General features: G+C 43.6%; 1 protein-coding gene across 1 annotated transcript; it reads left to right on the top strand.

Annotated features, from left to right (window-relative positions):
* The first annotated feature begins 62,370 nt into the window (after nt 1-62,370).
* LOC149436867 (prostaglandin D2 receptor-like) lies at nt 62,371-131,595 on the top strand. Its single transcript, XM_089661366.1, has 2 exons — nt 62,371-63,285; nt 131,065-131,595. The coding sequence occupies exons 1-2, from the start codon at nt 62,371-62,373 to the stop codon at nt 131,284-131,286; spliced, it is 1,137 nt and encodes a 378-aa protein (XP_089517492.1). The 3' UTR covers nt 131,287-131,595.
* Nucleotides 131,596-144,179: the final 12,584 nt, after the last annotated feature.

The raw sequence follows: 144,179 nt of genomic DNA, 5'->3' as shown, positions 1-144,179 counted from the left end.
GTTGGGTTGTGCCAGATAAGACTGATGAGTAAACCACTCTACCAGGGGCGGACTGACCATTTGGAAACTCGGGCACTGCCCGAGGGCCCGGGGTCAGTAGGGGGCCCCATGAGATGCCCCTGGTACCTTTTTCATAGGCTTTTTTGAGTTTGGGCAAGGACACAGGGGCCCCATGATCCTCTATTGCCTGGGGGCCCCATGAGTTGTCAGTCCGCCCCTGCACTCTACTCTCTGAAGAGCCCTCACCCTGAACCAGATCTTCTGAACTAATGAGCAAGTAGGAAATGCCTTATTAGATGATGGAAAGAAGGACAATTTTAATGCACCAGGAATGTTTGAGACCTTCATGTGGTGCCACATAATAGAGTGAACAGAGGAAGCCTGGCAGGTGGTAGAGTCCACATCCATTACAAAGACACCAATGAAGTGCTAGAGTTGAGCAGCCAGATATTATAGCCGCAGGTTGGGCAAAGCTACTCCACCCCTATCCTTGGGGCGTTGTAGTTGCTCAAGTTTAATTCTGGGGGACTTCCAGAGTAAAGTCCAAAAAATAGAGTTAACCAGTCATAAAGAGTAATTGGGGCATATAGATCATAATAACCTTTAATAAGGTTGGCCCTGCCAATCAAGGAGACCTAAAGCTTGTTACAAATCTTGGCATGGCCTTAAAGCAATGGAGACGGGGTATGATATTACGTGCACAGTAGTCTGTAATAATTGGGGAGATATGTATCCCGAGATACTTAAATGACTGCACCGCAGGGACAGGACAGAAAGTGTTGTGTCTTTTGTAAAGAAAAATGTCTACAACCAACCAAAAAAATACCTAAAAGCGATTTTAACCTTTTCCTAATATCCCAACAAACTAGAAAACAAATACTGAGGAAATATAAATCAACTCTGTCACTCCCCTCCAAAAAAATCAAATAGTTCCTGCAATAGAAGACTGTAGGTGTTATTTACTGAAACTAGAGAATGCAAAATCTGGTGCAGCTCTGCATAGAAACCAATCAGCTTCCAGGTTTTATTGTCAAAACTTAATTGAACAAACTGAAGTTTAGAAGCTGAAGACTTTATCTGAGGCTGTATCCTTTAAACAAAGCGGAGTGCCGCCAAAAATATATTTACAGTCTTCTATTGTATAGCCTAGTCTTTAAATAGAGTTTATTTTTTTATTAGATAATTGCATTGAATTGAGTTTTCTGTATATTTGCCAGTTGTTCAGCATTAAAACAGAACTTTTGTATAATGATTGTTGTTGGAATTGAATTTAAGAGCTGAGTGTATGCAATATAAATGTGTCTTTTTGAAGTTGAAATTGCTTTGAGTAATGGTTTACTATGGCATTCTCCAATGTCATTGAGTAATGGTTTACTATGGCATTCTCCAATGTCATTGAAGGGCTTTGTTCAGGTGACTTCATTTAGACAACAAGATGCTGAGTCTACGGTCGGCCCAGAAAGATGGAGCAGATGTTGGCTTTGCTCTAATGGTCAGAAATCACTAGCAGGGGAACCTCATAGAGGCCCATTTGATGTCTCATCTTCAAACGTTCAGCTTTGTGAATCACACATGTTTTCACTACCTGCCACATTCTAGATGGGGAGGAAATACACTGCACATGCTGGTCTCTGATCAGATCCATACGTGCCCCCTTGTACGCTTTACAAATCTGCTTTGTCATCAGGATCTCTTATAAGAATTGAGACTTCAGAATGCCCAGGTGTTCTGACCTGAGAACTTGAGCAGAGATTTCGCCTGCGGAGTCCTCAGAAGAACCTGTTCAAGAGCTTACAAGAAAAAGAGACAGAGAGAGAGAGAGAGAGAGAAAAGAGAGGGGGGGGGAGAATAGAGAGAGAGAGGGGGAGAGAATAGAGAGAGAGAGGAGAGAGAGGGGGGGGAGAGAGGAGAGAGAGGAGAAAGAGAGAAGAGAGAGGGGAGGAGAGAGAGAGAATAGAGGGGGGGGGGGAGAGAGAAGAGAGAGAGAGAGAAGAGAGAGGAGAGAGGAGAGAGGGCGGGGAGAGGAGAGAGAAGAGAGAGGGGGGTTGAGAGAGAGAGGGAGAGAGAGAGTAGAGAGGGGGGAGAGAGGGGAGAGAGAAGAGAGAGAGAACAGAGAGAGCAAAGAGAGAGGAGACAGAGGAGAGAGGGGAGGGAGGAGAGAGGAGAGAGGAGAGAGAGAGGGGGAGAGAGAATCATATATACATACACACACTCAAACTCTCTCGCTCTCTCATTGGGAGGGGGGAGAAAGACAGAGAGAGAGAGATAATCATATATATACACACACACTCATTGAACTCTCTCGCTCTCTCATTGGGGGGTGGGGGCGCCCACATTTTGTGTAGCCTAGGGCAGCACAAAACCTGAATACACCATGGGTAGGGATGCACAGATATCGGTGCCAATATAGAGGATTTTCAGGAGTACTTATACTCGTGACAATGCTCCCGATACTGGAAACCTATACTTTAAAGTGCAATTTGCGTCTTTAAAAATTACTCCGCAAAGATTAGCATGTGATTTGAACATTTGAATGTGATTCCTGTCCAAATCGCATTCGGTTTCCCCACTGCTCCTGTGTGAACCAAGGCTTGTCAATACCCGAGTTCACACAGGAGCGGTGCGGGAAATCTCCCTGCATGGATCCCAGGCTGAGCAGAGATTGGACGTGTGGGGATGTATACTATGGAGGCAATTACTCCATATTTTCAGGGGTAGGATTTGAAATCCCCACCGCTTTCTCTCCTCTCCTTGCAGCGATGACAGTTCATACTAGATGACATCTGACTGGTCATCTGGCGGTGCTGACCAATCAGTTGCCGTCTAAGAAAATGAGCAACTGCCACCACAGTATACATCCCTACTCTCTGCTGTGCGAAACTTCCCTCTACTGCTCCTGTATGATCTGGGTTCACACAGGAGCAGTGGGGAAACCGCATGCGATTTGGACAGGAATGGCATTCCTATTCAAATCACATGCTAATCTTTGCGGTGCAATTTACGTCCATACATTTTTTATTGATGCAAATTGCACAGCAAAGTATCGGTATCAGAGAGTACTTGACCGAAAGTGTCATACCTGAAAGTAGTCGTACCTGCTAAAAAAACGGTATCAGTGCAGGGGCGGACTGACAACTCATGGGGCCCCCGGGCAATAGGGGATCATGGGCCCCTGTGTCCTTGCCCAAACTCAAAAAAGCCTATGAAAAAGGTACCAGGGGCATCTCATGGGGCCCCCTACTGACTCCAGGCCCTTGGGCAGTGCCTGAGTTTCCAAATGGTCAGTCTGCCCCTGTATCAGTGCATCCCTACCAATGAGGTAACCCTACGATTCCAGTGCGAACGTTCAACTTTCCTCAAAGGAAGCTCATGTACTTTTTTGAGCAAGGAGCTCCAAGCGACACTACATGCAGGTGTGAATGGGCACCGCTGAGCATAATGGAAATCCTAGTGTAGAGCGTCCAAGCACTTCTAGTGAAGCTTCAAATCACTGTGTGGACAGGGCCTTAGTGAGTTCTATTTTTTCACATAAAGAGAAAAAAAGTCTTGAGCAGACTGAGCACAATTTATATAATTTTTTATATATCTTTGGGACTTTATTTGGACTTTGTTTACACATTAGTAATTTATTTGGGCTGTGGAGTGTTTATATTCATAATTGATTGTTTTTTTTCCTTTTATGAACAGCAGCATTTACATTTTTATTGTAGTGTATTTTTGTTTTTTCTGTGGCGCAAGGTTTTTAATATTTTTATCCATTGAGAAGTCTTACTCAATATTCTGATGCCACAATGAATAATAAAATAACTCAGACCGATGAGGTCATGGTGAGCATTGCAATGCTTCATGTTGCAGTACTGAGATCTTACAGTCAGTACTATAGTACATATTAGTCAGCCTCATGTAATTCATGGATTCTGTGTTCCAGTGGCAGCTCTGGGAATTCCTGTAATGAACACAGCTGTTCCTAATACCTCTGCTGTTAAACTTAACCTTCCAACCTTTCAGTAAAACAGGCCAAAGTGAGGAAAAAGCTGTAATGTCTTACTGAGAGCCACGGCTTGTGTGAGGAAGGAAGACGGAGATAAGGAGGAAGGTCCTGCTGTGAGCATGGTTGTAATTACATTACCATTAATAATGTTCAGCAGAGTTCAGTCCTTGTTTGCATCATAAGTTTGGGCTGACCATGGGCACCTTTGTGACTCAACATGCATGCTCACACCACTGCAAGCACAACTCAAACGGATTGATTTACTAAAACAATAGAGACCGTTTACTTAGCCAAGTTCTTAGCTTGCTCGCTCAGCAATAGATGACACAAATTTCTTTCCTTTCACCACGGAAGGAGGTTAAGAAAATTGCTCTATTCCCCTTCAATACAAGCAGTGTTGATGAGGGAATCCCTCCCACAGTGCTTTTGTATTGTGTTGGTGGGGAGCCTTCCCGGCTGGCAGAGCACAATGATTACTGCTGACAGCTATAGCCGCTGGCAGTGATCGCATGCAACAGCCGACAAGCTGGTTTTACTTAAAGCACCATAAGAGGTGAATGAGATCCCCCTGGGCCCTTGCACATTTAGCACAGAGAGGAGATTGGAGGAGCCCCATGCGATGAAGTCTAAGAAGGGAGTATGTATAGCTGTGAAAGCCTCTGACCGGTATTAAGGGACCTAAGACAGATTCCAATGTGTTATCCCACAACCCCTCATCCAAGGGGCCTAAGTCTTGTTCCCACTGCTCCTTAGCCTTACAGGGATACCCTTCTAGGCATGGAAAAATGAGCACATGTCATAACACCTGGATATAAAACCTGTAGTGGCTTTAAAGTGGAGCTCCACCCAAAAGGGGAAGTTCCGCTTTAAGTCTTTGTCCCTCGCTCCCCATTAAGGATTGTCACCTTTGGGGGGGGAGGGGTGGTGCACCCCCACTTCCGCTGCGATCCCCTAGGCAATCAGAAGTGGAAGTTGTTTCCCTCCCCATAGTCTTGTGGGACACGTGACAGGTCCCAGAAGACTACAGGGCCAAAGCGCAGCACTTCTCGCGCATGCGCAGCGGGCACTCAGCTGTGAAGTTGCAAGCTGTCCCCACTGAAGATGCCGACACCAGGGAGAGAAGACAGCTGGTGAAACTAGCCGTGGTGAGGACACCGCGGGACCGAGGGACAGGTAGGTGGCTGTATTTTAAAAGTCAGCAGCTACAGTTTTTGTAGCTGCTGACTTTTTTTTTTTCAGGTGGAACTCCACTTTAAGTCAATTGACTACCAACCTGTACAACCAACCTGTCCATAGAATAATTGACTCTTGGCCAGTGCCTGCTGAACAACTGATGTTCGATCCATCTATGGCCGGCTTATGTGAATAAGATGAAACTGTGTTCACTCTGAATACCCAATCATGCGCAGAGGAAATTTTAAAAAAAAGCCTTTTGCTTGCACATGATTGGATGATTGAAGACAACACAACTCATCAAGTGAATATTCATTTTGCATATAGAACATACCACTCCAGAGTGAACATTAACTTTGTTGCATGATTAGTCTCTGTTCCTTTAATTTAGGTGTATGCAGGGCCGTGGATAAGGGGGGTACCACCTGTCCTCCTGTACAGGGCCCAGGCCAGCAGGGGGGCCCAGCCAGCTGAGTGAATTGAATGTGCGCAGGGAGGGTGATCAACATGGCAGGGGGGCAATTACTAGAACCGATCACCTGAATGGCTCTCTCTGCAGCAGCTGAAAGCTGGCTTCTTCTCATTTCCCTCCCGCTGGATTTCAGCTGCATACAGTGGATCAATTCCAGTAATTGCCCCCGACACCCTTTCTGTACACCATTCATTTTCCCCTGCTGCCCAGGTCCCCCTATGTGCTCCCACCCCTGCAGTGCTGCTGGCTTCCCTCCTCTCCTTCCCTCCGGCAGCTGCATGCACACAATAGGATCCTTCAGGATGGAGACTGGGGGAAAGGTCCGGTAGATATGTCACATCAGCCCCTTCCTTTACTGAATGAACACAAGTGATTGGTACCAATCACTCACTGTATTCATTAGTAAGTGAAGCATAGTAAACTGTTTATTTTTTCAAGGGGGCCCTGTCAGGTTGTCTATATGGGGCCCAGGGGTGGACTGACCATTTAGCCACTCAGGCAACGCCCGAGGACCTGGGGTCAGTAGGGGGCCCCATGAGATGCCCTAGTACCTTTCATAGGCTTTTTTCAGGTGTGGTTTGAGTGTGGGCAAGGACACAGGGGCCCCATGATTTCCTATTGCCCGGGGGCCCCATGAGTTGTCAGTCCGCCCCTGATGGGGCCCCGTAGTTTCTAACAGCAGCCCTGGGTGTATGCATAGCAAAAACTTTTTTGTTTTAGGGTAGGAACAGGAAAGAGGTAAACCCACTGCCAGCTTAGATTAGAAAACCCAAAAAAGGCCAGCAGGCAGTGTCATTTCAGCCAAAAAACACTTTTTTACTTCTATTAATCTATGCACTGACTGTGGATCTCACACAATACAGTGCACAGTCCTGACATCTTACAGATGCGGAGAATGAGATGAGATAATGTAACTCCAGTGCACATGCATGGGAGTTGCATCATCACTAAAAAAAAAAAAAAAATTAAAGTGGAACTTCACTGCATCTGAGCCACACAAACCAAAAATGCTATTTAATTAATTGTCCATGTCTCCCTGCTTTATTTTGATGAGAAAACATTTTGAAAAAAGCCCCCCCAGCATTTCTGGCAATGGCCATCTTGAGTAAGGGCAGATGATGCATGTAGCATTTACTTCCTGGAATCCATCTGTCCTTAGCTCAGGCATTGGCTGAGCTAAGAATCCCCCCCCGAAGACTCCTTGGGTGTATGACATCATTTGTCTAGGCAAGAAACAAGGAAGTAACCAAAAAAATGTAAAAGAAAAGTTTAAAACGTGTATTATTATTATTATACAGTATTTATAAAGCGCCAATAGTTTGCTCAGCGCTGTACATTACAAAGGGGGACAGAACATGTGACAGAACAATACCAATACAATGCAAAACATGAGGGGATTGAGGGTCCTGCTCCTTGGAGCTTACAATCTAGGAGGGAGGGGATGGTGGCACAGGAGGAGATAGCTGTGGGGGATGGAGTGGTAGGAAGAGTGGAGGAGGTCGGCAAGTTAGCAGGGGGTGGGGTAGGCTTCCCTGAAGAGGTGGGTTTTCAGGGTGCACCTAAAGGAGAGGAGAGTAGGTGATAATCTGATGGGTTGGGGCAGGGAGTTCCAGAGGATGGGTGACACCCTGGAGAAGTCCTGGAGGCGGGCATGGGAGGAGGAGACCAGGGAACTAGAGAGCAGGAGGTCTTGTGAGGAGCGGAGTGTGCGTGTTGGGCGGTACTTGGATATTAGGTCAGTGATGTAGTTCGGGGCAGTATGATGGACAGCTTTGTACGTCAGCATTAGGATTTTGAATTTGATCCGTTGCGCAATCGGAAGCCAGTGGAGGGATTGGCAGAGGGGGGTGGCGGAGATGGAGCGGTTGGAAAGGTGAATGAGTCTGGAAGCCGTATTCAGGATGGACTGAAGCGGGGATAGCCAGCGGTGAGGCAGGCCAGTGAGGAGGGAGTTGCAGTAGTCGAGTCGTGATATGATGAGGGAGTGGATGAGCTGTTTAGTGGTTTCTGGGGTTAGGAACGTGCGGATTTTGGCGATGTTGCGGAGGTGGAGTCTGCATGAGTTTGTTAAAGATTGGACTTGGGGTTGAAAAGATAGGTTGGAGTCCAGAATGACACCAAGTACTCGGGCCTGCAGGGCGGGTTTGATGGTAGCGTTGTTGGATGTGATGGAGAAATCAATGGGGGGTGGTGTCCGGGCTGGGGGGAAGACAAGAAACTCGGTTTTGGAGAGGTTCAGTTTAAGGAAGTGGAGCGACATCCAGTCTGATATGTCGCTCAGTAGGTGTGTGATTCGGGCTGAGACCAAATAGAAATGAAATGCAAAACATTTGTTGTAAATATGATATACTTTCCCATCCATTTAGCATAAGGATTAAAAATAGTCCATGTTGATTGAGCGAGTGAAGTTCCAACTTTAAAGTGAACTGGTCTAAAACAAATTCAAACAGCAAAAGGGGGTCAGCAGCGCCTTCAGACAAATACTGAGCTCTATAATAAAAGTTACGGTTTATTCAAAATTCCTTTAAAATGCATGTTTCCAACGTCCTTGGAAATTAGATTTAACAATAAAATCCTTGTTTTTAAAATATATTCAGTTTTCACTCGTTAATAATAATATTTTTCCTTTGAAGCCTTATGAAAAAGTTGTGTCTAAGGCTGCAGTCACAATGATCTGTATTAAAAAAAGAGTGGAAGAAAAATGCATGACCATTAAATCCAATGGAACTCTTCACACTGGTCAGTTGTGGGTCCGTTACAAGGCCTACAAGCTGCATTTTTGGTGCATGTTTGGTGCGGTAAAAAAAAAAAAAACGCACCAGAAGCACACCTCCCTATTGAAAGGAAAATGCATCAAAACCACATCAAAAATGTGTTTTTACCAGGGCTGGATGTATCCTTTCTGATCTGGGGGTGCAGTAAAAAAAAGTCCTGGGGCATAATGGCAACACTGTGTGAGTCACTGACAGTCACACAGTGTCCCAGCCTGGAAAACACTATTATGTATTAGGCTGTCATTGGATTAGGGTGATTAAACAGAGCCTGTTCCCCCCTATATCAGATGTACCTATCAGAGTCCCCCTTTACATCAGGAGTCCTCATCAGAGTACCCCTTTATTTCAGATTACCATCAGAGTACCCCCTTATATCAGAGTCCCTGTCAGCATACTAAACCCAGCCCTAAAGTATATTATTAAAAATTCAGCAGATCTTGGCAATGCATGCACTCTTCCGCATGCATAAGGTCTTCTAAAAATACTTGTTGATCCTGCCAGAAATCCAGTGAGATCCTGACTTCCTATAGTGACCTAAGCTGCACTAAAATGCTAAGCAGTTCCCACTTGCTTGGGCTACAGAACTCCTCCCCCTTATGATATGGAGTTAAAGTGTTACCCAGGACCCTGCATTCACTATATCTGGTCTCCCAGGACCCTGCATTCACTATATCTGGTCTCCCCAGACCCTGCATTCACTATATCTGGTCTCCCAGGACCCTGCATTCACTATATCTGGTCTCCCAGGACCCTGCATTCACTATATCTGGTCTCCCCGGACCCTGCATTCACTATATCTGGTCTCCCAGGACCCTGCATTCACTATATCCGGTCTCCCCGGACCCTGCATTCACTATATCTGGTCTCCCCAGACCCTGCATTCACTATATCTGGTCTCCCCAGACCCTGCATTCACTATATCTGGTCTCCCAGGACCCTGCATTCACTATATCTGGTCTCCCCGGACCCTGCATTCACTATATCTGGTCTCCCCGGACCCCGCATTCACTATATCTGGTCTCCCCGGACCCTGCATTCACTATATCTGGTCTTCCAGGACCCTGCATTCACTATATCTCATCTCCCCGGCCCCTGCATTCACTATATCTGGTCTCCCCGGACCCTGCATTCACTATATCCGGTCTCCCCGGACCCTGCATTCACTATATCCGGTCTCCCCGGACCCTGCATTCACTATATCTGGTCTCCCAGGACCCTGCATTCACTATATCTCATCTCCCCGGCCCCTGCATTCACTATATCTGGTCTCCCCGGACCCTGCATTCACTATATCCGGTCTCCCTGGACCCTGCATTCACTATATCCGGTCTCCCCCGGACCCTGCATTCACTATATCTGGTCTCCCCGGACCCTGCATTCACTATATCTGGTCTCCCCCGGACCCTGCATTCACTATATCTGGTCTCCCCGGACCCTGCATTCACTATATCCGGTCTCCCTGGACCCTGCATTCACTATATCCGGTCTCCCCCGGACCCTGCATTCACTATATCTGGTCTCCCCGGACCCTGCATTTGCTATATCTGGTCTCCCAGAACCCTGCATTCACTATATCTGGTCTCCCCGGAACCTGCATTCACTATATCTGGTCTCCCTGGACCCTGCATTCACTATATCTGGTCTCCCACAGTACACAGAACATGGAAGTGCAATTATTTTAGTAAATATAAACTGCTTAATACCTTTTCTCATCAGCAGTATATAGCAGTCTTGTGACTTCTATCAGTATCCAGCTGAGCACTGGTTAAAGCTTGTAGGAGGAGTTTTCATTCTTCCCTGATTATCCTATGAGGCTGCAGGACCACTGACTCTCTGTGTGGATAGCGCTGATTGGCCCTGTGCTGATCACATGCAGTCTCCTAAGAGCACAAAAAAACCCTCTAGCAATACACACCAAACTGAGCATGTGCAGCTTGCCCCCAAGCCTCTGTCCTATCATTAGATGTATTGGGGACAGTAGAAGAAAGGGAGGATCAGAGAAGACAGGATCAAACAGCCTTTTTACACAATGCAGAGGATTAACCCCTTAGGTTCCACAGTGAGTATAACAAGCATGCTTTACTGCATATACAGACTGATTTCACTGTTGTGGGTTTAGTAACACTTTAAGTAGAGGGTAAGAACGGGGAAGACCTGCATAGCTCTGACAACACTCCCTGAGATTTTAGTGCAGCAGAGGTAGCGTTGTCAGCTCATTGCAGGATATTAATCTCTTACTGGATTTCTGGCAGTTCAACGGGTATTTTTCTGTACTTGCAGCATTTTTTAAAGGGATAAAGCATTGGGAAATATGAATGTGTTGCTGAGATGTAAAATATTGGCAACCATACATAATACATTTTGCTCACTTTTGCTATTTAAGGGCGGCACAGTGGCTTAGTGGTTAGCACTTCCACCTGGTAGTACTAGGGGTTGTTAGTTCAAATCCCAACCACAGCACCAACTGCCTGGAGTTTGCATGTTCTCCCTGTGCCTGCGTGGGTTTCCTCCCACATTCCAAAGACATGCAGGTAGGCTAATTGGATCCTGTCTACATTGTCCCTAGTATGTGTATGTATGAATGTAAGTTAGGGACCTTAGATTGTACGCCCCTTGAGGGTTAGGGACCTTAGATTGTACACCCCTTGAGGGTTAGGGACTGATGTGAATGTACAATATATATGTAAAGTGCTGCGTAAATTGATGGCGCTATAAAAGTACCTGAAATAAATAAATAATATTTGCCATGCGACTTCACTTTTGGTCCAGCTCTTTGGATGGGGGCATTCTTCAAACATTAATGCAGTCACTAATGTATGTACTAAGGCAGAGATGCAAACAAGGAACGTTCCCGTCTCTGCATACCTTGTAAGGCCTCTGATCAGCCGGGATAGTTAGGCCAGCAGTACAGCCATATAAATCATTAGGTGGGGAGGTATGTAGCTTATAGGATGTTACACATTGTTCTGTCAGTGCTGCCTATACATGAGGCCGCAGGGAGGGGGGACATCCCTTCAGCATTTCAAGGAAAGGGGGCACATGTGTTGTGTTTCATTCACCAGCACAAGGCAATGGAATAGCCAGCATGCCTTTTAAGACTCTCACATTTCTGCAAGGATTCTGTTTTTTCAGCTGTGCAATATAAAGCTGAAAGTGACACTTCCTGATGGTAATTAATAGAAGCGAACATACCATCTCATTCACATCCAATGGAGACATCGATGTATGACGTAGCTGCAGCCTATAGGGGCCCTTTTCAAACCTATGGGGGCCCTAGTGCACTGATCAGAGTGGTGCGGGTCAGATTTATTATTATTTTTTATTTCAGGTGCTTATATAGCGCTGGCAATTTACACAGCACTTTACATATATATTATACATTCACATCAGTCCCTAACCCTCAAGGGGTGTACAATCTAAGGTCCCTAACTCACATTCATACATACACATACTCGGGACCAGGGGCAGACTGACAACTCATGGGGCCCCCGGGCAATAGGGGATCATGGGGCCCCTGTGTCCTTGCCCAAACTCAAAAAAGCCTATGAAAAAGGTACCAGGGGCATCTCATGGGGCCCCTTACTGACCCTGGGCCCTCGGGCAGTGCCCGAGTTTCCAAATGGTCAGTACGCCCCTGAGTAGGGACAATTTAGACAGGAGCCAAATAACCTACCAGCAGATCTGTGCAGGTAAAGTGCTGAAGGCTGGCACAGAGTACAAGGATACTTCCATTTGGGAGTGTGGAAATTTTTGAACAAACTACTTGTCCAGGGACTAAATCTGTGTCCCAATCTACTTGTCCAGATAAAAAAAAAAAAAAATGTAAAACCCAAACCGTATTTAAATATGAGGTGTTTTTAGGAATGTCTGGGGCATTTAAAAAACAAAAGGGGCTTTATGGCAACGTAAACATAGTCAAGTAGTTACATAGTTAGTCTGGCTGAAAAAAGACAAAAGTCCATCCAGTTCAACCATTGAAAAAAAAAAGTTATAATCCTACACCCACAGTTGATCCTGAGGAAGGCAAAAAAAACCCAGCAAAGCATGATCCAATTTGCTCCTGCAGGGAAAAAAATTCCTTCCTGATCCCCCGAGAGGCAATCGGATATTCCCTGGATCAACTTTACCTATAAATGTTATATCCAGTTATATTCTGTGTATCAAAGAAACAATCCAGGACTTTTTTAAAGCAATCCACTGAGCTGGCCACAACCAACTCTTGAGAGAGTCTATTCCATATTTTCACAGCTCTTAATGTGGAGAAACCTTTCCTTGTTTGGAGATTACATTTCTTTTCCTCCTGACGTAAAGAGCGCCCCCTTGTCCTCTGTGATGACCTCAGGGTGAATAACTACACCGAGTTCACTATATGAACCACTGATGTATTTATACATGGAGATCATATCCCCCCTTATGTATTATACATGGAGATCATATCCCCCCTTATGTATTATACATGGAGATCATATCCCCCCTTATGTATTATACATGGAAATCATATCCCCCCTTATGTATTATACATGGAGATCATATCCCCCCTTATGTATTATACACGGAGATCATATTCCCCCTTATGTATTATACATGGAGATCATATCCCCCCTTATGTATTATACACGGAGATCATATCCCCCCTTATGTATTATACATGGTGATCATATCCCCCCTTATGTATTATACATGGAGATCATATCCCCCCTTATGTATTATACATGGAGATCATATCCCCCCTTATTTATTATACATGGAGATCATATCCCCCCTTATGTATTATACATGGAGATCATATCCCCCCTTATGTATTATACATGGAAATCATATCCCCCCCTTATGTATTATACATGGAGATCATATCCCCCTTATGTATTATACATGGAGATCATATCCACCTTATGTATTATACATGGAGATCATATCCCCCCTTATGTATTATACATGGAGATCATATTCCCCCTTATGTATTATACATGGTGATCATATCCCCCTTATGTATTATACATGGAGATCATATCCCCCCTTATGTATTATACATGGTGATCATATCCCCCTTATGTATTATACATGGAGATCATATCCCCCCTTATGTATTATACATGGTGATCATATCCCCCCTTATGTATTATACATGGAGATCATATCCCCCCTTATGTATTATACATGGTGATCATATCCCCCTTATGTATTATACATGGAGATCATATCCCCCCCTTATGTATTATACATGGTGATCATATCCCCCCTTAATCTCCTTTTCTCAAGAGAGAATACATTCAGTTCCTCTAATCTTTCCTCATAGCTGAGCTCCTCCATGCCTCTTATCAGTTTGGTTGCCCTTCTCTGTACTTTCTCCAGTTCCCCAATGTTCTTTTTGTGAATTGGTGCCCAAAACTGAACTGCATATTCCAGATGAGGTATTACTAATGATTTGTACTGTGGGAAATGATATCTCTCTCTCTGGAGTCTATACCTCTTAATACAAGATCTGGTGAATCCAGCCACTGAGTCTGTTGTTTTTCAACCAAAAAAGATGTATCAGTTTATAATGATGAGACAAACCATTGAACACTGTCAAGGGTGCTTACAATGATCGGCTTTTATTTATTCATGTAAAACCTTTATCCCAAAGGGGTAAAAAATCTGTTTTCTGTAAGGTCTCTTTCACACGGGCGTTCTATATGTCCGTTTTTCTCTGTTCATTTACGGATGAAAAACGGACACCCATGTATTTCTATGGACCAGTGGATGTAAACGGATGATCATCTTTTTAAGTCCATTAATGTCCATATCCGTTAACATCCGTTTTGTTCTCTTTAGAACCCGCAGGTTGGCATTGCATGCCATTAGTAAGCTTGTGATCTACCAGAACTCCCAGATCCTTCTCCACCATTGGTTCCCCCAGTTGTACCCCTCCCCCCCCCCAGTATGTATGATGCATATTCTTAGTTCCCAAGTGCAGAACCTTACATTTATCAACATTAAACCTCATTTGCCACATAGTTGCCCAATTACACAGAGCATTGAAGTTGGCTTATAAATTGGAGACATCCTGTAAGGGCGTTATTCCACGGCACACCTTGGTGTCATCTGCAGAGACTGAAATGGGATTTTTAATCCCAGACCCTATATTATTTATAAATATTTTAAAAAGTAAGGGTCCCAACACTGAACCTTGGGGTCCCCCACTAATAACACGTAACCTTGGGGTACACCACTGACAACCCTATTCCATTCAGAGTATGAATCATGAGCCACTACTCTCTGAATATAATCTATTAGCCAGTTTTCTATCCATTTACATACAGATTTTTCCAAGTTTAATACGTTTAAAAACATTTAATATTTTTAGCATTGCACTGTTTATCTCCTCCTCCCCTCCCCGCCTGTCTCCAGCCCCGCACCCAGGGACTAGCAGGGAGGAGAGAGACCTTGCATTGTATTGAGCAACCGATTGGCTGCTTGTCAGGTAAGGGGAGTGTCAGGCTTATCCTTTATCCCTTTTTTGCATTTTTTTGGCACACCTTTAAAAAACTCTTCTAGGCCTGAAGATCACACAAAACCCCCAAACATTACATATATTCTGAAAGCAGACACCCTAGAGAATAAAACAGCGGTAGTTCCAAGTTTTTTATGTCACACAATATTACCACAAAACTCTAGAAAATGCAAAATTTCTGTAAACAATACACTTAGCAATAAATTGCCCAAATTGTGGGTAACATATAAAAGATGAGGTTGCACTGAGTTAATAGATATCCAACACGCCAAACCTTACATTCTCGTGTGCCTATGAAATGGCGACAAACTTTAATACATTATATTCTCTATAGGTGACGCTTTTAAAGTCCCTTATAGGTCATCAGTTTAGTGTTACGGAGGAGGTCTAGAATTTTTGCTCTCATTCTGGTGTGCGTGGCATGCGTATATATGTGGGGGCCTCAAAAATATTTTTTCTTTGGGGGGGGGGGGGGGGGGTCATGTGCTTGGGTGTAACTTTAATTTTTTTTTACTTAACTTTTTTTTTTTTCACCACAAAAAACTCAATGATCACAATTACTATTGCCATTATTATCATTACTATTGATTTTGTTTCTATTTGATCATAATCAGGAATTCTTGATTTATATATAATTTCTTTATATATATATATATATATACATATATATATATATATATATATATGTGTGTTTTTGTATTTTTCTGCAATTCTATTTTACCATAGTATTTTTGCCTCTACATAATCAACATAATGTACTCAATTTTTATATATATATATATATATATATATATATATATATATATATATAGTTTTATACTTTTTTTTTCATTCTCTCATACTTGTTTCTCTGTATATTGTTCGTATTTGTTTAATAGTCTTTTCTGAAACCCGTGGTTTCAGGAAAGAAAAACGAATCATCTATGGCTTGCCTAAGTCATTTTTATAATTGCATAACTTTTATCAAGAGCCTGTTCGCTGCTCGCATCAGGACTAAAGGCTCTTGATAGGACTTCTGAGGCCTGGTGCTGTGATGTTTTCAGGAAGCTACGTACAGCACAGTCCGGCCCCTCCTACAGCCATGATCTGCCTGCATTGTATACAGAAGCACAGAGACCCAGTGATGACATCACTGTTCTAAAATAGGACATGTAATGAGCATATAAAGGTTTTAGTTAAAAATGTCATTACTATATTGATGAGGGGAGAAAAGGAGGAACCAGGGAAGGCAAAATATAAGCAGAATAAACTTCAACTTTAAGAGCAATAGATCATGTTTGTTCTCTTCTGTGAATACGCCTATAATGAGCATTTCAGGAGGAGGATCCTGAAACAATGGGGATCAGTTTATGAGCCACGCTAAAAATATGCAACATTAACAAAACTTCCTGGACGCCTCATGGAATGAAGTTGTAAAAATATGTGGAGTAGGAAGCGGGTTGGATCGTCCAAGTGTTCCTGGGATTTGGCACCGGATTGTACACTGAATTCCTCCCTCTTTTACTTAGTGACATAAATAAATAAATACATGAATACAATAAATACATGTTTTGCTGCATTTTATATTGCCTTATATCATTTGCAGCTGTGAATATGGATTTTGAAACCAAATCTGAAAACATACTTAAATCTAAAGTACAGCTTTTTGGTTTATAAAGCTCTGGGAATTGGCCAATAACCGGCTGAGATTCTATCCATCTATGGCTGGCTTTAGAAAGGCCATAGATAATATCATTTTTTTTCCTTCCACCATGGGTGAAAATTGCTGGACTCACCCAGCAACACAGTGTTGAGGAGGGAGTCGCTCCTGCAGTGCTATTGTGCTCTCCTGGCGGGGCCTCCCTGCCGTCAGAACACAATGATCAGCTATAGCCACCAGCAGGGATTGCATGCCAAAAAATACGACTTGCGATGGATCGACTTCAGAACAACTACAGTAGCTTGCCCATAGATGGTTCAAACTTTGGGCAGTCCCTGCTGAACTGGTCAAGATTTAAACCATTTATGGCTGGCTTTAGAAATAATGCAGTGCAGGTGGGGAGGAGGTGGTGTTGAGATTTGTGGGGCACTGCAGTGGTGGATTTTTTTTTCTATTCCCTGGAGTTGGGCTTTAAATTTTTTCCATGCATGTAAAAATAAAGAAATTGTCTCCCACTTCCTCTGTGGTCACAGAGTCACAAAAGGATATTTTTTAATAGGAAAGTGCAGAAGGATGAGAATGTCAGTCTGGATTTTATAGCTGTCTCTGTTGGTCCCCCGATTGGGAGATCTTCCCACTTCCTGTGTAATTGCCAGGACAGGTCACCATGTCTTCCCAACAGAGGACACTGACAGCAATAAAAAACAGGGAGGTGTACATAGAACCAAAGGTTTAGGGTTCCAAGAGTATTTATTTCTTTACAAGTCCAAAGAAAAGTCAACAGTGTCTAACTGGAGTCACTCCGCACACTGCTTACCATACAATTCAATACAATGTATTGCATGGGCAGCTTTAAATAATCAAGTCAACTCCATTCCCTCCATTGACATGTTTCGCCCCCTACTGGGGTTTAGTGGTAGAGCAAGGCAACATTGTTTCTGTTTGTATTGCAAATCCCAAACGTTATTTATTATTATTATACAGTATTTATATAGCGCCAAAAAGTTTGCTCAGTGCTGTACATTATAGTGGGGGACAGTACATGAGACAGTACAGTAACAATAAAATACACGAGGGGTTCGAGGGCCCTGCTCCATGGAGCTTACAATCTAGGAGGGAGGGGATAGTGGTACAGGAGGAAATGGCTGTGGGGGATGGAGTGGTAGGAGGAGTGGAGGAGATCGGCTGTTAGGTGAGGGTGGGGTAGGCTTCTCTGAAGAGATGGGTTTTCAGGGTGCGCCTAAAGGTGAGGAGGGTAGATGACAGTCTGATGGATTGGGGTAGTGAGTTCCAGAGGATGGGGGAAGACCTGGAGAAGTCCTGGAGTCGGGCATGAGAGGAGGAGACCAGTAGGATGTGTTGTGAGGAGCAAAGAGTACGGGTTGGGTGGTATTTGGATATCAGGTCGGTGATGTAGTATTATGAATAGCTTTGTACGTCAATGTTAGTAGTTTGAATTTAATGCGTTGGGCAATCGGAAGCCAGTGATGGTGGCTTTATTGGTCGTGATGGAGAGGCTGAGGGGGGGGGGGGGCGACATGCTGGGGGGAAAACTAGGAGCTCAGTTTTGGAAAGGTTTAATTTGAGGAAGTGGAGTGACATCCGGTCTGATATGTCGTTCAGTAGGCAGGGGATTCGGGCGGAGACTGTAGGGGTGAGGCGAGGGGTAGAGAGGTAGATTTGCGCGTCATTGGCGTAGAGGTGGTAGTTGAAGCCGTGAGAGTGTATCAGTTGGCCAAGGGAGGAGGTGTAGATGGACAATAGAAGGCCCGAGGACAGAGCCTTGGGGGACCCCAACAGAGAGGGGGAGAGAGGGGGAGGTGGCAGCGTTATAGGTAACACTGAAGGAGAGCCAGGAGAGAGTGGAGTCTCTGATGCCAAGGGAGTATAGTTTTTTAAGGAGGAGGGGGTGCTCAACTGTGTCGAAGGCTGCGGAGAGGACGAGGAGCAGGAGGACTGAGTAGTGGCCATTAGCTTTGGCGGTTACAAGGTCATTAGTGATTTTGAGTAGGGCGGTTTAGGTGGAGTGTAGGGGACGGAAGGCAGACTGTAGGGGATCAAGGAGGTTGTTGTCGTTGAGGTGGGAGCTTAGGCAATTATAGACTAAGCGCTCTAGGAGTTTGGATGTAAATGGCAGGAGGGAGATGGGTCTAAGGTTGTTCAGGTCAGTGGGGTCCAGGGAGGGTTTTTTGAGTATGGGGGTGATGTGCGCGTGCTTTAGGGGGGAGGGGAATGTGCCAGTAGAGAGGGAGAGATTGAAGATGTGGGTGAGGGAGCATAGGATGGAGGAGGAGGGTGACCACAGGAGTTGTGTGGGGACAGGGTCAAGGGGGCAGGTGGTGAGGCGGGCTTCAGAGAAGACCTTAGTGACCTCTTCAGTGGTAGCAAGGTCGAAGGAGTGGAGTGTTGGGGGGGTTTTAGTGTGTGGGATGTTAGGTGGGGTGGGGGTCTAGGCAGTTGCGAGGTCAGAGGAGGGGAGTATTGAGGTGGTTATCATGGGAGGGAGGCTAGGTGGGGTGGAGGTCTGAGCATTGGCGATGTCCCTACGGATTGAGTTGATCTTGTTTTGGAAGTGGTTAGCAATCTCGTGGGCGGTGAGTGAGGTACTGGGTAGAGGTGGGGCGTTGAGAGAGTAGGGAGGTAAAAGTGGAGAAGAGCCGGCGAGGACTGGAGGAGAGGGTATTGATGAGGGTTACAAAGTAGGCTTGTTTGGCAGCGTGGAGGGAAGAGGTGTAGGTGAGGAAGGCAGATTTGTAAAGGGTGAACGCTTGTTGGCATCTGGTTTTGCGCCATAATCGCTACAGCGCACGACTACGTCGTTTAAGATGTGAAAGGGGGACTTCTGATGTTGTGAGACACCCCATTTTAGACTGGGGTGCCTTGAGATTTTGCATAATTTTAAAGGGTGCTGTGACTAAAATAGGGTTGAGAAACAATGAGCCAGTGGACTGATACTTGTTCTACTAAATCAATTACCTAAATGATGACAAAGAGAAAGACTGCCACCTAATGGAAATATAGGGTTATGCTGTCAAGTTCAAAGCTTTTTGCAACAGATTGGAAAACAGGAACACTGAAAATATAATTATTATTATACAGGATTTATATAGTGCCAACAGTTTACGCAGCGCTTTACAACCTAAGGGCAGACAGTACCATTACAATCCAAGTTAATACAGGAGGATTTAGAGGGCCCTGCTCATTAGAGCTTACCCTGACATCAGGCAGCACAGTGGCTAAATGATTGGCAGCACAGTGGCTAAATGGTTAGCACTTCCAACTGGCAGTACTAGGGTTGTTGGTTCAAATCCCAACCATGGCATCACCTGCCTGGAGTTTACATGTTCTGCCTGTGTGGGTTTCCTCCCACACTCCAAAGACATGCTGGTAGGTTAATTGGTTTCTGTCTAAAAATTGTCCCTAGTATGTGTATGTATGGACCTTAGATTGTATGCCCCTTGAGGGTTAGGGACTGATGTAAATGTGCAATATATATGTAAAGTGCTGTGTAAATTGACATCGCTATATAGGTACCTGAAATAAAAAAATAAGAGGGAGGAATATAAAAGATACAAAATCCAGGCAAGTCGTGAGACCATACAGAGGGGACAGGGCATTTATTTGTGGCATAGAGTGAACAGAATGCTTGAATGCTCCTCAGTGATGCAGACTGGATAGTATCCCATCCATGTAGCATGTCTTACACCTGAAGGAATTCATTCTGTGTACATCGGGTTCTGGCCCTGACATCTGTAGATTTGTAGATAGATGACAATCGTCAATCCTCCAGTTCTTGTGATATTACCCTTCCTGTCACCTCATTTCCTGGTTCATTATCTGATAAGAGGGGACCTTGGTGTGGTCTCTCTCTCCTGTAGAGTGATGGAAGTAGAGATTATCTGAGCAGTTGTGGACTCTCTGAAGTCTCAATATCAGGGCATTTATCACACCATGTTCTGCAAACTGTAGAAATTGTTCATGAAATTGCTGGCGGTTAGCAGGTTGCAATCACTACATCCGATACCAGCAATCATTCCATCAAAGTTGCTTAACCCCTCCCTGACCACAAACTGCAGATTAACACTCTTGTTCTATTTTTGAACCAAAAACTCTGCTGTCTCATCAATAATCCCTCAGTACGGGTCCCGACTATGTGATCACCACAGCCAGACATGATCAGCTGTCAAAGTGCATTACAGAGTGTAAAATGAGTAATTTAATTTAAAATGGTTTAAAAAAGGATAAAAAAAGTAGAGTGGAAAAAACCAAAATTACATTATCTAAACATATTTGATCCATTTATCAGTTTATAGTAAAACAAGGGAAGTTAAAGGGCTCATTCACACCATGGGGCAGAGACATCGGTTTTTCTGCACACGTCCTGCAAGGGCACAACAAAACCAATTGTTTTCTACAGTGTCTTCAAAAAGTATTCATACCCTTTGAAAATTTTCCACATTTTGTCATGTTAACCAAAAATGTAAATGTATTTTATTGTGATAGAACAGCACAAAGTGGCACATCGTTGTGAACTGGAAGGAAAATGATAAATGGTTTTCAAACTTTTTTACAAATAAATATCTAAAAAAGGGTGGTGTACATTTGTATTCAGCCCCCTTTACTCTGATACCCCTATCTAAAATCTATTGGAACCAATTGCCTTCAGAAGTCACCTAATAATAAATAGAGTCCACCTGTGTGTCATGTAATCTAAATAAATACAGCTGTTCTGTGAAACCCTCAGAGGTTTGATAGAGAATATTAGTGAACAAGCAGCATCATAAAGGTCAAGGAACACACCAGAAAGGTCAGGGATAAAGTTGTGGAGAAGTTTAAATGTAGGGTTAGGTTTAAAAAATATCCCAAGCCTTGAACATCTCACGGAGCACTGTTCAATCCAGAGAGTATGGCACAACTGCAAGCCTACTAAAACATGGCCGTCCACCTAAACTGACAGGCCGAGCAAGGAAAGCATTAATCAGAGAAGCAGCCAAGAGGCCTATGGTAACTCTGGAGGAGCTGCAGAGATCCACAGCTCAGGTGGGAGAATCTGTCCACAGGACAACTATTAGTCGGCACTCCACAAATCTGGCCTTTATGGAAGAGTGGCAAGAAGAAAGCCATTGTTGAAAAAAAGCCATAAGAAATCCTGTTTGCGAGAAGCCATGTGGGGGACACAGCAAACATGTGGAAGAAGGTGCTCTGGTCAGATGAGACCAAAATGGAACTTTTTGGCCTAAAAGCAAAACGCTATGTGTGGCAGAAAACTAACACTGCACATCACCCTGAACACACCATCCCCACCGTGAAACATAGTGGTGGCAGCATCATGTTGTGGGGATGCTTTTCTTCAGCAGGGACAGGGAAGCTGGTCAGAGTTGATGGGAAGATGGATGGAGACAAATACAGGGCAATCTTAGAAAACTTGTTAAAGTCTGCAAAAGACTTGAGACTGGGGTAGAGGTTCACATTCCAGCAGAACAAGGGCCTGAATCATCCAGCCAGAGCTGCAATGGAATGGTTTAGATCAAAGCATATTCATGTGTTAGAATGGCCCAGTCACAGTCCAGACGTACTGTACGTCCAAAAAAATTTCAAAAGTGACAAATTAGAACTTTTCTCAAGAGATATATACACTACCACACACACACACACACTGCTAAAACTGGTCTCGGCATCTAGACTTCAGTGAGTTAAGGTATAACCTAAATACGGGTGTAACTTCTTATATGGTGCAAAAGATGGAGTTAGCCTTTAAATTTCAGATATTTTCCACTTGGCAGCAATGTGTACATATGTACAAGAATGTGTGACATGAAATATGATCAGAACATATCCCTCTATAGTGTGTACTTGTCTCAACTGAGAGCACTAAGGGGGAGATATACTAACCCTAGGTTCACACTTATACATATAGATTCCAGTGCAGAAATGCTCTACAGTCCATTTAACATGGTTTCCTATGAAGCTAGTTTACACCTGTGTTTTGAACCTGTTCGTTTCTTGGAAAGGGTTGCATTTTGCATGTGACAGACTTCAATGGACCCGCACAAAAAATACAAGTGCTGCGATTTTGATGCATTTTGCAATTTTATTTGCTAATAGGAAAGTGTGACAGTTCTGTTCATGTTGTTCGACTTTCATGCAACTTTGTTACGAATCTACACTCTCTTCCAAGCAAGTAGCATCAAAATCACATTAGAGCAGTGCAGGAACCTTTGTGTCCAAAGTCATATGTTAGGGTTAAGGGTAGTCCCTAACCAGGGGCGGACTGACCATTTGGAAACTCGGGGACTGCCCGAGGGCCGGAGTCAGTAGGGGGCCCCATGAGATGCCCCTGGTACCTTTTTCATAGGCTTTTTTGAGTTTGGGCAAGGACACAGGGGCCCCATGATCCCCTATGGCCCGGGGGCCCCATGAGTTGTCAGTCCGCCCCTGTCCCTAACCCTAACATTTAACCCTAACCCTTAACCATAACATGTGACTTTGGACACTAAGGTTCCTGCACTACTTTGATACAACTTGCTTTCCAGAGAGTGTAAAGTCACATCGAAGTCATACTATATGAACAGAACGGTCATACTTTCCTATTAGCCCCTCCCAAAAAAAAGTATAAAAAAGCATCAAAAACACATGTTAAAAAAAAAAAAACGTATCAACCGCAATCTGCAGTGGATCTAGCCCAAAGCTGATGTACACAGAATCTGGTGCAGTGCTGCATAGTAACCAATCAGCTTCCATGTTTTATTGTCGAAGTGTAATTCAACAAGCCGAAGTTAGAAGCTGATTGGTTACTATGCAGCACTGCACCAGATTCTGTGTGCACCAGTAAATCTCCCCTTTAGTGTCATTTCTGTTTGCTGCCTCATTCCTCTGCTATCAATATGAATAACTTCTGACAAGTTTTCCTGACACCAAGGGAATAAGGGTGACAGAGGACAGACCTCTAGCTGATTAACCTCCCTAGCGGTCTGATTATGTCAGTATTTCTGTGCTCAAAGCAGTACATTTTTTTGCATGGAAATATGTCGTTTTTTTATTGTAGGCCTGTAATTTTTAGGAATAACTCACTGAAATCTGTCCGAACAAGAGTCTAGTAAACATGATAAAATTTGAAACACGAAATCATAAATTATAATTTAATAAATAATCATAAAAAATAATAATATAATAATAATACATTTAATTCAATAATATAATCAAACTAAAAACACTGAAATTTGAAATATAGCGCCAAGTTCGCACATCGCTGAGCAAAGTCGCAAAATCGTTTTCAGTGTCTGATGATGAATTTCCCCCACGAATCATTATCACTCAATTCTGCAAGTGGTTCTAATATACCATCGCTGTTCTCTAGCCGGTCTAAAACCGCTTTTGACCTAAAGGGACGCTTTTTTGGACGCCATGGACGTTTCTCAGTTTCCAGGCAATAAGAACAGTAAACATGCAGGCAGGGCGCAGGACAAAGCACTTGGGACAAAATGTATGTGAAATGGTTTGATACAGGAATGTTTTACTATGTGATTTTAGTGTATTTAGTGAATGTCACTTTTTGACATTTTTAAATTTCCCGCCAGTTCCGTCTCCCGTACGTCCTGATGTCGCAGGGAGTGGAACCCGCAAGACAGATGCCGGCATAGGCCGGAGGACATTACCGGGGACACTGCAGGAGGGCATCGCAGGAGTGCAGGACAAGGTAAGTGCAGAAGGGATCCCGGAGCAACGCTGCAGTGTATTCCCGAGTGTAGCTCGGGGTTACCGCTTGTGGTGCTGAAACTTTACCCCGAGCTACACTCGGGAATACCTCCAGGGAGGTTAACAGCCTCAGCTCTGTTCCTGTGAGCTGTGTAGAGGGAGGTGTGTCTCTTCCCTTCAATCAGCTCTCATAGCTCTCCTCACTGAGCTCTTCTGTGTAATTTCAGCTCTCCGCCTCCTGTTTTCTGACAGCTCAGATAAGCGGTATAAATTCAGCGCTTTGAATGGATATAGAGAAGAGAAGGGAAGATTGCAGATAAACAGGTAAAACTTATAAAATATAAACAGAAATTGAGAGCACGGAGGAGAAAAAAAAGCAGCTTGCATAAAAGGACAAACCTCTGTATCCTCAAAAGCATATAAAACGCAAGATGCAGCACTATATATAATATTAGTACCAGGCAAAAGTGCTAGTAAACAAAGTGACAATGGTGACAAAACAAACCTGTATGTGAGGCGCTCGGAGAATGGCGCTAAAGTGAATAATGGTCCATAGGTGTCACGCTGGATAACAGCGAAAGGGTGATATGAGAGTTACTGATATAAAGTAACAATAGTAAACAGTCCAACATATATAATTAATAAAATCATCCAAATGAATATCACAATAAAAAGTCCAAGAAATATCCGTGATGAACAGGTGAAAGGTGACTCCGTGATAAATACTGCTTTTGAATGCACTCTCCAGACTGACAACTCATGGGGCCCCCGGGCAATAGGGGATCATGGGGCCCCTGTGTCCTCACCCACACCTAAAAAAGCCTACGAAAAAGCCAATGAAAGGTACCAGGAGCATCTCATGGGGCCCCCTACTGACCCTGGGCCCTCGGGCAGTGCTCGAGTGCTCAAATGGTCAGTCCGCCCCTGGCGCATAGTAAAAGGTAGGGAAATGCTCACAGTATGGAAAAGAACACCACTGGTCTCTCACTGTATTAAGGGATGACTCCAGCAGACCTCTCCACCATGGACAGAACCAGTAGAAAAAACACAGCCCACCTTAGGGGAGATAGCTCGCAAAACGAGCCACAAAAAGGAGAGCTTATGGTGTAGTAATTTTCTATTCAATAGATGAAACATCCACGTGGGAAAAACAGAAACAGCAAAAAAACTCACAAAGATGGCTGCCGGACCATCGTGAGGACATGGCGGCGTGACGTCAGCAGTTACAGCAGTCTTGTGACTTCTATCAGTGTCCAGCAGAGCACTGGTTAAAGCTTGTAGGAGTTTTCTTTCTGCTCTAGGAGGATGCAAAACCCTTGACCTCTGGAGAGTGCTGATTGGCCCTGTGCTGATCACATGCACTCTCCAAAGGAAAAAAAAAAAACCTCTCTAGCGATACGCACTAAACTGAGCATGTTACTTAAATAGTGCTCATGCGCTTCTGAATGCGCAATACTTAGCAAACAAAAAAATGGATTATACTATTGTAGAAGTCCTAAACTTGTGCAATGTGCCATAATAATGGAATAATAAAATTTAAACGAACCGCGCATCGGTATTAAACATATAATCATGTGCATATATTTCAAACAATGGCATAAGCTGCCGTTAATAAAGTCCCAAATAGTGAAGCAAGTGCACGTGCTCCAGCCTGATTGAAGTGCTTCGCTTCTTCAGTCAAATCAAAGTGCTCAACAAGGTGCCCCACATGGACATAACACACCCTTAGCTGATGACCATCTATATCTAGAGTGGTCTATAATGATTGTAGGGCAATCCCCAATGGAACGTTTGTCTCCAGATCTCCGCAAGTTTAGAATAGGCATATCACCAAAAAAACAAAGAAAGAGGAAATCCCAAAGTGTAAAACCGTAAGATATCTTATTGAGGGGTGAATGTAAAAGAATATCACTCACAAATGAAGAGCCTATGCCCAGCACCTGGTGTACTCAGCCTTATTGATCCTGATGTATGGAAGCTGCTGTACTAAGTGCTCCTCGGGGCGGCTTGTGGCCTGATTAGGGGTGGACTGACCATTTGGAAACTTGGGCACTGCCGAGGGCCCGGGGTCAGTAGGGGGCCCCATGAGATGCCCCTGGTACCTTTTGCATAGGCTTTTTTGAGTTTGGGCAAGGACACAGGGGCCCCATGATCCCCTATTGCCCGGGGGCCCCATGAGTTGTCAGTCTGCCCCTGGGTCTGATGTAACGTCAGCAAAGTTGTATCATCAAACCTCGATGCGTTTCAATCAAAGATCGTCTTCAGGAAGTGCAAAGCACAAGCGGAGGTTTGGTGACGCAACTTTCGCTGAAGTCACATCCGGCCTATGGAACACACTCCGCTCCAAGGAGCAGACAAGTCAGGATGACACAGCCTTTCTACACAATGCAGAGGATTAGAGTAAAACAGAACAGAAAAAAATAGAATAGAAAATAAAGATAGAATAAAATAGAACGGAAATTAAAGGATTAGAACAGAATAGAAAAGAATAAAACAGAAAAGAAAAAATTAGAAAAAGATAGAAAAGAAAAAAAAAATAAAAGAGTAGAATAAAATAGAAAGAATATTACTGTCTTCAAATATTCTAATTTCAAATAGAATAGAACCAGCTATCTTCCCAATGAATTTGGATTGATTCAATATTTTCAATTCAAATTCAATTCAAATACTTCAAATTCATTGGAAAAATTTGAATGCAATTGGAAACGAATAAATGACATGATACGAATTTTGTTACGAATGCAAAGAAATTAAATTAGTTACTTAAGGAATCGGTCCAAGACAAAGCAAATTTTTTAGTTCTGCACATGTCTAATGTATAGTATCTGGTGAGTGGCATTTGGCACATCCCCTTGAGAATGTCAACATGGGAATGTCAAAACACGTAGGGGCATGGCCTGAACATGGTGACGTCATCATGCATGTTATCTCAGCTGATCTGTGCTATAATATTGCCAGCCTGTTATATTGAACAGCACTGTTTGTATCTACTAAAATGTTAGTGCTTTTAACACTTTTGGAATAAATCTTGGTTTTATGGTATTACACGGTATCTTTCTACATTTATACATGGGCACTGCTGAGTGTGAGCTGCAAAAAAACTGAAGAAGCTAGAGGTGACCCAGTTCCAGGAGCTCTATACACATGCTTATGATGACCACTCTGTAGTTGGGCGTCATGGAGTTCCAGTAAGAGTTTCTCCTTAAGACCCCGGTCGCTCTGGGTGCGAACTTGCAAGCGATTTGCATGCCATGCGGCTTGCTAATCGCATGCCAAGTCCGCAATTACAGTGGTCATATCTAAAGTAGTACATGCACTACTTTTGGTGTGATTTGCATAGACATCTGTGTCAGACGTCTTGCAAATCGCACCTGAAAAAAGCATGTCATCCGACTTTGAAATCGTGCGACTTCGCTGTAAGTTGCACGATTTCAAAGTCAGGCTTGATGTGACTGGGGTGTAAAGACACACTGGATTCACATGTGGTGAATGTGGTGCTAGTGTTTGCACACGTCGGATTAAGTGAATTTACATGACATATTTTCACGTGCAGGAAGTTGAAAATAAGTGAGCGCTCAATCAACACAGGGAATAGCGACCATGCACCAAAGGCACCATATAAGACCTTCAGGTAAACAGTAATATACTATAAGGGTGCAGCGCTGTTTTCACATGCAATTGGGCTTTCACTTTATATGGGCTTTATTTCAATTTGTTCACCTTGATTAGCACATTCAGTTTTGAACTTCTGATATTTTATGATCTGTAATAACGTTTCAATGTGATCACTGTCGCTGTTAAGTTATCACAAGGTGCTTTCGCCTGGACAGGTTGAAGTTGGTTCGATGTGATCACTGTCGCGGTTAGTTACCGCAAGGTGCTTTCGCCTGGACAGGTTGAAGTTGGTTCGATGTGATCACTGTCGCGGTTAGTTACCGCAAGGTGCTTTCGCCTGGACAGGTTGAAGTTGGTCCGATGTGATCACTGTCGCGGTTAGTTACCGCAAGGTGCTTTCGCCTGGACAGGTTGAAGTTGGTTCGATGTGATCACTGTCGCGGTTAGTTACCGCAAGGTGCTTTCGCCTGGACAGGTTGAAGTTGGTTCGATGTGATCACTGTCGCGGTTAGTTACCGCAAGGTGCTTTCGCCTGGACAGGTTGAAGTTGGTCCGATGTGATCACTGTCGCGGTTAGTTACCGCAAGGTGCTTTCGCCTGGACAGGTTGAAGTTGGTTCGATGTGATCACTGTCGCGGTTAGTTACCGCAAGGTGCTTTCGCCTGGACAGGTTGAAGTTGGTTCGATGTGATCACTGTCGCGGTTAGTTACCGCAAGGTGCTTTCGCCTGGACAGGTTGAAGTTGGTTCGATGTGATCACTGTCGCGGTTAGTTACCGCAAGGTGCTTTCGCCTGGACAGGTTGAAGTTGGTTCGATGTGATCACTGTCGCGGTTAGTTACCGCAAGGTGCTTTCGCCTGGACAGGTTGAAGTTGGTTCGATGTGATCACTGTCGCGGTTAGTTACCGCAAGGTGCTTTCGCCTGGACAGGTTGAAGTTGGTTCGATGTGATCACTGTCGCGGTTAGTTACCGCAAGGTGCTTTCGCCTGGACAGGTTGAAGTTGGTTCGATGTGATCACTGTCGCGGTTAGTTACCACAAGGAGCTTTCGCCTGGACAGGTTGAAGTTGTATCAGAAAGAATGATTGTGCAATGATATTTAAAGAGAAGCACATTCAGCTTGGGATCAGATTCTGTTTATACAGTAATATGACTTGGCTTATAGTGGGAAACTAAACAAAAGAAAAGTAAGCCCGTTTAATTTTTTGCAAACAGTGTGAGGTTAATCAGGCTGCAATTCTCTTCAGTGTGTGTGAAATGCGTTGTATGTCTTTCGCAAAGGATATGTTACTAGGCGAGTGCATAATAGGACACTCAAGTGAACCTGCCTGAAAGAATACTATATTGCTGATAGCAACCAATCAGCTTTTCCTTTCCTGTTTTTGATGCAGGCGATGGTAATAAAGACACATGCATGAATACAATTAGCCGTTTACTGTGGAGTATATTATATATATATATACAGTGGCGTCCCTAGGCAGGTGCGGGGGGTGGAAAAGCTGCACAGGGTGACACCGGACCCGCTCCATGAAAAGGTAAGTTGTAAAGCAAGCCAATGGTCCCCGCAGGATGGATCGGATCTGCGGATTGAGCATAATGAATCAGAGTCCGATCCATTATGCTCCCCAATCCGCAGATCCGATCCATCCTGCGGGCACCGTCGGCTTGCTTTACAACTTACCTTTTCGTGGAGCGGGTCCGGTGTCACTCTGTGTAGCTTGCATGCCGACGATCCCCACAGGATGGATGGGATCTGCGGATTGGGGAGCATAATGGATCGGACTTTGATTCATTATGCTCAATCCGCAGATCCGATCCATCCTGCGAGGACCATTGGCTTGCTTTACAACTTACCTTTTCATGGAGCGGGTCTGGTGTCACCCCATGTAGGTTGCATGCCGACGATCCCCACAGGATGGATGGGATCTGCGGATTGGGGAGGATAATGGATCTGACTCCGATCCGTTATGCTCAATCCGCAGATCCAATCCACCCTGCGGGGATCATCGGCATGCAACCTACATGGGGTGACACCAGACCCGCTCCACGAAAAGGTAAGTTGTAAAGCAAGCCAACGATCCCTGCAGGATTGATCGGATCTGCGGATTGAGCATAATGGATAGGAGTCCAAACCATTATGTTCAATTCGCAGATCCGATCCATTCTGTGGGGATTGTCGGACGGGGTGTCACCAAGTGTTATCACACCAGGTGACACCAACCCTAGGGACGCCTCTGTGTGTATGTATGTATGTGTATATATATATATATATATATATATATATATATATTACAAAAATTCAGATTGTACATTTTATAGATAGTATGAAGTCAGTAGCACAGCCCTGAATACAGATCATGTGACCTGGATACTGGGTAGGGTTTCCGTCTGCCGGAATTGGAATGGGATAGTCCAGTATTTATAATGATCTACAAGTTGTTACTATTTAATAACCTAATAATAGGTGGAACTACACTTTCTCAATTAATTGTAACCATTTTAAACCTCATGCTGCTAACCTTTGTAAATAGATAAGAAGATATATTATTATATTAACTTGTTGTAAACTTTTTTTTTTACATTTCTTCAGTTGTTTTCTGGTTTCTGCCCCAGGCCATAATGATGTCATACATCCCAGGCGGGTTCATGGCATTTTATTTTCCTTTATATGGAGAAGGGGCAAAAGGGGCTATCTCAGCTAAGCACACCCTCCTGCCTCCATGTCTGAGCTAGAGGCAGATGGATTTCAGAAAGTAATTGCTACTTGAATCATCTGCCCTTACTCAAGATGGCCACAGCCAGAAATGCTAGGGGGAGTGTTTTTCAAACTGATTTCTCGACAAAAATAAAGCATGGAGATATGGATGGATGGGGGAGTTTACTTTGAATATTAAAACTGAATTAAATAGTTTTTTCAGTTTGTGGTGCCCAAATACAGCTTACTTTCCATTTAATTTGCCCATATTAACTCCTTCCTCCTTTTCATCATCTTTTGAACGGCTTTCTTTTTTTTTTATCTAGTTATAAAAAATTTTCATATAACTTTTCTTCGTTATATACATTTTTGCTAATTCTCTTTTCAAAGGGTATTTTTATTCCAAGGAAGGAACAAACAAATTAGGCTACATTCACATTGAGCTGCGCATTTTCAGACGTTTTCTAAGGCTCCATTCACACTACAGTGTTTCAAATCACAGGTGGAATCACTCAATTCTGCCAGCGATTTGAAAACTTGCTGTGAAAATGTGAAAGCACACAATCACGCGTTCAGGTGCCATTCAATTCAATAGCACCTGAAAACATGTCTCGCATTTTCAGGTACCATTCATTTCAATGCCTTTTCACATTTTTGCATTTTTCTCAGGGGTTTATCATTTAGGCGTTTTTGCTGTGGCCAGTAGAAACCTGTGTAAATGTGTTCAAGGTACATACACTATTTTTGCCAAAATTATTGGGGTGCCTGCCTTTCCACACACATGAACTGTAATGGCCCCCCAGTCTTAGTCCGTAGGGTTCAATATTGGGTTTGCCCCGCCCTTTGCAGCTATAACAGCTTCAACTCTTCTGGGAAGGCCGTCCACAAGGTTTAGGAGGGTGTCTATGGGAAGGTTTGACCATTCTTCCAGAAGCACATTTGTCAGGTCAGGCACTGATGTCGGGGGAGGAGGCCTGGCTCGCAGTCTCCGCTCTAATTTATCCCAAAGGTGTTCTATCGGGTTGAGGTCAGGACTCTGTGCAGGCCAGTCAAGTTCCTCCATCCCAAACTGGCTCCTCCATGTCTGTATGGACCTTGCTTTGTGCACTGGTGAACAATCATGCTGGAATAGGAAGGGGCCATCCCTAAATTCTTGCATGAAATTGTCCAAAATGTCTTGGTATGCTGATGCCTTAAGAGTTCCCTTCACTGGAACTAGGGGGGTCAAGTCCAACCCCTGAAAAACAACCCCACACCATAACCCCCCCTCCACCAAACTTTACACTTGGCACAATGCAGTCAGGCAAGTACCATTCTGGCAACTGCCAAATGCACCCACATCCATTGGATTGCCAGAGAGGGAAGCGTGATTCATCACTCGGTCATTTTCGTAGCCACATTAATTACACAGGTTCTGATTCAGATGGTTATTAAACTCACTTAGTGCCTTATCTGCATTAAATTAGCCTCATAACCTGTGTAAATAATATGTGTTCGGGTTTAAAGGGATGAGGTGGCAACCCTAGGTGTATCTGAGTTTTGAATTTTTTTGAATTTTGAATTGGATTTGAATTTTTTTTTATTAGCAAAATGCCTACCCTACTGCAGTGCACAAACAGCCCGCTATTCACACACAAAGCTCAAATTCAGGCTGCCTGTAGCCAGCCATTGTGCACTAAGGCCCTGATATGGATTTTTGGAAGCTTAACCCTCCAGCCATTAGTTGCCATCAGTTGTGTTGCTAGAAAACACAGGAGGTATGCTTGCGTCCTCTTCTACGTGCTGCTGTCACTGCTTTGAAAGCAAGCCAAATATATATGCTAGGCACTGGCAAAAATGTTCTGGGGAAGCCCACTTTTTCCTTTGATGATAAAGGACATTCCGTGACACTGGACAAGACCACCACCGCTAGAGGGAAGAAGAAGACCCTGAAATTCATGTGCAAAAAAAAGGCATGTACACGAAAAAAAAAATGGGGGTTGGGGAGAGGGTTTGAGGAGCTTTTACACAACCTAGAGTTGGGCTGTACCCATGCTAAAGTATTTCTGCGTAGACCCACCAATCCTTCTGGTTATTGCAATGAAAAAAGAGGTAATGCAATAGTGGAATTTTACAAAAATGTTCTGCTAATGAATGACAGATAGCTGCCCTAATGGCAAGTATGATTAACACACTCTAATGGCAAGTATGATTAACACACTCTAATGGCAAGTATGATTAACACACTCTTCAATCACACAATATCTGTAAATGGGAATGCTTTAACTCCCAGTAAAAATTGAAAGCATGTACACACCTTACACAAACACAATGGCTGCAAATACCTAGGCTGTGTGCTGGCAGTTTTCCTCCACAGAAATACATATTATCCTGAAATACTGAGTCAGTTCTCTGTATTAAAGAGAACCAGTTTGGATTAATGTAAACAACTACACACCTGTATGGAGAAGTAGGCACTGTCCGATAAGTGGCCTCCAATCCCAGACTCTCAAGCTGGAGAGTCAGGCTCTGTTAAAGCTGAACTCTGGGCAGAAATGGGCAGCACAGTGGCTAAATGGTTAGCACTTCCGCCTGGCAGTACTAGGGTCGTTGGTTCGAATCCCAACCATGGCACCACCTGCCTGGAGTTTGCATGTTCTTCCTGTGCCTGCGTGGGTTTCCTCTGGGTACTCCAGTTTCCTCCTACAATCCAAAAGACATGCTGGTAGGTTAATTGGATCCTGTATAAATTGGCCTTAGTATATGAATGTAAGTTAGGGACCTTAGATTATACACCCCTTGAGGTTAGGGACTGATGTGAATGTACAATATAAATGTAAAGTGCTGCGGAAATTGATGGTGCTATATAAGTATCTAAAATAAATAATAAATATTAAAAAACACCAATGAATGCAGGAACGTATTACAAATATAGTATGAGCATCCCTCTTTGTTCCTTTTTGCTTTATAAATCCCCTCTTACCTTACATACAGTAGTTACATAATTTGGTTGAAAAAAAGACCATCCAGTTCAATCCACAGAACAAAACAAAACACAAACACAAATAAAAAACCTTCATATACCCAATCCTATACCCACAGTTGACCCAGATAAAGGCAAAATCCCCAATAAAGCATGTTCCAATTTGCCCCAGCGGGGGAAATAAAATTCTTCTTGATCCCCCAACAGGCAATCAGATATTCCCTGGATCAGCTTTATCTATAAATATTAGTATCCAATTATATCTTGCGTATCTAGGAAAGAGTCCAGGCCTTTTAAAAACAATCTACTGAGCTGGCCAGAACCAGCTCTTGAGGGAGTCTGTTCCACATTTTCACAGCTCTAACTGTAAAGAAGCCTTTCCGTATTTAACAGGTTACATCTCCAGACATAAAGAGTGCCCCTTGTCCTCTTGGATGACCTTAAAGCCTTAACTCTACACCAAGTTCACTATATGAACCAACTACTATATGTATTTGTAGCACTCTCCTAGTTAGCTAGGGGGAGCTCTAGCTTAATTATTAGTCAGGAGGACTGAGTAGCAGCCTGGGTGCAATAGTTAGGAGGGTCAAATTGTGGTCATTGCTAAGAGGCTCTGCAGACCAGCCCTCTGGAATTTCCACCTGTTCTAGAACTTTGGAGAAAGGTCTAGAAGCAGTGGACAGATCTGAGGAGTGGCTGGTCTGTACTCTTAGTGGACCCTAGTCAATCCCCAACAGGAAGCTTGGCAAGGGGCCAAGACAAACTTTAAAGTAACTGAGCCTGCTCAGCTGCAGGAGAGTTTGGATGAAAGAGAGAAAAGGATCTGTGGCTGGAGTCTTAGGCCCAGATGAAGAGGGGGCCCAGATGAAGAGGGGGTCACCTGCAGGTAGATTACCTTGGAAGGAGAAAAACTCGGGACTTCACCGCCCCCCTGAGAGAGGACCACCTGTGATGCAGGAAAGGAGCAGCTCAGCCAGAAGGCCTGGTAGCAGCCACCAACCCACCAGTAGCACAGTAGAAGGACTGAGTGAGTAGACCTGCACCACCTGAGCCAGATAGGGGAAAGACTACTCTGGTGGAAAACCAGATTAGCCATCACCTGGGACTGTCTTATTGTCTTAAAGTGACAGGCACTGGATCCCCTGTTCAGGGATTCTTACAAGGCAGCCAGATAAAGGAGAGTCTGGGGTGGTATATGAGAAGAAGGTGGCTAGCTCTTCAGAAGAGGATATTTTTTTGTAGAGAGTTTCAGGAAGTTTGTCCTCAGTTCCAGTTCCACTGGGCATCCCGTACACCCCTTACCCCATCCAAGTTTTATTATCCCCTAATAAATCATAAAACCAAACTCAAGGTCTGGTCACTGTCTTCTAGAAACAAGTCTGAATGGAAAAATGCATATTGCCTGGCTGTGCAGGACAATAGGGGGACCCAGATCTCTTGCAACTCCTAGGGTGGCAGTGCTACATATTTATACATGGTGATCATATGCTCCCTTAATCTCCTCTTCTCAAGAGAGAATACATTCAGTTCCTCTAATCTTTCTTCATAGCTGAGCTATGTGGTGGTACTTGGTGGCTGAGCTGCTGCTGTTCCCAGTTGCTTCCACTTTGTTATAATCCCACTAACAGTTGAGCGTGGAATATTTAGTAGCCAGGAAATGTCACGGATGGACCTTGCACAGGTGGCAACCTATCACGGGACCAGGCTTGGAGTCACTGAGCTCCTGAGAGACCTATTCTTTCACAAATGTTTGTAGAAGCAGTCTGCATGCCTAGGGGCTTGATATTATACACCTGTATCCATGGAGGTGATTGGAACACCTGGATCCAATGACTTTGAGAGGTGTCCCAATACTTTTGGCAACATAGTATATGTAAAAATGGAAAATTCAAACAATAATGTAGTCCATACATGGGTTGAATTCCAAACTAATTTTCTTTATTTCGTGCATTTTGTAATTTGATGGTGCCACCATTGATTTCGAAATTCAACCAACCAAACCTTTAATTTCACCTCATGTTGCTACAGGAAAGAATTTTCCTGTCCAACAATTTTCTTTTCTTTCCAGGTCACAGCTCATGCTTATTTCTTTTTTATTACATTTCTTGTACGATTCTCCCATCATTGATTAGAAATTCATTCGTTTTTCAAAAAATTTCCAGCAATCACTCAAATTTGATGACCACTTGAAAAATCGGCCCCTGCTGCGCCCCCGCTAATGGTGCGAAATTCAAACGAAAATCCTTAGAAAAGATTTGATAGAAAATTCTTTTGGAATTTGGCCCATATATAGCCGACTTAACTGTGCATTTATAATGGAAAATTAAAGAATCACATGAAATATTAAATAGTTATTAATACGAAGCCTATGGAATTATAATGAATGATAACAAACATTATATTATCAATACTACAGAGAAGTATAGAATAAGTTTTAAGACTGTCATTCTGCTAACATGTTGTAGATGTGAAGATCAAGCAAGTGAAAGGGAAAAGAGAAAAGAGAAAAGAAGGGGAGGGCCAGAGAGGAAGCCAGGAACAAGGACCAAGAGAGTGGACATCAATGTGAGCAAGTCATTAGATCACAAGTGTAACAAGGATTTATCAAGTCTCATGGGAGGTATGACTTAATCCGAGGAGACAAGTTTTTTTTTAAATTTATGAGTTTTATCTTGAAGAATGGCAGCAGATTTTCCATTGGGAATATACCACATCATCCTGTTCTCAACTAAGGTAGGTAAGGAGGACCACCGATTTTTTGCTAAAGTTTGTTTGGCTGCAGCGAACAGGAATGTTAGAAGACAGAACTGGTCATTGGTGCAAATGAGCGGTTTCAAATGCCTCCTTTGGATTTCTTTGTAATCTTTTACCCAATAGTGTTTGCAGGGAAGGTGCTGCCACTAGGCAAACTAGGCAGCCGCCTAGAGCTCACTGCCACCTAAGGGTGCCTGGGAGCGTCACAAACTGGCACTCTCTCTGTGTGGAACTCCGCCACGTCGTGAATGATCCTTTAGCTGAGAGGAGGGGCTGCAAAGGGGAGGAAGAAAGGACAGAGGAAGATGCCGGGTGTCTGGAGCCAATGTTGCAGCTGAGTTGCAGCTCCTTCAAGTGTTCCTCTCAGACTCAGTCCCTTACTGCAAGCCAGCTGGTGGCTGCTGATCACTGTGGAGTTCCAGCCCTTCTCTTCCCATTCATCAGTAGGGGTGGAGCTGCGCCTATGGAGGAATGTAATGTCTGACTCTGATGTCTCATGTCTGTGTGAGCGTGGCCCGGCCAGCCGGACATCCGTCACATGTGCAATGTGTCAGTGAGTGATGACATCATCTCCATCCCACAGCCTGCTCTTCTAGATGCCTGCTGGGCCTGCAGATCTGTGTCAGTGTTGGTGGTGGTGTGTTGTGACGGATCTGTCACTGTGTGGGATCGCTCAGTTCAGCTGCCTGCTGTCACAGCGTTTTATCTCCCCCCATTGCCTGGGATCTGTCAGAGTGTGGATCCATCAGCCTCCACTCACTGCAACTATCACCCTGCCACTGCCAGCCACAGATACAGTCCATCCATGACACTGATTTTGTCTTTAATATTGGTGCTGGTGGCATCTTATGGCACTTATTTTTGTAATTTTTTATTTTTTTTTGGGGGGGGGGGGGGCGCAGATAACTGGTCTTGCCTAGGGCGCAAAATAGTCTAGCACCGGCCTTGAGTGTATGTATCATTTGGTAAACGTTAATTCAGAAATTTGTAATTTTGGAAGAGTCCCACCAGATGTGTAGGAGTGTGGCGGTTGTTTGGCAGCCTTGGAAACATTTTTCAGAGACTGAATAGTTAATTTTACCCAGTTGTTGGGGGAACTACATACCAACAATCAACAATTTATAATTCGATTCAATTACTGTTATACTATTTGAGCAATGTGCTGTACAATGTAGCACCCTCCGGTGTACATAGTGTACATAATTGTTTAGTGTATTTAGAGGCTAACTAGTTAGCGGATTGCTTCAGGTTAGGGCTGGAGGGCTCTACAGGTCAGTCCCTCTGGTACCTCCCCCTGCTCTAGAAACTTGGAGAAGCTTCTAGAAGTCAGTAGGCGAGGTTAGGAGGGGCTGATGTGCATATTTGTGGAAGTCTGACCAATCCCAGGCAGGAGGCCTAGCAGTGTAGCAGATCAACCCATAAATATGACAGAGCCTGGCCAGCAGGAGAGTTATGTGGAAGATGGTGTGCTGAGAGGTGCTGCTTTGTAGCCTGGGAGGGGAGCCCTGGAGAAGGGCTTCCAGGCTGGAGGAGGAAGCGAAAGGAAGGAGCTCCACTGCCCTGCAGTCCACTCTAGAAGGACAGCCTGCATAGCTTGGAGAGGAACCAGCCCAGCTATAGAAACCTGAAAGCATTTATATCCATAGCTGCAGGACAAGGACAGTAGGAGTACTGCTACACCCCCAGGGCCTAGAAGGGAGAAGTCTGCTGGATGCAAGTTCTGGTAGGTCTTCAGTGGACAGTTCATAACTTACCCAATCCCTTGTCCTGGGATCATAAACAGTAGCCAGGTGGGCTGGTACGTTGAACACTTAGGGGACATAGAGCTCCTATAAATTAGGACTTTGCTAAAAATCCATTCCAGAGGACTCAGAGCTCCTCAAAGTTGCTGTACTTTGTTAAAGAGACTGTTAGGATTCCGGCTGGATCACAGTCATTCATCCGCCATTGTTGTAGCATTTTTACAGAAGGAAATTGTCCTCAAATTGTTACTCTGCAATCAAATTGGGCACCCCATAACCCCTTCACCTTATCCAAGTAAAATTCCCTAGTAAAACGTAAAAGGTAGTGCAATGGCTAAATGGTTAGCACTTTCACCTGGCAGTAGCAGTACAAGACTCGTTGGTTTGAATCCCAGCCACGGCACCTCCTGCCTGGAGTTTGCATATTCTCCCTGTACCTGTGTGGGTTTCCTCCCACACTCCAAATACATGCTGGTAGGTTAATTGGATCCTGTCTAAATTGTCCCTAGTATATGTATGTATGAATGTGAGTTAGGGACCTTAGATTGTACGCCCCTTTAGGGTTAGGGACTGATGTGAATGTACAATATATATGTAAAAGTGCTGTGTAAATTACTGATGCTATATACAGTTGCAAGAAAAAGTATGTGAACCCCTTAGGATTACGTGGAGTTTTGCATGAATTGGGCATAAAATGTGCTCTGAACATCATCTAAATCACAACAATAGAAGAACACAGTCTGCTGAACATAATACTACACAAACATTAGATGTTGCCATGGTTTAATTGCACATAACATGTAAACATTCACAGTGCAGGGAGGAAAAAATATGTGAACCTTTGGACTTAATAACTGGTTGACCCTCCTTTGGCAGCAATAACCTCAACAAAACGTTTCCTGTAGTTGCAGATCAGACCTGCACAATGATCTGGAGTAATTTTGGACCACTCCTCTTCACAAAACTGTTTCAGTGTAGCAATATTCTTGGGATGTCTGGTGTGAATCGCTCTCTTAAGGTCATGCCACAGCATTTCAATCGGGTTGAGGTGAGGACTCTGACTGGGCCACTCCAGAAGGCGTATTCTGTGCTGTTGCAGCCATTGTTTTGTTGAATTACTTGTATGCTTTGGGTCATTGTCCTGTTGCATCCCCCATCCTCTGCGGAGCTTCAGTTGGAGGACAGATGGTCATACGTTTTCCTGCAAAATGTCTTGATAAACTCTGGAATTCATTTTCCCATCAATGACAACAATCCATCCAGGCCCTGAGGCAGCAAAGCAGCCCCAAACCATGATGCTCCCTCCGCCATGTTTTACAGTGAGGATGAGGTTTTGATGTTGGTGTGCTGTGCCTTTTTTTCTCCACACATAGTGTTGTGTGTTCTTCCCAAAAAACTCAATCTTGGTTTCATCTGTCCACAGTATATTTTGCCAGTAGTGCTGTGGAACATCCAGGTGCTCTTTTGCAAACTTCAAACGTGCTGCAATATTCTTTTTGGACAGCAATGGCTTCCTCCGTGGTGTCCTCCCATGTACTCCATTCTTGTTTAATGTTTTCCTTATTGTAGATGTGTCAACAAAAATGTTAGCATGTGCCGGAGATTTCTGTAGGTCTTTAGCTGACACTCTGGGATTCTTCTTTACCTCATGCAGCATTCTGCGCTGTGCTCTTGCAGTCATTTTTACAGGACGACCACGCCTAGGGAGAGTAGCAACAGTGCTAAACTTTCTCCATTTGTAGACAGTCTGTATTACCGTGGACACATGAACATCAAGGCTTTTGGGGGTACTTTTGTAACCCTTTCCAGCTTCATGCAAGTCAACAATTCTTGATCGTAGGTCTTCTGAGAGCTCTTTTTTGCAAGGCATGGTTCACATCAGACAGTGCTTCTTGAAACCAGTAAACCAAAAACAGGTGTGTGTTTTTTAAGGGCAGGACAGCTGTCAGCAACACATCCAATATCATCACACTGATTGGAGTCAAGGTTGGCTCACTCCTGGCTCCAATTAGCTCTGGGAGAAGTCATTAAGCTAGGGCCTCACATACGTTTTCCTCCCTGCACTGTGAATGTTTACATATTATGTGCAATTAAACCATGGCAACATCTAAAGTTTGTGTAGTATTATGTTCAGCAGACTGTGTTCTTCTATTGTTGTGACTTAGATGACGTTCAGAGCACATTTTATGCCCAATTCATGCAAAACTCCACGTAATCCCAAGGGGTTCACATACTTTTTCTTGCAACTGTAAGTACCTGAAATGAATAAATAAAAATCAAGTCCATGGATGGTTTCTTGTTTTTGGATGCAAGTGGAAAATGCATGTTGCCTGCCTGTGCAGGAAGCAAAGGGGGACACAAAACCGGCGGCACTCAAAAGGGTAGCGCTACGCTAATTTTACACTTCAGGAGGAAAATGAGTAAAACAATGTGCCATGCTTCTGCCGAAAAGGCTTGTTGAAATAGGTAACCACACTGGTGTTTACCATCTATCAACAGCAATGTTTATCTGCGCAAACATGCACAATAGCATTCAGCAACAGGGACAAGCCGCAGCTTCACTAACACAAGAGACGGAGCTTACAGTTCTGAGCCCCCTCCATCAAAAGCAGCTACACGTGTCCTTATCAGTCAGGAAATTTCTATTTTTGTTTTCTAATCTGCACAGAAAAACAACAGCTGGGATGTATTTACACTGACCGATGCAATTTCCATCTTTTTATTATACATAAGGACTATTATAGCTTATTGTGACTTCGCTGTATTATGATGCTATGAAACAAGTCAATGACGGAGTAACCTGGAATATTCAGGTCAATATTTGATGTTTTGCTTCGTGTTCGCGGCAAATACTAATCGCTCCTGTCACAATCGGCAGGCAGTAAGCATTTGGTGTACACAGAAAAGATTTATATCCTTCATGGCTATTGAGGATTATATACTGTATATAAATAATTTAAACGTTTGTGCTTGTAGTTCAGATTTAAAGCTGAGCTCCCTGTATAATCCTAATTTTATACTTAAATTAGTCCATCTTCAGCTGTAAGTATGTATATCTCATACCTAAGGAACCACTGGGGGAGCTGACAATCACTTGAGTAGTTGGTGCTACATTCAGTGATTGCCATGATCTTCCGGATCCTGTGACTTCCCCTTTGCAAACTGACCACAGGGAGTTACTGGCACCAGTTGCGGGACAAGGTCAATCAGTGCCCAGACAAAGATGCCAAATTGCGCCCCAACCCCCCTTCCCGGATGCAAGAATTACTCGCAGCATTGATGTCAGTGGACGCATTAATAACCCCCAGCATTGGTGTCAGTGGATGCATAATAACCCACAGCATTGGTGTCAGTGGACGCATAATAACCCACAGCATTGGTGTCAGCGGATGCATAAATAACCCAGAGCATTGGTGTCAGTGGATGCATAAATAACTCCCAGCTATGGTGTCAGTGGACACATAAATAACCCACAGCATTGGTGTCAGTGGACGCCATAATAACCCACAGCATTGGCGCCAGTGGACGCAATAATAACTCCCAGCATTGGTGTCAGTGGACGCCATAATAACCCACAGCATTGGTGTCAGTGGGCGCCATAATAACCCCCAGAATTGGTGTCAGTGGACGCAATAATAACCCACAGCATTGGTGTCTGTGGACACCATAATTAACCCCCGGCACAGGTATCAGAGGATGCATTAATAACCCCTAGCACATGTCAGTATTATTAACCCCCTGTCACATGTTGGTGGTTAGTGGCATTGAAATTTAACCCCTCCCATGACCACCAATGTGGGGGAAGGGGGTTAACTTTCACTGACATTACCACTAATGCAGAAGAGGGGGGGGGGGTGGATTAAAATTTAATTGCCATGAGGACCAATGCAAGGTCTGTGTGTGTGTGTGTGTGTGTGTGTGTGTGTGTGTGGGGGGGGGGGGTTCACTACCATGAAGACCACGGCAGGTTGGGGATGGGGGGTTAATTTCACTGCCACTGACCCCTCCATCCCTTACCTGCATTAATTGTCACATCAATGTTCGCACCCTCCTCAAATCCAGTCCCATTCCACGACTTTCTCTGTGCTCTGACGTTGGACAGGGAGGAGGTGCAATGACATCAAATGCAGCCAGCTGAGCAAAATTTTCCCTCCAGCAGCTATTGAAGCCTGCACTGTGCTCTGTTCTGAATGACAGGAGTGACGACAGCCTCACTCCTATCATTCAGGTAGCTGGACAGCTGAGTGCTCATCTTCTCTCAGCGCCCCTTTTCAAAATAGCACCCAGGGCACATGACCCTCCAGCCCGCCCCTTGTCCCGGCCATGCTTGGCACTGCCTCCATCCACAGAACACTTAGGTGTTGGTTTACTAAAAATAGAGAGTGCAAATCTGGTGAAGCTGTACATGGGAGCCAATCAGCTTCTAACCTCAGCTTGTTCAATTAAGCTTTGACAACAAAATCTGGAAGCTTTTAGTTTTAGTAAATCAACCACTTGTCTTTTTTTCAGTAAATACAAGCCATTCTCTGATTGCACAAAGTATAGGGGAGAGGTGGTGACTTCACAATCTCCACCTTGCCCAATCAGACAATGCCTTGTATTCACTGAAAAATACAAGGAGTTATGTAAATGGCGGCAGTGTCCAGTGAGCAACCCACTGTGGTCAGTTTGCAGTGTGACAGTCGCTTGGCATAGAGAACATTGTGACAATCACTGTAGGTGTCAGCTTCCACAGTGGTTCATCAGGTATGAGATACACAAGCTGGATCCATCCAAATATGCAATTAAGATCATAGCTTTAACATGCTACAAATGGAAATGAGATTAGAGAAATACTCAACTCTTCATTCCAGCTGGAAAATACTCAACAGCCGCTGTCATCTTCCCCCTACTTCCAGGTACCTGGTTTTTAGCCTTTTGATTGGCTGGTGGCAGAATGGCATCATCCCACACATGTCTATGGGAGTCTGTCATTCCAGCACTGCCCAAGTGTGCTAAGAATGCACGCTGAGCTGCGCATGCACATCTCAGTGTGCATTCAGTTGAACAGTGGTCTCCAAACTACAGCCCAGGGGCTAGAAGTGGTCCTTTGCTTGCCTTTATCAGGCCCTTGGGGCACTATTCTTCACACTGACATGAACAACGGCGCACTATTCCTTCCACTGACACAAACGATGGAGAACTATTCTTCCCACTGACTCCAACGATGGGACAATTCTTCCTACTGACATGAACAACGGGGCACTATTCCTTCCACTGACACTAAAAATGAGTGCATGTGGCTCCAATTAGCTCTGGGAGAAGTCATTAAGCTAGGGCCTCACATACTTTTTCCTCCCTGCACTGTGAATGTTTACATGTTATGTGCAATTAAACCATGGCAACATCTAATGTTTGTGTAGTATTATGTTCAGCAGACTGTGTTCTTCTATTGTTGTGACTTAGATGACGTTCAGAGCACATTTTATGCCCAATTCATGCAAAACTCCACGTAATCCCAAGGGGTTCACATACTTTTTCTTGCAACTGTATAGCAGGACTGCAGCGGGCATTCTGACATTGGGGGGGGAACTAACTGCCACTGACATCCCAATGACACTAATACAGTGATCAGTGCTAATAAACAGCACTGACACTGGGCAGGAAGGGGTTAACATGTGGGGCAATCAAAGGGTTAAATGTGTGCTATTTTACTAGGGAAACATGCTGCTGTGTATTACACTGCTGTGCAGAGAAATACACAGCAGCATGTTATTGCTGGCAGGAGAGAAACCTTTGTTGTTTACACACAAGTCTCTCCCCTGTCACAGTTTCTCGGCAATCTCCGGGTGCCGATGGAGAATCTCTGGCCGTGACCCTGTGATTGACATCCGTAGCTGCCAATGGCAACGTGGGTAGGGCGACGCGTGTTCCTCTACTCAGAAACACATCACACATATATATGAAAAATGTTTTATAAGCTGAAAAAAAAAACAAATTCAATGGTATGTGGCACAGTGATTTAGCAAATAAAATGTCATCTGGTTAAGGGTTTAGATCTCAATTAAGGAAAGAGCTGCAATCACATGTGAGATTATTTGACCACGGTAAATCAAGCTACAAAACGCTGTCATTTCTAGTGACCACATAAACATCATCTGTCAATGTCCTGACTCATAACGGTCAAATAACTGAGCTCACCTTTTTAGAAAGATTCAATATTATGTTAAGGTTTGTCCACCAAGTCACGTCTCTTCCTGCTAAACATGTCGGTGTGCCTCTAGTGGCAATGTACTGTTTGTATAAATGAATGTTCACTTACCTCTCCCATTTACTCAGAAGGACTTTGGTTTGTTTCAAGAACAACCTAATGAATAAAAGGAAATACAGTTGATTATCTAGGACCTAGACACACCTTTTTCTTTTCTTTTTTAAAGCAAAAATAATTGGATTGTTCCATATTAGCGACCCTGTCCCTTTTCTGGAGAAAAAGTCAGAGGATGCAACCTGGATAATAAAAAGAATGCTTGCCTCTCTAGAAAGGGGAGGGGGGGAGGGAGGTAAAAGCAGCAAAATGAGCCAATCAGGTGTTTTGCAGTGCAATGAGAACAATGATAGGAGGAGAGAGCATAGTGTCAGAGAGAAGAGTTCATCAATGTATTGGCACTGGGTGGGGGAGGAGACATGTAAATGAAAGTGAAACTGCAGCAGAGAAACATTAAGGGCTTGTTCACACTTGACTAAATTTCTAACTCTTCAAAAACGCCTCTGTAGCATTAGTACGGGCATTAGACTGGTGTTAATGAGCTTTGGTATGGGCATTTTACAAGCGTTCAAAATGCTCCCCAAATGCCCTATGCGTGGTGTTTTGATTTTTTTTTATAGGCATTTTACAATCATTAAACCAGTGGTGTATTTATATTTTTTGCTGCCCTAGGCAACACAAAAATTTAGCACCCCCCTCCCCAATGAGAGAGCGAGAGGGTTCAATAAGCGTGTGTATGTATATATGATTCTCTCTCCCCTCTCTCTTCCTTCCCTCTCTCTCCCTTCCCCCCTCTTTCTCTTTTCAGCCCCCCCCCTCTCTCTTCCCCCCTCTCTCTCTCCCCCCTCTCTCCCCTCCCCCCTCTCTCTCCCTCGCCCCCTCTCCCCTTTCTCTCTCTCCTCCCCCCTCTCTCTCTTCTCCCTCCTCTCTATTCCCACCCTTTCTCGCTCTCTTCCCCCTCTCTCCCCTCTCTCTCTCTTCCCCCCCTCTCTCCCCCCTCTCCCTTCCCCCCCCCCTCTTTCTCCCTCCGCCCTCTCTCTCTTCCCCTCTCTCTCTCTTCCACCCCTCTCTCTCTTCCACCCCCTCTCTCTCTTCCCCCTCTCTCTCCCCCTTCTCTGTTCTCCCCTCTCTCTCTCTTCCCCCCTCTCTCTCCCCCCCTTCTCTGCCCCCCCTCTCTCTGATCATGTGGGACTGCACACAACACAGTATGACACATACACACACACACCCACTCACCCACCCCTCCTCCAAGAGCTGCTGATCTCCAGGCAGCAAAAAGTGTGGGAGGGGTGTGTGTGTGTGCAGTCACATACGATCTATCAGTGCATGGATGACAGGAGGGAGATCCCACAGAACACAACACAGCTCACCTCCTCCGGGCTCTTTCATCTCCGCCTATTCTCTCTCTGCTCCAGGCTGTCTCCTGGTCCTCGTCAGCTGCTGGAGAGAGAGGTACACGAGCATCGCTTTGCAACTGCCCTCCCCCACATTGATCCTCTAGCTTTCTGAGCCACTACAAGAGTACCAGTGGTACCCCTCTGATGGCGGCCCTACATGGCTTTATCCCCTCAACAGGTCCCTTCTTCCGGGAAGGGGGGGGGAGCGGTGCCGCCCCCCTAAAAATTGCCGCCCTAGGCAAACGTCTTGTTTGCTTCGCGGTAGATACGCCCCTGGTTAAAACTGCATCACAAATGCCTACAATAAACTCTAATGATATTAACGCCCCACAAACGCCTGCCAGGGCATTTGAGGAGTGTCACCATAGACTTGAATGGGAGGCATTGAAAGGCTTCAACTCCTACTGACTCAACATGAGGCTTCAATTTTGAAGCGACGCAGCACTATCGCTTCATGTTTTGATAATGTGAACAGCACTGCGTGCTGCCTATAGTATCATTTCCATAGGCATTTGAGGAGCATTAAAAACGCCCCCCAAATGCCTGCTTTAAAAGCTAGTGTGAACTAGCCCTAAGTCTCCCCTCTGCTAGGCAGGACTGTGATGTGTGGCAGGGCTGTGTAAATGCTCAGAATTGGATAGACACAAACACAAATTTGGCAGGCAAAACAGCTCCCATTTATGTATTCCATCTGTGCAGCTAGCGATTTTCCTGGAGTTCAGCTTTGGGCTTCGTCCACACCAGTGCATTGCAGGATTGCACACAAAATTGCACACTTTCCCACAACACACAAAAACGCACTGCCCCTTTGCAGATACACGCTGTCATTAATTCTTAATAGCACCACTACACATCTTGCATTTGTATGAATTAAAATGCATGATATCGCAGTGCCTTGTGCTTTGTTGCGCCTCAATTTTGAGATTTTTTTTGCACGTTTCTCATGCATAGGAAAGCTCATTGAAATGAATGGGCTTCAAGGAAATGCGCAAAAATGCTGGCTTACTGTGTCGCACCTGCGAGGTGTGAACAGAGCCGAACGCCATGAGACATTTACTACAAACTTCACTGATGAATGAGCTTCAGACTTAGCTGCAAATAGTACTGTAAATAATTCCGTGCCTTCGTATTGTGTTCCTTGGAAGTTGTGAAATAGATGACGGAATTCATCATTGCAATTTCCACACAGAACTCTTCATTAAAGGTCACCATGCATAATTTATTTTCAGTCTTTTATTGCCTTAAAATATTTACAGCGTGTCATCATGCTTGATTTTATATAGAAGAAAGACATCCAACAACTGGAAATTCAGGGACACATGAGTGAAGATCCTAATGACACCACCGAACGAGCAAGAACAATGGGGAACAGAGTCGAAGGTGAAAGATTGTGACATCTCCCTGTCTTGCTGCTTTAGCCAATCAGAGGAAGCCTTGCATGAATTCATAAAATACAAGGTTCTCTGTGAATGGCTGAGCAGCGCTCGGCCCAGCTCAGTTTTGTTCCCTTGTGTAGGATGGAAAGTTTAAATTGTCACAATCCTATTCCTATATGTTTCCCAGCTTGGCATGGCTTCATCAGGGGATTTAGCTTTACACCTGTAGTGCTTAAAGGGTTACTAAACCCACAACAGCAAAATCAGTCTGTATATGTAGTAAAGCATGCTTGTTATACTCACTGTGAAACCTAAGGGGTTAATCCTCTGCATTGTATAAAAAGGCTGCTTGATCCTGACTTCTCTGATCCTCCTCTTCTTCCAGTGTCCCCCTCTTATCTCCTAATAAGACATATCGTGTGGATTCACTCTGCACATGCTCAGTTTGGTGTGTATTGCTAGAGAGTTTTGTTTTTTTTTGGAGAGTGCATGCGATCAGCACAGGGCCAATCAACACTGTCCAGACAGAGGTCAGAGGTTCTGCATCCTCCTAGAGCAAAATTAAAAATCCTCCTACAAGCTTTAACCAGTGCTCAGCTGGGCACTGATTGAAGTCACATGACTGCTCTAACTGCTGATAAGAAAAGGTATTTAGCAGTTTATATTTACTAAAATAATTGCATTTCCATGTTGTGTGTACTGTGGGAGACCAGATATAGTGAATGCAGGGTCCTGGGAGACCAGATATAGTAAATGCAGGGCCCGGGGATGACCGGATATAGTGAATGCAGGGTCCGGGGAGACCAGATATAGTGAATGCAGGGTCTGGGGAGACCAGATATAGTGAATGCAGTATCCGGGGAGAGCGGATATAGTGAATGCAGGGTCTGGGCAGAGTGGATATAGTGAATGCAAGGTCCGGGGAGACCAGATATAGTGAATGCAGGGTCCGGGGAGAGCGGATATAGTGAATGCAGGGTCCGGGGAGACCAGATATAGTGAATGCAGGGTCCGGGGAGAGCGGATATAGTGAATGCAGGGTCCAGAGAGACCAGATAGAGTGAATGCAGGGTCCGGCGAGACTGGATATAGTGAATGCAGGGTCCGGGGAGACCGGATATAGTGAGTGCAGGGTCCGGGGAGACCAGATATAGAGAATGCAGGGTCCGAGGAGACCAGATATAGAGAATGCAGGGTCCGGGGAGACCAGATATAGTGAATGCAGGGTCTGGGGAGACCAGATAGAGTGAGTGAAGGGTCTGGGGAGACCAGATAGAGTGAGTGCAGGGTCCGGGGAGACCAGATATAGTGAGTGCAGGGTTCGGGGAGACCAGATATAGTGACTGCAGGGTCCGGGGAGACCGGATATAGTGACTGCAGGGTCCGGGGAGACCGGATATAGTGAATACCATGCATTAAATAGTGAAGCGCTCCCAAATTATCTAAACAAATTCCCTCTGTGCATACCATAAATACCCACTGAACTTAAAAATAATTGATACTATAAGGTGATAAAAACCATATAAACTAAATCAATTAGTGAAAAAATAAAATGCATAAACACCTCTCATATATACCAATTATTATTGCCTCTTAATAGATCTGTGATGGAAAATAACGAATATAAAATCCATGATGAATACTCAAATAACAGTGATAGAATCAATTATCATAATAATACTAATTCATAATAAAAAATGTGACAAATCGTGATAATTGTGACAAACCTATAGATCAAAAATAGTGATTCTGCAATAAATTATGTAATACATATATCTTGTGATAAACCCTATAACAGAATAAAATAAAAATAAATTGCTACTTAATTCAGTGATAAAAAAAAAATGAATGAACTCAGTGTTCAAAATAAACTCAAATAGTCCATGCAAAATGTGAAAACACTCTGTGATCTTCCCAGGAACGCCATTCCCAGTTCGAGATTTCGTCACTTCCGGTCACGTGGGGACGTCTGTCCGGACGCAGCGGCCATATTTGTTTCCCTCCCTGTATGAGAATACACCCATGATGTGAGGTGGAAAAGCGCTGTATTCAAGGATTACATGTGAGTGGGAAATATTTGTTATGCCAAATTACTCCTAATAAACGGTATTACACTATGGGAAGCTTTTGTTTGTGTCCTATATGACGTGTTGAGAGGAGGTGGAGTGGAAGTCCTGAGGTCCCTTGCTGAGTTGCCTGGAGGAAAGGATTGCCTTTGAGGAGAGTTTTTTTTGCCTTGTGGCCCTGTGTGGGTCGAGGAGGGGAGGTGAGCAGGCATTGCTGCCATTGGAGGATTCCTTTTTGAGCACTAGAAGTGAAGATCACAGAGTGTTTTCACATTTTGCATGGACTATTTGAGTTTATTTTGAACACTGAGTTCATTCATTTTTTTTTTATCACTGAATTAAGTAGCAATTTATTTTTATTTTATTCTGTTATAGGGTTTATCACAAGATATATGTATTACATAATTTATTGCAGAATCACTATTTTTGATCTATAGGTTTGTCACAATTATCACGATTTGTCACATTTTTTATTATGAATTAGTATTATTATGATAATTGATTCTATCACTGTTATTTGAGTATTCATCATGGATTTTATATTCGTTATTTTCCATCACAGATCTATTAAGAGGCAATAATAATTGGTATATATGAAAGGTGTTTATGCATTTTATTTTTTCACTAATTGATTTAGTTTATATGGTTTTTATCACCTTATAGTATCAATTATTTTTAAGTTCAGTGGGTATTTATGGTATGCACAGAGGGAATTTGTTTAGATAATTTGGGAGCGCTTCACTATTTAATGCATGGTATTTATGACTTATTGGTTGAGGTTGAGTGATTGCAGCTAGTAGATAGGGACTTACCCATATCAAGCGCAGGAGGATATCCCCCCCTAGTTTACGGATATAGTGAATGCAGGCTCTGGGGAGACCAGATATAGTGACTGCAGGGTCCGGGGAGACCAGATATAGTGAATGCAGGGTCCGGGGAGACCAGATAGAGTGAGTGCAGGGTCCGGGGAGACCAGATATAGTGAATGCAGGGTCTGGGGAGACCAGATATAGTGACTGCAGGGTCCGGGGAGACCAGATATAGTGAATGCAGGGTCCGGGGAGACCAGATAGAGTGAGTGCAGGTTCCGGGGAGACCAGATATAGTGAATGCAGGGTCCGGGGAGACTAGATATAGTGAATGCAGGGTCCGGGGAGACCAGATAGAGTGAGTGCAGGTTCCGGGGAGACCAGATATAGTGAATGCAGGGTGTAGTAACACTTTAAGCAGTATTAAAGCCCAAACCAAAAATGTATTAGATTGTAGCTTACCAATCATGGATGTGGTGGCTGCATTTACTTTTTTTTGTCTTTTTCACCCGGTGACCTGCCCAGTAACACATCTCCTGTATTATCGAAACACAACTATGGAGGAAAAAGCACAGGACACAGCAGACAGCAGCACTGTCAGTCTGGAGGGATGGGAGTGTTAAACGTATTAGCAGATTTGAATGCAATAACAAATTGAAGCCAAACTCCAGCTAATACTTTATAATTAGTTACAGCAAACAGTTTTTTCTTCTTTTTTGGGATAAAGGATATACATGAATAAATACTGTAAGCACCCGTCACTGGTAATAGAATTGTCTCATCCCTGTAATTGATACATTCTGCTGGAGAGTTTGAGCTTCTGAAAAACAGCAGACTCACTGGCTGAATCACCAGATTAAAATAGAAGCAAAAAAGCCTAAAAATTAAAACTAAGCAGCCATCACAGCTAAGAATTGGTAAGCTGCAATATAATACAGGTTTCATTTTGGGTTTAATACTGCTTTAGTGTAACAGGAAAAACATGTATTGTCTTCAAATGTCCATATTTGGCTTGTATGGAAATTCAGGGCCAGGAGATGCTCATTAGTTATCACATAGCGAGGATGGTATGAAGACACCACCATGTATGTATACAGTTCTCATATAACTTACTGTATATTTTTCCCTAAAATAGGGGACTTCAGCAGTGTGAGTAGATAAGCTACTTCTGTATAAGTCCTCGATCACACGGGGTGTTTCAAAAACGGCGGTAGCATTAGATCTATAAGTCGCGTTAAAACTCACATTTTTCAGCATTTTTTATCGTTTTTGCATTAGCGTTTATCCGTGTTTAACCGTGTTTTTCCGCGTTATCGATTATAACCTTTTTTTACGAAAAAAAATTAGGCTAAAAAAAGCTCAAAACTATGGTTTGCGGAGTTTTACCACGTTTACCAGCGTTTGTACATATAAAAAACTCCTCTAGAAACCCACTAGTTCTGGGTTTTTTCAGCCACAAAAACGCTGATTACAGTCTATGTGTGTATATGGACACATCGGATAGCATGCTGGGGAGTTTACTGGCTGTAGAAAAAAATGGCAAAAGCCAAAAACAGCCGCTGTAAAAACATCCCGTGTGCATGAGGACTAACAAACGAATCTATGACTGCATTGAACAAAGACATTGTTGTGTATGGCAATGTTGTATACAATGGGTATAGAAAATAATCCTCCCCCCCTCTTAAAATAGTCACATTTTGTTGCTTTGTAGCCTGAAATGAAGACAGACACCATTTTTCATTGTATCCAGCTGTATTTACTTATAACATCCAAGTGAATGATATAACTCCAACAGGTCAGATAAAAAGTATAAAAAATCAAAAACAGAATCCGTTGGAAAAAGGATCACCCCCTCCTAAAAAATGACTTGTAAACTCAATCAGGTGTAGCTAATCACCTTCTCAATGGCACACAAAGCCATTTGACTTTTACCTGTGATCAGCTGTGGTCATTTTAATTAGCTCAGCATGAAAAGAGCTTACCTGGAGCATTTTAGTCCCTGGTAGTGCAACTGAAGCAAACAATCAACTATGGGTGGCGAGGCGCTGTTAAAAGATCTCTGTGAGAAAGTTGTGGACAGGCACGAGTCAGGAGATGGATAAGAAAATGTTTTAAAGGCTTTATCAATGCCTAGAAGCACAGTGGATTCTATTATGAAGAAGTGGAAGGTATTTGGTACAACACAGACCCTCCCTGGATCAGGACGTCGCTCCAAACTGCCAGGAGGAAGCTGGTGAGAGAGGCTACCAAGAGGCCTACAGCAACTGAAGCCGTGTCAGGAATTGATGACAAAGAGTGGTCATTGTGGTCATGTGACAATATCACAAATTCTTCACAAATGTGGCTTGTACGGGAGGGTTGCAAAAAAAAAGCCGCTCCTCAAGAAAGGCCACATGTAGTCACCACTGAGCTTTGCCACATTGAAGATTCTGAGGCCACATGGAAAAAGGTGTTATGGTCAGATGAGACAAAAATTGAATGATTTGGCCTCAACTCTAAACGATATGTCTGGTGGAAATTCAGTCCAGCTCACCATCCAAATCCCACCATTCCTACAGTAAAGCATGGAGGTGGGAATATCATGTTATGGGGGGTTCTCTGCAGCAGGGACTGGAGCACTTGTAAGGATAGAAGGAAAAATGGACGGATGAAAAATACCATCAAATTCTTGAGGAAAATCTGCTGCCCTCTGCCAGAAAGGTGTCAATGGGAAGAAGGATCACCTTCCAACATGACAATGACCTAAAGCACACAGCAAGAATGAGCACACAGTGGTTGGACAAGAAGAAGGGGAATGTCCTTGTATGGCCTAGTCAGAGCCCAGACCTAAACCCCATTGAAAATCTGTGGAATGATTTGAAGATTGCAGTCCACAAACAGTGACAATCAAGTTTACCTGAACTTGAGCAGTTCTGCAAAGAAAAGTAGGCAAATATTGCAAAGTCTAGATGTGCAAAGTTAGTAGAGACATATCCCAACAGACTAAAGTTTGTATTTAAAGCAAAAGGGGGTTCAACAAAATACTGACACAAGGGGGTAGATCCTTTTTCCAACTCAGTGATTCTGTTTTTGAATTTGTTTTATTTTTTTCTGACATGTTGGTGTGATATCTTTCACTTGGATGTTATAAGTTGCACTGAGTAAATACAGCTGGATAAAACAAAAATGGTGTCTGTCTTCATTTCAGGCTGCAAAGCAACAAAATGGGATTATTTTAAAGGGGGGTGATTCTTTTCTATACCCACTGTATTTGTTACACAAGAAAACCCTGTAAAGTTGCTTGCTGGTATATCTTGGGAGATAAAATTACACTTAAAAAAAACAGGAAAAGATGGATGGGAAAATGATGCTAACCGCAAAATAAAATTTAATTGGCGGAAAGTTTTTACTGTGTAACCAGATGCAGTGATGACCAAGAATGTTGTCTACATGCAGGCAAGTACATAATAATGTGCCAGGCAGTAGGTTGGTTTAAAGTGCATTTGTTTTCATGGCGATATCAATGTTAAAAACAAATTTTAATAAAAGTGTGTAATCTCATTGTGGTTCCGATGCCTAACCTTTCACATGACCCTAACAAAGTAGAACTAAAAGGTAAAACTTTTTTTTTTAAATGCTGTATAGAGTAAGGGTCAATGGGAAAATTGTCCTTTACTTCCTGTCCCATAGAAAACCAAGAAGTGAGAGGAAATCTCTCCAAAGTGCCCCCATTGGAAGTGCCCCCATTCCCCTTTGGTTTTTTTTTTTTCTTTGAAATTTTCCATCTCTGTAAAGTGGTTCTAAAGCCTAAATGTTTTTTGCCTTAATGCATTCTTTGTATAAAGGTAAACAATGTTTAGGTAGCAGTATGCCCCTTCACCCTCACCCCTTATACTTACCTGAGCCCAATCTTGATCCAGCACTGTGCCTTTCTGTAGCGGCTCTCTCAGGTCTCCCTGCTCTCACAGGCTTGGCTGAGAACAGGTGAGCCATTGGCTCCTGCTCCTGTCAGCAGAGACGGTGAAAGGATTTTTGTCTACAAAGGTGAAGGTGCCAACCAGATCACACACCCCCTCACATACCCCCACTTCGATCACACCCCCCACATACATCCAACCTGATCACACCCCTTACATACCCCCAACCCGATAACATCCCACTAGATACCCCCTCTGATCATACACCCCATCCTTATCACACCCCCCAAATACCTACAACTTGATCACCGCCCGTTAGATACCCCCTCTGATCATACACCCCATTCTTATCACACCCCCACATACCTCCAACCTGATCACACCCCCTACATACCCCCAACCCGATAACACCCCCCTAGATACTCCCTCTGATCATACACCCCATCCTTATCACACCCCCCACATACCTACAACTTGATCACCGCCCGTTAGATACCCCCTCTGATCATACACCCCATTCTTATCACACCCCCACATACCTACAACCTGATCACACCCCCTACATACCTCCAACCTGATAACACCCCCCCAGATACCCCCTCTGATCATACACCCCATCCTTATCACACCCCCCACATACATCCAACCTGATCACACCCCCTACATACCCCCTGTAATGGAACAGACCCAGACTGCGCTTGGGTACTTCTGTTAGAATACTGCTTCCCCATCCGAACACCGACCACAGACACCACAGCCGACCATACAAGACTAGACGACGCCAGTCTTGAAGTAAGCCAGAAGGTAGACTACTTTATTTGAACACAGACACAAGATATATACACTTAGGGGACAATCCCCCTTTCCTGCATAATGACACAGGGCGGGGCAATCTACATTTAGTAATGAGACACACGGGTATTCAAACTTCACACCAGCAGAAAGTCCAATCAGGAGGGAAGGCTGCTGGAGACCCCCCCCCCACTAAGCTAATACACATAAACACATACATCCTATAATAGTTTGCTCCCAAACCAGACAAACAACAGAACAATAGGATGCAGCCCCGCAACACCAAACAATCCACAACCCCCACCCCACCTATAAATGTCTACACAATATTAGGACAGATCACCCTGTACCCCTAACATGCACAGGGTGACTTACACATAATAGGGATATAGGAAGCTGAGACAGGGGTCTCCCCACCTCTCAAAAGTAAGCTGGGTTCCATGGGCCCCCCACCCAAAGTGACTCCTGTCACTCCCCTAACCTGATAACCCCCCCTAGATACCCCCTCTGATCATACACCCCGTCCTTATCACACCCCCCAGATCCCCCATCACACACACCTTGGGTTTATCAATTTCCTCCCAAGACTCGCCAGTCCTGCAGTTTCTCCTCTAGATGGTGTCAGTGCTGGAATTTGCAGCGCAGCATGGCCAGGAGTATACGCTGTGTCCCAGACAGGCAGGAGAAGATCTCCACCAGCTGCAGCAAAGAGAGGGGGGCCTTCTTCACCCCAACCTCCTCCTCTGGCACCACCAAGCATAGCCAGTCATCCCTAATTGAAGCTTGCCTGACAGTGGGACCCCACCCCCTCCTTGCACTCACCTGGGATTCACCCATTACTCTGCCCTCCTCTGCATCCTTGGATCTGCTCTGACAGCAGGGTATACCTACCTCCCCGACTGCCTACTATGCTCTCCATGCTCTCTCAGCCACCTACTAAACAGCAAACAAACTAAAACTTCCACAATGTGACGCTCTCCTGCCGGGCGCAACATGGTAGTTTTAGTTTGCCTGCTCAGGGAACAGGTATTTTAAAAACCAGAATCCCTAGCAAGTGGCTGGGAATTCTCCCCCGCCGCCAAGCTGCCATGGTGGAGCTGACCCTGCCTGTCAATTCCTGTGATACGGGAGCTGGGGTGGGGTGAGCCACACTGTCTGTGTCTATAGAAGAACACAACACCAAAGGTTAGGTGTGGCCATATTGTCCTAAAAGTGGGAGGAGCCTCAAAGGGGAGTGGTTTAACACCCAAGCCTGTTTTGCTCTAACCCAAGTGTGAAGGCACCGGCGTGCACTACAGGTCACCATCACAAGCAAGGACAAGGCAGCAAATAATCCGCATCTATACCTCCTGCAACAAAGTCTGCACAAGCCAAGTGGGGGGTTCTAGGGTGACCTTGTAATATCAGCATGTGACCTCATCAATAACCCCCGACACAGCCGGGAACAGACACGACCCTCCCTTCCCTTCTCCTGCTCCAGGCCAATCACAGAAATGTTGCTAGGATGGGTAACCCTGCAGCCGCCTGGGCTGGGGACACCATTTTGAAAGCTGGAAAGAAATTGGGGAAACGTTCTTTTAACAGGGTATGCAATTAGGGACATTTTCCCCCAGGGACAGCCCCCTAAAATTAGGAACTGTCTTTGGAAACTGGGGATGTCTGTCACCCTACTATAAAGCAGCAGAGGAAGTTGTTGGATTTGGAACCAAATCTGATTTCTGCATTTGTAATTTGATGCTAATTAAACATTCTGTGAAGCCCGTTTCTTATGTACACATCGTGACTTCCTTGTATACTCTGTACTCCTTGATTGTATATTGTGAATTATGTTCATGCAATAGAAATATTGCCAAATCTCACATTCTTGAGAGGGTGTGCTAATGTATCCCTCATCTAAAGTACCACTATCCAATCTGCAATATGAGACTGTTATTGATGTCAACAGCCTTTTCTTTGTCAAATTAAACATTTGCTTTGTAGTGTGGCTTCAATATGTAACAAATTGTATCCTCTTAAGACTAATCCGAACCAATAACACCAATAGCAGAACTCCAGCAACAACTGTTTAAAACTTTTGATACAGTAAGGTTGGGGGGGGGGGTACGTACTGAAGGTTCTGTGTTCCTATGTGGAGAGGGGGCAGAGCTTCAGCCTCTCCCTTCTCCTTGCATGTCATTGACAGGAGTGATTGCAGGGTCACTCCTGTCGGCAGGGACTTTTTCGGCCAAAGGCAGCGATACTCCGTACTGCCACTTCCAGCCCTGGCCTTGTGCTCATCTCTGTCACTTGTTGTAAACACAAAGCCAGCTTCATCAGCCGGTTTCTGTGTTTACAAGTGACAGCCCACCTCTCCTGGGCTCATGCAGAATGCTCCGTGCTCTGCAGCATGACAACAGAGGCTGGCAGTAGCTCATTCTGGCCTGAGGACTGGGTGAGTTACTGGGGGATTGGTGGAAGAGCTCTGTGCTGGGGGGGGGTTTGTAGAGGGGAATTTTGAGGTAAGAGCTCTGTACTAGCTAGGGGGGGGCGGTGTTGGATAAGCTTTGTAGTGGGGGGGGGGGTGTTGTTGAGGGAAGTGCTTTTCAGTTGATGTAATCCATGTGGGGCATTTGATGTTTAGGTAGGAGTCTTCAGCAACCCAAGCAGCCAACCAATTTGCAAAGCTATGAGATACTGGACATTATTGCAGCCCTTATGAATAATGAGTAGATGTCAGACCCTCGAAACTCATTGGCTGCTATACCCATGTAATGCCCTCTAAGTTTAGCTAGATAGAAGTGTTTTGTTCTTTGTTAGTTAGAGGCTGGGTAGCAGCCTTGGATGAGTCAGCAAGATCACCTCAGGACCGGCTGGGAGGTTCTACAGGTCAGGGCTTCTGAAGCCCTTCCAGAAACTGAAAGAACTTTCTGGAACAGGGGTGAAGGAGGCCCAGATCTGTATGTTTGGCGGACCTTGGCCATTCCCCTGGCAGGAGGCTGGGTATGGTGACCAAGAACAACCCTTAAATATCACAGAGCCTAGGGAGCAGGGTCAGTATTGGGTGGAAGATGGATTGAGAGGAAGGCTGGAGTGTGGAGCCTGGGAGGGGGCTCCAGGGGGGTGAGCCTACCTACTGGCAGGATTCTGGAAAGGAGGATCTCCACTGTGCCTCTGTCTCCTGGGGAGGATAGCCTGTGCAGCAGGGAAGGAGGCAGCCCAACGTGGGGCCTGAAGGCAGCCACCAACCCACTGGGCTAACAGAACAGGACAGGACAGTGTGAGTACTCCTACACTCCCTGGACCAGATAAGTGGAGAGGGCGGTCAGGTGCAAGACACAACTAGTTCTCATCCAGGACTACTTCGTTGTTAGCTCTTGGGACCCCTTGCCTAGGAATACCCTCAGTGCAGCTGGGTGAAGAGGAGGAGTCATCCGGGGTCTGAGGAGGTACATCAAGGAGACTTCAGTGCTCCTTAAAGAGGCCGTGCAATTTTCTGATTCACATTTTGGTACAGATTTTGTAGCTAAGAAGTTCGCCCTTGAGTTTTGCAGTTTCTTGGGCATCCCATATACCCCTAGACCCCATCCAAGTTGTTGACCCCTAATGAAAAAAAAACTAAAACCAATTCAAGAACTGCATACTGACTCTGGATCTGCAAGTGTGGAAAATACGTGTTTCCGTGCTGTGCATAGCTTAGGGGGACCCAAAACAAATCCAATGACCCTCAAGAAGGTAGTGCTACACCCAATTAACACTTGGAATGAACTTCCTTCTGGATTCTAACTTTTTCTAACTTTGGCTTCATTCTCCAGATTAGAGAGAAAACCAAAAAAAAAAAACTTCAAAGACATTCTAAGTCCTCCTCACTCAATCCAAAATCGAAAATGTGTTGAATAAAGTTCCACTTTAAAGTAACCTAAGCATACATTTCAAAACTCACCCCAATATTTCCCTAACCCAAAAAAGGACCTCTGTTGCAGAAGCTTTGTCCAAAAAAGGCAATCAGAGGACAAAGGACTAGTCACCAGTAGGCTCCCTGCAGCTGATCTTTTCCCCATAAGGGTATATGCACACAGAAAGTATTTAGGCATATAATACTCCTAGTATAAAAAATAAAATCTATGATTTCCCACCGCTAGGGAGCCACAGGTGTGGTGTACCACAAGTCATAGAAAATAATGCCTGTACACCCCTGTACTCATGTAAACACTGATGTTTCATTGGATCAGCATTCACCCACATATGCATGTATGTAGTATTCTATTGAACATGACACTCGGGTAAACCTTGATAAAATGAAATGTTGGCATTTACCTGGGTACAGACTGTGTCTGAAAGTTGGCATCAGTATCACAAACTAAGTATCTCTTGATGAAGATCTATCCCTAAACCACCGCATTGAATTCTGGGAGGTGTTCCCTTAGCTTAACATTCTCTAAACCTGTAAGCTGCAAAGAAACATTCAGTGGCTGCAGACACTGGATCCTCATCCACCTACTATTACCAAATGTGGTTTATTAAAGTGATTGTAAAGGTTTTTTTCTTTAAAATATCAAACATGTCATACTTAACTGCTCTGTGCAGTGGTTTTGCACAGAGCAGCCCCAATCCTCCTCTTCTGGGGTCCCTTGAAAGGGCTCCAGGCTCCCCCATTGAGTACCCCCCCTCCTATCAAGCAGCTTGCTGGGGGGATACTCATGACGGCTCAAACCGAAGTAGGGTTGAGTGCATCTATTGACGCACACAGCCCTGCCCCCACTCCTTTGTCATTGGACTGATTGACAGCAGCAGGAACCAATGGCTACTTCTGCTCTCACTGAGTCCAGTGAGGAGGCAAAGTGAGAGCAGCACCACTGCTCTTGGGTATAGCTCTGGTTAGAGATCAGGTTAAGGTAAGTATATGGGGGGGGGGGGCAGGGGGGAGAGCTGAACCTAAAAGGTTTTTTACCTTAATTCAAAGGATCCATTAATGTAAAAACCTTTAGCCTTTACAACCACTTTACGTTTCAACATAAAAAAAAGTTCACTTCAAGGAAAAGATTTAATTCCCATGGGCTTAATGCCTGAAAAAATATTGATCAGTTGTGAAACTGATCCTACATCATACACTGAGGATCAAAAACTGAAATTCTATCACCTCACTGGGTCAAAAACACCTGATGTGTCCAAATATCTGTCACTTTATGGGTATTGCATACCATCTGCTGAGTACTCATGCCAAACAACAAGATAATCCCATGTTAGAGATATCCAGGAAGATCGCACAGAGCAGAATCTAACAGTTTAAAAGTTCACCCAAAAGGAAATTTCAGTTTTGGGTGAATGCCAGAGACTTGATTCACTCATATTTATCTGTCACTCATACATATTTGTTGAGTACTCATTTAGAATAGGATTATACTCAGGGGCGGACTGACAACTCATGGGGCCCCCGGGCAATAGGGGATCATGGGGCCCCTGTGTCCTTGCCCAAACTCAAAAAAGCCTATGAAAAAGGTACCAGGGGCATCTCACGGGGAAAAAAAACACATGACCATGAAATCTTAAAGCGGAGCTCCACCCAAAAGGGGAAGTTCCACTTTAAAGACTTGTCCCCAGCTCTCCATTATGGATTGGCACCTTTGGGGAGCGGTACCTTAACCACTTGCCTACCAGGCACTTATACCCCCTTATTTACCAGGCCAATTTTCAGCTTTCAGCGCTGCCGCACTTTGATTGACAATTGCGCGGTCATGCAACATTGTACCCATATGAAATTTTGATCATTTTTTTCTCACAAATAGAGCTTTCTTTTGGTGGTATTTAATCGCCACTGGGCGCTTTACTTTTTGCGCTAAAAATAAAAAAAGTGTAAAAAATGTGAAAAAAAAAAAGTTTCTTTGTTTCTATTATAAAATTTTTCAAACAGGTATTTTTTCTCCTTCACTGATGTGCGTTGATGAGGCAGCACTGATGGGCACTGATAGGCGGCACTGATGGGCACTGATAGGCAGCACTAAAAGGCACTGATAGGCAGTACTAATGAGGTGGCACGGATAGGCGGCACTAATATGCAGCACTGATAGGCGGCACTGATAGGTGACACTGATGATGGGTACTGATAGACGGCACTGACTGGCATCACTGATGGGCACTGACTGGCGGCACTGACTGGCACAACCTCTGGGCACTGACTGGTGGCACTGACTGGCAGCACTGCTGGGCTGCACTGGTGGGTGGCACTGGTGGGCAGCACTGGTGGGTGGGCACAGGTGGGTGGCACTGGTGGGCACAGGTGGGTGGGCACAGGTGGGTGGCACTGCTGGGCACAGGTAGGTGGCACTTCTGGGCACAGGTGTGTGACACTGCAGAGTGGCACAGGTGGGTGCACTGCTGGGCACAGGTGGGCGGAGCTAGTGGGCGCACTACTGGGCACAGGTGGGCGGAACTTGCGGGTGGCACTGCTGGGCACCGATCATCAGGGCACTGATCATCAGTGCCCTGATGATCGGTGCCGATCCCCGCTCTGACAACTGCCGGTTCTCGGCAGTACTTTCCTCACGATCTGACAGCGTGAGGAAAGTGCAGTAGAGAACCGGCACTTGCATTTCCCTCTGATCAGCGTGTCATTGGACACCGCTGATCACGTGGTAAAAGGCCGCTGTGATTGGCCTTTTACCACATCACGTGATCAGCTGTGTCCGTAGGACACAGCGATCACGGAGATCGCCAGGTGCGCGCCCCCTGGGGCGCGCAGGAGAGCGCGTTCTGGGAGGACGTCATATGACGTCCACTCAGAACTGGCCGGCCGCAGTGCAGCCGTCATTTGGCTATCTGCGGTCGGCAGCTAGTTAAATTGACAGATACTGGCTCCTACTTCCGCTGCAATCGCCTAGGCGATCGGAAGCGGAAGTTGTCCTCCTACCCTCCTGCCCCGTAGTCTTCTGGGACATGTGACAGGTCCCAGAAGACTACAGGGCCATTCACAAAGCGCAGCGTTAGTGGGCACCCAGCTGTGAAGCCGCAACCTGTCACAGCCGGGTGCCCACCCTGAAGATGCCAGCGCCTGGAGCACTAGATAGCTGGTGAAACAGGCTGCGGGGAGGACACAGCGGGATCGTGGGACAGGTGAGTGGCTGTTTTTGCAGCTGCTGACTTACTTTTTTACAGTGTGAGTGGAACTTAAGAAACCCTTCACACTGATCATTTGTGGATCCGCTGCATTTAGTAAAATCCTACTTGCTGCATTTTTAGTGAGGTAAAAAAAAATCACACCCCTCATTGAAATGAATAGAACGCAGTTGCATTTTTGTTAAGGTTTTTGAGTCACATGTCCTGTGAAAAATGCATATGCGTTTTTGCTAGGGATTAGTGTGAAAGTTGCCCAAGACTTTGAACACCTTTTATTTCGATGCACCTGGAGCGTTTTTAGCCGATTTAAACCGAAGGCTCAGTTGAGCTCTGAACTCAGCCCTGTCTGTCAATAAGATAAATACCATTTTCAGTGAGTAAACTCTAATTCATACTGTGGGAAGAATATGTTTTTAATGCTTCCCAGCTGTACTGCCTTAATCTAAAAACATTTTTTATCTCACGCATTCTCCTTCCTTGAGAAAGACAATCAAATCCTCTAACTGTAGCTGCACTTTTACAATATTACGGTTTTCAGAATGACCAACAAAACTCGTCTTGTTCAATTTACAACACTTCCCCTTTGTCAACTTCACTTTTTTTTGGCCTTGATCCAGCCTGTCAGTAGAATAGGATACGCCTTGTTTAAGCTTATTTATTTTACATGTCGATAGCTTTTCTCCACCTCCTTCAGACATGCTAGAACCATTCAGGAGCAAAACGTTTCAGACAGATGAGCTGTCCGCTACTCTCAGACATTTGCTGCTGCCTCCTTTTGGCTGCAGGACAAATTTAACCACCGTATTGAATTTTCACATGGAGTACTATCCTTGTTCCAACAACCGAGCTATCCAAGGTAGCTACTCGGTCTTACCGGGCATCCTATTATTTTCCGCTGGAGTCATAGGGAATGTCCTTGCCATTGTAATCCTATGGCAACACAAGCTACGGGGAAATAAGAAAACCACTGTTTTTTACATTTTGGTCACTGGATTGACTATAACCAACCTGATGGGAAAATGCTTGGTCAGCCCAATGGTTCTTGCTGCCTACTCCAAAAATCAGACTTTGGTGGAGATGGTTGGAAACAGAAACCTTTGTGACGTTTTCAGCTTCCTCATGATATTCTTTGGCTTGGCACCAATGCTCATTCTTTTTGCAATGGGTCTAGACTGTTGGATTGCCCTTGCTCACCCGTTCTTCTACCACAACTACATCACCAAACGGGTTGGTCTGTTGGTTCCCCTCATTGTCTACATCTTCAGTGCCGGGTTCTGCTCCTTGCCTTTTGTGGGCTTTGGCAAATTTGAGCAGTATTGTCCTGGAACTTGGTGCTTCATTCAGATGTCTGTGGAGGGCTCAAAGCCCGAGGTCCTGGCTTATTCCGTGCTCTATGGGACCATTATGGGAATATTCATTTTCGCCATCATCGTCTGTAATGTGGCTATAATGAGACGCCTTTACCAAATGTACCAGATTCAAAGCCAAAGGAATGTCAAATCTGGAGTGAAAGGGGAACTTGTTAAGCAAGCAGGGATGGAAGAGATGGATCATCTTATCCTCTTGGCAGTCATGACCGTTCTCTTTACTGTGTGCTCACTTCCTTTAACTGTATGTATTGCCAAAATAATTGGGTTACTTAAGGTGTGCTACTGTTTAATCACAAGAAGTGGTATAAATCAGCTCTTTACTCCGTAACAGGGAATATCAATGTTATTTATGTCTGTTGTTTAGAAAATGCACACACACAATTTTTCTTTTAACAATGATTCCAGTTATGCACTTAACGCTTTTCATGCAATAATAGCTTTTATGACAATACAAGAATGGTTACAATACTCTTTTTGTGAAAGGAAACCGGTCATGGAAGTGAAGGGTAGAAACCAATTACATTATCTAGAGGGGCCTGCAAGTACCTGTCATATCTTACGTATAGGTTTGTGTGCACCTGGGGAGCCCCCTGACCCTGGGAACAATGCCCATGTAGGATTCGGCTTCTGCTCTTACTTGGAGCCCTGCCATGCCTCTGCAATCTAACTACTGAACCTCAGTAGCCAACAGCTATATTAGACCTCAAGGCAGCTGTGGGCATAGAGAAGCACCAAGTCAAAGACTTAACACGCAGGATTGGAGTGCAATGGAAGTACAGAGAAAACACAACTTGATGTGACAGATTATGATTCACATCTCTGTGGTCCTGCGGGCCATGATTGCATGGGCACAAGAGCCCATTCATTTGAATGGACTCCCATGCCTCAGGACACGCAGGGAAGAAGTCTCTGCACTACTTTGGAAATCGTAGCCCGCACAGGAAACGGTGTTCCCAGTACAGCCGCGATTTCCAGCACGGGTGGCGTGCCATTAGAATTAATGGCACCCACATGCGGGTCCCGCATTCCTCTGTGTAGGTGGTGCAGCTGCAGGTATTTGTGTGGGTCCTGCACAGGGACGGACTGACCATTTGGAAACTCGGTCACTGCCCGAGGGCCCTGGGTCAGTAGGGGGCCCCATGAGATGCCCCTGGTACGTTTTTCATAGGCTTTTTGGAGTTTGGGCAAGGACACAGGGGCCCCATGATCCCCTATTGCCTGGGGGCCCCAAAGGTTGTCAGTCCACCCCTGGTCCTGCAGTGGCACCACCTGCACAGATGTAAACCAGGGGTAAAAGTGTATTTTTATCATGTAGGTCCTCTTTGCATTCACACATTGGATTCACAGGAAAGGTTCACTTTAACCCCTTCATGCCTAAGGGTAAAACAAATCTAAATGCCTAATCACAATTCTGCAATGTTGACATGTGTTAGTAAAACCATCCATATCATCACAACTACTTTGTACATCCAGGTAGATTATACCTTGTTTTTTTCAGGACATATTGGGATTTCATTTGGTGGTAAATGGTAATGGATAGCTCTTAATTTTTTTTTTATTATCAAAGGAAAACTGGCCCAAAATCGTAAAAAAATCATTTTTTTTTATTTAGCTGTGTGTTTCTTGTTACAACCATAAGCTACCTCCATAGAACAACCCAAAATAAATTCTCCAGCTCTTGCCGATCGCAGCGATACCATATATGTGTATTTTATTTGTTGTTTGTACCCGTAGTACAGCCCAGAACAATAGTGCGCATTTTGTTTTTGTGTTTTTTTTTTTTTTTTACCTAAAACACACTGACACTGACATTAACACTAACTGACACTGATACCAATTTTTTTTTTAAATCCTGACATTTGACCCTGACCTTTGACCCTGACCTTGACCCAAACACTAACCCTGACACTGAACTAGATCGAACCTTGATCTAGGTATTTTTCTTTATTTTTAATTTTATTTTTTTTTAATATTTATTTATCTTCTTTATTTTTTTTTTTACAAACATTTTTTTATCTCTCTATGTCAGGAGTTAGAGAGATACAATGTATCTCTCTTCTCCATTCATAGAGAGAGAAAAAACAAGGGGGCCGGGCTGCACAATGACTTTTTTTTATCTCTCTATGTCAGGAGTTAGAGAGATACAATGTATCTCTCTTCTCCATTCATAGAGAGAGAAAAAACAAGGGGGCCGGGCTGCACAATGACTGATCACTGTGATAGCCAATCAGAGGCTATCACAGCAATCACCTGACCCGGAATCGGGAGTCCCGGGTCCCGATCGTTGGAACTGGACCCAGGGCTCTCAGTGACACCGCGGTCTCTGTGCTGGGAGCACGCCAAGCGGCGCGCTCCCAGCACAAAGACAGGTACGCAAATATGAGGCCCCACGGAAAAAAGCCCAGTTCCGTGAGGCCGCATATTTGTGTGCCGTCAGCATCAAGGGGAATGCCATTCCAGTTAATGTGCATACCTAGCCAATTTTGGATAGAATTTGAATAGAACGTTGAAGGATTAGAGCCCCAGTTGGGTTTGCACTTCTATTCCAGGTTTTGTTAGAGAAATTTCCCTTCATTAGTCATGAGAACAATTATTTCATCAGACATAAGTTAGGAAAAATATCCAACTGCAACAAGGACAGAAAGAATATTTTTTGCAGAGTATTTTAAAAGTTAGATCTCCCGTCAGCTTATTATTGCTGTTTGTATCGCTGTTGCAGATTCTTCATATGTTCAGCCTGGTAAAACCGTTGTCTGATGATATACTAAAAGAGCTGAGAATCCTCCACAATACATTGGCTGAATATACACTTCAATTACCTAATCGTGTGCAGATAAAATAAGTAAACAGGAATTTGTTTTTCACATTTATTGTGATGGATTTACTAAAGGCAAATTGACAGGGCACTTTGCAAGTGCATTTGCTCCGGAGCTCAGTAGATGAGGTAAAGTTTCCTTAGGCAAAGAATACCCAATTACATGCAAGGAAAAAAAAAAACAAAAAAAACAGCATTTTGCTTGCACAATTTACTAAGCTTTGGAGACACTGCACAGTCTATTTGCCTTTAGTAAATCTACGCCATTATGTGAAGATTCTCAACTCCTTTAGGAAATCCACCTGGTAAGTATGAGAAAGTAGAGTGAAATTAGTCTAATTGTCTAATGGATAGCAGCAGAGGCGTCCCTAGGGTTGGTGTCACCCGGTGCGGTAACACTTGGTGACACCCCCTCCGACAATCCCCGCAGAATGGATCGGATCTGCGGATTGAGCATAATGGATTGGACTCCGATCCATTATGCTCAATCTGCAGATCCGACCCATCCTGAGGGGATCGTCGGCTTTCTTTACAACCTACCTTTTCTTGGAGCAGGTCCAATGTCACCCCGATGCCGACGATCCCCGCAGGATACTAATCCTTCCCATTCTGTCCAACTGTCCAATATGAAGGACAGTTGACAATACCAAAAAAAAAAAAAAGAAAGGTTTACCTTATAAGACTAGAATGGCTAACGTGCATTAATACCTATCTATCAGAAACTATAACTATGGGGTTGATTTACTGAAGGCAAATAGACTGTGCACTTTGCAAGTGCAGTTGCTCTGGAGCATAGTTAATAAGGTGAAGCTTCACTTTGCAAAGAATACCCAATCACATGCAAAGAAAATAGAATAAAACTGCATTTTTGCATGCACGTGATTGGATAATGGAGGTCATTAGACCTTCCCCTCATTTACTAAGTTTTGAAGGCACTGTTCTTGCAAAGTGCACATTCTATTTGCCTTTAGTAAATCTACCCCATTATGTGAAGATTCTGAACTCCTTTAGGAAATCCACCTGGTAGGTAGGTATCAGTAAGTGGAGGGAAATGAGTCTAATTCTCTAATGAATAGTGGTAAAACCCTTATAGGGATTCTAATCCTTCCCATTCTGTCCAAAATGAAGGACAGTTGCCAATACAAAAAAAAAAAAAGAAAGGTTTGCCTTATACTGTCAGGGCAGATCAGCTAACATGTACGTTAGTACTTGGCTATTACAAACTTTGGGGTTGATTTACTGAAGGCAAATAGACTGTGCAGAGCTTAGTAAATAAGGTGAAGCAGAGGCGTAACTTGAAGCTTGTGGGCCCCGATGCAAAAGTTGACCTGGGGCCCCCCACTAACACCCTCTGCTTCCATCGCATGTCAAGATACTCCAAGTTATTTCAGATCTTTATTTACATATTGAGAGGGTAATTCAAAGGATTTTGGAGAATCTGTCCACATTTAGATATACCTCTCCAATTATTTTGAATACTTGTAAGCAGACTCCAGTGTAGAATGTAAAAATTCTTGCAAGAATATATTACAACCTTTTATTTCCATCCCCCCAGTGAAATCATTAAACTCTCTCTTCTCTCCTATTCTCTTCCTCTCTCTCTCTCTCTCTCTCTCTCTCTCTTTCCTTCTTTCTCTCTTCCCCCCTCTCTCTCTTTCCTTCTTGCTCTCTCTTCGTCTCTCTCTCTCTCTCTCTCTTCCCCCCCTCTCTCTCTTTCCTTCTTGCTCTCTCTTCGTCTCTCTCTCTCTCTCTTCCTCCCTCTCTCTTTCCTTCTTGCTCTCTCTTCCTCTCTCTCTCTCTTTCCTTCCTGCTCTCTCTTCCTCTCTCTCTCTTTCCTTCTTGCTCTCTCTTCCTCTCTCTTTCCTTCCTGCTCTCTCTTCCTCTCTCTCTATCTTTCCTTCTTGCTCTCTCTTCCTCTCTCTCTCTTTCCTTCTTGCTCTCTCTTCCTCTCTCTCTCTTTCCTTCTTGCTCTCTCTTCCTTCTCTCTTGCTGTCTCTTATGCAGGCCATAGACGGTTCGTTTATAGGCCAAATTTTCATCCGAAAGAATAATTGGATGATTTTTGCACCGATAACGGGGCAATTTTCGCAGTTCCTCCTCATTTCTTTTATCGGTCATGCTGGAAAAATGGCAGATTTTCGTAATCATTGGTGGCAACAGAACGACCGATGTTTCGTTATTCGGCCAATAAACAAACAAACAGTCTATGGCCTGCATTACTCTCAAATCTCAAACTTTACTTCTAACTCATTCTCTCTTTCTGTCTTTCTCTCCCCCATCTATTGTTCTCTTTCCATTACTTTCTCTCCCCTTCTTTCTCTCCCCTTCTCTCTCTCCCCTTCTCGCTCTCCCCTTCTCTCTCTCCCCTTCTTTCTCTCCCCTTCTTTCTCTCCCGTTCTCTCTCTCCCCTTCTCTCTCTCCCCTTCTTTCTCTCCCCTTCTTTCTCTCCCGTTCTCTCTCTCCCCTTCTCGCTCTCCCCTTCTCTCTCTCCCCTTCTCTCTCTCCCTTTCTCGCTCTCTCATGTTCTCTTTCCCTCTTTTTTCATCCTCATTGAACCTCACTCCATTATTTCAGTGTCAGTTCACACCACAAACTGCATGTGATATGCACAGCGACACTCTGCAGCTCCTGTGCAATTCACGTGCAGTTCTGCGCAGTGCAATTTCAGCCCATTGAATGGACAGAAATTGCACCGCACCACAAGTATTGCATGCACTAATTTTTAAAATGCACTGCAACAAACGTACCATGCGATCTGGTGTGAGCAAACACACTGCACGTGCGACCTGTGATTAGGGTATCATTAACTTTTTACTGACACCCACTGCAGATAGCAAATGGAGTGTGTTTTGCATGGAGTGTGAATTGCACAGGAACGCACAGCACGATCCCATGTGATTCCTTTGCAGGCATGGTGTGAACCAGCCCTGGTTTCTTCAGGTGTTCATCTCTTTCTTTTGTCTGTATGCAAGAAAAAAAAAATAAACGTTTGGCTTACTGCACACTGAAGGACATTTCCATTACACTGGTTAAAATAATACAGGCAGTCAGTGTCCTAAACCATTCACAGGCAAGACCATAGTATCTATAATGTGAAAGTTAATGCTTCTGTCTGGTGAACAATCACCACATGATCGCAACTGTGACTTCTGTGACCCCTGTTACGCCAGTGAGGTGAAGCTTTACTTTGGAAAGAATACCCAATCACATGCAAAGAAAAAAAAAACAGCATTTTTGCTAGCACATGATTGGATAATGGAAGTCATTAGACCTTCCCCTCGTTTACTAAGCTCTGGAGACACAGCACTTGCAAAGTGCACAGTCTATTTGCCTTTAGTAAATATACCCTATTATTTGAAGAGTCTCAACTTCTTAAGCAAATCCGCCTGCCTAGAGAGTATCAGTAAGTGGAGGGAAATTATTCTACTTTTCTACTGGAAAACCTCAAAAGGTATTCTAATCCTTCCCACGCCATCCAAAACAAAAAAAGTTTTGGACAAATAAAGCAGGATATTGATTCAAAATGAAGAACAATGGACAGCACAAAAAAAAAAAGAACTGAAAGGGCAGAACGGCTAACACATGAATTAGTACTTGGCTAGCACAAACTATGGGGTGGATTTACAAAAGGCAAGCAGACTGTGCATTTGCAAGTGCAGTTGCTCCAGAGCTTAGTAAATGAGGTGAAACTTCACTTTGCAAAGAATACCCAATCACCTGCAAGGAAAATAAAAAAAACAGCATTTTTGCTTGCACATGATTGGATGATGGAAGTCAGCAGGGCTCTGTTGCAACTGCACTTGCAAAGTGCACAGTCTATTTGCCTTTAGTAAATCAACCCATTGTCTCTAAGCATAACGCTTCATCATATTAAAGCTGGGAACACATTGTCCAAAAATTGGCTGGTTCAGCAAGAACCTGCAGACAATCGGTCAGTGGGGTTGGTTTACTAAAAATGGAGAGAGCAAAATCTGGTGACGCTGTGCATGGCAGCCAATCAGCTTCTAACTTCAGCTTCTTCAATTAAGCTTTGACAATAAAAACAGGAAGCCAATTGGTTTCTATGCAGAGCTGCACCAGATTTTGCACTCTACAGTTTTAGTAAATACAGGCGTACCTCGGTGTACAAATTTAATTGGTTTTCCGGGACGTTTCGCATTGCAAAACATTCGTAAACCGAAAAGTGGGTTTCCCATAGGAATGCACTGAAAACCAATTAATCCGTTCCGGAGGTCAGAAAAAAGTAAAAAAAGTCTTATCTGTTCAAAACTCTTTATAAAGTGAACTTTAAAGGCATAGTACTGTACAGGGACATCATTAAAAAAAAAATTTGTAAATGCATTGAAAACCAATTAATCCGTTCGTATTATGAAAAAAAATCTTAACTGAGCCATTATTTTCAATGGATTTTCATTCGTAAACCGAAAATTACGTTAACTGAGGCGTTCGTAAACCGAGGTACGCCTGTAACTGTCAATGTGTACTGCAGTCTGTTCAACAGAAGCTGATCTAATGACCAGCTTTTGTCAAAGGGACATGCTGGAAATCCAGCATCTGATCAGTGCTCACGGCTGATGGCTCCAAGCACTGAGCAGCATATTCTGGCAAGTTGGGGGGTGGGGGGATATTCCCCAGGGGGGGAATCCCTATTTAGAATACAATAGCTCAGCAGGGGAGATCACACACCAACATCTCTTGTGTTGGTATGGCAATCTGTCAGTTTTTTTTTTTCATTTAACCCGCTGAGTTGAACGGATAAAAAAAAAAAACTGGCTTTATTGGTAGAGCACAATAGAAGAGAGCAAAAAAATGTTTCCAAGTGCGTGTTTTTTTTTTTTTTATTTCCAGTCTAATCAGAAATTTCTTGCTTGAACGGTATCACACAGAAACAAAAACCGTGTCCATACATGCACCTGTCAGTGAAAAGAATGCAGACACAATAAATAGTATTTCATTATATGGAAATGGTTAACAGTTTTCCAGTGGGGTGGGTTTTTAGTGGCTATTTTGGAGTTAAATTAGCCATAATCAACAAAAAGCGTACAGGAACATGTCAACATATCCAACCAAATGTTTAATCAGCATCCAGATGGCTGTTCAGTTCATTGACATCGCCCGCAGTGCACTGTGCATGATAAATACTTAATAAGTTGTTCTCTTCTCCTCATCTAACAGCTCATAATGTGATATTCCTGGGTATAAAGTAATTTCCTGGGCAGGTTTATATTGGCTTTAGGCTTTTACAGATCTCGTGACAAATATCAATACCTTGATCAGTATGCCCAAGGTGGATGTACTGATCAAGGTAAAATAGTTTTTTTTATGTTTTACACAGCTTGCATATAGTGCTTAGTGGAGAGCTTCTTTAGAAATCACCTTTATTGTCATGGAACCCAATATTCTGCAAGGGAAGACAAAAAATATACATATACAGAATATATAACAAATGTAGCTTGAGGATTGTTACATAGATTTAAGTAAGTACTCTCCATCAAATTCTGTCAGCTTTGGCCGTTCAACCTCTTCCCATGGGACACTGATGTTCTGTTATAAAAGGTGGACCACTAGGTTGTTGTGGTCTTCCTTGTTTCAGTTGGAATTCAGCACATTGCAATTCTGGGTATGTGGTGGTTGAGTAGGAGCATGATGTCCAGCCAGCAATAGCCTACGATCCATGACAATATCTTCTAGCTTCTGCATACCATTTTGTTTCTAGATTTCCTTGTTTGTGATACATGGTCGGATTTAGGGGGATGTTGTGCTGGGGTGGGCTATCCCACCCCCCCAGATTTTAGCTGTGCCCCCCCCCGAGCCAACCGTAACCTGCCAATATACTGCTTTATATCTGCTTTTTACCGTCCTAGCCTGACACTATACTGATCTCAGTTATGCCTTGTGTGGGAAGAAGGAGCTCTGCTGTTTGTGCCCAGGCTGTGTGCAGTGTAGGGATGAGAGAAGGATCTGTCCTTCGCCCTGCCGGCAGTGACCCCTGTCCTCCGCCCTGTCGGCAGTGACTCCCGTCCTCCGCCCTGCCGGCAGTGACCCCCGTCCTCCGCCCTGCCGGCAGTGACCCCCGTCCTCCGCCCTTCCGGCATTATAGGATGGGGGTCACTGCTGGCAGGGTGGAGGACGGGGGTCACTGCCGGCAGGGCGGACGCTTGTGCCCAGGCTGTGTGCAGTGTAGGGATGAGAGAAGGATCTGTCCTCCGCCCTGCTGGCAGTGACCCCTGTCCTCCGCCCTGCCGGCAGTGACTCCTGTCCTCCGCCCTGCCGGCAGTGACTCCCGTACTCCGGCCTGCTGGCAGTGACCCCTGTCTTCTGCCCTGCCGACAGTGACCCCATCCTCCGCCCTGCCGGCAGTGACCCCCGTCCTCCGCCCTGCCGTCAGTGACCCCCCGTCCTCCGCCCTGCCGTCAGTGACCCCCCGTCCTCCGCCCTGCCGGCAGTGACCCCTTCTGCTATTTATATATTATAGGATGGGAGTCACTGCTAGCAGGGTGGAGGTAGCTCTGCTGCTTGTGCCCAGGCTGTGTGCAGTGTAGGGATGACAGAAGGATCTGTCCTCCGCCCTGCCGGCAGTGACCCCTGTCCTCCACCCTGCCGGCAGTGACTCCCGTCCTCCGCCCTGCCGGGAGTGACTCCCGTCCTCCGCCCTGCCGGCAGTGACCCCCGTCCTCTGCCCTGCTGACCTCCCATCCTCTGCCCCCCTGACATTTTTACTGCACCCCCACATCGGACAGGCTAGACCCAGCCCTGTCTGCGTATGTGTTGCCCAGCATTTTCTGTAGGCATCTCTGGTGAAATGAGTTCAGTTTTTGAGCAATTTTGTTGTGATCTTTCTAGTTTTGCTAGTGTATAAGGCAGTGGGAATACAAATTACAGCATATGGGGGCACCTTTGAAGATTGTTAGAGCTATTTGGGAGTAGCTTCACTTCATTTAAAAAGTGAAAGGTTGTAACAAAAAAAACACAAATATTGCTCAAGGTAAGTGGCTCATTAAAGGCTCTGCTGTGAAAGCCCTGTGCCAATTCAGTTCATTGCACTCCGGCAAATCATATACAAGATGAAATTAATCACTGCACTCCAGGCTGCAGCAACTTTTCATTAAATAGCAGAAGGGGTCACCTCTGACGTGTTTCACTCGCATAGTGAAAGTAGGTCTTCGGGTTAACAGAGACTCATACATTGGGGTGGATTTACTAAAACTGGAGCACTCTGAATCTGGTGCAGCCGTGCATGGTAGCCAACCAGCTTCTAACCTCAGCTTGTTCAATTAAGCTTTGAAACTAAACCCTGGAAGCTGTTTGGTTTCTGTGCAGAGCTGCACCAGATTTTGCACTCTCTAGTTTTAGAAAATAAAGCCCATAGTGTAACATGCACTAAAACATGCCTTTAGCTTACATTCCCACAATGCACAATAACGCGATGTGTTGTGATTCTCATAAAATAGGCCCACACACAAAAAAAGTAGTGGGCAACATTCCTGGGCCGTAGCACACCACAAGTTCCAAAAAAGGGATTGTGTGTGCTTTTTGGTCCATTGCTTTGCATTGGTAGCCCATTCCCAATTAATTCAGATTGGTGTATTTTTGAAAACATGATGCAAAATGCTGTCTCCAGTATTGAGCACCAACCACCGATATTAACCTATCTTGTATAATCAATCATAGGAAAAGAAGTTAGCTATTGGAAGAGGATGCCGTCATCCACAGTGATATAGTGATGTTTTGAGCTGCTAAGAGGGCATTGAACCTGTCTATCCTAATCCTCACTTAAAGTATCATTTTCTGTAGCCTATCCTTGCCAAAAGTGACAGGAAAACGTCATGGAGTCATAGAGGGCAGGACAAAGATAAAAGGTACCTTAATCCCCCACTACCACCACAGCAGCATATACACTATATTGCCAAAAGTATTGGCCGGCCTGCCTTTACACGCATATAACCTTTAATGGCCCCCCAGTCTTGGTCTATAGGGTTCAATATTGAGTTGGCCCCGCCCTTTGCAGCTATAACAGCTTCAACTCTTCTGGGAAGGCCGTCCACAAGGTTTAGGAGGGTGTCTATGGGAAGGTTGGACCATTCTTCCAGAAGCACATTTGTGAGGTCAGGTACTGATGTTGGATGAGAAGGCCTGGCTCACAGTCTCCGATCTAATTCATCTCCAAGGTGCTCTATTGGATTGAGGTCAGGACTCTGTGCAGGTCAGTCAAGTTCCTTCACCCCAAACTCCCTCATCCATGTCTTTATGGACCTTGCTTCGTGCACTGGTGTGCAGTCATGTTGGAACAAGAAGGGGCCATCCCCAAACTCTTCCCACAAAGTTGGAAGCATGCAATTGTCCAAAATGTCTTGGTATGCTGATGCCTTAAGAGTTCCCTTCACTGGAACTAGGGGGCCAAACCCAACCACTAAAAAGCAACCCCACACCATAATCCCCCCTCCACCAAACTTTACACTTGGCACAATGCAGACAGGCAAGTATCATTCTCCTGGAAACCATGGCTCAGTTGCTGTTGTTCCAAGTTGCTTCCACTTTGTTATAATCCCACTAACAGTTGAGCGTGGAATATTTAGTAGCCAGGAAATGTCACGGATGGACTTATTGCACAGGTGACAACCTATCACAGGACCACGCTTGGAGTCACTGAGCTCCTGAGAGCGACCCATTCTTTCACAAATGTTTGTAGAAGCAGTCTGCATGCCTAGGTGCTTAATTTTATACACCTGTGGCCATGGAGGTGATTGGAACACCTGAATCCAATGATTTGGAGGGCGGGGCCAATACTTTTGGCAATATAGTATATTCACCTTTCCTTGCTTCCACGTTGAAGTAGATAGGGAGGCTTTCCCTGCCGGGCAGTAAGAATGGGGTTCAGGTTCAATGCTACCATGTGTTCAGGTCCCCCTGGGATTTACAAAGTTTGCAACTTGCAAACTTTTGGCCGACAGCTTTGCAGATATGCTGCCAAAAATAAGATACAATTTACAATGCAGTGCATAGCCTTTGTTCGTGCTCAGCAAGAGCAAATAATTAGAAGGAAAGGATAGGATAACTCAACACCCTTTATACAAAGGGAGGGCTCATAGCAGTTGTTAGGGGAGATGACAATTTTGTGTTGAAAAGAATACTAGTTATCTATTTATTTTTGCTAATTTCAAGCAAGCATTTCAAAACTGTTTACAAAAACATACTGAGTAGGTGGGAAATTCAGTGACCCTTTGTCCTGCATAGAGGTAAGCATGTCATAAGAGAAATATGAATGCAATCATTGCTAACCTTCTTCTGAAAATGTGAGTTTCCTGGCTTTATTGCTGACCCTTTGGCTTTGATTCTTTAGGAGTCACAGAACAAGAACAAGTTTGCAGACTGGGTAACTCCAGAGAAAACAATGTTCTCATCCAGGGTTTCTCAACTAGGGTTCCTTCAGAGGTTTCTAGGGGTTCCTTGAACAATGAGCAATTAAGGGGGTAATTGTTCCCATTGTCCACGAGTGTAATGAGCATTCTTCCCATTGACTATTACACTAATGCAGGGGTCTCCAAAGTTTCTAAACAAAGGGCCAGTTTACTGTCCTTCAGACTTTAAGAGGGCCAGAGTGGCCAGTGGGAGTAGAAAATGTCCCAGCGTCAGTAAGAGTAAAAAAAAAGAATGACATAGTGCTTGTAGTCAGTGGAAAGAGGAATAGTGTCCAGTCATTGGTATTAGTTGGAGGAATAGTGCCTCACCATTGGTATTAGTGGAAAGAATATTGCCCCATCAATGGTGTCAGTGGGATGAATAGTGCTTCATCATTGGTGACAGTGGGAGGAATAATGCCCCATCATTGGTGTCAGTGAGAGGAACAGTTTCCCATCATTGGTGTCAGAGGGAGGAACAGTGCCTTGTCATTGGTATCAGAGGAAGGAATAGTGCCCCATCATTGGTGTCAGTGGAAGGAAAAATGCCCCATAGTTGTTGCCAGTGGAAGAAATGGTGCCTCCTTGTTGGTATCAGTGGGAGGAATAGTACTCCAAGGGCCGGATAGAGGCAAGCAAAGGGCCGCATTCGGCCCACGGGCCGCAGTTTGTAGACCACTGCACTAATGTATTATGAGTTGTAGATAAAGTAATTTTTAGCAGAAGTTCCCTGAAACCACAAAGTTATTTCAAGGGTTCCTCCTTGTTGAAAAGCTTGAGAAAGGCTGTTCTCATATGTGTACTTGTTCGAGATCAGTGAGCATATCCAGCCACCTACCATTTTCAGAGTGAGAACGCAGCAATGATAGCCCCTATGTTACTCATAACAAAAGGAAGATTGTACTCTAATACCAGGCACCCAGGTTTTTTTTTTAAGAGAATAGGTGCTGGAACTCACCCCTTATCTCCGCCACCTACCCACCTACCAGCACCATCTTTTGGTTCCACCACCTACCAGTACCATCCCTTTTAGTGAATGCAGAACCAAGTATCATTTTGTGGTGTTAAGTAATTTGTATAGAATTTGCTAAAGATAACATAAAAATCAGTAAAATAGATCCCCTACTGCCAGCAACAAAAGCACCCCCAGGAACAAAAGCACCCCCCCAGCAACAATAAAACTCCCAGCAACCAGAAACAATAGACCCCCTCCCTCATCAAGAGATCCCCTGACAGCCAGCATCAATAGACCCCTCTGCACACCCCAGCACTCTTTGCCATTACATCCATTCAGTGCTGGAGGTGCCGGAATTGTGATCCCGTGCGTTCTCACTGAAAAAAGCCCTGGCAGGTACCAAAAGTTGCTTCCCTATTGGCCACAGAAAATTCAGGACTGGATTATAGATTGGGGGGGGGCGGTTAGAGATTGGGGGGGCAGTTGACAGAGCTATAATCCTTTAATGTCTGGGCATTACATACACCTCTGTCTTGTTTTGTTTTTTTTTTAAAGTTTATGGTACACACACGCTTACCTCAATCTGTGGTCCTGCGACATCTGAGACTCCAATCCTTTGCTCCTCACCACTGGAATGTGGGCTGGGAACCCCTGGAAGAACTCAGCACCCATCCGGATGACATGGGTGCTGGTCCTCTACTGATTATAGTGTAGGCAAGAGTACACCGACAAAACCAGCTGCAGTGGGGCCGGGACATGATCAGCCACAGAGAAACGTCAAGGAACTGGTAGTCTCAAACAAAACTGGCAGGGCAGAAGATTATAGGGCCAAGGATTAAAGTGGTTCCAAAGGCTGAAGGTTTTTTTTTTAAGGTAAAATACCTTCTGTGTCCACCTCCCACCCAGGCCCCCATATATTTACCTGACCCAATCTCAATCCAGCAGAGGCTCTCTCCCTAGGCTCAGAGACAGCAGCTGGAGCCATTTGCTCCTGCTGATGTCCATTACAGCTAGTGAGGAGAGAGTGGGGGGCGGGGATGAGCTGCGCTCTCTGTGTCTAGGGATACATGGACCTGGCTTAGAAGCAAGCTCACATGAGTGCCCCCCAGGGGCGGACTGACCATTTGGAAACTCGAGCACTGCCCGAGGGCCCGGGGTCAGAAGGGGGCCCCATGAGATGCCCCTGCTACCCTTTTCATAGGCATTTTTGAGTTTGGGCAAGGACACAGGGGCCCCATGACCCCCTATTGCCCGGGGGCCCCATGAGTTGTCAGTCCGCCCCTGGTGCCCCCATAGCAAGTGGTTTTCTATGGTGGGCACTCGCGGTGGGGGGGGAGCCAAGAGTGTTGGCAGGGGACCCAAGAAGAGGAGGATCGGAGCAGCTCTGTCCAAAACCATTGCACAGAGCAGGTAAGTATGACATGTTTGTTATTTTAAAATATAAGGCGAATATTACTGTGTTTAAGCCTTTGTGTAAAAAAAAAAAGAAAAAAAAAAAACCAACAAGGTACAAGATTGCTATTAGGGGGTTGAGAATTACCTATTTTTTTCACATGGCCATAGTTGAGCTTTATATGAGGAAGAACAAGGTCATTGCAGCAGAACTGATGAAATACTGATATCCCGGAAAACACTCAACAAGTGAACCCCCCAACTTTTTCCATGTCAATCAACACACTTCTGCTATTCACAAGGGAAGGTCATACATGAGCAGAGAACACAAAGTAAAAGAGCTTATAGTGAATGAACACAATGGATAAAAGTGTCGGCGTTAAATCACTTTTTTTTCCTAGCCGTGATAAATACTGCTCTGGTTAAAATATCATTTTTTCTCAGACATCTACTGTTCTTTCTGTGTTTCTCACATTTCTCTATCTCCCTTGCACTGCATTACCTTTTATATATTTTTATTGTATTTGTTTAACCTAAGCTTAAAATTACATGTCAGTTCAGCAGAAAGGCCGCCCAGTGCGCTGAAGTATACGTTAGCATTCGTGTACAGGTGATTAAGATATGAATGTAATGCAGGAGTCAACATCACCCACAATTCTTACAATGCTTTGTCTGTTCTTCAGAGGAGAAATTCAATACATAAAACTGATTATCAAAACATTTACAGCCTTTCCCTTTAGTATCATATTCTTTCTATTTCCTTTGCCTCGAATACTTTCACCTTCACACATCCCATTGGGGGTGATTTACTAAAACTGCACGGTGCAAAATCTGGTGCAGCTCTACATAGAAACCAATCAGCTTCCAGTGTTTTTTTTTTTTTCGAAGCTTAATTGAACAAACTGAATTTAGCAGCTGATTGGTTACCATGTACAGCTGCACCAATTTTAGTAAATCTCCCCCATTGTGTCTACGAAATTGACAATATTGGGACATTATGCATATTAAAGGTTCAGTCCATTTAAAAGTATTATTTTAGTTATATACAGAGATGGGTGGTCTGAATCAATATAGCTAGAAACTTGCAGGGTTTGGCCCAGTGATGCCAGAACTGTTCTCCAGCTGACTGCTGACTTACAGGAATGACAGCGGCATCACTCCTGTTAAGCTGAGCAGGCGCGGTGATAGATGCTGGAGGAAGAATTCTCCAATGACAGCCTTCTGTAGGATGGAAGAGAGCAGAGAGAGGAGGGCACCCACATGGAAGAAAAATATATTTGAAATATATTTTAATAATATTCTTCCCAAATATATTGACATATATTTGAAATACTACAATTTCGGCCATATTCAATATATATATATATACACACACCGCATGCTGAAATGCATTTTTTATATATTGCAAAATATATGAAAAATATTTTTACAAATATATATTTTTTAAATATATTCTTCAGATTTTCTTTAACATATAAAAAAGTAGTTTTACTGTGTATTTTTACATATATTTGTAAATGCATTCCAGAAATATAGATTTGTGTTTTTAAATGCATTCCAAAAATATAGATTTGTATTTTGAAAGACATACAGTATATTTGAAATGTATTTTTAAAAATATTTTTCATATATTTTTTAATAAAAATGCATTTCAATATATATATATATATATATATATATATATATATATATATATATAAATAATTTTTTTTTTATTGGAAAATATTTTGCAATATATTGAATATGGCCAGAATTGTAGTATTTCAAATATATGTCAATATATTTGGGAAGAGTGTTTTTAAAATATATTTCAAATATATTTTTCTTCCATATGGGCAAACACAGCGCAGGCATCCTTTGCAGTACAGGCATCTGCTTGGGAGTGATGGTGTCCAGCCCTTTTTCATGTCTCCCCTTATCATGTAGCACATCACACAACCAGAGATTGGAAGTAGTAGCTGCCTTCATTCCCAGTGGGTGCCACCCTGAGAAGATCTAAACTGTGAGTACACAAAGGGTGTACAGGAAGCAACTTTGTACCCTCAAAGCCCCAAAGAGCCCCATAGCCACCCTTCAGCCCCCCTCCCTCTCCTAAGGCTACCCAGGGCCCATTAGTTCTATGTACCCCACAAAGTCCCCAGCTCAGGGGCGGACTGACAACTCATGGGGCCCCCGGGCAATAGGGGATCATGGGGCCCCTGTATCCTTGCCCAAACTCAAAAAAGCCCATGAAAAAGGTACCAGGGGCTTCTCATGGGGCCCCCTACTGACCCCGGGCCCTCGGGCAGTGCCCGAGTTTCCTAATGGTCAGTCCGCCCCTGCCCCAGCTCCCCTCCTTCATCCTACTGACACAGAACAAGCTGGGGGTAGTCATGCATGCTTGCTCCCAATCCCCGCTCTGCGTGTCCATAGGACACAGAGAGCAAGGCTTTTCCCCACCCCCGCTCGCTCGTCACTGGCTCTGAGTACCAGCAGCGGGAGCCACTGTATCTGAGCCAATGAGGAGCTTGAGCTCTCATGCACAGTGCTGGATCAGGTTCAGGTAAGTATTTGGGGGGGGGGGCTGTGAGGGGCAGCTTCAGACAGAAGGTTTACAAAAACTTTGAGCTCCATCATTTGACTGCAGGCAGGTGCTATCTTATAATAGCAAAAGATAAAACTGACACTGAACTCTGGTTTAAAAAAAATATATTCAAATATGTATTCTTGACTCAGAAAGCCCCTTCTATTGCTCTCATTCTCCTCCAAATTCTTGTTTTTACTGCCACGGTTATCTGACTTCCTCTTAAAAGGTTGGGTACATTCTTTCTTTATGGTCCCACTGTATGTAGGAATGTGGCCACCCTCTCTTGCTTGCTCCTGAGAGGGGCTATGGACTATGGGAGGTGTAGTGTGCATAGAACAGTGTACGTGGCTCCACTTATTATGCACTGTTCCTTCCAAACAAACAGATGTGATGAGGAAAAGGAGATGTTTGGGATCTCAGGGATCATGTTACAAAGAGAAAAACACAGTAAGAAAACATATCATGAAAAAGAGCTTACAGGGCGATCAGGCACAAGGAGCTGAGAGAGCTGGGGGAGAGGAAACAGCAGGTCATTGATCCTCCCAGTGAAAGGCTGTGTGTGTGTGGTGAGGGGCAGGACAAGTCTAATCATTGGAGAACAGGCTGAGTTCCCAGCACAACCAGAGAACTGACCACACTGGGCTCTCATGCCTAGTGTGGTCAGTTTCAGTTTTTGATAGGAAACCAGAGGGACTGGCAGGCTAACCGGATCACCAGGGATATCTCACAAAGGAAGAACAGGATACTTTTTCATACAAGTACATGGTACAGCAGGCACATTATCAGGAATATGAAATGTTAGGGTAACATTCTTTAAGTGGTAGCAGTGTATGAATTATTAATTCAGAATATGGATATTGTTTAGTGTCACTTTACAACTGCCTTTGTAGCCTACCCATAAAGATACACTCAGTCGGCACTTTATCAGATACTCCTACTCAGTGGTGTATTTAGCGTTTGTGCTGCCCTAGGCAACACTAAAATTGGGCGAAATGCACAATTGTCTGTGTTTTATCATGTTTAGGAAATGCTCAGGTGTAGCCTAAGGAGGGGACACTATAATAGTAAACCACATCAGGCCCCATTTATACAAGGAATGTTAGGCAACATTAGGTGTGGGATGACCAAAATTTGTTCGCAAAAAGGTTGCCTCATCTGTCTGTACTGTAACTGTATATATCAGTGGTTCTCAGCCTGTGGGTTGCGACCCCTTTGGGGGTCGAACGACCCTTTCACAGGGGTCCCCTAAGACCATCAGAAAACACATATTTCCGATGTGTAAAGAGCAGCTACTGTGTAGAAAGCAGCTGCTGTGTTGAAAGCAGCTACTCTGTTAAAAGCAGCTACTGTGTTGAAAGCAGCAGTATTGGAGGTAAAAGGACACTCATGAATTATAATTACTGGGTAAATAATTATAGGGTTGGGGGTCACCACAACAGGAGGAACTGTATTAAAGGGTCACGGCATTAGGAAGGTTGAGAACCAATGGTATATATCATTGCATCTAAGTGTAGCCAGGTGAAATATACCTTGTTTTTTTTCTAGATAAATTGGCTCTTGTAAATATCTCCTAATTTTTTCACTATTAAATGAAAAGAAGCCAAAAATAGTAAGACAAAATCTATATTCTTTTACATACATTTCTTAGGCTAGGTTCACGTATGTGCGGGTGGTGCAGCTGTGGATCCACGTTAAAATCTGTAGGCGGATGCCATTATTTCCAATGGCATGCTGCCCACACTGGAAATCGCAGCCATACTTGTAAAATGGTCGTGAGAACCACAATCGGGTTCAGGGTAGGATTTGTGCTGCTGTTTCTAATTTTTGGAGAAATTAATTGCACGTGCACGCCGGAAAATGATCACACTGACAACTGTGCAGTATAACCACGTCCTCGTCTCTGTTTATTGCAGGGCGGTGCTTAACCTTTTATACATAGAGAACAATAGAGTATACGTCATTATTATGTAAATATGATCATAGTCTAAGAAGCACATTTTGGTTGGCTGAAATATAGAAAGAAGGCAAGAACTTGAAGCTTGTCGCCGTTATCTCTTCACTCCCTCACGTATTCAAGGCCGTAATTGCAAGATCCGCACAGCTCGGCGGGAGGGGTCGAGAACATCTCTGAACAATCAAGTTGAGGAGGACTGCAAAGCCCAGCAGACAAAATATATACACACAACACATATATTTAGAAATATAAAAAAGTATAAAAGTAAATACGTACAAAATGTATATATTCAGGAGGAAACCGAATAGGCATTTTACCAAATCCATCACACTGGGAACCGAGGTTCCTTTGCAGGCTGTGTTTTCAGAAGGAGTGCAAGGACTTCTTCCCTGCATGTCACAGGGCACGGGAGTCCATTCAAATGAATGGGCTCTTGTGCCCGCGCAAAACGCAGCCCGCACGGCTGCATAGATGTGAACCAGGAGTAAGGGTACAGTCATATTCAATCCATGGATCCATCTTGTCAGTGTAAAACAACCCAGTTTGGGCTTCCAGATATTCTAGTCAAAGCTTAAAGGCTCGTTCACACTTGACTTTATTTCTAACTCTTGCCAAATGCCCCTGTAGCATTTCACAGGCGTTAGACAGGCGTTTGGGAAGCGTTTTTAACGCTCCCCAAATGCCCCATGCGTGGTTTTGAGGCGGTTGATAGGTGCTTGCCAAGCATTAAAACCGCACCACAAACGCCTATAATGAAGTTAAATGGTTTTAATGCTCCTTAACTGCCTCGTAACTGCCCTGCAAACACCTACCAGGCATTTGCGGAGCGGCACCATAGACTTGAATGGGAGGCTTCAACTCCTCCTGACTGGACAAGAGGCATCTGTTTTGGCGTGGTGCTAACGCTTCAGTGTGAACAACACTGTGTGCTGCTATGTGCAGGATTTTCATAGGAGTTTGAGAAGCGTTAAAAACGCTTCCCAAATGCTTGCTGACAAAGCTAGTGTGAACTACGCCTAGTTGCACAAACTGAAGTTAGAAGCATGGCTACCATGCAGAACTGCACCATATTTTGCACTCTCCCATCTTAATAAAACAACCTCAATGTGTACCCCTTTATTGATGCTAGATAGGTGTACTAAATACAGTAGCCACTAGTTGGACAAGGCCTTGATCACACCGGCGCCCTTAAAGAAGACCTCTACCCATAAGAGGAAGTTCGCTTTAAGTCCTCCTCCCCTGCCACATTTGACATATAATTTTTTGGGGGAGGAGCAGAAACCTAGTTTTGACAGGTACCCGCTCCCAATTCTGCTCAGATTTACTAGGCAATTGGAGCAGAAGTTCTCTCCCCCTCCATCCCTACAGTCTTCTGAGACACATTCACAAAGCGTAGCGCCGGCTACCCACATATAGGATCCCGGCACTGGGAACCAAATGCCAAGTGAAGAACTAGCCCAGGTGAGGATGGCGTTGGGTCCCTGGACAGGTAAGTATCCTTTTATTAAAATTCAGCAGTAGCTGCTGACTTTTAATTTTTTTTTTTTTTACAGAGTGGATCTTCTCTTTAACTTTCCTAACAGTAATCCAGAGTGTGGCTCGGGGTTAATTTTCAGTACCAAAAGCGGTAATCCCGAGTCACACTCGGGATTACACTGTAGTCCTTTTCCTGCGATCCCCCCATCCTTACCTTGTCCTGTGATCCCCCGATCCTTACCTTGTCCTGTGATCCCTTGATCCTTACCTTGTCCTGTGATCCCCCGATCCTTACCTTGTCCTGCGATCCCCCGATCCTTACCTTGTCCTGTGATCCCCCGATCCTTACCTTGTCCTGTGATCCCTTGATCCTTACCTTGTCCTGTGATCCCTTGATCCTTACCTTGTCCTGCGATCCCCCGATCCTTACCTTCTCTTGTGATCCCTTGATCCTTACCTTGTCCTGTAATCCCTTGATCCTTACCTTGTCCTGTGATCCCCCGATCCTTACCTTGTCCTGCGATCCTCCAATCCTTACCTTGTCCTGCGATCCCCCGATCCTTACCTTGTCCTGTGATCCCCCGATCCTTACCTTGTCCTGTGATCCCCCGATCCTTACCTTGTCCTGCGATCCCCCAATCCTTACCTTGTTCTGCGATCCCCCAATCCTTACCTTGTCCTGCGATCCCCCGATCCTTACCTTGTCCTGCGATCCCCCGATGTCATCCCGCTGTGTCCTCCAGCCGATGCCGGCATCCGTCTTCCGGGTTTTCTTCCCTACGAGCATCGCAATGCAGGGGGGTGGAACCGGCGGGAGATTCAAAAAAAGTAAAAATATGACATACACACAATACATTGTAATCTGTTAGGATCACATTACTGTATCAAACCATTTCACATACATTTTGTCCCGAGTGCTTTGTCCTGTGCCCTGCCTGCATTTTGACTTTTCTTTCTGCCTGGAAACTGAGAAACGTTTATGGCGTCCAAAAAGCATCCCTTTAGGTCAAAAGCGGTTTTAGACCGGCTAGAGAACAGCGATAGTAAATCAGAACCACTTGTAGAATTGAGTGATAATGATTCGTGGGGGAAATTCATCATCAGACACTGAAAACGATTCTGCGACTTTGCTCAGCGATGTGCGAACTTGGCGCTCTATTTCACATTTCAGTGTTTTTGGTTTGATTATATTATTGAATTAAATTTATTATTACTATATTATTTTTATGATTATTTATTATATTATAATTTATGATTTCGTGTTTCAAACTTTATCATACCCGGGATGTTTACTAGACTCTTGTTTGGACAGATTTAAGTGAGTTATTCCTAAGAATTACAGGCCTACAATATAAATCAACAAATTTCCATGCAAAACAATGTACCGCTTTGACATTTAGACCACCAGGGAGGTTAAGCCTGTGCGAGGGCTGTGTTTACCTGCACAGGGGTGCACAGGGGTTCCGTGCATCTGCATGGTTGGAGTCCCATTCCTGTCAATTGGGATGCTGCAGCTGCACAGACACAGCTGCTGCTCCCAATTTGATATCTGTGTGAGTGTGGGTGTGCGCCTGGGGACACACACGACTGTCAAACTGGAAGCAGTGGCTGTGTACGTGCAACGTAAGATCCCAATCTAGCTATTTTAACTTTATTTCATTCACAATTTTTTGTTTACATTTTTGATTTGATTTTTATTTAATTTATGTTTTTTTACACCAAAAATGCCACATTTTTAGGCATACAGCCATTTTTTAAAAATGATTTGAATGCAGCTCATTGCTTGGGGCTATACACACAGGCATGTAAATATCAGAAAACTAGTGCAAGGTTTACATTAATGAAAAAGAAAAAACAAAACTGGTCAGTGTTTTATGCACGCATGCACAAGTATGCATGTAAATCACCTTCCCCTAAATAGTGAATTATATTATAGTTAGAAGAATGTTTACATGTATATGTATGTAAATGCACTACACGGACCAAAGTTGCCATTTTTTGCGCAGGAATTTTCTGCCAGGAAGATCCAGCGTTCACAAATTAGTGCCATGTGCAAAAACCCATTCAGAGGAGAAAGAGTACAGATTCTACAGCTAATGTTCGCCAATCACAGGCTATCACAGTGATCATGTGACTGGGATACGATCCTCGGTCTGTTTGCTGGGTGTGCGATTTAGTGACCTTCCAGCACTAACACAGGTACGCGGCCCTCATCCCTGAAACTGCATACCTATGTACTCTCAGCAGGAACAGCAGAGAGAGATATCATTTCCCCGGTACAAATCATTAGTAAGACCTCATCTGGAATATGCAGTTCAGTTTTGGGCACCAATTCACAAAAAGAACATTGGGGAACTGGAGAAAGTACAGAGAAGGGCAACCAAACTGATACGAGGCATGGAGGAGATCAGCTATGAGGAAAGATTAGAGGAACTGAATTTATTCTCTCTGGAGAAGAGGAGATTAAGGGGGATATGATCTCCATGTATAATACATAAGGGGGGATATGATCACCATGTATAATACATAAGGGGGGATATGATCTCCATGTATAATACATAAGGGGGGATATGATCACCATGTATAATACATAAGGAGGGATATGATCTCCATGTATAATACATAAGGGGGGATATGATCACCATGTATAATACATAAGGAGGGATATGATCTCCATGTATAATACATAAGGGGGGATATGATCACCATCAAGGGCGGACTGACAACTCATGGGGCCCCTGGGCAATAGTTGATCATGGGGCCCCTGTGTCCTTGCCCAAACTCAAAAAAGCCTATGAAAAAGGTACCAGGGGCATCTCATGGGGCCCCCTACTGACCCCCGGCCCTCGGGCAGTGCCCGAGTTTCCAAATGGTCAGTCTGCCCCTGATCACCATGTATAATACATAAGGGGGGATATGATCACCATGTATAATCCATAAGGGGGATATGATCTCCATGTATAATACATAAGGGGGGATATGATCTCCATGTATAATACATAATGGGGGATATGATCTCCATGTATAATACATGAGGGGGGATATGATCTCCATGTATAATACATAAGGGGGATATGAGCTCCATGTATAATACATAAGGGGGGAGATGATCTCAATGTATAATACATAAGGGGGGATATGATCACCATGTATAATACATAAGGGGGATATGATCTCCATGTATAATACATAAGGGGGGATATGATCACCATGTATAATACATAAGGGGGATATGATCTCAATGTATAATACATAAGGGGGGATATGATCACCATGTATAATACATAATGGGGGATATGATCTCCATGTATAATACATAAGGGGGATATGATCTCCATGTATAATACATAATGGGGGATATGATCTCCATGTATAATACATGAGGGGGGATATGATCTCCATGTATAATACATAAGGGGGATATGAGCTCCATGTATAATACATAAGGGGGGAGATGATCTCAATGTATAATACATAAGGGGGGATATGATCACCATGTATAATACATAAGGGGGATATGATCTCCATGTATAATACATAAGGGGGGATATGATCACCATGTATAATACATAAGGGGGATATGATCTCAATGTATAATACATAAGGGGGGATATGATCACCATGTATAATACATAAGGGGGGATATGATCACCATGTATAATACATAAGGGGGATATGACCTCCATGTATAATACATAAGGGGGATATGATCTCCATGTATAATACATAAAGGGGGAATATGATCTCCATGTATAATACTTAAGAGGGGATATGATCTCCATGTATAATACATAAGGGGGATATGATCTCCATGTATAATACATAAGGGGGGGATATGATCTCCATGTATAATACATAGGGGGGATATGATCTCCATGTATAATACATAAGGGGGGATATGATCTCCATGTATAATACATAAGGGGGGATATGATCTCCATGTATAATACTTAAGAGGGGATATGATCTCCACGTATAATACATAGGGGGTATATGATCTCCATGTATAATACATAAGGGGGGGATATGATCTCCATGTATAATACATAAGGGGGGATATGATCTCCATGTATAATACATAAGAGGGGATATGATCTCCACGTATAATACATAAGGGGGGATATGATCTCCACGTATAATACATAAGGGGGGATATGATCTCCACGTATAATACATAAGGGGGGATAGGATCTCCATGTATAATACATAAGGGGGGATATGATCTCCATGTATAATACATAAGGGGGGATATGATCTCCATGTATAATACATAAGGGGGGATATGATCTCCATGTATAATACATAAGAGGGGATATGATCTCCATGTATAATACATAAGGGGGGATATGATCTCCATGTATAATACATAAGGGGGATATGATCTCCATGTGTAATACATAAGGGGGGATATGATCTCCATGTATAATACATAAGGGGGGATATGATCTCCATGTATAATACATAAGGGGGATATGATCTCCATGTATAATACATAAGGGGGGATATGATCTCCATGTATAATACATAAGGGGGGATATGATCTCCATGTATAATACATAAGGGGGATATGATCTCCATGTATAATACATAAGGGGGGATATGATCTCCATGTATAATACATAAGGGGGGATATGATCTCCATGTATAATACATAAGGGGGATATGATCTCCATGTATAATACATAAGGGGGATATGATCTCCATGTATAATACATAAGGGGGGATATGATCTCCATGTATAAATACATCAGTGGTTCATATAGTGAACTCAGTGTAGAGTTATTCACCCTGAGGTCATCAAAGAGGCCGCCTATCAGTGTGCATCAGTGCCACCTATCGGTGCCCATCAGTGCTGCCTATCAGTGCCACCTAAAAGTGCCAGTCAGTGTCGCCTATCAGTGCCAGTCAGTGCCGCCTATCAGTGCCATATATGAGTGCTGCCTTTCAGTGCCCATCAGTGATGCCTGTCAATGCCCATCAGTGCCACCTACCAGTGCCTCCTCATCAGTGCCCATCAGTACCACCTATCAGTGCAGCCTATCAGTGCCCATCACTGAAGCCTCATTAGCGCACATCAGTGAAGGAGAAAAATCATTTATTTACAAAATGTTATAACAAAAACTAAGAAAAAACTTTTTTCTTTCAAAATTTTCAGTGGTTTTTGATTTAAGAAAAAATAAAAAACCCACAGGTGATTAAATACCACCAAAATAAAGCTCTGTCTCAAAAAAATTATAAAAATGTCATATGGGTACAGTGTTGCATGACCGCGCAATTGTCATTCAAAGTGTGACAGCGCTGAAAGCTGAAAATTGGCCTGGGCAGGGAGGGGGTATAAGTACCCTGTAGGCTAGCGGTTAAGAGCACCTGGTGCATTCCCAGCAGCAACCTATCAAGTAACAGACAATGCTGGGATATAGAAGACGTGTGAACTTTGTGTCCCCTTTAGAGCTCTATCCTTAGCAGGCCCTGGAATTAATAAAAATATCATTTTAAATCCTTTTACAGTAAAGAACTTGAGTAACACAGAGCACATTACCAACCGCAGAAGTGCCTCAGGAAAGTACTCAGTGGCTTCATCTTGGCTGTGGTTAATAGCAGAGAAATTAGAAAATCAGATTCATAAATCACAGTTATAAAGAGCTTTCAAGCCTTCTGAAAACTGGCTACACTTAGGTAATGGCACTAGGACAAAGAATGGCTCGTCTGTGCATTGGCCACAACAGAAATCCAAGCAGATTGGGAAACATTGCCAACTAATTTAGTTTTGTGTTCATAAAAAAAGAACAAATTTGTCTAACTACTATAAGAAGACTAATCTGTCTTTATATTAGCTTACTGAAACCTCAGGACTGTGAGGGAAGTAAGATGAGAGCTGAAGACTCAGGTCTGGTCACTAACCTGTACTACACAAAAGAAATGAAGATAGGTCTCTGCTCAAATTCAAATAGCCTAAATCTGAATTCCAGGCAAAAAAAGAAAAAGTTTTCCCTTGCAGTGGGGCTGTGCCCACACTGCAAGGGTTAATTTCTTGTTTTTGTCTAGGGAAGAGATAATGGGAGATATACAGCTGTGTTCAAAATAATAGCAGTGTGTTTAAAAAAGTGAATAAAGCTCAAAATCCTTCTAATAGCTTTTATTTCCATACACACAAATGCATTGTGAACACGACACATTCTATTCCAAATCAAAACATGAAGAAAAATAGATCAAATTTGTGTTGTTCCTCTAAAAAAATTGAAGAAAAGTGAATATTAGACGGTTCAAAAAAATAGCAGTGTTTGTATTCTTCTTTACAAACTCAAACATTCACTATATAAACGGAAAAATGTTTGAAGATTTTGCTTTCCTTTGAATGACTTCATGAATATTTGGTTGTAGTCACACTGTTTCTGAGAACTGCTGTACATCTGTGTTGCATGGAGTCACCCAACTTCTGGCCCCTGTGATCAGGTATTCCAGCCCAGGATGATTGGACTACATTCCACAGTTCTTCTCTATTTCTTGGTTTTGCCTCAGAAACTGCATTTTTGATGTCACCCCACAAGTTTTCTATTGGATTAAGATCCGGGGATTGGGCTGGCCACTCCATAACGTCAATCTTGTTGGTCTGGAACCAAGATGTTGTACGTTTACTGGTGTGTTTGGGGTCGTTGTCTTGTTGGAACACCCATTTCAAGGGCATTTCCTCTTCAGCATAAGGCAGCATGACCTCTTCAAGTATTCTGATGTATTCAAACTGATCCATGATCCCTGGTATGCGATAAATAGGCCCAACACCGTAGTATGAGAAACATCCCCATATCATGATGCTTGCACCACCATGCTTCACTGTCTTCACAGTGTACTGTGGCTTGAATTCAGTGTTTGGGGGTCGTCTGACAAACTGTCTCCGCCCACTAGACCCAAAAAGAACAATCTTACTTCCATCAGTCCACAAAATGTGGCGCCATTTCTCTTTAGGCCAGTCAATGTGCTCTTTGGCAAATTGTAACCTCTTCAGCACACGTCTTTTTTCAACAGTGGGACTTTGCGGGGGCTTCTTGCAGATAGCTTGGCTTCACATAGGCGTCTTCTAATTGTAACAGTCCTCACAGGGAACGTCACACCTTCTTTCATCTTCCTGGAGCTGATTGTTGGCTGAGTCCGCGCCATTTTGGCTATTCTTCTATCCATTCGAATGGTAGGTTTTCGCTTTCTTCCACGCCTTTCAGGTTTTGGTTGCCATTTTAAAGCATTTTTGATCATTTTAGCTGAGCAGCCGATCATTTTCTGCACTTTTTTATATGTTTTCCCCTCTCCAATCAACTGTTTAATCAAGGTACGCTGTTCTTCTGAACAATGTCTGGAATGACCCATTTTCCTCAGAATTTCAGAGAGAAATGCACTGTAACCAGCATGTACAACATTTGCTGCCTTCTTTCCTTAAATAAGGGCAATAATTTCCACCTGTTTTTCAAAGAATGAATGACCTCACTAATAGAACTCCACACTGCTATTATTTTGAACATGCCCCTTTCAATGAGTGATTCAATTACACAGAATCAGCAGCATGCATGTCATGACTGTTGGGTCTGTTGGATTTCTATTACTCTACTACACCTGCTAGTAAATTATTTGCCATGTAGAAATATCATTTCCACCAAAAACAGTGATTGATCCAGTTAGTGATGTCTGACTGCTATTATTTTGAACACAACTGTACTTACCTGGTCCTCCCTGCATAGGACAGGCCTCTGTAGCTCCTGCACCCCAACGCTCTAGTTGTCTTGAGAATTTGACTGTTCCTGGCACCATAGACCTGTTCTGGACATCAGGACACCAGGAACAGTCCATTGCTGAATTGTGTGGGAGCGATGTTTGCCAGTGGAGCAGAGGATCAGGTGAATAGTCTTCTCTGCTCTGGACAAAATGAGCTCCTATACTCTCCTTGTGCAGGGTGACTGGTCTTGCCTCTCCCCCTTCCCCGTAGCTTGTAGTGGGTGGAGCCTGTTGGGCCCCTTCCACAGCTCTGCTTTCCGCACAAGCTATGTACAGCACAATGAAGATGTCACTGCTACTTTAACCACTTAAGAGTCGCCCCATAGCAGATATACTGCTACAAGGTGGCTTTGCTGTACAAAATCATGTAAATATATGTGATTTTGCATTTCTGGGTAGGGGGCGATGCATGCTGTCCTAGGCACACCGCTATTGGCTGCTGGTTATGCCAATCACTGGGTCCCAGCTGGCAATTCCCAGCAGGGACTCGGTGATCATCAGCAGGTCTGAGAGGGGAGAGATCTGTATGTAAACAACACAGATCTCTCTCCTGTCAGCATGGACATGCTGCTCTTTATCTCTCTGAACAGCAGAGCGATACAAAGCAGCATGTCTCCCAAGTAAAACACACACAGCACACATAGGAAAACACACAGCACACTGTTAACACTTTGATCACCCCAGATGTTAACCCCCTCCTGCCCAGTGTCATTAGTACAGTGTCAGCACTTTTTATTAGCACTGATCACAGTATTAGTATCACTGGAGATGTCAGTGGCAGTTAGTTCCCACGCAGTCCCGCTATAAGTCACTGATTGCCACCATTACTAGTATAAACAAAATTAAAATAAAAATGTATCCAGTTTATATACCGCTATTTGTAGATGCTATAACTTTCACAGAAACCAATTAATATACACTTATTGGGATTTTTTTTAGCAGAATACATTTTGGCCAAAATTTATGAAGACATTTAATTTTTTTATTGGATATGTTTTATAGCAAAAAGTCAAAAATATTGTTGTCCTTTTTTTGTTTATAGCGCAAAGAATAATAACGCACAAGTGATCAAATACCACTGAAAGAAAGCTCTATTTGTGGGAAAAAAGGACATACATTTCATTTGGGTGAAGCATTGCATGACCACACAATTATCAGTTAAAGTAATGCAGCGCCATATCACAAAAAATGGCCTGGTCAGGAAGGGGGGGGGTAATTCTCCTGGAGGGCAAATGGTTGTACAAAGTAATATGTAGCACCTTCTAGTGTACAGTTAGATTAGGTAAATGTATGCTGACTCACAGTGGTCATCTGAGTCTGGATAATTGCTGTGGGTCCAGCTTAAGGTCAGGCTGGAAGGCTCTGCAGATCAGGCCTCTATCGTCTCCCCCTGGTTCTGGAGGTTCATGGAAACTTCTAGAAGCTAGTGGGTGAGGGTACAGAGGCAGGGATCTGAATACTTATGTGAGTTTGACCAATCCCCAGGCACCAGGCAGGAGGCCTGGCAGGGTGGTAAGAAGGGCCCATAAATATTGAAAAGCCTGGCCAGTGAGTTAGTCTAGTCTGTGGTTGAGTGGAAGATGGAGTGCTGAGGATCATAAGGTCTGCGAGGGGACCCTGGAGAATGGGGCTCTGCCTCCAGGCTGGGGCTGAGGAGGAAAGGAGAGGAAGCTGGAGAGTAGGAGAAGATGGAGAGAGAGAATCCCCACTATCCTACAGTCTGATTCAATAGACAATATATGTAGCATGGGAAGACTAGCACAGCAGAAATCCTGAACAGCAGTCTTATCCAAAGCAGCAGGATACAAGGGATAGTGTGAGTACCTCTACAACCCCAGGGCCTACAAGGGAGAAGGCTGCCAGATGCAATATCCAGCATGCTTTCATGGGGACAGTGTCACAGCCAGGGGCGGACTGACCATTTGGAAACTCGGGCACTGCCCGAGGGCCCGGGGTCAATAGGGGGGTCTCATGAGATGCCCCTGGTACCTTTTTCATAGGCTTTTTTGAGTTTGGGCAAGGACACAGGGGCCCCATGATCCCCTATTGCTCGGGGGCCCCATGAGTTGTCAGTCCACCCCTGGTCACAGCTAACCTAAATGCCTTGCTCTGGGATACTTTGCAGAAAATATCAGCCCACATGGCTGACTTGTAAAGTATTGGGACTTTGTGAGTTTCACCCAGGGTTCATAGAGCTCCTAAAAGAGGAATCTTTGCTATTGATCTTTATGTTATTTCTGAGGGAGTACAGTCCAGGATCTACATATTTTTGTGTACATAGAGAAGGATGTTTGTGCTCAGATTGTTCTACCAAGTCAAGTTGGGCATCTGATATTCCATTATCCCTGTCCAAGTTGTATTCCCCTCAATAAAACAACAAAATCAAGCCCCTAGACTGGTCATTGACTGCGGATGCAAATTGGAAATGCATGTTGCCTGGCTGTGCAGGAATAGGGGTACCCAAAAATCCAGCAGCCCCTTTAGGGGGTAGCACTAGAAATATATTGGTTTTCAAAAGTATTTGGTGCACTCAATTTATATTCTTTGTGGCTATTAAGAAATATATTTAAATTTACTTTTCGTCCTGGAGTTTGGCAATAATAAATGAGGGTGCTATCAAGTGGGAAGAATAGGGGGTCACAATTAACATATAGTTAATATAATACATTTTTGGGATAATATAATCCAATTTTACTTTTTTTTACAGTTGCATGTTAGGACTTTTATTTATTGTCAGTGGTTACTAACATGGGCACCATGCTGAGATGTAGTATCATGGTTCGGATGGAAAAAGGGGTGGACAGGAGGGGCAGCCTACCCAGGCACAGTGTTGTTACCCAAGAAGAGGGGGTGCTGTTCACAAGAGTAGAGAATGGGCTTGCCAGAGCAGGCAGGAAGTACACCCATCTATGTCATGCATTAGCAGTAGGTTAGGGGGGCACAATTCTGCAATTTAGCCTCAGGCACTGGATGACCACTGTGTAGTAGACTCTACTATCCATTTAGGCTAAGAGAATACTTGTCAGAGTAAGAGACAGCGGTGGATTCAGAGAAATCCAGGTTTTCGGTAGCAGAGCTATGGGCACAGTTCCCCATCATGTATTCTCACTCAGTAAGTTATAATTTACCAATACTTTATATGGGCATGCAGATTTGGTGGTTTTGCCATTAAAGTGAATACGTGACTGATAAGCACGAATGCAGGATGTTCTCTATCTGATAAAACACAAAACCGTATCTATTAATAACAGATGCCAAAAAACACAGTAAACATCGCAGTTTTGGAAATTACATTGTGTTACATTTACAAACTGTAGACCACATTCAGATTATTAATAAATGCCGGATGCAACAATTGGGCGCAACAGAGACATGAAAGCGTACGCGACAGCCATCTTGTTAAGGTCTTTGCCATTTTTGTTTTTCATGAGCAGTAATCCTCCTCCCTCCTTCTGAAAGTGGAATGTGTAGCTGTAAGTTGTAAAGAACTTCAAAAAAGCCTCTTATCTTAATTAAAACACAAATAGACATCAGCTCCAGAACTGTAAACCGCTAATTAGTCTTGGCAGGATGTCTGATTTCCAGGAACCATAAAAAACTTTTCTCTGCCCTATCGTAAAACAATAATAAATCAGTCAAGCAGTCACACATGACCTGTTAGTCCATTAGAGCTCTAGGAATGCAGAGTGTGCCATAAAACGTCTATTCCACATGTAGAAATTCCACATACAAGACATAGAATTCAACAGGAAGAGGGCACATTAATATTAGGTATATATTTGAATAGGGAATATCGTACCGAACAAATCAAGGTCATACATGACTATGTTAGCACATAGGAAAGGGGAGAAAGCAGCCTGCTCCCTCCTGGGGGACAAAGGTACGCTGTGTTTGGTATTCCTGGGTTTGAAATATAATTCTGAATAATAATCTGCCAGTTGCTAGAATACCACCTGCACATAAGGGAAGTTATTAATATTAGTATGAAACTGTAGTTGGGAGTTGGTCATAAATTTGGTGACCTCCTAGCACCCATCCCCTAAATCGGATGATTGATCAGTTGTTCTCAGGTGACACCCCTTTTATATCATAGAAGGGGACTGACCGGATTTAGTAAGGGAGCTCTCGTTTTAACATCAACCAAGAAAAATCTTAACAGACTTGAGTGCCAAGGCAACATTTTGCTTGGACAATTGCTAAAACCAGGACTTTTCAAGTATTCTGCCTTCTAAAGTCCTTTCTTTTAGTTCTCTGTTGCTTTATTGTTCTCTTTATTTCTGTGTAACATCTTTTTCTGTAAATAATTTAATTGCACCATTTTGAAATTTTTAGTAATAAACCCTATTTTGAAAAGCGTTGAATCGGTCTCTAAAGCTTTAAAACGCAAACTAAAGAATTCGTCTCTTGAAGAGTGCTACTGTACAGTATCTCACAGAAGTGAGTCCACCCCTCACATTTTTGTAAATATTTTATTCTGTCTTTTCATGGGACAACACTGAAGAAATGACACTTTTCTACAATGTGACGTAGTGAGTGTACAGCTTGTATAACATGTAAATTTGCTGTCCCCTCAAAATAACTCAACACACAGCCATTAATGTCTAAACCGCTGGCAACAAAAGTGAGTCCACCCATAAGTGAAAATGTCCAAATTGGGCCCAATTAGCCATTTTCCTCCCCAGTGTCATGTGACTTGTTAGCGTTACAAGGTCTCAGGTGTGAATGGTGAGCATGTGTGTTAAATTTGGTGTTATCGCTCTCACTCTCTCTTACTGGTCACTGGAAGTTCAACATGGCACCTCATGGCACAGAACTCTCTGAGGATCTGAAAAAAAGAATTGTTGCTCTACATAAAGATGGCCTAGGCTATAAGAAGTTGCAAAGACCCTGAAACTGAGCTTCAGCACGGTGGCGAAGACCATACAGCGGTTTAACTGGACAGGTTCCACTCAGAACAGGCCTCGCCATGGTTGACCAAAGAAGTTGAGTGCACGTGCTCAGCGTCATATCCAGAGGTTGTCTTTGGGAAATAGACGTATTAGTGTTGCCAGCATTGCTGCAGAGGCTGAAGTTGCGGGGGTCAGCCTGTCAGTGCTCAGACCATATGCCATACACTGCATCAAAGTGGTCTGCATGGCTGTCGTCCCAGAAGGAAGCCTCTTCTAAAGATGATGCACAAGAAAGCCCGCAAACAGTTTGCTGAAGACAAGCAGACTAAGGACATGGATTACTGGAACCGTGTCCTGTGGTCTGATGAGACCAAGATAAACTGATTTGGTTCAGATGGTGTCAAGCGTGTGTGGCGGAAACCAGGTGAGGAGTACAAAGACAAGTGTGTCTTGCCTACAGTCAAGCATGGTGGTGGGAGTGTCATGGTCTGGGGCTGCATGAGTGCTGCCGGCACTGGGGAGCTACAGTTCATTGAGGGAACCATGAATGATAGATATCATGTACTGTGACATACTGAAGCAGAGCATGATCCCCTCCCTTCAGAGACTGGGCTGCAGGGCAGTATTCCAACATAATGACCCCAAACACACCTCCAAGATGACCACTGCCTTGCTAAAGAAACTGAGGGTAAAGGTGATGGACTGGCCAAGCATGTCTCCAGACCTAAACCCTATTGAGCATCTGTGGGGCATCCTCAAATGGAAGGTGGAGGAGTGCAAGGTCTCTGATATCTACGAGCTCCGTGATATCGTCATGGAGGAGTGGAAGACGACTCCAGTGGCAACCTGTGAAGCTCTGGTGAACTCCACACCCAAGAGGGTTAAGGTAGTGCTGGAAAATAATGGCGGCCACACAAAATATTGACACTTTGGGCCATATTTAGACATTTTCTCTTAGGGGTGGACTCACTTTTGTTGCGCGTTTAGACACTTTTTGCGGTTTAGACATTAATGGCGGTGTGTTGAGTTATTTTGAGGGGACAGCAAATTTACATGTTATACAAGCTGTACACTTGACTACGTCACATTGTAGCAAAGTGTCATTTCTTCAGTGTTGTCACATGAAAAGATATAATAAAATATTTACAAAAACGTGAGGGGTGTACTCACTTCTGTGAGATACTGTATAGAATAATCCTCTGAATATATCAGTCTGTGGTGACAGTGTGTGTTGCAGAGGCTTATGCTACAATCATAGTGTTATTGCTAGGATTTGTGAGTTTCCTCTTTCTCTGTAAAAAGACGGTGGTGGCAGTTTGAAGGGTCAATTGCATAATAAACCTAACCCAGTGACAATCACTCTAAGGCTGCTGCCACATAAACTATTGTCCTGCTAGCTGGAAAATCTTTGTGCAGGGTGCAGCTGAGAGTGGCATTCTTATGCATGTATAAGGTTAAATCCCTCCCTGGATAGGTCTGGATCCTGGGGCCTCTGATGTGGACTGGAAAGGTGCCAAAGATCCCTTTAAGGGATGGATAGGTCAGCTCACCAGATGCTCTCTAGAGGAGAGGGGACGCAGGAAGAGGTGTTGGTTGTCATGTAGGTGAGCTCGGCGCTCCGCTCACTATCACCGGGCTGAGCCGGGAGAAGATAACCCAGCTTTCAGAGAGGGAGCCCCTGTACATCTAGTGAGCTGACCTATCCATCCCTTAACCTCCTTGGCGGTATGATTCTTTCTGATTTTTTGTGCTGAAAGCGGTACCATTTTTGCATGGAAATATGTAGTTTTTTATTGTAGGCTGTAATTTTTAGGAATAACTCACTGAAATCTGTCCGAACAAGAGTCTATTAAACATCCCGGATATGATAAAATTTGAAACATGAAATCATAAATTATAATTTAATAAATAATCATAAAAAATAATAATATAATAATAAATTTAATTCAATAATATAATCAAACCAAAAACACTGAAATTTGAAATACAGAGGCAAATTCGCACATCGCTGAGCAAAGTCGCAAAATCGTTTTCAGTGTCTGATGATGAATTTCCCCCACTAATCATTATCACTCAATTCTGCAAGTGGTTCTGATTTACTATCGCTGTTCTCTAGCCGGTCTAAAACCGCTTTTGACGTAAATAGACGCTTTTTGGACGCCATGGACTTTTCTAAGTTTCCAGGCAGAAAGAACATTCAAAATACAGGCAGGGCGCCGGACAAAGCACCCGGGACAAAATGTATGTGAAATGCATTGAAACAGCAATGACAGCAAAAATGAAATTTTTAAAAAATTTAAAATTCCCAGCCGGTTTCGGCGCCCGAAACCTCCAGACGTCACAGGGACCGGAACACAGAAGCCGGATGCCGGCATCGGCCGGAGGAGATGGCCAGGGACACTGCAGGGGACACATCGCGGGAGCGAAGGACAAGGTAAGTGCTTCAGGGACCCCCAGAGCAGCAATTTCTTGATATAGAAATTTTACCCCGAGCTACACTTGGGATTACCGCTAAGGAGGTTAAAGGGATCTTTGGCACCTTTCCAGTCCACATCAAAGGCCCCAGGATCCAGACCTATCCAGTGAGAGATTTAACATTATTCCTGCCCAGATTTGGATGACCTTGATGACATCAGCATTTTAATACACAAATGCGCATTTTATTATGCGTTCTGGTGAGTACGCATTTCTCCTATACCTGATTGCACAAGCACCGAACTCCTGATGAACGCAGGATCCCTATATGCACTGACAGTCACCTTATGAACTATTTATTATATATTACTTGATTGAATTTGATGTTTTTATGTATCTATTTTTTAGCGCTGCACTATATTTTATCTTGTCTGTTTGAGGTTTTATGGTTACCTTGAGTGCTCAGCGGCTATTTATTCAGGAAGTGCCCTCGCATTTATTTTCTGCTATTAATTGTTACGCAAGTGACAGCGCGGTGTGAGATTGGCTGGTCCTTTGTCATGAGTTGATGAGAAGGGCAGGGGTCGGGCAACGGATTGCGTCACACCGGATACAAACACATGTATTCAAACATTTCACAGAAGTACTTAGCCACAAAATAACATCGTTATACTGTTAAACCATCTTCCCCTTTTGATGTTACTTTATGACTTATGCAGGCCATAGATGGGTCGTTAATCTTCCGATTTTTCAGCCGAAAGAAAAATCGGCCGATTTTCGTACTGTTAGTGGATTAGTTCGTTGGCCGTTTTTCGTGTATTTTGAAATTTCAGATTATCGGTTATGTTGGGAAATTTGCGGCCGATTTGGACGATCGGCCGGTTTTCCCGGCAATGATGGCCAAATCGCACGATTGTTTTAACAATAAAATATCCGCGCATGAGCTGTGACCTGAAAGAGACAGAAGTTATGGGGTGAACTTTATGATTTAGTCGGACGATTTTTTTATTCGTTGGTGGTAACGTCGGCCGAACGAACGACCGATTTTTCGTTTATCGTACGAAAAATCGGCCGATGTTCGACCCGTCTATGGCCTGCATAAGTTCTTCTTGTGTAAAATGTATCTGAGTGTACTGTATGTGACATTGACTATAGGTTTTGTTTGAATCTTGCACTTTATAAACGAATTGGAGGGTCATAAGCTCGAAAGAGCAGGGCCCTCAATCCCCTCATGTTTTGCATTGTATTGGTATTGTTCTGTCACATGTTCTGTCCCCCTTTGTAATGTACAGCGCTGAGTGAACTATTGGCGCTTTATAAATACTGTATAATAATAATAATAATCTGAGCGCATTCCAAATTCACTGCAACATATGGAGGGCTTGGTAAACTGTAGACCTACACCGATCATCTGAGGTTATTGAACCTGAGCAACATAGGTACATTTCTTCCTGGATTTATGATACATCCTGCTGAATATTTTATAGACCACCACTATACTACATCCTCTGAACATTACTTCAAGTTCTAACAGAGGATCTTGCTGTCATTAAATTGCCAGACTTCTAGGTCTGAGGAGTTTGCTGTAATTAAATTGCCAAACTGAATGTCAGAGGTTTTGCTTTTAAAGAGTATGTCAGGTCGTAGATAGAATGGGGAAAGATTGGAACCCCTGTCTGGTTTATGAGGTCATAGTAGATGGAAGTGAAGGTCCACTCTAAGCACGTCTGTGTGGCTGCTGTGTTGGCTATAAAGTTGAAATAACTATAAGTCAGCACACATCAAAATAACAATAACACACAATACCCCTTAAAGTCGTATCACTATCCTTCCCCTGAAATACTAATATATAATATATCAACCGACTTAAATACACTCAAAGTCCCAAAAACAAAGTGTCCAAAATCTCAAACAAAAACCAAAATAAAATGTCCAAAGTTATATCCAAATCTTGATGAATAGGTGCTCACTACTCCGAAATGAAGATAAATCTCAGATGTTCTTCATATACCTCAAAAGAAACAAAATCTAGACATAGTGAATTATCTTAGGTAACAAAATAGTGCCACACGTGCAGCATGCAAAACACTATGATGTCACAGCAATCGTGTAAAAAATACTCAGTAGTTGTCACTGCAAACCATATAAAAAGTGCATAATTACCCTAAATTCAGTAATATCAGCATGTGATTAAAAAATCGGCATGGGATATCCTCAAACTGGCATCCTCTTGTTCAGCCACTTTCTTTGGACCTCACAAACAGACCAGGGATCAGTATATGAAAATAGCATATACATTTTATTGTAGCCACTTACATTAAAAACTGGTAAAAACGGCTTCCTGGTCCTGACGACAAGTGCACAGCCACATTGTGGCATCAAATAGTCTCCCGATCACAAGGTAATTAAACCGCCACAATCCTTCCCAACACTGTCAATTCAGCTCTGGAAGAACGCCAGGAGTACACCGCGAGTCCCAGGAACGCCAAAAACACAAGCGCTCCAGAATCCAAAATGGCCGCCACGGCACTACCGGGAACGTCAATACGTCACGTGCCCTGTAAAGTCACGTGGCTATAAAGTTACTTAATAAGAAATAGGGATAAATACTGGTCACATTTGGGTTGGACTAAAACTGGATAAAAGTAATACTGGGGTTAAAGATGGCTGGTCTAAGGAAAACAGTTCAGCATAGGGGGAATGGCTCACAAAATCATTAAATAAAGATGGTTGCAGCTCCTCATCAAACAAGCCTTCAGTATGACCTAGTGGACAAATTCAATTAAAGTGGTTGTAAAGTCATATATTCTATGAACCAAGGTAAAAAAAACCTTCTGTGGGCAGCAGTGCCCCCCCAGCCCCCCTCAACGTTTACCTGAGCCTCATCGCAATCCTGTGATGTGAATGACAGCCTTGGCTGTCCCGGGTCTCTGCCTTCTCATTGGCTGAGAAAACAAGCGGGAGTCATTGGCTCCCGCTGCTGTCAAATCACATCCATTCAGCCAATGAGGAGAGAGGCGGGGCCAAGTAATGGCTCCGTGTGTGAATGGATACAGAGCAGTGGGTGCCCCATAGCAAGCTGCTTTCTGTGGGGGCACCCGACAGACAGCAAGAGCCAGTAGAGCCTGTGGGGACCCGAGAAGAGGAGCATCCAGGCTGCTCTGTGCAAAACCACTGTACACAGCAGGTAAGTATAGACATGTTTGTTATTTTACAAAAAAAAAGGAACCTTTAGAATCGCTTTAAGAAAAGGAAGAGAGTGTCACGACCTAAGCGTAACCATTTATTAAAGTGGTTGTAAACCCTTGCATTGAAGTGACTGGGCTCAGGTGATACACAGAGATGAAACAACTCCTCCTACATAAGTTGTACCTGTTTATCTGTAGCCGTCTCTTCTCTATATCCAAAGTGCAGAATTTATACAGCTTGACTGAGCTTCCGGAAGGCATGGGGCAGGGATTTGGAGTTTCACTCTGCAAGGCTCAGTGAGGAGAGCTCTGAGAGCTAATTGGAGGGAAAGAATACACACTTCTCCACACAGCTCAGGGGAATAGAGCTGAGGCTGTCAATCTGCTGGAGATCCCTCACGTCACCATTTTTTTCCGTGTCAGAAAAACATGTCAGAAGTGATTCATGCTGACAGCTGAAAAATTAAGCAGCAGATAGAAATGCTATTTAGTGCTCTTCAATGAGACAAGTACACACTATGAGGGATATGCTTTGTTCATATTTCATGTCTGAGGCTTACAACCACTTTAAGCCATAAAAGAGTTAAAAAAACATAAATGCACTCGCTGTGTAAACTCTTATGTCTTAATAAATGGCTACACTTAGGTGGTGGCATCCTATAAAATCACTTAAAACCCACTGAACACTAAGATGAAATTTATTGCACACAAACACAATTTAATCTCTACCTTTTAGAACAAAATAAAAAACAAAAGTAGTGTTTAGTAGATTGATACCAAACGTGTCAAGTAGTGTTGGGCTCGATGTTCGAGGCGTACACATGAATGTCAAGGGCATGCGGGAGGCTATTCACCCGCAGGGACGGACTGACAACTCATGGGGCCCCCGGGAAATAGGGGATCATGGGGCCCGTGTCCTTGCCCACACTCAAAAAGCCTATGAAAAAGGTACCAGGGGCATCTCATGGGGCCCCCTACTGACCCCGGGCCCTCGGGCAGTGCCCGAGTTTCCAAATGGTTAGTCCGCACCCCACAATGCGCTGAGCTCTCACAGTGCATTGTGAGCGCCATGATTGGCCAAAGCAATGCACCAGAGAACAGGTCAGGTGCAATGCTTTGACCAATCACAGTACAATGCACTTTGAGAGCCATGATTAGCCAAGGTCACGGTAAATTTGGCCAATCAGGGCTCACAGCAGCCTTATGCAGTGTGTTGTTGGACACTGCCGACGAATATTCTCCCTGAAAAAAAAAATAAATAATAATAATATAAAAAAAAAATACCTAAAAAAATAAACAGTGTAAAATAGTAGTTTATTTTTTAAAGTGTGCAGGGTTCCACCTAAAAGCCATACTAGGTCTGGAAGGACTGTTAAGAGGAACCCTACCTCCAAAAAAGAATGGGGGAAAGTGTGTGGGGTTTTCCCTAAATTCCTACCAGATCCTTGATCTGAGCACAGGCCTGTCAGGGCAGGCCTGTGCTCAGCCCCCTCCCTGCAGCTTACCCGGCCAATGCTCACCAAGCGCCTCTTCCCTCCTAACCTTCCTACCAGACCTAAAGGGTCTGGTATGGATTGGGGGGAACCCGCACTGTTTTTCTATTTCTTTTTAAATGTCATTTAAAAAAAAAAAAAGCCAGTCTTGCTGCAGCAGGTTCTATACATTGTGCAGATGTGCAACTTTGCAGGTAGATTAAAGGGACCCCCCCCCCCAGGCATGATATTTAAAGGAATATAAACAATTTTGGACAGACCCCACTAAGTGGGGATTACCAGGCAGTTCCCACAGTTTCCCAGGCAGTCCACACTCGAGTGTCCAGTGATTCCTCAACAAAGATGGCCGCTGTGACACGTCCGGTAAATGTTTGTTAGGGCATATAGAAAGTGAGGGATATTAATTAATTGTTTTATTTAGGTTTTAACTTATCAATTTTATTTAATGTGTAATTAGGATGAATTAATATATATATTAATGTAAATTTTTTGTATTTGGAGTATGTAAATAGCCCCTATAGTGTATGAGATCCCACTAGACATGTTCCCAGTTCTCGTATGCATAGGGAGCCCATTTCCTATTAGGAGGTTGTGCGGCTGTGCGATCCCACTAGATATGTTCCTAGCTCTTGTATGTACAGGGAGCTTATTTCCTGGTAGTAGGCTGTGCGGCTGTGCGGGTTAGTAAGGGCGATGGTTCCCTTTTCCAATATGGCGATCGGAGTATCGTCATTCAGTGGAAGAGCGGTATTTATTGTGGCCAGGTGTCAGGACGTCTCTCTCTCTTATGACTAAGTCCCGGATGTGACGAAACGCATCAAGAGGAAGTGACGTTATACGCAAGGAGCAGGAACCGGAAGTGTCACAGCGGCCATCTTTGTTGAGGAATCACTGGACACTCGAGTGTGGACTGCCTGGGAAACTGTGGGAACTGCCTGGTAATCCCCACTTAGTGGGGTTTGTCCAAAATTGTTTATATTACTTATGTTTTCAACTCCAAATGCAAGTGGATTTATTAAAACTTTAAACATATATGGAGGTACGTCATGCTTCATAGATCTATGTATGTGGAAGGCATGGTAATATCATCTTAACAGAAAGCGAAGGAGGAGAGGAGGATAAAGTTCCTTTGGAGGATTTCCAGATAATATATACAAAAGGCGTGAGTTCTATCTACTGTTGGTAAGGGTATATTGGCCTTACGCACTAGAAGTGTCACGTGTGGGTAGGAATCTCACTAAGTGGATCACTTCATGATTTTATAATTTATGAGCACGAGTGTTTTATTACCTTTCCTTTTTGGAAGGTTTTCACAATTGTTTAATATATATTTTTTTCACTTAAAGATTGCACAATTTTATGATACACATTTGTGTGTGCATGTATTATATATATATATAATTTTTTTTTTTTGTGATATTATGGTAATGCACTATTGTGAGTTTCTTTATTTTTGAGGTTTTTCACAACAATCAACACTGCAAGAAATACACTTTTTGAATTTTACTATTTTTTCTTCTTTACTGAGACACTGGACTTTATATTATTGGATTTAAATCACAGAGACACTGGACTTTATGATTTTGTAGAAATTATATGGGGAAAATTTTGTTGTTGCACATATAGCTGGATTATTTATTGAAAGAGGGTAGATTCCTGTTTGGATCTATTGATTTGAGTTTAAGCTTTCAGGGGGTTGAAAGTTTTTTCCAATTTGGAATTAGTGTAGGTGAAAGGGTGTTTTCTGTTTTCACATTATATTTATATCATTTTCACATTATATTTATATGATATTTAAAGGAATTTTTCTTTTTTTTTTCTTTTTTTTACTTTAAGCAATGAAAAACTGGTCATTTTTTTTATTTATTTTTCATTGATTCATGTCCCTCAGGGCAGTACCTCAATCCCCAATGTTTTGGCCAATAACTTGCATATACAGTAAGCCTTCAATATTGGCACATTTGAATTTCCAAGTTCAAGTCACATAGACTGAGTTTGAAGTTCGCGGTCGAATGTTCATTAGGTTCGAATGTTCGACCGCGAATCAAACGGGGGTGTTCGGCCCATCAGTTGTGTCAAGCATCAAAACTGCTTGCACCTCCAAAATACCAAAAATTATGTTATTCCTAATTATAAACAGGTGGTGCTTTACATCTCATCAGTTTAAAATTCACTGTAAATGAGGGACCTAAAATTATTGCTCTTACTCTGATGTTTGCGGCGATATATATTGTGTGTGGCACAATCACTGTTTACGCCCTATGTATGTGCTTACATTTGGGGATCTGAGCAGGTTACTTTTAATTTTCATCTTGTTATTTTTAATAACTATTATAAATTTGTTTTTCTTTTTTTTTTTAGCCTTTTTCTACATTGCTATCACAAAGGGGCTAACAAAGCCCCCTATGTGATAGAACTGGACAGGTGACAGGTCTTCTTTTTTTTTTTTTTTTTTTTTTTATATTAACAATTTTTATTGGTTTTCAAAGAAATCATATGTTACAGAAAACAAGGAGAGAAAAACAAAAAAGACAAGCAAAACAGAGAAGTACATCGATGGCAAGGATTACATTTAGTCAAGACCAATAGAGTCATATATTAACAGTGCGTTAATAATCAGGGTCTTACATTTCAGGCCAGCATAGAGGAAGAGAAATTATCCCACGGGAGCCAGATCATCTCAAATACAGCAAACAAACCACTATGTGAAGCAGTCAAACACTCCATCTGTCTTACATCGGCAATAAGTTTATACAAAGTTGGCAATGAAGGTGGAGTAGAGGATAACCAACACATAGAAATACTTCTCCTGGCCGCTGTTAGCACATGTGCAGCAAGTTTTCTGGCTAGTTTAGGTAGACCCGGGAATGGCAAGCCCAGCAAAAAATGCAATGGGTCAAATGGGAGAGAAACATGCAACAACGATTGCAACAAGGAGCGAACCTCTTCCCAAAAAGGAGCAATGGAGCTGCAGGTCCAAAAAATATGATAAAGAGAGCCAGAAGCTCTACTACAGCGCCAGCAAGCAGGAGAAGCACTCGGATTATAAACATGAAGAACTTCTGGTGTTTTGTACCACAACATCATAATCTTGTATATATTTTCCTTAAAAACCACACAAATAGAGGATTTAGATGCATTGTCCCATATTTTCTTCCATGACAATAAGTCAATATCACGTTGTATAAATTGAGACCATCTACGCATATAGAGGTGAGCGTCATTGGACAAAGGGGGGGCCTCCATAAGAACTTTATAGGTGCTAGAGACAATACCCCTTTGGTGGGGACCTTCCATACATAGACGTTCAAAGGGGGTAGGTTTCTCTAAGCTCAATGAGGGAGATAATGTAGAGAAAAAGTGGCGTATTTGAAGGTATATATACAGATGGCGAGAGGGTAGAGAGGCTTTCCTCTGGAGATCCGAGAATGAATGCAACTTACGAGTCACCGGGTGTACCAAGTGACGTAGTTGAAAAAGGTTAGATCCTACCCAGAGAGACATCCGGGACTTGGCCATATTGTCTGGAAGATTAGGGTTATAAAGGATATTTGTCAGTGGGGAGCAATCAGAGGCCAATGTGAATTTAGCCTTACATTTCTGCCAAACATTCAATGAGAAAAGCATGGGACCTAGGAATAAGTGTCGAAAAGAAAGGACTTCCACTGCTGAGGTCGACCAGAGAAGGGAACACGGATGAACAGGGGACAATTGCAAAGACTCAATCTCAGTCCATGTATTGGGAGGGTAGTGGGTGGACCATGACATGAGAAAGCGAAGGTGGGTTGCAAAGTAGTATGTTATTATATCCGGCGCTCCCAAGCCTCCCCTAGAACGTGGGGAAAGCAGAACCGAACGAGCAATCCTGTGCCGCCTGTTGTGCCAAATAAAGTGTAAGAAAGATTTCTGAAGGGAGTGGAGCTTGGACATAGGAACGGGTACGGGCAGAGTTGCAAACAGATATAAAAGTTTGGGTAGCACGGTCATTTTTAGGACATTAATACGACCGAGGAAGGAAATGGGCAAGGCATCCCAGTGTTTCAGAGAGCGAGAAATTGCTACAAACAGTGGGGGAAAATTGGCCTCATATATGGATTGGTAAGAGGAGGTGAGGTTGGTACCTAAATACTTTAAAGAGTGGGTGCACCATCGGTAGGAAAAGGCTGCCTGAAGGGAGGAAAGAACGTCAGGAGAAACATGTATTGGAAGTGCCTCAGTTTTGGACGTGTTGACCTTATAGCCTGATAAAGCCCCAAATTGTTTCAAAGTTTTGTGCAAAATCGGTAAAGAGGTGTGGGGACTCGTAAGTGTAAGGAGAATGTCATCTGCAAATAACGATAATTTGTACTCACGAGAATGGGATTGTATTCCCCGGATATCCGGATCCGACCTGATGGCGATAGCCAATGGCTCCAGGCAGAGAATGAACAGCAGGGGAGAGAGTGGACAGCCCTGACGAGTGCCATTTGACATCTGAAAGGGTGGTGAGAGAAAGGAGGCTAATCTGACCTGTGAAAAAGGGGATGAATAAAGGGCCTTCAAAGCTGCTACAAATGAACCCCTAAAACCAAATCTCTCCAAAACCATGAACATATAGGGCCAGCTTAAACGGTCAAAGGCTTTTTGAGCATCCAGACTCAATAACACAGCAGGGGTAGAGGAACGATTGACCAAATCAACCAGATCAATAGATCTCCTGGTGTTATCTGCAGCCTGTCTGGCAGGTACAAAGCCCACCTGATCCCTGTGTATGAGCTTGGAGATAATACCGGAGAGTCGATTGGCCAAGATTTTAGTAAAAATCTTATAATCGGAATTAAGTAGGGCAATAGGGCGATAGTTATCTACGATAGAGTGATCCTTATCAGGCTTAGGGATAACCGAGATATATGCACGGGAGAAGTCAGTCTGGGGTATGATTCCCTTAAAAAGATCTCGGTAAAGGGAGAGAAGATGCGGGGCCAAAATACCAATAAAAGATTTATAGTAGGAGTAAGGCAATCCGTCCGGTCCCGGGGCTTTACGAGAAGGGAGGTGTTTGATTGTGTCCAATAATTCCTCTAGTGTAATGTCTGCATTAAGGGCGTCCATGTCTGAGGATGTTACTCTCGGAAGTGACAAGGGGTCAAAAAAATTGTCAAATGATGACTGTGTGAGAGACGGGTGAAGGTCCGGGGTCAGACAATTATATAATTTCCCATAAAATGAGCCAAAAAGTGTTGCCATGGCCCGAGGGTCATAAGTAGGGCTTCCATCTGGCTGTATTAGAAGATCGGGCATCGTAGAAGGGGACTGAGTTTTGAGACGGTTGACTAACATACGGTGTGGCTTGTTAGAAAATTCGTAAAATTTCTGTTTAACCCAAAGGAGAGACTGTGCAGTCTTACTGGAGTCAAAAGCTTTAATTTGGGCACGTAGAGATGCCACCCTCTGAAGCCCTGAAATAGATGGCCTATTCAATAACCGACGTTCCGCCACCAAGAGCTGTTGTATGAGAGAGGCCCTAGCACTCGCCGAGGACTTTTTTAAACGAGAACCCATGGAAATACAAAGTCCACGAAAAACCGCCTTGTGGGCCTCCCACAGAGATGAAGAAGAAGCTACGGAACCGACATTAAGAGTGAAATATGAATCGAGTCCCCGTGACAATTCATCCCTAAGATGATCTGTGGAAAGAAATGTCTCATTAAGGCGCCAGTGACACGGTTTGGACACAGCAGGGGGAAAAAAAAGATTTAAGGTCAAAGAGGCATGGTCAGACCAAGTGATGGGATTGATTTCAGAGGAAACCAGAAGTGGGAGCAAAGAGGCAGAGATGAAAAAATTATCTAGGCGCGAATAGCTACGGTGAGGGTTGGAGTAAAATGTAAATTGTTTATGAAGAGGGTGTTTAATCCGCCAAGCGTCAAAGAGACGATGCTCCCTAATCAATTTACGAAACGATTTTGAAGAGGAGCATTGCCGCTTCGAGGGGGTGGATTCAAAAAGCACCTTCCTATCTTTATGAGGGGAAACAATCAGATTGAAATCACCCCCTACAATCACCTGTGAGGTAGTAATGGAATCCAGATTAGCGAGCGTTTGGGACAGGAATTGCAGTTGACCTGTATTGGGAGCATATAAATTCAACAGAACAAGGGGAGTCTCGCCAAGCATACACTCTAAAATAATATAACGACCCTGACGGTCAACTTTGGAGGAAACAACCCGAAGGGAGCAGTGTGACCCAATAAGGATTGCCACCCCGGCCTTCCCAGAGGGATCAAAGGCCGAGTACGCTTGGGAAAAAAATCTCGAGGCAAAACGGAAAGAGCCAGTCGATTTGAAATGGGTCTCTTGGACAAAAATAATGTCTGCTCCTGAGGATCGGAATTCCTTCAAAGCCATCCACCGTTTTTGAATGGAGTTGAGGCCCTTGACGTTATATGACAGAAACCGCAAAGCCATTATAAAATAACGACAACGGTTTTACATGTAATAGCATGAAAAATGAATGGAATACCATCGATGTAATACAGTAAAAAACAAAAAACATCAAACAGTTGAACACAATACTTTGCAAGGCAATAGTGTAAAGAACAAAAAACAGAGAAATAAGTATCCGCAAGGATATAAACTCAGGAGCAACAATGTGACCCAAGTCGTCTAGGCCTATGGCTAGACAAAATCGGGAGCAGCACGACAACCAGAACATCGGAGAGGACGTCAAACCCGGCCAGCAAAGAAAAAGTAATCAAAAATGAAAAAAGCACCCAACACAATTTGGCCGGACAGATAAGGGAAACCCGTGGGAAAATTATGTAGAGAAGAAAAAAAAAAAAAAAAAAAAAAAAAAAAAAGTGCAAGAGAGAACCAAAAACCCAGGAGGAAAAGGTTCATCACCAGATCCAGAAGGTAGCCCCAGAGATTCGTCAAGCAGGTGGATCAGTTGACCGAGGATGGCGCGGACGTTGTGGGGTACGTGAAGGTCTCTTCCGACCTCTGCGAACCGGGGTCCAAATCCCGCTGGGGGTGGCGGACGGACGAGACGGAGTTGGTGGCAGAGAGGACCCATCCTCTGACAGAGGCGGAAGTCCCAGGCGTTTTAGGAAGGAGTCCGCCTCATGAAGATCACGGAGCACAACTTGGGTATTGTCCCTATTTACGACCAACCGAAAGGGAAACCCCCAACGGTAAGGGACATGGTGTTGTTGAAGGTGCATGGTAATCGGCTTCAGGTCTCGTCGCTTAGCCAGCGTAATCGGGGACAGGTCGCAGAAGAGTTGGAGTCTGTCACCCTCAAAATCCAGCTTCTTTGCTTTGAAAAAAATGAAAGCGAACAATAACGTCGCGTGGTCTGGTGCCTTCAGCAGGTTTTGGGCCCAAGGAGCGGTGAGCCCTATCCATACGCCAATCTGCTACTGGAACTAAGGGGGCAGTGGCAGTAAAGAAGGACAGAAGATGACGGTGCAGCTGTGCATCTGCAATAGACTCGGACATACCGCGAATACGGATATTTTGGCGCTGTTCCCTGTTTTCCAGGTCCTCTTGCTGGAGCTGCATTTGGGACATGGAGTGCTTCAAGTAAGCGTTATCTTCTTCCAGTACGTGGACGTATTGTACCAAATTATCAAACTCGTTTTCCAATCTGTCCGTGCGGTCTCCAATCTGGGCAATTTCCCCTCTAAGCTCCAAGGCCAGCGACAGGTCTTCTTTAAAGACACATCAGGACTCTATGAGACCCCTAGTGTCTCCCCATCCATCCACTGCAGCTATTCAAGCACAGATTCATGCTTGAACAGCTGCTTCCCCGACCACAGAAGTCAGGGAATCACATCTCTAAAGACTGAAACACTGTGACAGTTGTTTTCTATGTGACCTGTTCACACCCAGGGGCGGACTGACCATTCGAGCACTCGGGCACTGCCCGAGGGCCCAGGGTCAGTAGGGGGCCCCATGAAATGCCCCTGGTACCTTTTATAGGCTTTTGTGGGTGTGTTGAGTGTGGGCAAGGACACAGGGGCCCCATGATCCCCAATTGCCCAGGGGCCCCATGAGTTGTCAGTCCGCCCCTGTTCACACCATTACATGCACAGGGCTATGCGGAAAACACAGCTCAAGGATCATGGTGTGAACAATCCTTGATAGACATAGAAAAATGGAAAAAATGGATCCTTATCCAGGTTTGCAGCAAGCCATTTCTTTCCTGGCCAGGACACATGGGGACCCCCTTAATAAAAACAGGGCTTCCACATTTCTTTAAGTCCTCCCCCCTTTCCTCCCATAGTTGGTCAATGATGTCACCCAGGATCCCTGGCTGGTTGGTTTACATTGCAGCAGCACTGGGGATTCTATCATTTAGTGGGGATAGTGAGGTGAGGCAACCTCATCGGGCGATGAATTAACCTGGAGGCAGGGAAGCATTGTCAGCTGCTGGGTTGTCGTGAATTATGATGGATCTACATCATTGGACAAAGGGGGGGTGGTGCAGGATATCTAGGAGCCCCATTATTCTAAGTCCCCCTCCACAAACCCCCTCATCTTGTCTAGTCTGTTCAGCAATTTGCCGTACTGCAGCCAGGCTGGGTTTGTGTTGAGCTCACGTTCGACCCAAACCTGAAGATCATTCCTATTGTAAATCTTAGCTTATGTATTCATCGTAAACCATAGCTGATAATCGTTGTTCCTGGGTGGTTGGCAGGGGGTGAATGCTCTCTCTGTGATGGGCACAGTACATAATTCATAGTCACCGGCTTGTAAATCGAAGGAGCACACAACAGCTTTTGTTGATACCGGTGTTTTGTTACAGAAACTGCTGTTGAATGTTGATGGCTTGTTTATGTGAAATATACCCAATAAGAGGAAAGTCTCCTTGCTGGCCACAAAAGGGACAACCTTTTGGGTGACTATCGCTGTGTATACTATGTAATATTTCCAAACAACAAAGCCAACTTGTGTGTTCCATTACAACATGAGGCACATGACAAAGCATGAAAAATGCTAAACTCATCATTAAAGGACCGGTATAGCAAAAATATTGAATTGTTGTAACTGTATGGAGTTAAAGTGGTTGTAAAGGCAGAAGGTTTTTCACCTTAATGTATTCTATGCAACCATTGGTGGTAATTGGTACTGGATATCTCCTGATTTTTTTTCTATTATCAAAGAAAAACTGGCCCAAAGCATAACAAAATCTTTTTTTTTTTTTTAAATTAGCTGTATACAATGCCTTGAAAAAGTATTCATAACCCTTGAAATTTTCCACATTTTGTCATGTGACAACCAAATGTATTTTATTGGGATTTTATATGACAGACCAGCACAAAGTGGCACATAATTGTGAAGTGTAAGGAAAATGATAAATGGTCAAAACAAACAAGGATAGTACAAATGGACTTTATAGGCACAAAGACTAAATACACATATTGGTAAAATCAGTATTTCTTTATTTGACATTACATCACACATCGAGCACTGGAATGTCCCTCATCCCCCTACAGCAGTGGTTCTCAACCTGTGGGTCGCGACCCCTTTGGGGGTCGAATGACCCTTTCACAGGGGTCGCCTAAGACCATCGGAAAACACATATTTCCGATGTGTAAAGAGCAGCTACTGTGCAGAAAGCAGCTGCTGTGTTGAAAGCAGCAGTATTGGAGGTAAAACAACACTCATGAATTATAATTACTGGGTAAATAATTTTATGGTTGGGGGTCACCACAACATGAGGAACTGTATTAAAGGGTCACGGCATTAGGAAGGTTGAGTACCACTGCCCTACAGGATCATCCTGGTGGTTTTTCTATGCCTCATCACTTGTTGTGCTCCTTTTTTTACATGGTGGGCTCTGGGACCTTCATTGCGGGGATACTACTAAACAATTTTATAATACTATGGTTTATGAGTGACGTAATGTCAAATAAAGCAATACTAATTTTACCAATATGTGTATTTCGTCTTTGTGTCTATAAAGTCCATTTGTACTATCCTTGTTTCTTTTGACCAGCTTAATTAGGACGTGGCACTAGTGTAAATATTAGGAGTGACCCTTCACCCGAGGGCACCCCAGCCTCTTCTCATCGAAAATGATAAATGGTTTTCAAAGTTTTAAAAATAAATATCTGAAAAGTGTGGCAGCATTTGTGTTCAGCCCCCCGTGTCAATACTTTGTAGGACCCCCTTTGGCTGCAATTACAGCTGCGAGTCTTTTTGGGGATGTCTCTTCCAACTTTGCACATCTAGAGAGTGAGATATTTGCCCATTCTTTTTTGCAAAATAGCTTGAGCGCTATCAGATTGGATGGAGAGTGCCTGAACAGCAATTTTCAGTCTTGCCACAGATTCTCAGTTGGATTTAGGTCTGGACTGTGACTGGGCCATTCTAACACATGAATATGCTTTGATCTAAACCATTCCATTGTAGCTCTGGCTGGATGTTTCGGGTCGTTGTCCTGCTGGAAGGTGAACCTCTGCCCCAGTCTCAAGTCTTTTGCAGACTAACAGGTTTTCTTCTAATATTGCTCTGTATTTGGCTCCATCCATCTTCCCATGAACTCTGACCAGCTTCCCTGTCTCTGCAGAAGAAAGGCATCCCCACAACATGATGCTGCCACCACCATGTTTCACAGTGGGGATGGTGTGTTCAGGATGATGTTCAGTGTTAGTTTTCCACCACACGTTTTGCTTTTAGGCCAAAAAGTTCAATTTTGGTCTCGTCTGACCAGAGCACCTTCTTCCACATGTTTGCTGTGTCTCCCACATGGCTTCCCGCAAACGGGACTTCTTGTGGCTTTCTATCAACAATGGCTTTCTGCTTGCCACTCTTCCATAAAGGCCAGATTTGTGGATAAATCCTTAAATCTGATCTCCAAGCTAAATGAAAACAAGAATTTTCCCAAACGCAGCAGCCACACACATCACACACTTCATTTAGGGTGATTTATTTTTACGGGGCAGATGTCCAGATATTGTTTTTGGCCAGACTTCAGTTTAAATAGTGATAGATTAGGGTTCTATATTTCCATGTAAAATTAACTTTGTTGGAAACCACTCCAAATAAAGAGAAAGAAGTATTATTGAACATAATGCACTAACATATGTAGGGATGAAAGCAGCATTAAGCAAAATACAAAGCTACAATACATACAGGTAAACAATATTTGCAGGGCCGGATTAAGAGCATTATGGGCCTGGTGCTGGCAGCAGTGGAGCAGATTTAGGAGTGGCTCGAAAAGGACGATATGATGTAAGTAACGTCATATCCCAGCTCTCTTCTCTCCTCGCCATCCTCCTGCAGTTCCAGGAGCCTGTGCAGGCATGTGCCCAAACTTGAAAAGCCTCACAGGCGCAATGCTAGGAAAGCCTGGCATTTGATTTTCCAGGCTTCCATAAGGACAGTGCATTAGAGTGCACCCTGAAGTGAAAGGGTGTAGCTGCACAGGCCAATGCTACGAAAGCCCAAGGCTTTCATAAAATCCCGGCATAAGCATGTGCGTGGCGCATCCTAAAGTGAGGTGGAAGGGCGCAGCCGCACAGATCTAACACAACACTAGGACTGCCCGCTTGTCGCCCGTTATTAATCACGCCACCCAGGTCAGGAGATCTCTCTCTGTCTGCCCATTGCTTTCCATGCATCCTTTCTGGACAGCTGGGCCTATATTAATCTCCCTGGCGGTATGATTATTTCTGATTTTTGGTGCTGAAAGCGGTACCATTTTTTTGGTAAATATGTTGTTTTTTATTGTAGGCTGTAATTTTTAGGAATAACTCACTGAAATCTGTCCGAGCAAGAGTCTAGTAAACATCCCGGGTATGATAAAACTTGAAACACGAAATCATAAATTATAATTTAATTAATAATCATAAAAAATAATAATACATTTAATTCAATAATATAATCAAACCAAAAACACTGAAATTTGAAATACAGAGGCAAATTCGCACATCGCTGAGCAAAGTCGCAAAATCGTTTTCAGTGACTGATGATGAATTTCCCCCACGAATCATTATCACTCAATTCTGCAAGTGGTTCTAATTTACTATCGCTGTTCTCTAGCCGGTCTAAAACCGATTTTGACCTAAAGGGACGCTTTTTGGACGCCATGGACTTTTCTAAGTTTCCAGGCAGAAAGAACAGTCAAAATGTAGGCAGGGCACAGGACAAAGCAGTAGGGACAAAATATATGTGAAATGCATTGAAACAGCAATGTTTTACTATATAATAATAATTTTTAAAAAAATGACATTTTTTAAAAATTTCAAATTTGCCGCCGGTTCCGGCGCCTGTACGTCCCGACGTCACAGGGACCGGAACACGGAAGCCGGATGCCGGCATCGGCTGGAGGAAATGGCCAGGGACATTGCAGGGGACACATCGCGGGAGCGAAGGACAAGGTAAGCGCTGCAGGGACCCCCTGAGCAACGCCGCATGGTAAGCCCGAGTGTAGCTCGGGGTTACCGCTCTTGGTACTGAAATTTTACCCGGAGCTACACTCAGGCATACCGCTAAGGAGGTTAAGGTAGGGGCCTGGAGCTGCATCTCCAATAGCCCTATGTTAATCCAGCCCTACATTTTTTCCTGCCAAAAAGACTTGCAAAGCCATATTGTTCGAATCTTGACCATTTCATCTGGGACCAGCCAAGATTCATTCCATCTATTGCCAAGCTGGTTGTACTGAAGTCAATCTATTGATCAAGTTCAGTACATGCAGCCTGTCAAATGTTTTGTATGTGATCAAGGCTATAGCTGCCATCAATGATCACTAGGAAAGCTCCCTGCCAGCAGAACACAATAGTTCCATGGGAGGCATTCCCCCATCAATACTGACTACGTTGATGGGGGAATTGAGTGATTTTCTTTCCTTCCACCTGAGAGAAATTGCAAAGTGATCTGTGAATGGTGCTCATGCTGAGTGGGCAACCACCTATGTACACAATGCAACAAGACAGGTATGGTATATGCATAGTTACATTGGTCCAAGCTAGATCAATGTAACTGTGTTAAAATAGCCACACAAGGAATTATTTTTTAATGGCTGTTTAATGAATACATAACCAAACTAATTGGTGTGTTTTTCCTTCCTTTTTTAATATCTGTAAGTAGTTTATAATCCAACAAGCCTACATATCCTCCAAACAATTCCCCACTTTGTTGGCAGGGATAGAGCTGGCTTGGAACACTTTGCCCTAAAGCACAAACTACCTGATTACAGTACAACAATTCATAGAGGAAATGCTTGATATCATGGTTCTTTGAGTTCCTTTGGATCCGTTTATGCTAGCTCTTGCGACACAGATGCCCAGACTGCGTAATACAACACAACGCTTTCTTAACCACAATTTTTTGCAGCTGCCAGAGTTCTCATATCCAGCCACTAAAATAATCAAGCTAGCCTGGGAAGTCTGTATATAAATTCAAATTACGTTTTATATGTACTATGGAACTAATGGCAGCTCAGCATAGACAAACCCTGCCATTGTTTGATACAAAAATCTGGAAAGATTCTGCTAGTGCAGTGCAACTCAATTTTATTATCTTTTAGAGAACGGAACCCTGACTAGGTCACCCTCCCTTAACCCTTCTTGCCTCCATTGCTTGTCCTTTACAAACAATGGATTTCCTAACTAAACTCATCAAATAAACTCTATGGACATTCCCCTTAATGTGGAACTAAAGGGAGAACTACTTGCCTTAGTTTCAATGGTCTGAGACCTGCGAGGTCTCTCGCCAAAGCTGGCATCCACTCCCTGCGTTCTTTCAGGTGATGGTCTTCAGCCATTTCGATTGGTCGACGTGGGAGGATGTCACTTTCACGCATGCCTGGGAGCCAGGGGTGGACTGACAACTCATGGGGCCCTCGGGCAATAGGGGATCATGGGGCCCCTGTGTCCTTTCCTAAACTCAAAAAAGCCTATGAAAAAGGTACCAGGGGCATCTCATGGGGCCCCCTATTGACCCTGGGCCCTCGGGCAGTGCCCGAGTTTCCAAATGGTCAGTCCGCCCCTGGTGGGAGCTCAATAATCCAGGTGCACTGGCAGTGTGCCAGAGTGTAAACTGAGCTGTACAGCTCATTGTACATTTCCATGAAGATGGTTAACAGGTAGGTTATGGTATTGTATTGCAGAAGAGATGTTGCATGTCTCTTCTGCAATTAAAAGCCTTTCTGTTCACAATTTTTTATTTTTTTCCATTTAGTTGCACTTTAACAGTAGTTTACCTATTGGGATCAAATCCACTGACATACAAGCTTTCTTTAATGTCCAACTCCAATGAAACTAAAACTCCTGCCCTGTAGTGGGGCTGCACCTGCACTGCAAGGGTTAAGTTCTCTTTTCTATATGGTGGGAGGTAAAAGAATTTTACATACCTGCTCCCCCCCCCATCCCGGGCAGATAGCACTACCCCATGCTCTAGTGGTGGGTGGATTGTTTCTCAGCCTCCTCATGTCCACAGCCCCTGCATTGGTCTTGATGCAGTTAAAGAACCTTGGACCACCGGAGTGCAGAAGCTACAAGTATTGGTCTAGCAGTGAGGAGAATCCTGCAAAGGCATAGGATCGGGCTAGTAAAAAGTGCTTTTCCAAATCTCCAATGTCTAAAAGATCATTAAACTCTTGCAGTGCAGGCAAACTCCACTGCAAGCCAGGAGTTTAATTATCACTGGAGTTGGACTTTATGTACATCACAGCACATTGAGGAGCATGTGAGCAGCCCATGCAGCAGTCATAGTATCCTTGAATGCCAGAATTTACTAATCTCTCTGCCCAGATGATGTAACATCTTCTAGTGAGCAGTACAATGGCAACATTGATACTGAAGAGAGACATAGGTGTCTTCCATTGAAAAGCAAGGGATTTGCTTTTGTTATCAGTGGTAGGCATCTGCCATTAGGCCCAGTTCCCACTATTGGAAACTGGGTGGCCTGTGTTTGCATGGGCACAGCAGCCCATTCATTTGAATATAATTAAATGGTATTATTATGGCGCCAAGTGATAGTGTGCTAAATAATAAGTGTTGTGCCCACGCTGTGTCAGCAATGTGGATTTACAGCTACCCCTAAAAAGTGAAATGACACTTGTACATATATCAATAGTGAATAGGTAGGCGCTATACAACAAAAAAAACATATAATCAAAAACATCTCACTACATATTAAGACCAATACCAATAAATGTAGTGTTAAATCCTCCTAATAAATGTCTTAATCAATGTATAACCATTAAAGATAAACGTGATATCTCATTAAAAATTAACAGTCCTTTTAGGATGCAGTGCTGTAAGCCATGAGTCCATGTGTCTTTACTACGTGCCAGTAAAAATAAGTGGATTGCTCATTCACCAAGCTAATTTGACCCCAATTACGGTGGTCAAAGGCGCATTTTGATAATGTATGCAGAAAGGTCCTACTCTGGCTATCCTAAGGTGTTCCTAACAGTCAACGACATCCCACAGGACATGGCCCCAAGGGAATGGTCATATGATTTCCAGTAAACCAACAGTGGATGGATACTCTGTATCAGGCTCTCCTTGCCTTTAGAGGAATGTTTCTAAGCAACTCGATAAACCAAATAAATTAAGACGTTCTAAGTGCAGCATTTATTGATTAAATTTAATAAGTAAAAGAAAGCTATGCAGTCACATGTGCAGGTGCCTTGCTAACCAGCACCAGTATGTACAGCCTATGTATTTCCGAAAATGGCTGACATGCGTTCCAAGCCTCACTCTCGCTGGGCCGGACGTGATGTCACCGGAACCTGGAAGTGACGGAATCACGCTTCGATGTATGTTTCGCCTGGCGGGGTCTTCAGGAAGTGACGACTGCCCTATCCTGGCTAATTAAGTAGGGGCTAGCTCTCACTGATTGGATAGCTACAAAGACTGGGCTAACAACCTCATCGAACAGTTCAGGACTAATGGCCGACTTGTCAGATATCTTTAAATTGTAACAGGCCGCACATACTGCTGCGGTAAATTGTTTTATCCATGAAAATGTACATAACTTTCAACAATAATAAAACAATCAGCCCCACTGATCGTGACAGAGTTTTGAATGTACAAATAAAAACATCATGTCAAATATCATTAAGAGCAAAAAACTAAATTAAAATATAAAAAAATATTTAAAAAAATTTACAAAAATGAAAAAGAAAAAATAAGGATCGAAAAATTACAAATTAAATAACAGAGCCTCAATTAATTCTATCTCACTATAGAGGTTGAGTGAATGTGCACTAGTAGACCCTTAAATTGAATTTATATTAGTAGGGGAATATAGAAAATATAGAACCATAATTTAAGAGGGCGATTGTATTATTAGGATATAACAAATCAATCCCTAAATACAAATAATCCCCCCAATGAAATTGGGTATAGCTTCAATTGTGTAATGGGAATTTGTATATGGCCTCATCAGTGTGCAATATTAACTAATAAGGGAGACATCCCACTTGGGCAACTGTCATGGAATAATAATAGATAATGTTAAGGGGGGGGGGGGTACACCCTAACACTCCGGTGTTTGGAATAAGCTAACAATTTTGTACCACATAATTGTTGTCCCTTTATGGATTTGTTACATGATGAAGCCCTAGTGAAAAGGGCGAAGTATATATTGATGGGAATAGGTTTGTTGTGAGAAGGACAACAACATGGAAAGACACAAAGGGGACCCCCATGATCTAAGGGAATACCCTTCTCTGTCGATCTTGTCCTATTCTCTAACAGCATATAAAGATAAAATCATCAGACACCCAGACCCTACAATCGTCCCTACCCCAAATACATCCATCAAACCCCAGACAAAAAGGAGGAGGGGGTGTAGAGGGGAAGAAAGAAAAAGGAAAAGAGAGACTTAGAATCAGGCATCTTCAATTTAACATCTATCAAGTTTACACATGAAGAATTTGTTCTATTAAATAAGGATTAACGTTTGCTCCAAGCAAACATCTCGATAAATTTGAGGCATTTAATGATGTGTAAAAATTTGCTAGAAAGCTTAATATTAAAAAATTCTTCTTAGAAAATCTGCATAAAGGAGAACAGAGTGCAAGTGATGAGTACTCACATACGGGCTTAAGGAATAAGTTCACATTTCACCCTAAAACTTCTAATTACCAGTATATAGAAGTTTTTAAAATATGGTCCAGGAAGATATATCTAATATTTCAGTCAACAGAGCCAAAATTCACTCTAAGAGTATATGGGAGGCAATAAAGTCCTTAGAAAGAAATAAAGACCTAGTAATTAGACCCGCCGATAAGGGGGGAAGCCTAGTAATCTTATCTAAAGTACAATATGAGAAGGGAATACAGTGGATACTACAAGATTCTACCACATATAAAAAATTAGAAAGAGACCCTGTCAGGGAATGGGAAGATCGCCGCAGCGATCGAATCTGCACATGCGTAGAATCCTGACAAAACGTACAGGCAGGCGGGCACTAGGACCCAGGCGCGCCTGTCACAAATGACGGCGCTGGGCAAGCACTAGGACCCAGGAGCGCCTGTCAGGAGTCGGGCGGACTATTTAAACCCAGCTCTTGCAATGCTCAAGTGCCGTGTGGTCTTATCTGTGTTCCTGAGTTCCTGTGAGTAGATTGTTTGTTGCCGACCCTGCCTGATCCTGATTTGCTGTCCGTCTCCTGCTCTGATCCCTGGTTTTGTCTGACCATTCTCCTGCTTAACCCCATACGTTCTGACCTCCTGTTGATGATCCCGGCTTGTGACCTGTTTATCCCTCTGCCTGCTGATTCTGTACTACACCGCCACCACTGTTACCGACCCGGCCTGCCCGACGCTGCTTCAGTTACCTCCTCACATCAGAGTCTTACCCGCTATACACCTTCAATGGTGCCTCTACCACAGCTGGGTGAACCCAGGGGCCGCGACCTGGTCTTGGCCTGCTCCAAGTCCATCCCCACCATCAGGGGCTCTGGTGAACAAGCAAGTCGGAGCTTAGATTCCTCGCCTTGGGGGATTCCGGTCTGTGGAGTGCTAGAGGCTACCGCTGCAGGATCCCTGACAGACCCCTCCAATAAACTAAAGGTACATTAACAAAACTAATTAAAAGGGAGTAACTATGGTATTCTAAATAAGAAGGAGGCCAGATATCTATTACCCAAAGTTCCTAGGCTACCAGTTATATATCAGGTCCCAAAGATACATAAAAACCAAACTAACCCTCCAGGAAGACCTTAGTGGCATAAACTCACTGCATTCTAGAATGGGAGAATACATTGATTATTTCTCACAGGATATGGCCGCAAGGGGTAAGGCGTACCTTAGGGATAGTAGGGATCTCATCTATTAAGAGGTATTGACACAACAGGACAAACTTTGTTGGTCACGGTAGATGTGGAATCCCATTATACAAACATAAAACAAGCGGACGCCCTTGAGGCCACCAAATGGGCACTTCATAAATACTCTACTTTAGCACCCCCCCCCCCAGAAAGAATTTGTACTAGAAGGGTTAGAGATGGCTATGACCAACAACTACTTCTGGTACAATTGAGAATTCTTCAACAAAATTAAGGGCGTAGCCATGGGAGCTAGATATGCCCCGACTGTTGCTACTATCTTCCTTAATAAATGGGAGGATCTGGAAATTTTCCTAAATGATAAAAGATTAGGCACGAGGACCTATTTTAAAGACACGGAAATGGATATATCTCCAAAAGGAGTTGTCATCACCTGGAATGGCTGAAAGCTATTCTCAAGGGTCAGTTTATGAAGATAAGGAGAAACTGTGGCAGGAGGGAGGACTACAATGAGCAATCAGGGAATTACTAAATAGATTCTTGGAGAAGGGATATAAAAAAGCAGAGTTGGAACAAATAATAGATCAGGTTGTAAATATGGATTGGGACGTACTGCTGGTACCCAAACATAAGAAATGTTCAGGCACAGATTTAGCATTTATAACGGGTTTCAACTTACAGTATAAGGAACTAGAAAAGATAATTGGTAGAAACTGGCTCATTCTATTGAGGGATCAAACTTTGAAACAAATTTTACCAGAAAAGCCCACATTTATATACAGGTGAAACTCGAAAAATTAGAATATCGTGCAAAAGTTCATTTATTTCAGTATTGCAACTGAAAAGGTGAAACTAATATATGAGATAGACTCATTACATGCAAAGCAAGATAGTTCAAGCCGTGATTTGTCATAATTGTGATGATTATGGCTTACAGCTCATGAAAACCCCAAATCCACAATCTCAGAAAATGAGAATATTACATGCAGTCAATAAAACAAGGATTGTACATAGAACAATATCGGACCTCTGAAAAGTAGAAGCATGCATATGTACTCAATACTTGGTTTGGGCCCCTTTTGCAGCAATGTAGAGATGTAAGGCATGTAGGGCGGTTAGAGAGAGCAAAAGGATTGACAGTTTCACATCATATGTGACAGGAGAAACATATGCTATCAAAAAGTTCATCACGTTTGATTCAAGATATGTCACCTATTTACTCACGTGTCTGTGCAAATTGCAATACGTTGGCAGAACTACAAGAAAAATTGTCCACACGCATAGGAGAACATATTAAAAATATCAAGAAGCATTTCCGACTAAAAACACAATCAAGAACCCAGTTACTTACAATTCTGGGGAATAGATAAGGTCTCCAAACATAGGAGGGGTACAAATATGAGCACAACAATTTCCCAGATGAAAACCCAATGGATTCACAGACTGCAAACCCTGGACCCAAAAGGGTTAAATTAAGATATAGATCTGAATTGTTTTCTCACAGATTACTAGAGATTTTATCTTTATATGCTGTTAGGGAATAGGCTAAGATCGACAGAGAGGGGTATTACCTTAGATCATGGGGGCCCCCTTTGTGTCTAACCATGTTGTTGTCCTTCTCACAACAAACCTATTCCCATCAACATATATCTCGCCCTTTTTACTAGGGCTTCATCATTTAACAAATCCATAAAGGGACAATTATGTGGTACAAAATTGTTAGCTTATTCCAAACACCGGAGTGATAAGGTGTACCCCCCCTTAACATTATCGATTATTATTCCATGACAGTTGCCCAAATGGGATGTCTCCCTTATTAGCTAATATTGCACACTGATGAGGCCATATACAAATTCCCATTACACAATTGAAGCTATACCCAATTTCATTGGGGGGATTATTTGTATTTAGGGATTGATTTGTTATATCCTAATAATACAATCACCCTCTTAAATTATGGTTCTATATTTTCTATATTCCCCTACTAATGTAAATTTAATTTAAGGGTCTACTAGTGCACATTCACTCAACCTCTATAGTGAGATAGACTTAATTGAGGCTCTGTTATTTAATTTGTAATTTTTTAATATTTCTTTTTTCTTTTTCATTTTTGTATATTTTCTTTTTTATATATTTTAATTTAGTTTTTTGCTCTTAATGATATTTTACATGATTTTTTTTTGTATATTCAAAACTCTGTTACAATCAGTAGGGCTAATGGTCCTGGGGATCAATGGGCAGGTCACACATCTAAACAGGTACCCCATATGTATGGGAAACTGACCCTGCCCACAACATAGCGAGCCTACCTCTCCTCACAGCATGAGGAGTAGATCGAAGTAGACTGACCAGTCCAAACATCGATAGTCATATAGTCAATGAAGAATGAATACATTAAAACATAGGCACCAGAATAGGACTGGGAACCTTTAGCCTGAAGTGAGGGTAAACTTAACCAGGTGGTCCTTTAATGATAGACAGATTTGTGTAGGCTAAGGAAGGTGTAACACAAAGTGTGCCATAGTGCTGCAGATATTGTTGGGTATGGTGAAAAGTGGGTGTTTATTGTGACCTATTTTCACATCTGCCAGCATCAGCTTCCTTTGTGTCTCTCAATATTTAATTACATGATATCTCAATGGTGCACAGGAATCCGCTGGTGGAGGACTTCCCTCTGCCTGATGCTGTGATTGCATGTCTAAACAGGGAACAGACCGTTATAATGCCCAGCCTCTATGGCTACTGCCTATAAGTCCTTTAAGTCTGTTAAGTCCTGGTCTGGTCAATGCATGAATGGTGAAGTATCTCCACTCGGGGCCACCGGCCCATCACATCTTTTTGATACTGGCCTGGGGGCAAATGCCCCCTGCCCAGTCCTGTTCTAATAGGAAGACAGAAACATCAAACAGTGAATGCAAACAAAAGACAACAAAAAGACCAAGTGATTCATAGACTCTGTCTTCTTTTTTTTTTTTAAAGACCCTGCCTTTTCCACCTTATCCAATCAGAGAATGCTTTACATTAATTGAGACAATCTAAAGCATTCTCTGAATGGCGTCCATCCTGAGCTGCCAACTTCCTATGTTCAGTAGGTCAGCTGCTCGGTAAGGGACCAAAGCAAGTTAAGAGATCTGTGTTGACTACAGTGATATCCAGCTTCTAAAATGTTCGTCCAGGTATGAAATGTGCACAGTTACATTGGTTCAAGCTGGATCAGTGTAACTATTAAAAAAAATCTATGCCCGGAACTCATCTTTTAAGCATTAAAGCTTTACATAGACTGAGGGAGCAGCTACCAAATTTTAAATTGCCGTCTGTAATCCTGCTACAGACATTTCTTTGTTTTCTGTTGTGGCCCCTGTGATGGACCGCCTGGGTTCTTCCATCAGAGAGCTGCTTCCTCGCCTCTGGAACACAGGAACAAGTTATTATAGCTGGGAATTGCACCCAAGAACTAGATGACACTAGCTTACTTACAGTAGGTGCAAAGAGGAACTACTTTATTGGTTGTAGGTTTTTATACACTTCAAAAACAGGGGCACATGAACAAAAAAAACAAATACCTGTCAAAACCGGGACTAACAAAACCTGCAACTAACTGTGACAGAATTGCGGTAACAGTAGGAAGGTCTTAAAGGGATATTGTTAAATAAAACCTGAGACTACTCTGCTATGGGTCAAGAAGGCATAATGCACAAACTGCAGGGGCAAGAGAGTGTGTAAGACAGAGTGCAAGGGTCAGGAGTGCGTAAAGCACGGATCACAAGGGTCAGGACTGTGTAATGCTGAACACAGGGGGCAAGAATGCATGGTGCAGAGATAAGAAGTGTGTTATACACAGAGAGCAGGGATCTGGAGTGTGTATTTCACAGAGAGAAAAAGTCGGGGGCAATGCATGGAGTGCAAGAGTATAAAGTGTGAAACGCTCAGAGTAAAGGGATCAGGAGTATGTAATGCAGTGTCAAGGTCCTACCTGTTCCCAGAGGTTATGTTACTCCATGTGCTGGCATCCATCTTGGATTTCTGCTGAGCATGGTGGGAATCCTTTATGCCTTCAGGTCTCTGAGGTCCATTCCCCAGAGGGGTGTGGCTGATTACATTTAAGCCTGTGGTCCGCACATGCTCTTTGCACTTGTGTCTTGTGTCTTTGTGTTGCTATAACTCTGTTCTGACTCTCGTGACTCTCCTGGAATCTGACTCGGCTTGTGACTCGACTATTCTTTGTGTTCTCCTTTGATCTGACCCTCTGTTGCTGAACTTGGCTCGTGAGCTGTGATTCTCGTCTGCTGTCCTGTACCGTTTTGTCCCGTTGTTGTTGACCCGGCCTGCCTGACTACTCTATTGTCTTTTCCACCAGTTACACGCCATTGGCGGCGGCCATTACCACAACTGAGGTGTCTCGGGGGCCGCGACCTGGTTCCTGGCTGCGTCAAGTCCATCCCCACCATCAGGGGCCCTGGTGAAGGGCAGCCTGAGACTTAGACTCCGCGCCCTGAGGGACTTCGGTCTGTGGGTGGTGGTTGTCGTCAGCCAGTGCGTTACATTGTTATTAGGCCTGCCTGTCCGTTCCTCAGCTCCTGCCCTGACATGCAGTGAGTGGAAAGGTCAGGAGTGTGTAACACAGAATGCAGGGGTCAGGAGAGAGTGTAAATAATGGAGTGCAAGGTCCTGTGAAATTTACAGCATCCCTTAAGAAAGAAAAAAAATCTGTGAGATGGGAGAGGATGGGTCCGTAGGTACAAGTATGGCTGTAAACCTCCAAAGATCACTGAAGAAAACCAAAAGAGCTCATTCACATTCACTCCAGACAGGGAAATAAAATCTGTTCATAATAGAAAACAATAAAAGACCAACAATACAAAAACATGATCAATAAAAATTATCAATATAAAAAAGTAAATTGATTAAAACAATTAAACAGAATTTTGTATTAGTATTATTTTCTTTCTCAAGTTAACGGATTTGCAACACAGATAACATGTGACATGTTTATTGGCAGCACAAACATCCCCAGTGTGACGTGTCAGTAGTTCAGCAAGCATACAGTTGCAAGAAAAAGTATGTGAACCCCTTGGGATTACGTGGAGTTTTGCATGAATTGAGCATAAAATGTGCTCTGAACGTCATCTAAGTCACAACAATAGAAGAACACAGTCTGCTGAACATAATACTACACAAACATTAGATGTTGCCATGGTTTAATTGCACATAACATGTAAACATTCACAGTGCAGGGAGGAAAAAGTATGTGAGGCCCTAGCTTAATGACTTCTTCCAGAGCTAATTGGAGCCAGGAGTGAGCCAACCTTGACTCCAATCAGTGTGATGATATTGGATGTGTTGCTGACAGCTGTCCTGCCCTTAAAAAACACACACCTGTTTTGGGTTTACTGGTTTCAAGAAGCACTGTCTGATGTGAACCATGCCTCGCAGAAAAGAGCTCTCAGAAGACCTACTATCAAGAATTGTTGACTTGCATGAAGCTGGAAAGGGTTACAAAGGTATCTCCAAAAGCCTTGATGTTCATGTGTCCACGGTAAGACAGACTGTCTACAAATGGAGAAAGTTTAGCACTGTTGCTACTCTCCCTAGGCGTGGTCGTCCTATAAAAATGACTGCAAGAGCACAGCGCAGAATGCTGCATGAGGTAAAGAAGAATCCCAGAGTGTCAGTTAAAGACCTACAGAAATCTCTGGCACATGCTAACATTTTTGTTGACACATCTACAATAAGGAAAACATTAAACAAGAATGGAGTACATGGAAGGACACCACGGAGGAAGCCATTGCTGTCCAAAAAGAATATTGCAGCACGTTTGAAGTTTGCAAAAGAGCACCTGGATGTTCCACAGCACTACTGGCAAAATATACTGTGGACAGATGAAACCGAGATTGAGTTGTTTGGGAAGAACACACAACACTATGGGTGGAGAAAAAAAAGGCACAGCACACCGACATCAAAACCTCATCCCCACTGTAAAACATGGCGGAGGGAGCATCATGGTTTGGGGCTGCTTTGCTGCCTCAGGGCTGGACGGATTGTTGTCATTGATGGGAAAATGAATTCCAGAGTTTATCTAGACATTTTGCAGGAAAACGTACGACCATCTGTCCGCCAACTGAAGCTCCGCAGAGGATGGGTGATGCAACAGGACAATGACCCAAAGCATACAGGTAATTCAACAAAACAATGGCTGCAACAGCACAGAATACACCTTCTGGAGTGGCCCAGTCAGAGTCCTGACCTCAACCCGATTGAAATGCTGTGGCATGACCTTAAGAGAGCGATTCACACCAGACATCCCAAGAATATTGCTACACTGAAACAGTTTTGTGAAGAGGAGTGGTCCAAAATTACTCCAGATCGTTGTGCAGGTCTGATCTGCAACTACAGGAAATGTTTGGTTGAGGTTATTGCTGCCAAAGGAGAGTCAACCAGTTATTAAGTCCAAAGGTTCACATACTTTTTCCTCCCTGCACTGTGAATGTTTACATGTTATGTGCAATTAAACCATGGCAACATCTAATGTTTGTGTAGTATTATGTTCAGCAGACTGTGTTCTTCTATTGTTGTGACTTAGATGACGTTCAGAGCACATTTTATGCCCAATTCATGCAAAACTCCACATAATCCCAAGGGGTTCACATACTTTTTCTTGCAACTGTACCAGTAGCACTAAGGCTAGGTTCACATCTGTGCGGGTGGTGCCACTGCAGATCCGCACAAAAAACCACGCAGCCGCACCACCTGCACAGAGGAATGACCCGCGGGCAGTTGCCATTAACTCTAATGGCACGCTGCCTGCACTGGAAAACGCAACCGTACTGTGAACCGAGGTTCCCGTACAGACTGCGTTTTCAGAAAAAGTGCAGGGACTTGCGTGTCCCGGGTCATGGGAGTCCATTCAAATGAATGGGCTCTCATGCCCACGCAAAATGCGGCCCGCACAGCCGCATATATGTGAACCAGGGGTAAATCAGTACAGTACGTACACCAAAACACGGTTTCCCATAGGAATGCATTGAAAACCAGTTAATCCGTTCCGGAGGTCAGAAAAAAGTAAAAAAAAAAGTTTTATCTGTTCAAAATTCTTTTTAAAGTGCACTTTTAAGGCACGGGCCGGCATTCTAAACCTCCCAGGCACAATTCATCCTGGGGAAACTTGCTTCGTATTGCGAAACAAATTCGTAAACCAAGGCGTTATTTTCAATGCATTTTCATTCGTAAACTGAAAATTACGTTAACCGAGGCGTTCGTAAAACCGAGGTACGCCTGTAAATTAATATGGCAGTAGATGTTCCCTAATGACACTGAGCTGTTCTCTGCAGCACTCTCCCGTGAACTTAGAACACCATGGTGACACATTTCCAGCGGGTGTGTCCATGACTCCCTTGGCTTACAGGAAGCGGGTTGAAGGATGCTGGAAGTCATCCAACCTCAAAGAGGACCAGTGCTGGACAACAGAGGTGGTTGGTATGCTGATCCAATGACACTGGTACATATTTTGGCAGTTTGGACTTTCTAATCAGCCTGTCTGTTCCAGGTCAGCATCTTAAAGTATTGAAGCCAATGGCAGCCTCCTCAATACATCACTCAGGAGAGGTTTCCTTTAGAGTAAATCCACCAAAGATTCTCTGACACGTGATAATTTCATTTTAAACATTACCCATGACCCTTCTGCCATAGTTATTTCAACCACAGCCAGTTGATGCATTGCACCCTTCCTTCTGTGCATGGTTGTTTTCATTCCATTCATCACCGTACAGCTGTGTAACTAAACGTTTCCCTGGAAAAAATGTTCCACTGTGCAAAAGTAGGACTAAAAGTTCATTCCAACAATGCTAATTAAGACATGTATCCATTCATGTTTTCTTGGAAGAAACGAACATCACTTTTTTGGCAAGCTAAAGGTTCACAGTCTATGCCCATGAATGGTGTTAGAAACATTTACAGCTTACATATGATAGACATTTTGTAATGGTGCTTTGTTTTCGACAATCAGAACGCGGAGCTTGTGGTTCGTACCGCAGGGTTTTCAGAACGAAAAAAAAAAACACAAATTACAAAAGGTCTCTCACATATCTTCAACCCTACCTTAACCTTAGCCTTAGGCTGACCTTGACAATTGAAGTGCTCCAAAGAAAAAGCAAACTCAAACCACAGTCACCAGCAGGCACCAGTATGTACCTCATCTGTCCTCTCCTGACACCTTAGCGCACTGAAAAACATATGCAGAGCTTGGTGCGCAAGCAGCCAGTCATTGGTCCTTAGCACTTCCACTGCAGCCTGGTAGAAAGGGAGAGGTGGGTATGGTTAGCCTTTCGCCAGTTTTGACTTTCAGAATATCAAAGCTTGTGCCGCACCTTTAGAGGACTAGTACGGTGGACTGGGGGTGAGCAGGCGCAGATAAGGTAGAAGCATGCAATGTACCTAAACCCCTTCATCCATGTGTGCAATTATATTCACATAGTCGATTATCCAAATCCATATTAAAATTTCAGTGCTATTTTCTTGGTGATTTTCAGGTCCAAAAGGCTTCTGGGAGGTTACCGTAAAGGCCATTTCTGTGTTATATCTGCTTCTGCTGTTGCCTGAGCACCCCTAGCAACTACCAGTGCTGTCAGGTCCCATCCTTCCAACTAAAGATGGCCATAGATGATTTTTTTTTGAACAGCCAGCTGTTCCTTACCTCCTCTTCTGGAGTACCCTGTTGGTGCTGTCTGCTTCTTCCTGAGGGTGCCCCCATAACAAGCCATGTGCTATGGGGCACCTGTGCAGGAATGCTCCTGAGCTGGGTTGTGTGCGTCCATAGACACATACAGTTTGGCCACATCACCAGCTCCCTTCTATGGCTCTAGCTGTTGCCCGAGACTCCTGTGAGAGTAGTAAGTGAAAGGAGGATAGTTGCAGCCGGGACAGGATTCGGGTAAATGTTTGGGGGGGGGGTAGGAGGAACATTTAGTGGGGAGTTTTGTACCTCAATGCAGGGAATGCATGCACCACTTGAGGATCTGTGCAAAACCTTCCCGAACTGGAGCTGAAGGTTGCTTTACAGTTTCCAACAAAACTGCTTAAGGCTCCATGCACACTGGCTTAAAGAAAATGCTTTAACAAGTTTTGTGTTTTGCTTGTAGAAGAAGCTCAATGTCATCCTATGTGTCTATGCACGTTAGGAGGTTTTAAGCTCAGCGTTTAGAAGCAGAAAAAAAAACCCTTCTGTTTTGTATTTTTCTGGCAGGAAAAAAAAAATGTAAACACTCTTAAATACCTGTACAAAAATGTAAATTTTTTTTTTCTGCCAAGGGAACTAGTCCAGTGTGCATGGAGCCTAAAGCCTGTCGAAAGCTTTGCAAATGCATCACAGAAAGGCCTAAACCCTACCCATTTTTTGTAATCACGATTAAGAATTTTGACCTGTTATCTTACTGTTGATTTTCATTATGTCACTACGTCATTTGATTTTAACTGTTCTGTATTTTTCCCGCAGGTTCGAGTCTACATTGCGGCGTTCACAGCTGAAAAAAATGAATACGCCGATCTGATAGTCTTACGGTTCCTGTCTATGAATTCTATAGTAGATCCGTGGATGTTTATCATTTGTAGGACGTCAAAGTTCCACACTCATGTTCACAATCTATGTAGCAAAATTCACCAACCAAGCAACACAAATTCTCAGCTACTTGAAGAAAGCACAAAAAGTTACTTGTAATGTAAATACTGACTGACAACAAAGGAGCTGGTCTGATGAAGGTTCCCTTCTTGGATTGTGGGAAGATTAGTAATGCATAAAGCCTCAATGACATGGTCAACTTACAGACTATTATGAAACTACCTAAACAAGCAATTGCTTTCAATAAATTATTGCCCGGACAAATATTTTCTTCTATGCAGACTTTTCTGCAGGAAGTCCAGACTGGTCAAGTCATGGATGCACAGTAAACTAGTTTAAGATTTAGCCGTTTAGAATGTAAAGAGATGAATGTTGGTGTACACTGTGACTATATATAAAATATACATATGATAAAAATGTTTACATATTTTATATAAATAAATGAATGTGAATCTGGAATGACAGAATAAGATGCTGAAAGACATAAACCAGAAATAAATGGTCTTAGTAAAGAATTGCTTTATTAGAATAGTCAGAAGGTGGAAAGCATTTAGGAAACAATTTAGAAGAATTATACAATGGAGTGGAAAGAGGTGACAAAAATAAATTGTAAATGGATAATATTATAGGGCTACAAAGAGATGTAGTAAATAGATTATACTGTTTAATATATGGAATGGTGCTTGGAAGAGATGTAGTGGATGGGCTCAACTAGGAGATGGAATGGGGTTAAAAAGAGATGCAGTAGATGGATTATCCTATGGGATGGAATGGGGTTTAAAAGAGATGCAGTAGATGGATTATCCTATGGGATGGAATGGGGTAAGGAAGAGATGCAGTCGATGGATTATACTAAGTGAGTGCATGTGCGTTAGCAAAATAAGTCAGAGATTATATTATGGGATGGAAGAGGGTTTGGAAGAGACATCATGGATTATACTATCAGATGGAATGGGGTTAAGAAGAGATGCAGTAGATAGATTACACTAAGGGGTGAAATGGGGTTAGGAACAGGTACATTAGATGGATTATATTATGGGATGGAAAGGGGTTGGGACAGGGGTGGACTGACAACTCATGGGGCCCCCGGGCAATAGGGGATCATGGGGCCCCTGTGTCCTTGCCCAAACTCAAAAAAGCCTAAGAAAAAGGTACCAGGGGCATCTCATGGGGCCCCCTACTGACCCCGGGCCCTCGGGCAGTGCCCGAGTTTCCAAATGGTCAGTCCGCCCCTGGGTTAGGAAGAGATGTAGTAGGTATACTGTATTATACTATGAGATGTAATGGGGTTAAGGAGAGATGTAGTAAATTGATTTTTTTTGTTTGTTAAAATTTTCTGGTACAAAGAAGAACATCTAATATAGACAAAAAATAGGACAGAAATATAAATCACGAGTACATCACCACTACATACATTCCCTTTGCAACACATTTACCCCTTCCCAACCCTTCCACCCTCTTCATACCCCTGTCCACATCCTCTTACTTCTGTTTTATCTTTCCTCATGATTTTCTATCCATATCTATACCCCTCCAACCTACATCCTTTCTTTCTCTCGGGATCTCCATTAGACTTCCTCTAATGTATTCCACCTAGACTACAACTAGTTCCAGATATTTTTTAGATGTTTTAAAATTGAACCAATTTCTCCATGTTTTTTTAAATTTATCTAATTTATCCACCTCAATATGATATAACTCATCCATCCTATAGCAATTTTCCACTCTGTTTATCCAGTCTTTTACTCTTGGTGGCTCTGGAACTTGCCAACATTTGGGGATCAAGCCCTTGGCTGCACTGACTAAATTATACAGTACCCTATTCCTACACAAGTTTATTGAATGCTCGGGCTTATAAAACAAACACATCCATGGATCTCTCTGGACCATAATCCCACATATTTCATGAATTAGTTGTTTTATTCCCTTCCAATAGTCCTGTATGTTTGGGCAATCCCACCATATGTGTCCCATTGTTCCCTTTTCCCCACAACCTCTCCAACACAACAGTGAAACATCTAATTATTGCTTATGTGCCTTACTCTGTGTAATAGTAAATGGATTAAACTATGAGATGGAATGAGGTTAAGAAGAGATGTAGAAGATATACTGTAATATACTATGAGATGTAATGGGGTTAAGGAGAGATGTAGTAAATGGATTAAACTATGAGATGGAATGAGGTTAGGAAGAGATATAGAAGATGCATTACACGATAGGATGGTATGGGGTTAGGAAGAGATGTAGCAGTTATCATATTATGAGATGTAAAAAATTCCAAAAACAACCTCCTGCGCTTAAATGGAATCCTATCCTTCAAAAGCTGCTGACACCAAACTTATACCCAAGTAAGTGAATGATCAATTAAAATAAAATAAATAGTGTAGCGCTAATAATACTAACAATTACGTGTTAAAATGTACAAACTCTATATACATCCCCTACATATATATATCCAAGGTGATAAATCAATACATAAATAATAAAATGGTTGTGTCATACGTGAATTCCCTCACGGGGAATATTTAGTGAAAAAAGTGACAAACACACTCCTATTTGCACATTGTGAAACAATATGTATACTGGTGCACAAAATTAGTGAACAAATAATCAATTCAAAAAGTCCAAAATGATATAATAATAGTAATACGATAGTTTGTGGTGATCCTCACACTTCACTCTTCATGCAAAAATATATAATGTGTTGTATACGTGGTACACACGTGCCAATCCTTTACCAACCAAAATACCCCCTCACCTCCTTCATTAGACCCCACAGGGTCAACATGCTTTGAGGATCAAGTGATCCTATCAGAATGGGTCCCTCTCAGGCTTTCCCCTCATGTCTCCAGCCTCCAACAGACTAACAGCCAGCTCCTCACAGGATCATGATAAGACACAAACAGAGACCCTCCATAGTGCAACCAGTTTGTATTGCATCAAATTTAAAATGACAATAAGAATTACACTCACATTTGCCCACGTGTTTTACAGCTTTTTACCACATGCTATGGGTGTACTGCATGGGTGTACTCAACAGGGTGATCCAATATGGCCCCCACGCCGGAAATGACGTCACCGGAAGCTCCTCCCCACGTACCGATGCATTGCGCCACGCCCACCTCATGACTTCATCAGGGTTTTATTATTTATGTATTGATTTATCACCTTGGATATATATATATGTAGGGGATGTATATTATGAGATGTAATGGTGTTAGAAATAGATGTAGTAGATGGACTATATTATGGGATGGAATGGGGTTAGGTAGAGATGTAGTTGATGCAATAAACTAGGGAATGGAATAGGGTTACTAATTGGCATGTCAGAGGAATGAATCTATGGGAACGAAGTTGTTCAGGAATAAGTTAATACTTTAATGAAATAAAGGAAATGAATGAGGTTAATGAGCTGTAAAGCAAATGAAAAAGGCCATGTGAATGACTGGGATTAGAATACCGTGTAGATGAACATAGCTTTGAAATGTAACCAGGAGGTACAGCATACTTGCACTTTTCCATCTAGGCTTAGTTGTAATGCATCCATTATTGGTAATCTGCTGATCTAGGAACCCTCTTTACTTAGCCCTTTATAATGCTGGACTGAAATTCTTAAAAAATATCTAAACTCAAGAACAAAATCTGATAGTATTGTACCTTATCTATCGTTAGATTTTCTGGCTGCATTAAATTTCTTTTTTCCCCTTTATTTTAACTTAGTAAACCTGCCATTAATGCATTTCCTGTCCTAGGAAGACAATTGTAGTGAGCATTGTTGTCACTCTAGGACAGGGAATGTGTTAGGACTACATAACACCTTCCACAGATTCGGTGTGGGTCCATAGACACAGTGTGGCTCGGCCCCACCCTACACTCCCTCCTGACAAGATTTGTTTGACAGCAGCAGTAGCCAATGGCTCCCACTGTGGTCTCGGTGCCTGTAAGAGCAGGGAGAGAGAACCCAGGCTGCTGCAGACGGGCACAGCGCTGGATCAATACAGGACTCAGGTAAGCATTTAGGGAGATGAAGGGGTGATACAACTACTGGGACATTTTTTACCTTAATGCAGGGAATGCATTAAGGTAAAATAAATGTCGTGCCTTTACAACCACTTTAAATGAGCTGCTGAAAGTGCTTAATGAAACTGAGGGTTTAATATCACTTTAAAGCGGCGTTCCAGCCCCCACCACCTCAAAAAAAAAAAAAAAAAGTCAGCAGCTACAAATATTGTGGCTGCTGACTATTAATAGTAAAGCACTTACCTCTCCAGACATCCAGCAGTGTCCTCACCCTGAGCCTATTCTTCAATTGGCTTTTGGGTGCTGGCACCGCCATCTTGACTAAGGGAAACAGTCAGTGAAGCCTTGCAACTTCTCCGCTGGCTTCCTACTGTGCAAGTGCAAAGTGTGCGGGGCTTTGTGAATGGGCTGCAGCCATCTGGAACCTTGGAAGTGTCCCAGAGGGCTGCGGAGGGAACTCAGCTGGAAGTGGGAGTGGGTACCTGTCAAAATCAGGTACCTGTCAAAATCAGGTACCTGCTGCCCCTCCCCCCCAAAAGGTGCCAAATGTAGGCAGTGGAAGGGGGGAGGAGGCAGAAAAGCGGAGCTTCCACCTTTGGGAGAAACTCCGTTTTAAGGACTTCAACAGCAAGGGGCAGTACCAGGAGTCAATCAGGCTGTACTGTATTGTACAGTCCTGGGAGCTTCCTGATTAGAAGAGGGAGCAGAGTGATGGATTCATCAGTGTGTTTTTGTGCCTACATTCTCCAATAGGCTGGGACCGGTCCTAGGCTAGCTAGTAATGCTCAGCTGCAGTGTAATCAGTAGACAGTTCACAGGAAAGACGGGACCTAGATATGCTGTCTGTCAGGGGACACTTGATACGCAGGTTCAAAGGACTGACTGAGTAGATCAATGAATATCTAAGCAGGTAAGACACCTCATATATGTAGTTCAAGCCTTTATTTAGCGGTTTGCCAATTCAGCTTTGCAGGAACTGTATTTTACATCACATTAAAACTACTTACACTCATACACCAGTTACCTGTAGCAAAACGTAGAAGAAAAAAAGTTTACTTTATTGTGTTGTGATTGTAGTGATAAAATGTGGGTTTCCAGCATAATTACCATTATTTTTATTACAAAACACCCTTCGGTTAGAGATAAGAATTTATGGTATTGTTCACTTATATAGAAGCTGAATAATATTCTCAGAAAAGCAGTCTAACTGCAGAACAGCCCTTAGTGCGGCTTAGATCTGTTCCAGATGAGATAGCAGTGAACACATCTCATCGATCCGGGAACTATCGGGGGATGACCCCAAGGCTCAGAGTTCCCCGATAGATCTTCCGATCTAAACTATTTATGAGCTACCGTAACAGGAATGGAGAAAAAAAATCTTCCAGTAGGAAGAGGGGATTTATCTAACTTGTGTGTTGCCTCTACAGGACAGGAAGTGAAGGAAATATGGAACACGTATGGCAGATGAAAACCTGAGAGGGGTTCTAACCGTTACCTAATTCTTTCAAGATGGAAAAAAAAATGTAAAAAGCTCTTTTTGTTCTTCATAGATTTTTCTTCCTGTTCAGCTTCTCTCCATAGTAGGGTCTGTCTAACTGAAAAACAAAAACACGCACACATTCTCCCTCTGCAGGCTCCAAAGATGTCGGCTAAAATCAGGGATTTTTTTTCAGCTGGAACGTGGCAGAATTCTGTCCCCCCACCTCCAACACTGGCCTTGTGCTCACCCCCACCATTTTCAACACAGAAGCCCGGCTTCTGACAGGACAACTCTCTTATGGAAACCCACCCGCCCTGCACTATCCTTATGACAGCAGAGGAGGATGGGAGGAATTTACAAAGCCACAGCAATCTCATGGCAGCATCTCATCCTGAAGCCTTCACCCTCAGCCTGCACTCTGCACACTCCTACTATACGTTGTAGCTGCTCTTTAGCAGCAGCACCTTCTCTCTGGTGCTCTCTGTACTGGGATGGGGGATTTGGGGAGAATTTGGTGGGATAGTTCATTTATGGATGTAAACTGTGTAGGATATGCACACCGGAACCCTGCGATCTGTGCGTAGCGCACTCCCGAACTCTGCGCTCTGTGCGTAGCGCACTCCCGAACCCTGCGCTCTGTGCGTAGCTCACTCTCGAACCCTGCGCTCTGTGCGTAGTTCACTCCCAAATCCTACGCTCTGTGCGTACTGCACTTCCAAACCCTGCGCTCTCTGCGTAGAGCACTCCCGAACCCTGCGGTCTGTGCGTAGCTCACTCTCGAACTCTGCGCTCTGTGCGTAGCTCACTCCCAAATCCTACGCTCTGTGCGTACTGCACTTCCAAACCCTGCGCTCTCTGCGTAGAGCACTCCCGAACCCTGCGGTCTGTGCGTAGTGCACTCCCGCACCCTGCGCTCTGTGCGTAGTGCACTCCCGCACCCTGCGCTCTGTGCGTAGCGCACTCCCGCACCCTGCGCTCTGTGCGTAGCGCACTCCCGCACCCTGCGCTCTGTGCGTAGCGCACTCCCAAACCCTGTGTTATGTGCGTAGCACACTCCCAAACCCTTTGTTATGTGCGTAGCTCACTCCCCAACCCTACGCTCTGCGTAGCACACTTCCGAACCCTGCACTCTGTGTGTAACACAATCCTGAATTATGCACTCTGTGTGTAACACCCTCCTGAACAATGCACTCTGTGCACAATCCATTCCTGAACCCTTCCAATCTTTGTGTTACACACTCATGGTTCTACATGGCAGTGTCCCTTAAAGACTCTCCCACTGTTAGTGCAATTTGGCCACATCCATTATTTGATGTGGTATGCACAGCACAACACATTTCTACTATCCCCAGAGCAGAAAGTCTGTTGGGGAACAGAACTGGAGATGGGTGAGTGTTGCGGCTCCTTCTTCTTGTTTGGACACTTGCTGGGAAACTAAATAAGAAAAAATAAGTTCAGCTTAACCACTTCACTACCACCAAATGTTTTAAAATGGCGGAGCAGTGAAAGAGTGTTTGGAATGCCGTTTATAAACAGCACTTCAGAAAACACACACGGGTAGCCAATGAATCCATTAGCTTGTGATCTGAACATTGATTAAATGGTTCAGATCACAGCACAATACAGAAAGCTGATTGGAGTGGCTCTGTACTTGATGATGACCTCTGATGACCAATCACAGGCAATTACAAACAAACACTTTAGTGTTTATACTTGAGAGCCCTCCCCCCTTATCTCACAATGAATGAGGGGAAGAAGTAGTATTTATCGGTTATGGGGAATGAATGGACTGTGGGCAGTGGCAGTTTCATGACGAGGGTGACCTGTATATTAACCTTTCACCTCCATTATCCTGTACATTGATCTCTTCACCTCCTCCTCCCTCTGTGTATGATCTGTACATTTATGATGCTTTGTATCTAGTGCACCATTTCCAAGGGCCATGTTTCCTCATTTCTAGAAACGTGTGGCATACAAATCAGATCATCTTGGGGCATCTACCTTTCCCAAAAAAAGATGTAATCTTGTGGCTGTTTGCCCTGTCCTGGCATTGTTGTTTGATTTGTTTTATAACAGAAAAGGAAACCTGTTTTAAAAAATGTATGGATATTTAACTGAGTAAAACAATTAAAATATGAGGGTATTAAATACCTCCAAAATAATCTGTCTCAAAAAATTATATAAACTTCATTTGGGTACAGTGTAGTGTAACAAATTATCAAACTGTCATAGCACTGAAAAATGGCCTGATAGTGAGAGGGTATTACAGGCTAGCACTGAAGTGGTTAAAAAGAAGACTTTTTTCATCATAACAGAACAGGAAGCACTGGCAGGCTATGTGAAGTTTGCAAATGATCTTTTTCACTTGTTTTGTATATCAGGTGCTGAAATCGCAAGTGGAAAAGTTTAAAATGCCCACACCTTATGACACTTCTTATATTGAGCAGTATAACACACACACACACAACACACGATAGAGACAGAATATCAACCAAAAATCCAGAAAAAACACAATACAAATGTAATAAGTTTAGCTGTAGTTCAGTGAGTAAAATAAGTATTTGATCCCCAAGCAAAACTTGACTTAGTACTTCCTGGAGAAGTCCTTGTTGGCAAGCACAGAGGTCAGACGATTCTTGTAGCTGGTTACCAGCTTTGCACACATCTCAGGAGGTACTTTGGACCAATCTTGTTTACAGATCTTCTCTAAATCCTTAGAGGTTTCTTGGCTGCCACTTTGCAACTCAAAGTTTCAGCTCCCTCCATACATTTTCTATAGGATTAAGGTCCTGAGACTGGCTAGGCCACTCCATGACCTTAATGTGCTTCATCTTGAGCCACTCCTTTGTTGCCTTGGTGGCATGTTTTGGGTCATTGTCATGCTGGAAGACCCATCTACAACCCATCTTCGGTGTTCTGAGTGAGGGAACAAGGTTTTAATCCAAGATTTTACAATACATGGCCCCATGCATTGGCCCCTCAATCCGGCAAAGTCGTCCTGTACCTTTAGCGGAGAAACAGCCCCAAAGCATAATGTTTCCACTTCCGTGCTTGACTGTAGGGATGGTGTTCTTCGGGTCATAGTCAGCATTTTTTTTCCTCCAAACACAACGCATCGAGTTAATGCCAAAGAGCTCAAGTGTGGTCTCATTTGACCACAGCATTTTCTCCCAATCCTTCTCTGAATCACTTAGATGTTCATTGGCAAACTTCAGATGGGCCTGTACATGTACCTTCTTCAGGAGGGGGGACCTTGAGGGTGCTGCAGAATTTTAATGCATAGCAGGGTATTGTGTTACCAATGGTTTGTTTGGTGACTGTGGACCCAACTGCCTTGAGATCATCCACAAGCTCCTCCCATGTAGTTCTGGGCTGATCGCTCACTTTTCTCATGATTATCCTGAGGTGAAATTTTGCATGGAACTCCAGACTGAGGGCAATTGATGGGTACTTGGTATATCTACCATTTGCGAATATTCGCTCCAACAGTTTTCTCCTTCTAACCAAGCTTCTTGCTGATGGTCTTGTAGCCCATTCCAGCCTTGTGCAGGTCTACAATCTTGCCCCCGACGTACTTTGACAGCTCATTGGTCTTGGTGGTGAAGTTTGAATGGAAGAGAGAGATTCTGTGGACAGGTGTCTTTTATACACATAATGAGTTGTCGTCAGGAGCAGCCTCTTAAATTAATATGTGTACCACAGCAGATAGCCAGTTTCTGGGAGCCAGAATTATTGTTGGTTGGTAAGGGATCAATTATGTATTTTACTTACTGAACTGCAACAAAATTTATCGTGTTTTTCTGGGTTTTTTGTTGATATCCTATCTCTGTCATTTAAATTACACCTATGATAAAAAAAATTATAGAACCTAAAATTTTCAGCGGATCAAATAATTATTTCCCCCACTATATATACACACACACACTATATTGCCAAAGGTATTGGGACACCCCTTCAAATCAATGTATTCAGGTGTTCCATTCACGTCCATGGCCACAGGTGTATAAAATCAAGCACCTAGGCATGCAGACTGCTTCTACAAACATTGGTGAAAGAATGGGTCGATCTCAGGAGCTGCATCTGTGAACTTTCCTTGCTACTAAATATTCCACGGTCAACTGTTTGTGCGATTATAACAAAGTGGAATCAAGTGGGAACGACACCAACTAGGAAGTGGTAAGCTACGTAAAATGACAGAACAAGAGCAGCGCATGCTGAAATGCACAGTGCGCAGAAGTCGCCAACTGTCTGCAGAGTCAATAACTAAAGATAGCACAACAAGATAGCGTAGAGAGCTTCAATGAATGGTTTTCCATGGCCGAGCAGCTGCATCCAAGGCTTACATCACTAAGTGCAATGCAAAGCGTCGGATGCAGTGGTGTAAAGCATGCCGCCATTGGACTGTTCACTCTCATCGTGCATTACCATGGTACACCACGTATTTATTGTGTAAAAAAAAAGATATTTACTCACAAACCAAAAGGAAATAAAAGCAGGATAAGTGGTCCGCAAGAGTTTTCAGCTCTGAGGAAGGGGGTTCGTCTCCCGAAACGCGTCAGCTTATCCCTAATAAGGGCACAGTATTTGTCAGGGATCCGGGTATGACCAGAGATGTGTGGACTGACACAGGGAAGTAGCAGGCTTCTGGAACACAGGCGTAGTCAGGCTGGAGAGGTGGAATGGTCAGGCAGGCCGTAAAGTACCGTCAGGCACCGCCCGGCGGGATCTCTAGTGACCCACAGAACAGGATTCCCCAGGGCACGGAGTCTAAGCCCCAGTCTGCCTTTTCACCAGAACCTCTGATGGTGGGGATGGACTTGGCGCAGGACTGAGACCAGGTCGCGGCCCCTGAGTGCACCCAACTGTGGTAGAGGGGTCCGCTGAGGGTATGTACCAGGGGAAAACCTGATGTGAAGGGGCTGGCAGGTTCGGACAGTAGTGACTGGATCCGTGCGGGATGGATGGATGACAGTATGGAGTGTAGCGTAGTCAGACAAGCCGGGTCGGTAACGGTGGAGGCAGATCAGTACAAAGCAGCAGGCAAAGAGTAAACGGGTCAAGAGCCAAGGTACAGCAACAGGAGGTCAAACAGCATAGGAGTAGGCATAAGAAGAGTCAGGGACGAGCCAGGAGTCAGAGCAGGAGAAGTCAGCAGAGGTCAGGATCAGGCAGGGTCGGCAACAAATCAGATAGGCAGAGGAACAGGAACACGGGATACAAGGTACAGGGGCTCATGGGAAACAACACCAAGGCCCTGATCACAGGCCTGGTCCTGCTTAAATACACCTCCTGCAATCAGCCTCAGGTGATGGCCTGATTGCAGGAGTGAGATTCTGGCTGCTGAGAGCACCCGCTGGCCAGCCTTGGTGCTGCAGCCCACAAGGTAGGTGAGTCCCACCACCATTGGCGAGTCCATTCCTGACAGTATTGCATTGACTGCTATTGCGGACCACTTATCCTGCTTTTATTTCCTTTTTGTTTGTGAGTATATATCTATTTTTTTACACAATAAATACGTGGTGTACCACGGTAAAGCACGATGAGAGTGCGCCCCTGTCTGCTTTTGTTTACTGTAGGGTGCATTCATAAAGAATTTGCATAGTTGTTCATCCCCTGAAACTGCATGTCATTTTAATCTAAATGGGGTATAATCAGATGTTCTCAGACTATTTTCTCTGCAGATTGAGAATGTGTGAATAGTGAAAGTACCACACTAATGTTAGGAGATACCATGAGAAATATGTACGCTCTCCAGCTCCATCCAGCAGCCATTATGCAGTATTTTCCCCATTTACACATCGATCTGCAGGAAATAGTCACTGAGAACATATAATTTTTGCCCCATTTTGACAGAACTAATTTACATGCAGTTTTGATGGATGAACAGATATGCATTGTTTACATATGAATTCACCTTGTGTGTGTGTACTTGGGACTGTAAAGGCTGCACTATGTTGGCGGCACCCTGTAGAGCTCTCCTAGGAGCGGTATTAAATCTAAAACCAAAAATGTAATATACTGCAGCTTACCAATCATTAAATGTGGTGGCTGTATTCCTTTTCTTTTTTATTAAGGCATTTCCCCCCTTCTGTTTTCACCTGGTGATCCGGCCAGTAAGACACCTCCCTTAATATACAGATACCACTCTGGATGAAGGAGCACAGGGGGAAAATCTGGACAGCAGCATTGTCAGCCTGGGGGGGGGGGGGGGGGGGGCGGAGTGTTGGATGTACTAGCATATTTAAATACACTAATGTACCGAAGCCAACTCCATCTAACACTTTATAATCAGTTACAGCAAACAGTTTTTTTCTTTTTGGGATAAAGGTTTTACATAAATAAAAGCCTATCGTTGTAACCACCAGTCAGGGGTAAATTGTTTGATTAATCTCTGTAACTGAAATAGGATTTTTCTGTTGAAAAGCAGACTGTCTGGATCACAGATGAAAATAGAAAGAAGCAAGCCTAAAAAAGAAAACTAATGCAGCCGGAACATCTAAGGATTGGTGAGCTGCAATATAATAAATGCTTGCTTTTAGGTTTAATACCGCTTTAGGCAGTGACATGGTGCTAGAGATTCTGTATATAACCCTACAGAACAGACAGTGTACAGTCCACGGGTGTTTGTCTAATCTACTGCTTCATTGCAGACAGGAAACTATTATTTAAAGCTGTTGTAAAGGCGGAGAGGTTCTTTACATTCATGTATTTTATGCATGAAGGTAAAAACCTTCTGTGTGTGCAGCATCCCCCCCAGCCCCCTCAATACTTACCTGAGCCCCATCACGATCCAGCGATGTGAATGATAGCCTCCTCTGTCCCGGGTCTCTGCCTCCTCATTGGCCAGTACATCAGGCAGGAGCCATTGTCAATCACAGACAGTCAGCCAATGAGGAGTGAGAGGAGTGAGGCCAAGCCGAGGCTCCATGTATGAATGAACACATGGAGCAGCCGATGCCCCCCATAGCAAGCTGCTTGCTGTGGGGGCACCCAACAGGAGGGAGGGGCCAGGTTAGCCTACCCAAGAAGAGGAGGATTTGGGCTGCTCTGTGCAAAACCACTGCACACAGCAGGTAAGTACAGACATGTTTGTTATTTTCTACAAAGAAACCCAAAAATGAACCTTTAGAATCGCTTTAAGAGAAAAGACAGAGTTTGCCCATGCAGCTACAAAGTTATACACACTGCCATCTACTGGTTGAAAAATATATCTCTACTGAATGCTGTTGGTGTAGTTGCACAAAAAAACATGAACACTGTATTCCAACACCCCCGCTCAACAACTACTACTTATATTAGTTCCATTTCAGATCTCAGTTTTATAAATCTGTTTCTTGTAAGCCGTTTTGTCAAAGCATCTGCAGTCTCTGATCCATTTTTGTTTCGCATGGGTTGGAAGTCTTTGCATCTTATTCCATGAATCTGGCTCTGATTTTAATGCTACTCATGCAACATAGGAGAGACATTTAGTTGGGATGCTTTTATTGCTTGT

This window comes from Staurois parvus, unplaced genomic scaffold (assembly GCF_062004578.1).
Source record: "Staurois parvus isolate SC_StPar_1 unplaced genomic scaffold, SC_StPar_1.0 ptg001329l, whole genome shotgun sequence".
NCBI lineage: Eukaryota > Metazoa > Chordata > Amphibia > Anura > Ranidae > Staurois > Staurois parvus.
Note: the sequence above shows the minus strand (reverse complement) of the source record. Positions and strands in the feature narration are given on the sequence as shown.

What these genes read in the sequence shown, in the direction of transcription:
- LOC149436867 (XM_089661366.1), top strand. Translation starts at nt 62,371, where the DNA reads ATGCTAGAACCATTCAGGAGCAAAACGTTTCAGACAGATGAGCTGTCC. An exon ending in TGTGCTCACTTCCTTTAACT is followed by an intron (nt 63,286 to 131,064) that starts GTATGTATTGCC and finishes TTTTTCCCGCAG; the next exon opens with GTTCGAGTCTACATTGCGGC.